Source organism: Aphelocoma coerulescens, chromosome 3 (assembly GCF_041296385.1).
Source record: "Aphelocoma coerulescens isolate FSJ_1873_10779 chromosome 3, UR_Acoe_1.0, whole genome shotgun sequence".
Classification (NCBI taxonomy): Eukaryota; Metazoa; Chordata; class Aves; order Passeriformes; family Corvidae; genus Aphelocoma; species Aphelocoma coerulescens.
The window spans coordinates 56,967,338-57,092,467 of record NC_091016.1 but is presented as its reverse complement, the minus strand read 5'-3'; the positions used below and the strand labels follow the sequence as shown (position 1 = coordinate 57,092,467).

At 39.9% G+C, this 125,130-nt stretch overlaps 1 protein-coding gene and 1 long non-coding RNA gene across 5 annotated transcripts; both read left to right on the top strand.

Annotated features, from left to right (window-relative positions):
* Positions 1-21,014: 21,014 nt before the first annotated feature.
* LOC138107243 (uncharacterized) lies at positions 21,015-56,668 on the top strand. 2 transcript variants are annotated; one of them, XR_011149345.1, is made up of 4 exons: positions 21,015-21,289; positions 50,659-50,731; positions 50,879-51,067; positions 56,484-56,668. It is a non-coding gene; the product is annotated as an uncharacterized lncRNA (long non-coding RNA). The 2 variants fall into 2 exon arrangements; XR_011149344.1 differs by lacking the exon at positions 56,484-56,668 and having other exon boundaries at positions 50,879-51,420.
* A 3,162-nt stretch (positions 56,669-59,830) lies between these two features.
* On the top strand, positions 59,831-121,355 carry TAB2 (TGF-beta activated kinase 1 (MAP3K7) binding protein 2). Of its 3 annotated transcripts, none has more exons than XM_069010402.1 (7): positions 59,831-60,083; positions 101,296-101,485; positions 106,742-108,254; positions 114,927-115,087; positions 115,731-115,824; positions 117,137-117,217; positions 119,396-121,355. In XM_069010402.1, the coding sequence occupies exons 2-7, from the start codon at positions 101,384-101,386 to the stop codon at positions 119,539-119,541; spliced, it is 2,097 nt and encodes a 698-aa protein (XP_068866503.1). In that variant the 5' UTR covers positions 59,831-60,083; positions 101,296-101,383; the 3' UTR covers positions 119,542-121,355. The 3 variants fall into 3 exon arrangements, with proteins under 3 accessions (XP_068866503.1, XP_068866502.1, XP_068866504.1); XM_069010401.1 differs by lacking the exon at positions 59,831-60,083 and adding an exon at positions 104,610-104,897 and having other exon boundaries at positions 101,400-101,485; XM_069010403.1 differs by lacking the exons at positions 59,831-60,083; positions 114,927-115,087; positions 115,731-115,824 and adding an exon at positions 104,610-104,897 and having other exon boundaries at positions 101,400-101,485.
* Positions 121,356-125,130: the final 3,775 nt, after the last annotated feature.

Below are 125,130 nucleotides of genomic sequence, written 5' to 3'. Positions count from 1 at the left end.
CTGATTTAAGCTTTCTTCTAGCAAGCTACCAATATCAGCTTTGTTTAAAGTATTTCTTCACCTCTCTATCTCAACCTTGTGCCCTCTGCTTCTCAACAAAAAGTACTAAAGCCAAGGGAGGCGCTGGGCTGATTCACTTTTGTCAGAGGAAGGGTTTTTCCTCCTGCTGCTGCGGTCCCTTGTTCCCATACCTCGTGGGTCTCTGCATTTCCATTGCAGAGCCTGTGCTCCGCAAAAATGCACCGCAAGCTTTCAAAGAATGCATCTGTTTATATTACCTCCCCTGGCCCAACATCCTGTTTTTGGAAAAATAGCTTTTATAATGAGAAGCAGGGGAAACTGAACAAATGATTCTTTAAGCAAGAGGTGAAGGTCTTCCTTTCCCCCAGAGCTTTTGGGGTGGACTCTATTTTTTCCCCGGAATTCCTGCCTTGGAGGAAAGAGCCGATGTCCCCAGCCGTGCTCTCCGGGCAGAGACGCGGTGCCCGCTGCCCACTGAGGCACAGCCGGCGGGGCGAAGCTGCCGGGGGGGCGATGCCGGCTCCCAGCGGGCTTGGCCCGTGCCCGGAGCCGGAGCCGGAGCCGGGCGGGCACTAGAGGGAGCCGCGGCCGCGGCCATCCCCGCCCGGCCCCGGCACGGGCAGGTGGAGCAGCGCCGGGAGCGCTCCCGCTCCGAAACAGCGCCCGGGGCTCGCTGTCGGCGCTGGCTCCGCGGCTGCGCCCCGGGGACACCTGCGGGGCAGCGCGGGAAGCGGCCGGGTGCCAGAGGAAGGGAATTGCCCCAGAGGGCCGCGACGGAGCCGGGCAGCCGAACGAGAGGTTCTGGCTGGCAGCGAGCGCTCAGGCACCGAGGAGTGCAAGAGATTACAGGCGGGAGGTGGTGTGATATGTGGCGGGATATTAGAAGATGAAAACCAGGGAGTGGCCGCGTCTCGAGATCTGGGCAAAGGCCAGGTACGCTGGAGGAGAGAGGAAGAGGGAGGAAGCGCATTGCTGAGTACTGAAATGATAATACACAGCTTGCTTTCAAAAGCTAACCAAAGAAACTGAGGCTGTGAAAGGTTATTTTCAAGCTGGGGCTGTAACAACCTTTGATGAACAAACATCAAACCTGCAAAACCATATTCCCATTGACTTTTGGCAGTGGGAAGAAAAAAATAAACTTCGACACAGATGGTACCTTTCTTCTGGTGACATCAAAGCCCAAAAAAAGATTAATAGCCCAAACCTTATCGCTCTCTAGAGAGATCATTCACTATCATAATCCCAGCTTTGCTGGGCACATTTAGAAGCACATGACATACCTAGTCTTCACCTCAGGAGTGGGAACCTGGATCTCTTCCTTCACTTGAGACAGGAGCCTTCTCCCAAATTTTCCCCCTTTCCCATTACCTCTCCTCCAGCAGCACCTCAAGGGGTATGTGCAGTTTTCATTAGGTGAACTCGCCTGTTCACTATTTTCGTCCAGACAGAACATGGATTCTGGGACATGGGCATAGAGAGAGATTAGGTGGTTTAAATCTTATGCCTCGGGCCCCTCTCCAAGGAAAAGCTGTTGCTAACTTACAGCTGTCTCGTGCTCTCTGTGGAATGAGAGGGAAGTCCATTCAGTCCAGTGAAAATAAACCCACCATCATAGCTGGCATTCTCGTTGGTAGTCTCAGTGCAGAGGCCAAGGATTTGAGGGTTGTGACACATGAGGCAGCTCACTCCTAAAGAGCTTGATCTGGGCTGAAACGTGTCATCAGAAAAGTATGAGGAGCCTTGTGCTCCCGCTGTCAATACAGTACTTGCCCTCTTCACACGGACCGGCTTTCCTTTTCTGTCCTGCCAGTCTGGCACACAGCATGGGTACCCTTTACTGTACATTCACTTTAAAGGAGAAGGACACACAATTTCCTCTCTCTAGGCTCCAGGACTCAACCATCAATCCTGTAGCTTCTATTTTGCCTTCACCATTTGTCCTCCTCTCCTCCTGAATAAAAGGTGGTGTCCTATCTTCCTGCTGCCTGGCAGACACCCCATCATCTCCTCTGCCTGCTAATCCTCCTCTCTTGTTCCCCAGCTCCTCCTGGGCATGAGGCTGAGTGCCCAGGTGGTACCAGGGTACAGTGGCACATGGCTGGGCAGGCTGTCAAGTGGATGAGCAGTTGTTAGGAGCAGTTCCAGAAGCATGGCAGCAGGTACAGTGTAGCTGTGTACATGCTCTGCCATTGTCACCCTTTCCCTCCAGGTGAGGATCAGGATCAGTCAAGGGCTGTGCAAGAGGCTACCATGGGCAAGAAGTGCTAACTGTAATAAGTCTATTTATCATATGATATGAGAAAGCTGAAGCTTTCATCATAGAGACCTGGAGGTTTTCTCTTTGCTGCTTTATCAGCAGGTCTGAGAGTTTATACAGGCTTCTCATAAGGATTGAAATCTCTGTTGAAGTGGGTTTCATAATCTTCCTGACTTAGTTCATTTAATATGCTAAACATAAATATAGCATGCAGCATCCAGGCCAGAACAGCTCTGTGAGGCAAGAAGGTGCAGCAAGTGAGAAGGACAGATGCAGTGAAGGGATACAGTACCAGTAGAAACTGAAATGCAAAGCCATGTAGAAGAGTTGTCATCCATCAAAACTGATTTGTCACCTTACCTTGCCACTGTAATGGTTTCACGTTTCACAAACTCTGTCCTCATGGAGCCTAATCCAATGGCCACTACCCCTGTGGATCAAATTAAGGAGGTCAATCACCCTGGAGATGACCTGTGGACTTTTCAAGTAAAAGACCAATTTTTAAAAAATCAGTTAAAAAACAATATTCAGTATTAAATCGCCAAGCTTTCCCAGGCAATTTTGGATGACTTGGTTTGGTCTCCTCCCCCTGCATTCACTGCCATAGGTCTTTTCTTGGTACAGCTTCCACATACCACGAGCCCTCCTCAGAGCTGACTGTGCTATGTTCTCATTTTCCAAATAAAAAAACCAAAAAAACCTGGAAAAATGTAAGCAAGGGGTGCTCCAGTGAGGCCATGTGGACAGATCTGCAGCCTCTACAGCGCCCAGCTCCTGCACACCTTCCTCTGAAGGCTGTGAAAAGGGTTTTAAATTATATGGTGCCTAAAGATGGGGAAGTCTGCAGCTGGTTTTAGTTCTGGGGCGAGAAAGTTGAAAGAATAAAAGAATTAGAGGCAGTTCTTTCACGTAGGTGATTAGTGCAAAGGAATGTCAGATTCGGCGAAGAAAGTTTCCTTATCGGGATGCAGATTTATTAAATGCTTTCCAGACTTGCATTGCTTCATTCAAGTTTAACAGAGCAGTAATACTTAATATGCCCTTTAGCAATTTAATACTCTCTTGTACAAATCATTGGAAAATTTAAAATAGAAAAATATGTCCAGGCTTAACTGTAAGAAGAAGGGGAACTCTGTACAAAAACAGAGGAGAAGGAATGCCTGGGTAAAGCTGAATATTACTGAATATCTTACCACATGTATTATTCTGCTGAGTTATTAGTATGTGCTCTCAGCTGCAGGCTAAAGGAGGAACTTGCTGTAATAACTTACAGAACAATTTTCAGCATCAGGGCTCCAGGCTGGCATCATATCATGCCCAGAAATTACTCCTTGGGAAACACGTTTTGCACCATTTTTTTTGCCTTTGGGGAGCACAAATGTGGGCTTCTTCTATTAGGAAATGAAAATCAGTTGTTGGTGCTGCTTATAACAGACAGGAAATACTGCTGTCAGACATCACACAGTTGCTTTCACAATAGAGTGGGATGTAAACATTCACTTGGTACATCACTGAGACATTAAAGGCAGTCTTTGTTGGAGACAGAGAGAGGACAAGACCATAAAATGCCTCACTGCTGCATAGTTATGTGTGAACATAAACACATCCATATAAACATGTAGTTTGTCTGCATAAGTACTTTTGGTCTAATATCCTGTGTAAGAAAGTTACTTCAAGGCTCCATGTGCCCAAGGTGAACAGGGATCTGTCCCAGTTTGGACAAGAGGATGTTACTTAATATTGGCTATGCATGTGGGAAAGAAGGGAAGGGCTTTATTTTGTGATAGTCGATTAGACTGCTTGGCTTTTGTGTTTGTTTTGAAGAAGCAAAGGCTCCTAAAGCAGCCTTCCCAATTAATTGCAATACACAAGCATACTCCTGAGTCTCTAACTGCCCTGCAGAGGGTTGGACAGAAGATGCAATGGTGCCTATTGCATCCTACAAGGAGATGTTCCCAGGACGGAATCAGAGTGCAGGAGAGAGAAAAATTACATACGTCACAAGAACATCCATCTTGACCTAGGAGAGCAACTGATACAACTCCAGCTACTGGCCACTTCTAGTGGCACTGAGTCACTCTGTCAGTCTGTGTGTTGCTGCTGACCCAGACTGACTGCCAGTAGCCAGCATGAGTCAATATACACAGAGATCACAGGGCCTTGCAGAGGCTGGGAAGAGCCATCACTCCCAGGGGACAAACCTACTCAGATCATAAAGGGCAGTGGTATTAAAGATCACCAAAACTAATGATTTGAGTTAAGCAGCAGCTGGGACCAGAATCTCCTGTCTCCTGCCCTAGTCACACACTTCCAGGCCCTGAGCCATTTTTAACAATTACTGTTGCTTTCTGCTGGCAAGCTCAGAGTAACTCTTTCCATACTATTTAAGGGCTGCAGGACTGGAAGTGACCTCCTGATTCACTGATCCCAGTCCCTTCTAATTGGAGGCAGCCACATCATATGAGACTAGTCAGAAATGTCTCAAAGAGAGCAGGGTGGTCACTGCGGTGGTGGGATGTGTGGTGATTTCATCCTTCCAAATTCCAGAGGCAACACCCAAGCTGTGGCACTGATTGTCTCTTGCTCGGACATTTTGGCAAATACAATTGCCTGATAACAAAAAGAGCTTGTGCTGAAAGGTGTTTTGTTTTGCATGTAGTTTTCCTGACATGACAATGGAAATGCTGTAGTGAAGTGGATCTGGGTGGAGCAGCCACTCCTCTCACCCACCATGCAGCAAAGGCACTGAGTGCTCCAAGCAGCTTGCCAGCATCTGAGACCTTGGAGAGTCCTATTGAAGCAGAGGCTAAGACAATACAGTGATTTTACCAGAAGGATCTGGTGTGGGGCCTACACTAATTTGTATTAGTGGAGGAATGTGTTAGCAATGTCTGTCTTTGAAAGGCACATATTTCATGGCTTCTGGAATAAACAGAACAGAGGAAGAGGGCTTTGGTTCTCCTTTTCCATTAGCCTCTATGTCCAACTTCTCTATGTTGGAGCCTATCTCCAGGCCTGCAGGGATGACGAAGGGAGGACCTGGGCAGCTGGTTGTTCTGTCTCTGCAGGGTGCAGGTCTTAAAGGGATTTTTTTTTTCTTTTTGGTCATCTAATCCATTTGGTGGAAGAGGTGCCCCATGGGATCAGCTCTCCTGTTTGCTGAGGGGCACGCCCTGCAGTGCCCTTCTACTGCTGCCTTCTTCTACCAGTCCTTTGGAGGCCATGAGCTAAGGAGCAGCGTGGAAGTAGCACTGTATGCCTGAGATGGAGATAGGGGACCACAGAAAAGAGAGAGTCAAGGAGGATTGTTGGGATTTTGAAAGTGGGATAGAGAAACAGCTGTCACAAGAGGTATAGGGCTGTCACAACAGCCTCTCTACAGACCTTAGAGGGAGCTGAGGACCTGGGTCACCTGGAGGCTGCTTAAAAAGTGATCTTGGACATGGGCAATGTAAGACAGAGTTTGAATGTGGGCTGGAAGCACAGGGGGAAAAGGAATGGAAAGAACTACGGAAAGAAGGGCACAGATGCATGCAGCAGCTAGAAAGCCAGAGCTATCAGCAAGTGTTGGATTCACCTGGGCAGGGCAAGGCCCAACAGCATCTTCCACCATGGCACAGCAGAAACAAGCAGCAAGAATTCAGGACTTCAGGCCTCCTACAGAAACAACCGTTTTGTGCCGTATCCAAAATAGCTGCCTAAGTGCAATGACAAACAGATAGGAGTTAAAGGACAAAGGCTCCCTAAATATCACATAGCATTTTAACTTGCTCCAAAATACAGGCTTTCATGTCACCACTGAACTGTGACAAGCTACCAACAAAACCTACTTTGGAGAAGCTGGCATAGTTTCTGTAGTTGATATCCAGCAGCTACAAAGTGAGGGTAACAAGCAAAAGAGGTTCTGTTGTCAGGACCAGGAAAGGGGAATCACACAGCTCAGTTGCACTGAGGCAGATGATCTGAATAGCTATGGAGGTTTTTTTAAGTCTCATCTTCAGCAAAAACCTTACAGAAGAACATGTTAAAACTGCTTTATCAGGAAGGACGCAAAGTACTTGCTTGCATTGCATGGATCTCATTCATGTAGCATTACTAAGATGCTAATATCACTGTAGCTCAAGAACAGGTTGTTTCACTTACATTTAATTTAAATTAAATGTAAAGCAAGACTTTTGTGAGTCTTGCTGTTTAGGTTACTATAAATTAGTGTAAGCTAGGAGTCGAGATTTGGAATTTGGTTTGGGAAAAAGAAGTAATGTTGACCCTTGCAGGAAAACAGTGCTGTCCTTCCCCTAATGGCTCAGGGGGTCAGTCATTCACAGCAGGTGGGATGTAATTGATCAGGATAGAGAAATTCAGCACATTCCCAAGCAGGTAGAGCTGTCATTCACTGTGAGGAGCTGCAGTGGTCAGAGGCTTGGCTGTCCTTCATGCATTGGAGTGTGCCCATGGGCAGCAAGGGCGTTGAGAACTTCCCTCTCTCTTCATAAGATGCTGGCATCCACCTGGATGTTAAGGTCAGAGAGAACCTTTCAAAGAAAAGTTCATCCCTTTCTGCTGGAGATTTATCAGGTTATTTCTGCATGTGGCTGAGTGAAATTTCTTGGCAAAGGTTAGCTTTTAGGAAGGTTATTGTAGAATAGAGATTGTGGTATATAAGCATTGTGTAAAGAGATGTTAAAAAGAGACATAAATAGAATGACAGGTGTTGGTAGCATCAGTCAATTGCATGCGGTTTTTCCATGAAGTCCTTTCCTTATGAAAATTACTTCTAGGAAAATATGATGGCTTCTGCACCCAGTCTGGAAACATGGAGCTCACTGAGCAGGACCTGAGGAAGGGATCTCCTCAGCTGAAAACCATGCAGCAGGCTGGCAGCTCCCATTGTGCCTTCAGCCCACTGCTATCCCTGGTGTAGGAGCAGTAGTGGAGCAGCCTTGTCTCTCACCTGAGCACATCTCCAGTTGCAGCTTCTTTCACAGGGTGTTTCCAGAAGCAGAAGGGTAAAATTCTGGCCTCACTGAAGCGATCCCATAAACCTCCCTTCAGAAAAGGCTGTTTCCTGCCTTATTAGATAGAAGACACAAAGTCCTTCCTTGCACCAAGCCGCACACTCCAGGTTATCCAAGAGCCAGAATGTCAGCTCCTCCTGATCTTCCTTATCTTGCCATGTTTTCTTCCAAAAGACATCCAAAACAATTTGATGTGTGCCCAGCTGGGGTATTGGTGCCTGCCAGTGGAGCTTTTATCTATGCCTGGGAAACTCTGGTCAGATGGTGGCACTTCACCAGACTGTGGAAAGCCCCTCCAAGATAAAGGTGGATTAAGGGAGTCCAGTCTCCAGGATGGTGGAGAGAGAAGACCTTGCAAATACTCTTCACAGCTGTGGGGAAAATATTGAGCCTATACCTCCAACAAAGTACAGCAGTCCAGACAGATCTTCACTGCCACAATGGATCTATTACAGCTGTAAAAAAAGGAAAAGGTTTCCATGTTCAAATCAGAGACTTACTGAGCCTGCCCCCCCTGAGAACACTGTCAGAGATATCAGAAGGTGACCATGGACTGACTGCCCATTTCCTGATGAATAATTTCATTTATCACAGTATTTAAATGTGAGATCTTGAGATAATAACTCAAGGATTGCTCAAGAGGACAGGATACAACCTCTCTGAAAAGCCTCTTTCTGCTCTTTGGCTGGTAAGACAGCTTATAAACATCTTCTGGAATGGAGCTCTGGTGCACATTGCCAAAATTCAATTTGTGCATTTGTTCTTCTGAGGCAAGGATGTTGAGTGATGAAAACCAAATTGCCACTGTCAGCTGGGTAAAACCATTTAATAATCTTCAGCCTGGAATAAAGTTCTCATACCTGCATTCCTCCTAGGTACATTTCATTTAGGCATTCCAAACATCCACTGAGTGAATACTGGGGGGTTCAGAGGTCAGCAGTGGTTAAAACAGAAGTGCTCAGAGGCTAGTTTGCAGAACAAGCTGCTTGACTGGAGAAAATGAGGTATAAACCAGCACCTTTTCCTGGGGCATGAAAGAGTGAGGATAACTCAAAATGGTTTGCTTTCTGTTAAAACACAGGCAGTTCTGTTAGGGGTTTCAGCAGACAAAGCTCAGCAGTGTGCCCTGAGCTCCCAAGCACAGAACATCTACAATTTACAGTAGCATAGACTAGATCTTCATCTACTGATTGTACTGTGCACCTCACAGTGGAAGCAGTGGTACCACTATACAACAGAGAAATAAATACCCAATGACAGGGTTACTGATCTTGAACAGTAGGTTAGCCACAATTAAGACTTTCAGGGAGATTTTTTCTGAGCCTAAGAATAATGAAAGGGTTCTTCTTCAATTTAGTGTTTTGCATGAAAACTAATCCTGTTTTATTAGCAGTGTTTGGATGCATGCATACACATCTGCATGCGTGAACGTGTCCAGTGAACATAAAGGCTTGACCTGGACAGTCCATATTTTGCAGTTGTTTTGGGTTAGACTGCATATCCTGTTCAGATATGAGATGCTGCACCTATGGCTTTGTCTCTGGAATCACGAAAACTTTCCCTTCAGGTGCTGCATGGCAGTGTTTCTCTGTGATAGTTCAGCCAAAAGTTCCAGCTCACCCTGACAAGTCATCAGTGGCTGCGAATGCCAAGGAGATGAAGGCTCTATTGGCATCTGCTTCCACTGATCTACACTGTTGGTTTTTGCTGATATGGACCAGACCTTGTCCCTCAGAGTAGAGTCAGCCCTGTGCTTTCTTGTGCTAAAATAGTGAGAAAGAGGATATCCTCAACAGACAGACTAAGGGGAATCAACACAGGCCAGGTAGATCAGTGGGTCCTTCCACAGGAAGGAGGCTTTTCTATGGGTCCTCCTCAAAAACCACAGGAAAGATGTAGCAGCTGGATGAAATGGGTATCTTGGTCAGAGAATCAATGACAACCTTTAGCCTATGAGTTTGACAACCCAAGCTGATGTGAGGTACTATGGAAGGCATTCATCAGCTTTAACGAGTTCAGAGTTAGCAGGCTGAAACCCTGTATGTCCATCTGTGTATTTCCACTCCAGGTTCCCTTGCAGAGCACAGCAGCAAGGGAAGGGCCATGCTACTGATCAAAGGAGCAACAGAGCATTTGACCTGTGATACAGAGATGCTGGTTCCTGGAAGCTCTCTCTCTCTGCTCTGTAAATTAGTTTTGAACCCACAAAATGTTTGGTAAGTGACCCAGAAGTGGCATGGAAAGTTGAAACATTCAAAAGCAGAAGAAAATTACAGAGTAAGTACCTCTCCCTGCAAAGCTTGCCTGGCTTTTATCCTTACCCAGTCAGTGCTAGAGCTACTCTGAGTGTCCTCTTCTTTGAAGTGATTAAACCCTGACCATACTCTTGGGAGAAGAAGGTGATTCAAACCATAAATAAAAATGTAAGTCTAAAGGTCAGGAAAGCCAATGTGATATTTCAGCTCCCAGTTCATACTGGGTTCTACAGTCAGTTGGACTCTGTGGCCAGTACATATTTATAAAAATCTATCTCAGTAAGTCCATCTAACTCCTTTCTCACTTGCCAGTGTACAACACTAGAAGATAACCCCAGTGTTGGTGCTGTGTTTTGCATCACACACAGAGAAATGCACACTTGAGTGAGTCAGATCAGTCTTTATATCCCTATTTTGTAGCTGGGCTTCAGAGTCAAGGTAGAATGCCAGGCTCATACCCAAGATCCATGTGAAGCATTCCAGGTAAGTGTTAATGCTCCAACCCATGGCACAGCATTCTCCAATTTATCAGAGGTTACTGGAACCATTGCAGAAAGCATCAATGAGGTTATGATGGGCAAACATGCAATCACATAAAATATTTTTGTTTCTAATTCATGGTCAGCCCTGCAACGATCATGGGAAACAGGAGGGGACATGTGCTAATGCAGAAATTGAAGTACTTGAAATTTTGTGCTAAAGTAATCTTGTAGCTTTGTGGTTTATTTTAAGGAGTAGGCATTACACTCAATGAGTTGGGCACAAAGTATCTCTAGGTTGGAATCTGTCCCATAGGATTAGAGTCCTGGATTTGGAGCCAACCAGCCTGTTATTTGTGGAGGGTGAGGAGGTGAATGTGTCTGAACTGCCCACTCGATCTTGCCAATATTTCAGTGACCTTTCCCTAGATCTGGAGAGCTGGAGTCCAGTGGGAGCACCATCATCGCTTTAGAAATGAAAGAAGTGGAGGCAGCTTCTGATTTTGGCAGCATAAGCCTACCTGTTTCAGGGATGCGTCAGCCTCAGACTTCACATCGACTTCAACACTGAGCCTGGAATGTGGTTTTTCCCTTCTCAGTGAAAACAAGTTTGGGTTGTATCAATAAATACCTAAGGAGACACGTATGTATGTATGTCTTTAATTGCCAGAGAGCTGTGGCCTAGAATGCCAACGTGCCCAAGCACTTTGCTCCCTTAATCATTTAAAGTGCTGTGCATGCTGCTTGGATACCTCCTAACACTGTTTGCTAGATCAGATATCAAACAGGAATGTTAAACTTTGGAAGCGGGACAGTGGTATGCCTCCGTAATTGCCCTTCTCTATGAATAATGGAAGCCCGCTGGACAGGACAATGATTTATTAACGTTACCTCTCTTGCCTTCTTCCTTCTCCATGTGCCATCTCAAGCAATGCAGTCAGTAATTTCTTATTGCTGTATTTTTTTGTAGCATACTCATCCTAGAGGACCAACAAATTTGTGCCCCAACAAAACTTTTATTTTTATAGTTGATGCTGGCATCAAAAATATTTTTCCACCATTGTTGTGGGAACAGTTTCCTCATTCTCAGAGACACAATGGCTCGCATTGCTGCTCTGGCTCCTATTCCCTTTACTTCCATCAAAAACAAGAAACTGCTGGGAGTCAGAAGCAGTCCCAGGGCTGGGATCTGGCCTGTGAGCTCTTCACTGACATCTCAGACATACCAGTAAACCCTGGTGTGACAGAGCAGGGATTGGACTGGAGCCTTCCAAATGCTAACCAAATTGCAGGAGCTGCTACAACAGAAGGCTGCTTCCTCCCCCACAGACACCACTGCTTGCATTTCATTTCTAGATAACCTCGGAAATTCTCTGTATTTCCTCTGCTCATTTGGTTTATGTTTGCTGAGTTGTTAAAATAGTATCAGGAAGAAATCTTACTGTGCACAAGGGTTGAAAGCCAACTGCTAAATCCAGTGAAGCTTTTTCCCTCTATTTTTCCCAGGGACTCCATTTGCCTGCCAGCACCATGTTTAGCTCAGAAAGACCCAAGTAGCAGAGGAGACAGTCTGATACCAGCCCATGGTCTTATGCAGCTGATCTCTCTGCTGAGCAGATGGAGGTGTCTGTCCCTCTCAGCATGGATGTCTTACCCTTTTGTCACTCATGTTCCAGTGCCTGCACCTCCACTCCTCTGGAATGTGCAGCTCATGTGGCCTGCTCTGCCTGCCCAACCTACGCTGCTCCCACCACACGCCCCTGCCTGATGCTCCATACCAGCAGGCACTTGCTGTCGCCTCAAAGCTGTTATCTCAGAATCTGGGAATAACAATCCAGCAGGGCTTCTTGGACATGCCTTCAAGACTGAGTGAAAGATCAGCTTCTAAGAATCGTGAAAATTGCTGCTCTTTGGTAGAGGGCAAATTTAGCGCCTTCTGTGCTGCCAATGGGACTTAAAAGGCCTTATTCACCCAACTGCCACTCTTCTCAAGAGTGCCATAAAACTTCCTAGACAAGAATGGAAGCAACTGACGTTTGCCAAGTTTATGTGTAAATGATCGTTTTTCATAGCGAGCCAAATAAGCCACTGGAGCAAACTAGCCAAACAACATTTTCAGAAATCGCTGACTCCTGATGAAGCAGGTCAAATCTAACTATCTCCTTCTATTTGAAGTTATTGTGAAACACAAGAAAGCACTCAATTAACTCTTCTTTCACTCCGAACAAGATGTGAAAAAGATACAAAATACACAACCATATTCATTCTTACTCTTACTCTATGCCAGTTAAATGTTTTCTCTCCTTGGACATCATGAGTGCACTAATCTTGAAAAGAGATTTTTTGCGTTTTTTTCCATGTGATGACTGAGCTATGAGAAGGAAACTGTGTCAGAACCAGCCTCTATGGTGGATTGGTACATCTTTAGCAACTTACAGAAAATGTGATAGATATGCCCCAAACAGATCCTATGAAAATTGTTAGCAAGAGAAACTCAGTTCATGTTTTACAAAGCAGTGAGCCTTGCTTTGATCAAAATATACTCTTTTTACCCCTGCTTTGCTAATAAGTATTGTATCCTTAAAGGGCAGACAAACATCTTTCTTACTCCTTTACAGTGCAAGGTCTTTCTTTCCCTGTGGATGTGGATAGTAGCTTGCAGGTGGTTCCCATAGGAATGGCTGTGTTTGGCCCATGAGAGAGCACTGGTAGGCTCTTTGGGATTTAGCTACAGCACATAAGGGAGGAGGCTGATGTGGAGTCTGTGAGGCACATACAAGAAGCACAGTGTGGGTCCCATCCACATGCCTGGTGTGGGACTGTCTCTACAAGCACAGCTGGGACTCGACAGCTCACCCACACAAGGCGGAAGTAGACAAGTCGTGCTGCCTCCCTTTATAGGCAGCCCAGGTATATCCATATGTCCATCAGCAGGTTTCTTCTCTCCGTGCTTATCTTGGTCAGCAATTGTTTACATTCTTCTGAGGGACCAGCCAAATGAAAGCACCAAGCAAAGGTGTGCCTGTGTGCTTGCCCAGCTTTCTACCCCACTATTAAATGGGCCAAATTCTGTCCCTAATGCAGCATAGAGAAATCTTCTTACTGGGATCTTCTAGGGACCACCCTGTGCCTGGAATCTAGCTCAGAGAGCAGCTTCATGTGAAACAAAGAGAAAAAGTGGCTGTTCCCACATATGCGTTGCACTGGGATGCAATGAAGAGGTTTATGTTGAGAAAAGCTTAACAACACAGGTTAGAAACCTTCCTGGCACCAGCCTTTCTAGTGTCACTTATGCTTACTGTACCTTCCTAAATATTTTTCAAAAGCAGCCTGTGTTTATGCAACATGGCTCCCTTGTATCAGGAGGCCTGATCTCGATTGTTTTCGTGGAGCTAGGCATTCAGTCCAGTCACTTGTCCAGAACAACTCAGCAGAAAATACGGTATCATGTCAAGCAGTCATTTCCTGGCAATGTGGCATCTTCTTTGGCAAATGCTTCTTAAAACAAACTAAAATGGCACAATAGATAAATTTCTCAAGTCCAGGCTTGTTTTAGGCCATATCTGCCAGACAGCAAACACTGTTGGTCCCACAGTAAGTGACTTTCCCTTCCTTCCTTATTCCTGTGGCAAGGCCCTGCAGACACTGTGCATTCACGGATACAGCTCTGTGATTACTTTGGAAGTGCAAAATACTTGGCATAAGGGATTGTGACGGGGTTTCATTGGCTCTGACAAGTCTCCTCAGTACCTTCAATTTTGGCCACCCAAATCTTTGCTTCAAAATACCCCTCCATTTTTTCAGTAATAAAATAACCATCTCAGGTGGCACTGCCTGCTGTCACCTGCCCATCCTGCTGCCTTCAGGATTTAGAAAAGAGGGAGGGAGAAGAATGCAATCATATATCTGCAATTGGCAGTGGGATTCCTGGCTTTGATTCCTCCTCTGTGGAGTCCTGTCAACCAGACAGTTGTCCGGATGTGAGTGTTTGAGTGTTCTCTGGCCGTATCAGTGTGAATCATTAGTCAGCAGTTGTGTGGGATGCAGTCCTCTCCTTTGGAGATGACCTTGTGCTGGGATCTAAGGTTAATTGCTGTTTTGTTTTCTCCACAAGTTCTTTACTTTCAGCTGCCTTGTACCTGAATTATACCTTTTATCCTGTCTCCCTTCTCTTTCCTATCACCTACTCACTTCTGCTTCTTCTGGCTCCAGTTAAACCTGCATTGGACGGCTCAAGCTTATGCTTGTTACTGAGCTCTGGACTACTCAAGGGTTTTGCAAGAGCTCCACATGACATGTGCATGGCATTGGTGAATGAAGAGTTTTGTATTGGAACATAATTACTGAGGGGCCTGGCACAGAACAAGAAATACAAGTCCTTTTCTTAAACAAACATTTGCAGTTTGAGTTGGCAGAACACCTGGATACCAATTCTTTATGGGTTGGGATCCTGTAGGTTTATTTATCCAGTTATGTTCCTGTTTTTGAATTTAATGACTCCCTAACTATCATCACCATGGTAGAAAAAATATTGATATGCAGGGTACAGGAGACAATTATATGTTCAATTTCATCAGCAACTAAGGAAAGTATTTAGCCAGAGGCAGCACGGGACAGCTCTGTCTATTTACACAAAAATTTGGATGAACTACATTACATTTTCTATTTCTTCTGCTTTCCAGTATGGGGGCTTAAGGCTCAGACACAAGTAAACAGCAACAGATTTTTTTTAAGTACTCCCCATTCTGGTAAGAATAGTTTGTTACAGGAAACACAAAACCAAAACCCCTGCATTGTGCGGGGCAATCAGGGGAGTTATAATCAGAATACTATATCCCTCGTGATGTTTAATTGCAACAGTGTCAGAGAGTTGTACACTGAAGAAGATGCTTTCAACACTGGAAATAGTCTAAGCAATACTGCTTTGAGTTTTTAATAACATGGAGTGTGAAGTAAACAGGGCTTGGGGTAAACACAGGTAACAGATTAGGGTTGAGAAGAGTGCCTGGAAGGGAAATTCACTGTCTGTCTCTCAGTCAGTCTTACTCCATCTGTCTGCCTCTACCCCTCCTCCTCCCATTTTGCCCTTGTTTCCAGCAGAAGGCCGCAGATGGAAACTTTTGAAGGGCTGAGGAGGAGCAGGTATGATTAACTGCTTTATTTTTTAAAAAGTTATGAAGTGGTAAGATTTCCTTACAAGATAATCTTTGTCTGAAAAGAATTTCTAACAAAAGGGTATTGTGCCCCAAAGAGGTAAATCTTTTGGTTTCTTTATACTAGAGAAAGATAATTAGTCACTGAATGAAACTTGATAGTAGCCTGCCTGTAGCAGCATGATACTCAGTAGGAGTAAATGGAAGACACTGCTGATGAGTCGTAGGCATATTTTCATAAAAAAACATTTCCTGGAACTGAGAGGAATTGGGAGGAAAAAAATAGTCAGAAGACTAAATACGACTAACTTAAAGGCAAATGTATACATGTTCATTTAAAACTGAAGAGAGTAAGAAATCTTGAATTAAAAGAAAATAGACTAGCACCAAAAGCTGATCTACGGTGATCCACACAGTTGCAACACTCACATCTTGAATTAAAAGAAAATAAACCAGCACCAAAAGCTGATCTACGGTGATCCACACAGTTGCAACACTCACATCTTGAATTAAAAGAAAATAAACCAGCACCAAAAGCTGATCTACGGTGATCCACACAGTTGCAACACTCACTCTCATTTAGGTTTTCAAAATTTAGTGAAAAGCAGAGCACATCACAAAAGAGCCTGAATTTTTTACTGAAAAACACAGATTTTTTTTGAGCATGACCCAGATGCCAAAATTTCAGACTGTATGAATATTTTAATATCTCTCAGAAAATTTTCCCCAGTCATCAGGAGAAATACTCAAGGGAAATTAACTATGCATTGATAAGAGAAAGAGAAAGGTATTTGGAGGTTAGGTAACATGGAAGATGTAAAAAGCAGCTGAAGTCAGGTAAGAGTGGGGCAGCCATATTTGTGTCATAAGCAACAATGTGACTACTTTGCAAGGATGCAAGGCATACTAAAAGAAGCAAGTGGCCCTTTGATAGATTAAAATTATAAAATTATTAATTGTCATGTAGAAAAGATAGATTTTTTCTGTTCTTATCTGTATTTGGAAGCCAGAAAGCTAATGAGCATGAATGCCTTCTTTCCACTCATGAAGCAGGACTATATTAAAACACACTGACTCAGAATTAATTTTTTTGAAAAACAGCGGATCTAGAAAACTTGCAGTCAAGAGACCTACAGAGATGACGGAGCAGATCCTGGCCTAGAAATATTCATTTTTACTGAATCCTAAAACACAGAAGGACACTAGAACAATGCAGAGTGTTCAGCCAACATCACAGTAGGTCATCAGCATACTTTACAGCACTGAAGCTTGGTGTGCCTGAAAAGGGATCCTAGGCAGCAGAAAAATGAATTGTTAATGAAATTAAATGGGAACACAGTCTCTAGAAGTCTACACTGATTTACAAGATAGCATTCTTGCAAGAAACTAATGATACACGATGTCTGTGTGGTTTGTTCCAAAGGGATTAACATAGTGCTTGAAGCCCCTCCAGAGAGCTCGCTTGCTGGTTCCCTTCAGGCAGCCATCTGTATGCAGCAAGTTACTCAGTGCTGCTGAGGTATAACCAGACTGAACCAACAAGCAGTTAAGTTGTGGTTTGACTACAGCATCTTAATCATCAGCTGTAGGTCACAGGCAGGACCAAGGCAGAATTGATCTCCCAACGTTGGCAAGAAACTCTTCAGGTGAGAGGCACGTGACTGATCTCTGCTGTAAAAAGAGATAAAAACTTCACAAATGTCCTGATGATTTGACCTTTGAAACCAAGTCAGGTGATCATTATGACTTGAAGCATGTGAGCAGGAGACACCATCCAAGCACCTAGGGGAGGGGGACCTCATTAGTAAATGGAACCCAGGCCAGCTTCTGACAGCGACTGAAAAAATCACAGAAACAGAAGAGTTTGCTACCCCAATCCAGTTTGAGCAGGGATGTGCTTTTATCTCTGTGTACAGTATTAGAGATACTGTTTCAATGCCCACAGTTTTAGGAGGCTGTTGAAATATTGGCATGGGTGTGGAAAACAGCCAAAACATTGTGCAGGGCCTAGAGAAAAAGGCCATAGCAAAGACTTGGAGAACACAGTCTGTTGAGTTAATCAAGGCTTATAAAAAGTGAGAAATTATTTGATTACAGAGGATGTTTCCTGGCAGGAAATGTCATGGATGAAGGAGCTCTTAATCTAGCAGAGAAATGTGCAACAAATGCCAATAGCTGGAAATGGAAGCCTGGCACCTTCAAATGAGAAAATGATCAGAAATGTATAACAATGAGAGTAGGCATTAAAACAAATTGCCAAAGAAAGTGGTTGGTTCTTTATATCAAACTATCATCACATCAAATCTCCAGGCATTTCTAAATGATGAGTTTCTGTTAGACAAGTCATTTGGCTCCTTATGGGAAAGACAGTCCAAAACCTAATGGCCCATCCCAAGGACTGAAACTTAACTGGCTTCAGGAAATTCAGACCAGATGATTTACTGACTTCTCTAACCATCATTTTGTGTATCTAAGAGGCTGGTACAGGTTAGTTTAAGTTTTTCAATTCTTATCTACCAGCCTTATTTGTCATCTCTCTTGTAAACAAAGACTTCTTCCAGCTTTTGCCTGTCTGGACTCCACAGGTGGGCAAAGAACTGTCTCTGCATCTCTGGAGATGCAAAGGCAATCTCTCCTTGTGGCTGAGTACCCTGCAATATCCGGAGCTTTTCTTTTCCCAGACTTCTCCATTTGTCCTGGAAAAAGGGCAATTTCTCTCTATCCATCGTTCTCTTTCTCTCTTTCTCCATCTTAAGCCACAGTTGCCAAGTCTCCTGGAAAATATTTTCTAGCTTCTGGAACAGATTATTATCCCTGCTTGGTGCAGATCTTTCTCTGGGTGGTTTTCAGAGCCTCTTGGGGCCCACTACTTCCCATGGTCTGGCAAAATCCCTGACCACCACTTGGGACCTTGGTTTGTTTATTTTAACATTTGTAGTGAATAAAATGAAACTAATCAATGCCAACCATTGGTACAGAACAAAAAATTAATACAGACCAAACACATTTCTATCTGCTAAAGAAGGATGTAGAATAAAGGCCTCACCCAGTGTCAAATTAAATAAACTCCAGAGTTAAAAGTTTTGTCTTGCGACACATTCTACAACTGTTCAAACTCTGTGTCAAGAAGCAATAAATGCCAGAGCCAAGGGTTTGCAGGGGACAAGTCCTCCTGCCTGGTCCCGGAAGCTCAGGCCCAGAGACAGACACCAGGAGCATTCTGTTTCATTTCAACTACTGGAAAGACTGGACAGCCCCAGGACAGAGACTGGCGCCTGTTGGAGAGGATGGGTCAGATAAGGCACTCAGCTTCAGCAACGTCTTAAATAAGGACTGAGAGGAGCACTCACCTCTCACTGTGTGCCCTATCTTTCCAATACTTTGGTTTTGTACTGCTCTCCTGCTCTCTGCGGGAGATGGGCTCTGGGACTGACAGTCTATACTTCATCCTTTGCACTTCAGAGTCTTCCCAGTTTGGGGGATTTCTATGCTCTGTTAAAAAAACAGAAGACACAGGAATCAAGTGTCACTGAGGTATTTGAGGAAAGCTGTCTTATGCTTTGCCATGGCATGCATGCCCAGGCTGAAACTGGTGATCTGCCTCAACTCCCCTTCCTGGGTCTCTGGTGCTACTGCTCGCCCCAGTGGGGCTTCTGGGTTTGCAGCCCTTAGTTCCTTGGCTCAGGCAGTGCCAAAGCCATTGTTTTCTGTGCTGGAGCTATGTGGTTTCTGTGCTGGAATTATGAGTACACCATGAAAAAATATTAACATTTTTGTGTAGACTTATGCAACTTTTTCCATGAAGACCCTCAAAAATGGCAAAAGTCTTGTCTTGTCATTAACCGTCGGGAAGTGTATGGTACGTGTGTGTCTTCTTAAAGCAGCAAATGTTTGTCCAGAAAGAGCATGTTTGCAGACCAGAGATGTTCTGAAGGATGTCACTTATAAAACTCCCACCAAAAGACCTCTTTGAAGGCCTCACTAAGCAGACATTTATAAACCTGCTTTACAGGCAAATTTTGTTCTACAAACACACAAGAGCAGTAGCACTGCTCTTGAGCAGTCATGAAGCATGGCTGCAATGTCAATTAGATTGGGGCAAAGTCCCACCATGGTGCCACTTTTTACCAGGAGTGAGAACCTCTTCCATCCTGGAGCAAGAATGGTGGTCACCACCAGGGTCCCACTTGCTTTCCTAGTACCTCACCAAGGGCCCCAGAAATGCTTCCTGTGCTCTCCTACTAGGAAACACTATCGTACATGAGATCCCAAACACTTTATAAAGGGCCTTCAGCCTTAGCACGTGTATCAGCACTTTGTAAAACACATGGGGATGGAAACACACATGCCAAATTCTTTGAGCAGTGAGACTGATTAGTGACTCAAGGTTTGTCCTGAGGAAATGCTTGCTTTTATAAAATAGTGGGCTGCTGTCACTAGTGTTTGAGCAGCCTTCATTGCTCAGGGGCTCAGATGTACTCTGTGAAATCCAGACATACCACCACATGTTTTTGAGGTTGATGGGTGGACATATGCCCATTACAGAGCCCAGCTATACAGATGCTCAATGATTAAGCTGGACTCCTACACACTTGTAAGGTACACAAGGCTCATGGAGTGCCTGCCAAGTTCCTCAAGTAGTAATAGTTCATGACACTCTTGAGATATCTGCCAGATGCCGACACAGTGTTCTGAAGTTCCTATTTCAGGACATAATTTTAAAAATACTTCTAGCTCAGGATTTAGATGCCAAAAAGCATTTGTGTATGAATTGTAATGTAAACCATAAATCCAACAGGAAACATCAGAGCCTTCTCCTTTCGTAGATACCTTGTGACGAAGGAGTTCGGAAAATGTTCTTTTATTGGCAAGAAAACAAATACATTTTACTGTCCCATATGTGCAAAATGAAACAACCAATTAACATATATCTGGCAAAGAAAGAATATTTTTACCTTCCAGTATTGCCCACACATCCCAAATTTTATATTGATTGCAACATTTATGAGTATTGCACAGAGGGTGGATGGTGAGCACTCTGCTGAGCCCTGAGTTTGGCTGACAGGGAGACATGGCACTTTTAATAACAGAATAAGCAATTCAGCTCACCCTGAATTTTCTCACATTTCTGGAGCTCACACTGGGAAAGCAAAAGCTACGACTTAGTCACTTTCATATCATCAACTAGCTGGCATAATCACTCTCACAGTACAGATACAATTCTCATCCTTTCAGTAGACATCAAAATGAACTGCAGTAGAAAAGCAGTCCCAAGAAGAGACCCTTGTCTGCTTTGCCTCACATAGATCCAGGTTCAATAAACCATGGGTGCATGTGTGTGTTGTATGTGTGTTTTCAGCACATTGGGTCTTTGAAGTGGGCTTCTTGTTTTTTTTATTTTTTCTCAAGTAGGACTCAGATAGGTCTGAGGAAGTTCTTAAACCTAACGAGACACTAGCCCTGCTTTTCCCAGTATGTTTTCACAGGGGACATGCAAAGACAACAACAGCGTGAGCAGAAGAATGCAACTCCCACCCCTGCAGCAAGCCCTCCTCAATGCATGTTTTTGGCCTGGCCACACAAGCCTCTGGGCCAGAATAATGTATTTGTTGTTTGTGGGGTATTGTCACTGGCTATTTGTAATTCCTGAATAGATTCAAATGGCCTGTGCCACCATTTTGAGCCATGTCCCGTCTTCTTCATCAAGTTTGCATATGCTGGGCCCCTGAGTGCACTAATAAGCCTTGATCAACCTCAGCTGGAGCTTCCAGCCACACCCACACCCACGGGGGCAAGAAGCCCCATTTCAACTCAACCCAGGGCTATCAGGCTCTGGCTGAGTGGTAAGGGAGGTGTGCTAATCTCTTATCCATGTCTGTGGCTATGCCTTTTTCCACTATGGGCCTAATTGATCCAGACTTCAACCAGCAGACTGATACCCTGGCTTGGTCCAGCCTGGTTGTTGTGGACTTTTCTGGCCATCATTGGACCTTAATCTTAACCCTGACCTATGGATCAAATTTCCAGCATGACTTCAGCTCTGTTTCATCACCATGATACTGCCTCATGACCTGGGCTCTTGGCTGGTTCCAGCTATCGTCTCCAGGTTTGTCTTCCTTGCCTTGTTTGAGTGCTGTGGATGGGCCTTGTTTGGGGAGGCTTGGTCTTGCTAGCTCTGGGTTCCCACTGCCTCCTGGATCACCCTGCCTCAGGGAGCAATCAGCCTGTGTGGTGTCATGACCCCAGGACATACATTTAGGAGCATAAAAATGGTTGAGAAGGCCTGACTAAGAGTCCTTGTCACACAGTAGCTGGAAGGCCATGTGGATAGTTTGAGTTGGACAGTGAAGTGCGATGAGGTGGTGAACTGTACCTCAGGCCATTTGGAGTGGTTAAAAGTAGTGTCAAGGCCAAGCCCCTGTATTAGTGTAGTTATATATTTAGGTCTAGCTTTGAAATCAGTCCTGTTTCTAATACAGTGAAATCCCACGAATGAGTGACTGAATCCTTTTCGTGAGGTCCTAAGTTATCTCTGTGCATGTTAGTACACTCCACACTGAGCTGTAAGAGACATAAATTTGGAGCTCTGGTTTCCCACATAGCTGCAAGACTCCTATAGTCTTGACCAAAATGACGCTGTCTTCTTCTTGGCATCTGAAGACTTCCCCATAACAATATCTCCAGGCTCTTCCCATGTCCCCAGAATGATTCTTTCTCTGGTTCTCTTAAATCTCTGCTTCATCCTATGTCCTCAGCATCTTCCCTTACAGTAATAATTTCACTTTATCCTGCTCCTCAACTCAAATATTTCCTCATATTCTCACCATTTGCCACTTCTACCAGATAGGTGAGCAAGAGGCTGTGTGTGCATGGACAAGTCTAGAGCTGCATGCCCATCAAAGCCGCAGGGTAATGGCTGGCTTCTGCTTGCCTCTTCCTTGCTAAATGGAAGTGCACTGGTTTGGGGTGCCTTTCTTTCCCCCTGTCCTCTTCCCACATGGATTGCTGTGAAACTGGTTTTAAGAGGCCTCTGCTCTGTCAAACATGATTGAAATTGACCACCAGATTCAAGGGTACCTGGGGAGAGGCCTGACAGACAGATGGGCTTTGTGTAAGCCCTTGTTCCTCTGAACTCTTGAACTATTAAGTGAGATTCAAATGCTCAGGGAATGGAGTTATTGTACCTCCCTCATAGTTTAAATTCATCCAACAACTGCAATACTGTGTATTTAAAAATGTATTAAAACTTTCTACTTTCTGTTTTCAGAACTGCTGTGAAAGATCAGCACTTTACACTGGGTAATGATAAGAAAGAGCTTTTGAATGGCCATTATACTGCACAAGTGTGTTGGGAACTGCTTGTCTTTAACTTAGAACAGAGGGAATTTTTCAATTTGGGAAGATAGACTATTAAGTGTAGTTTGAATGTGCCTCTCTCTTTTCTCTTTTCACTGTTTTTGCACCAGCTTGAACATGTAGCCAGAGAGTTTTCTGAGACCTTTTTTAGCAATGAGAGTTTAATGTGCAGGCACCAATCTTAATATTATGGGAGTTTAGAGGCACTTGAATGTGGAATAAATTGGTTTTAAAAGCAATAGCAATTGCTCAAAGGATCATGTTACAATAATAGATTTGAAAGTTGTGAGTGATGCCGTGGATGAGAGATGTAGATGAAGCATTTTGTGGGCTGTGGGGAGCAAAACAGATCATGATTATTGTATTGACAGAGGTGGATTGTGGGGACAGCTGACACCTCTTTAAAGTCGGGGGTTTCGATCTGTCTGTGGTTACCATGGGATGTGGGAAGGCTGCAGGGGCACCACTCAGTCACACTGAGGGATGAGGGAAGGAGGAGAGCCTGTGTCTGTATAATCAGTAGAGCTCTGCACTGGCTAAACCAAATGCTGCTGTGTTAAATATAACAGTAAATTATGAAAGTCAATAAAAAAAAAAGAAGGGGAGCCCAAGTAAGAGGAACTTGAAAGAGATCTACATGACCCTGACAGAAGAAACCACGGCCCAGACCCCCAGAGCTGTTCAAATGAGAGTCAGGTGCCTCAATAACTTTTCAGATCTCAGCCACAGTGTGGAAAGAGAGAAAAGGAGCTGGCAGTCTACTAAGCTACTTCTTAACAGACTGCTTTTCTTCCACTTTGAGAGGAAGCATGAAAGGCTGAGCTGTCAATATTTTTCAGGATGCTGTTGGGAATTTCTCCTGCTTTTATTTCCTATTTCATAATGTTTGCATTTTGGTTTACATGTGGTATATACACTGGAAGTAACTTGAAATTCTAGATGGTTTTTTTGCCTGGCTGTCCAAATACAGCAATATCTTGTTGGGCACACTGAGGAAAAGGTTAGAAGTGTTTTGGCTGTAACTCCCTGCTCTGATCAAATCAAGACCTTGATTTCCTCAAACTCCTTGTTAGGACCACACCTTAGCATCAATGGTTTATGTCTCTAAAACTGAATAGTTATTATTAGCTGACACCAAAACATAGTCAATCAGATTCTGGTTTGGAGATGTTATGGATGGCATGTAAAATGAAGTACTGACAACTGACAAAATAGTACAGCAATGAAATTCTATTCATAAACTCACACTCACTAGTTTCCAAACTATTGTTAATGGCAATATCTATATGGATGTCAAGAAGGCAGGAGTGGGAAGGCAGGAAAACAAGAATCACTGAATTAAACTTGAATGTGCATACATATAGAAGCATATACCCATGTGTTTATTTTCACAAGTGAGATAATGCCGTATCTGTTCTAAGTGTAGTTTTTCTGCTGTTCCATCTGTACAAATGGCTCTAAAAGCAGTTCTGAAAAACTATAGGAGATGGAGGGAGGAGCAAGGGAGTATATGATCCAGGAGAAGTGAACAAATCTTGTGGACACATACTGTGTGGGCAGTTTGGGCTGGCTCACAGGAAGCACCAGATAAGTCTGTCCCACAGAGGATGCTACTTTGTGCTCTACCCTCTGGCTTTAATGTTTCACAAACATCCTGCTGGCCCTCAAATGGCTGTAAGGATGGCTGTGAAAGTGCAAGCCAAAGATAAGCAATACAAAGGTGTCCAGAGGCAGGTGGAGCAAGATCTTCAAAGATCTGAATTTTTGCCATTCATCTTAATGGCATGTCATTACTTAAATCATGAAGCAATAAACAGTTTAGTGTTGTTAACTATTTCATTGCAGGGTAAAACTTGCAAGGTAAAACTGGACTGACAAGTAATGGTAAGATAGATACTAGTCGCTCTCATTGGCATCGCATCATGGTAATGTTTTTATGTGATATTTGCATTATACAGGATTGCCTTGAAACAATTAAATAAGCTGATATTGTGGCTGTTCTACTGTTTACCTGGCAACCTGCCTTTACATTACAATTTGACATTACTGTGACCATGAGATGATAAAATTTAAGTCTATAAGGAAAGAAAGAATGGCAGGGTGATACTATTGGTCTTTAGGAGAGCAGATTTCATCTTCTTCAGGGAAGATGAAACAGCATAGGAGGCTGTTGTAGAGCACTGTGAAGGAGCTTCATGTTTGTTTGATCTTCAAGAATCTCTTTGGAGTAGGAATACTCAGAAATTCCTAGTCCTGGCAGGGGCCTGGCTTTGGAACAGGGCACTCCTAACTGAAATGACATGCATCCTTTGAGGTTTTCCAAACTTAAGTGGATGAAGCTTTAAGAAACCTTAAAAGTTACCCTGCTTTGTGCAGCAGAGGTGGGGTGGTCCAAAGGTCCCTTCCAACCTGAATTAGTTTTATATTTCTGTTGCACCTTAATGCAGATGTATTAAAAAGGCATATTCTTTTCAGTTAACAAATGGAAAACTCCTGGCCATTCTGTGAACTGGATATGCTGCTGCCAAGTAAAAATAAAAAAAAAGGCTCTGAAAGTCAAATATGATGGTGATGAGCCCAGTACAAATGAGTCCATGTTTACAAAATGAGGAATTGTGTAGTGTATCAGGCAACCAGGGTCATCATTTTGTCTTTCTGTGCAAAAATGGCATTGTAAGACCCAGACCCATTGTCTTTAACTGGCTGAATAAGCCATTTGATTCATCTGTTCATTCTTCCAATGACCTTTTCCCTATGCTTCTTATTCCAATTCCCTGCTGTAATACAAGATATAAACCTCATGTGATAGCAAAGATCAGTAAGAGTCATGCAAGTAAATGCAGACATAAAGGTTGATGTGGGCTTTGTACAGTATTGTATCTTGGTTATTCTGAAAGTTTTGAGACAGAATCTATGTCCTGTTTCTCCAGAGGAAGCAAGTGTCTCTTCCCCAAGAAAAAACACCACAGCTCTTTGAAGGTGAGACACAGATGCCTGTCACAAGTTGCAAGGTATTTTGACGAAGTGTGGCATTTAGAAATGCTTATTTCTTGTTACTTTCCACTGAAAATAGGTGTGTTCCTCACAACCTAAGGTGGCGTGATAGGACTCCAAGTTGACTAGAATGTTGAGGCAGATCTGGGTAAACCTTTTTCTTAAGTTGAGTGTTCTCAAAACTGTAAAAGAGCTTTAAAATACAAACTCGAGTTTTATTTTAACAGAAACTGGATCCCGTAGCTTGAAAAACAGATAAAACTTAGAGTGAGACAAAACAAATGAAAGCATTTGGAAACAAAATTCCTTCTTGCCCGCTATGTGTTGGCAGAAAAGGTCCTTTTTTCAGGCTTTCTCTCAGTTTAGCAGCTCAGGAACTTTCTGTATTGCAACAAAATCTCCTCTGAGAAGGTCTTTGAAACTATCACTTTGAAAATATCACTAAGCCCATCACTGAGGCTTGGTTGTGTATCTGCTTTTCTTAGCACTTTGCCAATCTCTGAATTCTCACACTCTCAGCATAGGCTCTTACACATTTTACTCAGTGATTAAGTATTTTAATTTGATTGCTTTTTAATTAGGTGCTTATATTATATGATATCTAAAAAACTGGGCTGAAGAATGAAAGATGCTGATAAGAGGGAGCTATCTGGCAGGGGGTGGAGGATATAAACCTTCATTGGAAGTTTATTTTAAGACCAGCTTGGCACTAAACATATGTGGTGAAAGAGCACCACGTAAAGAGAAGTCTCTGGCCGTGTTTTTAGGGTTAGTTTCCTTTTTGTTTTGTTTTTATTTAGCTTTAATGCTTAATATCTTAAAAGTTGCCCAGGGTATGACTGGAAGAACTGATCCATGGAGGAGATTGCTGTGGTCATCAGAGAAGGATAGAATAATTAAGCTCTTCAGAAAGGGTTGCTGGAGATGAGATAAAGAAGCATGAAGCACTGGCAGAAAGAGAAACTGAAATGGAGAGATGATTTTACCATGTGATATGGTGTTTTGTAGCAATTTTGTAAATACTGTAAGACATTTCAATCTTATATCATACACAGACTCCTAAAAAGGTAAATTGCATGTAGGAAATTAGCTGGTAAATATATGTTAACATAAGAAAGTAACTGTGTTCACAGGCACCTTTTTAGTGAAAAACTTCAAGAGACATACAGACTTTTAAATTCTTAGTTCATTTAGTTTAGTGCCGTGTAATGCCACTGGTTGTTGTAAGGCTGTTCTAGCCCCTAGTCTTGGCTTTTACCTATTTTTAGTCTGGAAAGTACTAAAGACTCTCTCAGTACCTATTTAAAGCAATGGGTCCAGATGAACAAGAGAGAGAAGTATTATACAAATGCCTTTCTTTTCCTTTTGGTTTTGTGTGCATAGAACATGATGCAGAGATTCTGACCATTCCACTCTGAGGCACAGACAGCTGTGCAAAGGGGAACCCAGCCCCATCCCTGGGTCTGCCAGCAATAACAGATCTGTGGCTGTGCAGCTCAGCAGAATAAATGGTGCCCCCCTAGTCGTTGTGGTGGCAAGACAGAGACCAGGTCAGGCCAAGGACATGGTGGGTTCCTGAGAGTTTATATGGGGGAGTGGAAGGCCTGGATGTGAGGGAAGAACAGAGTACCCAGCTGCAAGTCACAGTGGCAGGTTGGGAGTCTCAGAAAGGGCAGAGTCACACATGGCAAGTATTTGTGTGGGAAGTTTGGAGAGCTATTCCTTAATGAGTTTGCAGTGTGCCAGGCCTTAGATTGATGTGAGTCAACCATGTTTTTTGTAATATCTTCCTCTGCATTTATAATGACTATTCATGAGAGGATTACAGTGAGGTACCCTGAAACTAAAAGGCATGTTTAGGATCTAGTGGCCACAGGAATAAAAGTCACGAGCAAGTCTGAATAGCACAAGCAGGCTGCAGCCTCATTCATGTTTTCTGACCAGTGTCATGCTCCTACTCAGATTTATCCTAACTCGTAATGCAGCATCAACTTTAAAAGTTCAACTGCTGTTGCCAGTTTGTAAATGAAATACCTCTCATGGGTGTCAACTCTTCAGGATCACCTTGTTCTTACTGCTCAAGAAGTCAAGTAATGGGAGCAGGTGATCACATCAGCTGAGAAAGTAGACAAGCCAGTATCTTCTGCAGATCTAATGTTTTAAAATGTTCTAAACAAGCACATGCCTGCCTAGATTTATGCTGTAGGACAATATAATACACATCTGTGTAACTGCAGAATTACTGTCTGCTGAAATGAGACTCCTGTGAAGCTGAAGTTTCATGTCGCTCCAGATACCTCAGGTTCACCCTTGTCTCCAGAGAACATTTTGCAGTGCTTCATATTTAAAGCTATAGACATACACTCAGCAAAACAAGATCCCTTCCTCGGGGAGTGAGGGGAATGGGGGCATGGCAGTTAACTACCAGCCTAAAGAAAGAGGGAAATGAGTCACAGTAATTAAGTAGGTCACTTCCACTTTGTGTAACAGTGCTCTTCTGGTACTCAGGTTAATCTCTGAAATAAAGAACTGTCTGGGCTGAAGTTTTCATCTGAGCTTGCTGTTTCTGCCCCAGAAAAGTGGGGAAAGTAAAGAAAAATTCCCTGTATAAAAATTGGTGTTTTCAGCTGATGAATATATGATTGTGGATTCTAGTGAAACTTTTTAACTCCCACTAATTGAACATGTGGTTTAGTTTTGTTTCATGCATCTATGTAGCTTCTTTTAAAAAAAAACCACTAACCCTCTGTAGCAGCTGCATTGGCTTCTGCTAATATTTGCTTCCCTTACAGTAAAACCTAAGCAGTTCAGCAAAAGATATAAACCCTTTCTTTACTTTTATGTCAGATCATGTCTTTGAAATGGTGAGTTTCTGCTGGAAGACAGAACACAAGTTTATCCATGGTGAGTGGGATGTTGCAGTATTAGATCTTCTTTCAGGAAGCTTCTTTGACCCCAAATAGAGGGTCAAAACATTTTGGTCATCAAAGCTCTCAAACAAGGGTGTTTGAAGATTAACCTATAACAAGGTTTTTTTCCAATAAATTTCATGAAGAAGAGGGAAGGGTATCACTACTGTCATTGTTTTGTTGTGGCAGATAGACTGCTGGCCAGAGACATCGTCCTTGGTGAAAAACTGATAACAGTTCAGTTTTGGAAAGTGGGTGTTTCCTCTGCTTTTAGTCACCACATTAGGTTTTCATAAGGAAACAAACAAAAAAACCCCCAACCAAAAACCCACCATCATTTCTCATGTTCCTGTTGCCTTCCTGAGAGATCAGTGTCACAACAACTTACTGTGTGTGAAGCAAGCTGCTGCTTCATTTTTTTATCCTCCCCTTCTAGGAAACAGTTGCTTTAGGACTGATTCTAGTAACCTGATACAACTTGATGTATTTTTGCTGGAATATGGAGCCTACATAAATTGCACCATAAGCAAATTTCTTTATAATGGAAGGATCGGGAAGCTGCAGCTTGGCAGGCGATTTCATTGGTGTGGCTTTTTTAAGGTGGATTTTCCAGATGCTTTTTAACAGATGATATTGTAGACTTTTTCAAAGGGTATTAGGAATACGCAGTTGCCACTGTTTTTAGAGCGTTCTACCTGTGTCCACATTTGGAAAAGACTGACAGATACCACTGTACAATCTGGAAGGAAAATTGCTGCTCTTTGCACTTTCCAATGTGCCTAATTATTTATCAGTGTTGCATGAGCCTGCAGACTCTTGCTGAAATAGAATCCAATCTCTGCAGACTCAAATACAGATGAAAAGTTAGGTCTCCCCTCTCACAGAGATAAACTGACAAAAATCCACAAAGAGTAGCAAAAATGTACCACATTAATTAAACCACAACATCATTCCTTTCTGGCTGGGACACAGTAGCTGATATGGGGACTTATTTAGATAGAGGATGGGCAGATGTAAGTGACTCTGCAGCATGCTGTGATGCAGGCAGGGGCTCTTCCGGTGCTGGTCCTGAAAAGGAGCCACAACAGAACTTTAAGTAGGAAAATTTCTTCCCAGCTGAGGAAAAGCTCTTGTAGACTATGGATACAGTGAGATCAACCAAACCAGCTGGATCTGCTGCACGTAAGAGTGCATCTCAGGAGCCAGGGCTGATGAGAGCCTTCATGTCCTCCAACAGATGTCCTGAGACACTCAGCACCTCCTGCTCTGTGAGGGGCTGGCACTGTCTGAACACATTAACAGCAGCATGGCCTTTGCCTCAGACCTTTCCAGGGTGCCAATGCTTTTGCTGAGGTTTCCTGACAGCTCTGAGAAAAACAATTCCTCATAAGGCCAAGATTATTTCTGCTACCAGTAGGAGAGGCCATCCCTTTCTGCATTCAAAAAACAGAGTGGGAAACCCTGGCCAGTGACTTTGACATGGAAAGCACTTTCCAGAGAGTTTAAAACATGCATTGTTTGCCTGGCACAGGCTGAGACACTGGGGAATGCTCTGAACTATGAAGACCATGCAATCTCTGTCACCACATTACCCCAACTGGAGAGCTCTGTTACAACTCAATAAAGCTCCCAGACCATTCAGACTTGATTTTGTTGTCATTACGGTATTATCTGTCCCTGAGATATTGCAGAGTAGTGCACCTTCCACCAGCTCTTCCTCTCACTGCAGCACATGACTGCACATTGCACACGGCTGAGCTCTTTGTCAGGCTGTGCCACATGGGAATTTCTCCTGATAAGGTAAGCCTTTATGTTCTGCCCAGAACATGAAGAAACGGAGCCTGGCCCTTAAGAATGAAGGAAAGAAGGAGATTTGCACTTTGTTCCTTCCATTAGAAAGAATGCTGCCCAGTGATCAGATTGAAGTAAACACAAGATAGGGGGCTGGAATGCAACTCTTGCCTTATCAGCTCCTGGCCTCTGCCTCAGGAACCCTCTGTCATCTCATAACATTTATTACAGGCTTACCAAGTATCAGAAAGGGTTCTGGGTTTTGGGCTTCTGCTGCTAAATAACTTATGTGATGATGAATGAGTAATTTAAACTTACAGCACCTTGCTTCATTATCTCCAAAACTCTTAACAGGAATTTCACAGGGCTCCCTGGAAGCTCAGTGTTCTTAAATTTCTTTAAGAGTCTTTCCTGAAGTATTTTCTTGCTATATACAAATAGTGTAATAACCTTAACCTGAAATTATTATTCCAGAGCCAAGTGGTAAACATCAGCTCAAATTGACACTGTATGGGTTTGTCTGCCCCAGAATGGGGTGGCTGCATTGATGCTGGGCTGCTGCCTTTTGCCTTGGTTTCCTCTAGGACCCACGTAGCGTAATTGTGGCTGTGAAAACTAGCTTTTCTTTTAGGGTAACTTTTTGGGTTCAAAGTCTTTGAAATAAGCAGATCCCTTGTTAAATTACTCAACTTACTTTTAAAAGGTCTTTTAAAAATAGTTTCAGTGGCTCCTTTTTGAAGAAATGGTTACAAGAAACTAAGCCATGTATCTTCACATAATAATTATGAGAATTAGATCCTATTCCTTAGTCATATGCTTTAACTATTCAAAAATGAGGGTATAGCCTTACAAAAGTCCTTTTTAATATATGTTTAGAATGTGTGGCAACCTGGTTTCCCCAAGCAAAAGACCATTTCTGCTGCATTCGGACTGCTAAGGAGGAGCTGGTCTGTACTTACAGGAGGGATTTCCCTAAAACTCAGCACCTGGGGATCCCAGCCTTCAAGACACTGACACTTTGTCCTGTGGGTTACCCAGATGCCTCCAGCTTTGGGGGTTGCCCCAGCTCATCTCAGCTTGCAGGTATCTATAGCCACTATGTTGGGGATTAATTTTTTTTTAATATTTTATTTGTAATTTCATAATGTGTAACCAAGAGAAGGTGGGTTTTGAAATGATTTTTTCAGATAATCTTCATTTGTCTCCCAGATTCTTAAGTAGCGGCTGCTGCGATCATACTTTCATCACAGCTGCCTTGTCCTCTACAAGGACCAAAAACTAGATGTGAGCCAAGAGGTGCAGCTGAGGGGTGAAATATGTCATTTCACAGACATATGTGAAATGACACAGTCATTTCACAGCAGAAAATAGGTGCTACAAAGTGGTAGTAGGGAAGAAGCACAGCTTTTAAAGGGGCGTGTGGTGAAGGAGCCAGAGAAGTAACATACCTAGTGCAGAGATACAAATTTATGGCAGTAAAGGCCTTCAGCCACAGGGATTCCCAGAGATCCCTCACATATGAAGATCTGCTGTGTTTGTGCTCTAATAAAAGAAGATTAACTAGGAAGCAGTTTGATGAACTGAATTCTACTCTTAATTTTGGTTGGGGTTTTGGGTTTACTGACTTGGTCTATATCCTCACATTGCAAATGTACAATTCTTCACTTCTGTAACTTTTTCTTTGGTGTCCAGAGCTCATGGAAAACATGGAATATCTCTGACAATGTGTGCCTGGTAACAGAAAATTGGTTGTGTGGGATTTTTCTGGAGAAGCCCTTCCAAACAAGGCTCAGATATGAGATGAAGTAGTCACTTAAGGCTGCTTTGAGATAGATATGCTGATGACAGCCTGTGGGGAAAGCTTTCAAATGGGGTGAAGTCCATGCCCAATAGGCTAGTTCAACTGGTCAATTCCCACTGAATAAATTACCCCTGTTCTTCAGGGGAAAAGGCACCACTCTCACAGAGCAGAGCCTGGCTGATGGGTGGCCCTCACAGGGTTCTGCTGCAAGAAAAGCTGCAAACTGAGGCACTTTGCAAAATGGAGTGAAAAACCAGCAGCTCTTGTTTCAGTGTAGCCAAGCATTTATCATTTCCATTTCAAGACAGATGAACTTTTGACCAACCGATTTGGGCTCTATATACCCAGTGATAGCCAGAGTGTGAGTGCTTGACAGGTGCTATCTTTCCAGAGACTTTGCTTCAGGACAAGTGCAGTGAATTTTGGCATCTGAGAGGTTCATGACATTTTTTAAAGGCCATGAAACAGTTAAGTACATGTAGGTATTTGTATATATTTATATACATATAAGTACACATGCACACACATGTATTCAAAGAGGTTGCCAATTTTTAGCAGAAGCTGTGCAACTGGGTCTGTGGCAGTATATAAAATGATTAAGTTTTGAGGTTTCTTAATTTTTATTAAACTTTTTTAAAGGATCACCTTTAAAATCCCATTAAATGCTTGCATTTGCCTAAAATGGTTTGTTTCAGTAAATGAACAAACCTGTGAATCGACTAAGTTTCAATATGGTGGTGTAGGAGCATTTGTGTTTCTGTTTGCTGAGTTTTCACTCTGGGAAAAGCAAAAAGAAAAAAGAGGCATTTTCTGCTGGAAAAGATTCCTCATATACAATTTTTTTACTGAGTTTAATAAAAAGTCAAAGAAAAGAAAACATTCATGTCTCTTGACTCTTGCCAGCTCCTGCTGCTGCTATTTGTTTATAGTTTATTCCTTTATTTTTATTATTACTGACCATTTATTAGTACTGTAGTGGTGCCCAGATCTCCCCCACGCCGATCGTAAGGACAGGCTGCAGCACGATTTACAAACAGACAAGCTGATACCATTGCTTCCATCAGGAGTCCCAGCACACAGTCAGCTGACCTGGAGCCAGGAAGTGCAATGCAATAAAATCACATCCAGGCTTTGGGGTACGTTTATGAGCAAACACAACCAGGGAGGGTTTTGAAAAACTGCTGGCAAAGACTCAGGTCTGCATGCTGTGGGGATACCATTTTATCCCTTCTTCTTGGAGTAGAAAGGGGTATTTCTCAGACAAAATAAAGGCTTTTATTCATCCTGCAGAAGTGGCCAGTGACCAGATTCTGGAGAAGATGTGTTCTGTACCTTCGGACTGTGGGTTTGGGGAGCGTGAACAGTACCCCAACAGCCCAGCTGGGCATGAAATTTGGAGCCTGGCATCAGCAGGTGTGCTGAGTTTGATGGCCACCCCACAGTGTGTCACCCCCTCTGCAGGGACAGGAAGGACTTAGGCTGGAAGGGCAAGGTCCAGCCACTGTTCTGAGAGCCTGGGTACATTTCTGTCCTAGTGAGTGCTTTAGTAGGAGTCACCAACATGGGGCTTTAATAAGGGAAAGGGTTTGTGAAGGCAAGAACTTATGCAGATTTGAAGCTTAAACAAACAAAAAAGAAGTTAGATAACCAGTTATACCAGTGGATAAAGTTGGGGAGGACTTTGAGAAGAAGTGTGTGGTCTTGTACTATTTTGAGAGTGTGGAGGGATTGAGAGAGAGGTGATGAAATTTAATGGAAGGAGGGAAGGTATCAGGTCCACTGAGGCTGGGAAGAGATTTCCTTACCTACTCACTTCTTCTGTGTGAGACAGTCTAGTTACTTGGAGGGAAGATAATCTCAGATAGTACAGCAGAACTTATATCTGTGATTTTTTTAAATACACAGAGGTTGGGAAGGAAGGTTTTAAGAGGCTGCAGACACCCTCTATTAGAATACAGTAACTACAAACTTATGAAGTGGTTGAGTAGAAGGAATGCAGGTAGAAATGTCAGGACTGAATAACACAGGGGTCAATGGTTTTGCAGTAAAAGTGGCGCTGGGCAGGACTGTGAGGGCTCAGCTGGTAAAACAAGTGGGGAAAGCCAGAAGTAAGCCTGAAGAAGGAGGAAATGAAGGGGTAAAGAAACTAAGACTGCTGGGGCACTGGAGTGAGACATGAGTGTTGGGATGCAGCAGGAGGGTAGAGATCACAAAGCCCAGATGTCTCCTGATATAAATAAAAGTAATTCCCTGGAAGCTAATGGACTTGGTGTGATGCTCATTAGGTGAGGACAGAGAGGGGATGAAAGAATATGATGATGATGCAAAAAAGATCTCTGGAAAATAATTCGTCTCTAAACCTGCTGAATAATGTCTGGCTTGGACAGGGCTGTGCAGTCAGGGATACCAACAGCAGGAGAATAACTCCATGCCTGCCATGGTGGTGAAGCTGAAGGGAATGAAATGCATCATTAACTGTGGCTTTATGTCAACAATGGCATAACATGAATCCTGTAATGAGCTAAACTGATAACTGGTAAGACCAGTTTATGGTTTATTCAATGTAAATTAAGCAAACAATAAGTAAAATATAATCAGATATGTTATAAATGTTAATTAACAAATTGGAAACAGGGAGACAATCATTGGCAAACAGAATTATAAATGTTTAAATAATGAAGTAGCTGCAGAGTGAGCTGTAAACTAAGTCAGATGGACAGTCTCAGTGACAGAAAATATATATTTAACAGGTAATAAAATCAGCAAGTAAAACCGCATTCTGCAACAGGATTGGAGGGCAGTACAGGCACTAGGAGAGCAGTATTGCATTGCCTTATATCAGATGCTTTGTTTACAACAAAGCAATTGTTTCTGCTTCTTTATGAGAAAAACAAAAAATAGAACATCCATGTTCTTTCCATGAAAGAAACCACATCTGCAAAATTTGCCATGGCAAGTCTGAAAGGGCACGGAAAGTTATCATTCTTTTTGATTCAATAACCTGCCTTGAGAAGGCATTAAATACATTGTTTGCAACAACTATTAATACTATATTAAGGATGAAATCCAAGTAAGCTCAGCAACTTACTGCAAACAAGGGTAAATTGGCTTGTTAAACCTATAGCTTGTTTACAGTGGTTATATAGCAGCCTTGTAGCACAAAAAATGCAATTTGTTGGACTATATTTCTTTATGGTATGTTTCTTTTGGCTCTTGGGAATTGTCCTGTGACTCAAACCATGCCCAGTAAAGAAAAAGGTTCCACCTGAAGTATTGCTGTTGTCACATGGTATTTATGTTGCTGGTAAACAGGAAAATGTTTGCTCAGCATCTTCTTCTACGCCAATTGTAAAGCAATAAACAGTTTCTGAAACAGAACTAAGTGGCTGTATCCTGTATTTTAAGGCTAAAGTCTGAAAAATTATGTGTGAGATAGGGGTCTTTTTGCTCTTTTAATGTGTTTGCTCTCTTATCCCTTCCTGGAAGAGCCAAGCTTCTGTGTGGGAGCTGCAATGCTGAAGTCTGGAGCTTTGTTCATAGGACAGAGTTGTACTCTCTCACCATCCAACTAAGTCAGGTTTTTACCTGGCCACTGCAAATATATTATCTTGCTGCTGTCTCCTATATCCAAATATTTAATTCCTAGATTCTAAACTCAAGGAGCATCTGTCAGTGTCATCTTTAAAAAACCCATTGGGAAAGCAGAAAGAGTTCTCTTCCTTTCTTACAACATGTCAGATCTATTCTTCAGAATAAGATTTTTCTGTGTATAATTTGGTTAAAAATAAGAAAAACCCTGAAGACAGAATGAGTGAAGTTTCCTTGTTTGAAAAATACTTTTATATTCTGTATTTTGAAAGAGATTTTATAGCACCTTTTTTCTGTTTGATTGTTTTGTTAGTGGAAAGGAATTCAAAGGAATGACATTAAGCCTATGAACCAGTACCAGTAATCACATTAAACATGGGAGAATTGAACTAGCAATTTCCCCCAGCTGTAGGCAGTTTGTGAACTGCCATCTACCACAGAAAGTACTGTTGCTTGGTTTCCCTTCCCTTTGCCTTGGGATTTACTTTGCATTCAGTGGATTGTTTCAAATCCTTGCCTGCATTCAGTACAAAGGCTGCAGTCCAAGCGCAGCCGAGGGTTTCCTCCTTTGCAGTCACTGACCAGGGCCAGGCCTTTCAGTATTAAACATGCTTCAAGGGACAGGCACAAAGAAGTGATCAGCCTGCTCTATTGCTGAACTCAGAAAATAGGTCAGCTGTCCTTCAGCTGCCTTGAAAATATAAAAAGGGGGTGAGGAATAGACTTGTTTTTCTTTCTTTCCTATCAACATTGCTCCAAACCCAGAGTGGGGGAAAAATATCCATCTCCTACAAGCTGTACAAATACTGATGTTCAGATTATGGGTTGTTTAATCTTTCTTCTGCTGTGAGTTCTCCACTCCTTGGGCTGTTAAGGGATGTGATTGCTTGAGCAGTGCTGGGACAAACAGAAATGCTCTTGAAGCAGATCTCCTGCTAATCCCTCAGAGCACGATGGTGTCAGGCCACTGCAATGCTCTGCTTCTGCCACCTTTCTAAGCAAAATCACAACTCTGTAGAAAGACCTCCTTTAACTACCCTGACTTTAATTTCCTCACCAATCCTACAAATGGGGGGGGGGGGGGGGGGGGGGGGGGGGGGGGGGGCGTGTTACATTTCTTTTTCCCCCCCCCCCCTCTGTATAAAGAAAAACCTCTCTGTGAAAAAGAGGGCCTGTACTTGGCATGTAGCATAGTAACATGAGCATAATAAACAACAGTGGCTGTCCCCATAAATAATAAAAGGAATGTTTCTCCCCACATGGCAGCCTTTCAGAGGAGAAAAGGCAGGGAATAGGTAGCCCTCTTCTAATGCGCAACCTTGCAAACTCTAATCCCCACTTCTGCTGTTTTCTTTGGCAAGCCACCAGCTGGTGCAGAAGGAGGTACCTCTCTGCTCTGCGCTCCCTTCTAACTTTTATTCTCTTTCTTATCTGTTATGCCTTGTGCCTGCTGGAAACTCAGAGGCTCCTTAAAACGCAGCTGTATTTCTTCCCTCTGCCTGTGCGGTGTTTTACATTCTCCTGACTATGGAGATGCGCTCTGCTGGTGATGAACTTGGACTCATAATATCAGCAGAGAGGTGAAAATAGACCGTTCACAGCTTAACATCCTCCTGATTTACGTTCTTGCAGCAAAGGTGATGAGCTCGATACAAGCGAATAACTGTATCATTGGAAAATGTTTCTGATGTTGTTTCAGCTGCTTAAGTAAAAATGTTAAGCTTTCTCACCATTAGGGACGTGATTTAGTGGCATGTCAAGATTTCCCTTTTCTGGCCACTCAGTTCAAACTTTGAATATATTGTAGTTGGCTTCAGTTTTCAGAGCCATGTGTTAGCTACTGCAGTAGCTGAAAATGCATGCAAATTATGCCTTTATTCTGGCTGAGATTACAACATTAAAACAACAACAACAACAGAGAAAAGCCTGTGCAGAGAGTATCGTAAATAATTTAGCTTAAGTGAATGCTGAAATTAGTCAAGGCACCACATTGCTTGGCTCCAAGCAGTCTATTTACAGCCAGATATGTAGAGTACCCTCTGGCCAAAGCCTAGGCTTACAAAAATGGAAAGCAGGAAAAACAATATGATCTTCTTTTAAAGAAGCACGTTGGAATGATCCGTGGGGTTAAATATACCTAGACAGCGCTCTGTGCCATAGCTCCAGCAATCTTGGGAGAAAAACAAACTGTTTGTAGAGAGCCCTGAGCTGGGGAAGGAGATAATGCAATATGCTCGTGTATTATTGGCAAGTGCTCTGAATGGTACAGGCGAGCTAAGTGCATACAGTATTATCTTGCATAATTATTGGGTCACTGTACTGTAAACTAAGTGGCTTCTATACTTAGCTACACTACTGTGCTCACTGCCTGATTAAGGACTAGATCCAGCTCTCTCTCCCGCCCGGCTGTATTTACACTGAGCTCAAAGGATCGATTTGGGGGCTACTAATTCTTCTTGGGGTGGCCTTCATTTCTGAATAGCTGAGATGAACATGGCAAGATAGCAATGGGCATTTGTAGTCATGGTAGTAGGGATGCTCCCACTGCAGCCAGGCAGAGTAGAGCCTTTCCAGGGAGTCCAGGGCTTGAGGACACAGCGAGGCAGCAAGTGGACAAACCCAAGCAGATGACTTGGATCATTTAAGAGAGGCAACAAGAACTCATGTGAACGATGGACTAGCCTATTTCATAGCTAATGCTTTGTTTGCATGGGTCAGAAACCCCAGAAAATCTCATCTTGGGAAAAAGTATGTGTTTCCCACACATTCCTTTGAATGTGGTTATTGTGTAAGGTACCACTTGAGGAGAGACTTCTACCACCACGGTACAGCAGATTGGGGAGCAGGTTATCTGTATGCTAACAGGTTGAAAGACAACTCTGACAGGCAAAAGCTGCAGTCTGTGGAAGGGGAAAAGTGAGGGGTTTTTTTAAGGGCACTTTCAGAACCAGCCTCCTTAGCCCATTTACGAGTCCCAAAGTTCAGGTGAAATAGTAATGGAGAATGGGGGGAACCCCAAGATAAGCTATGGCTATCAGGCAACAAAGTGTGTGTGCATATATATTTATGTATCCTCAGAGAGCTTAGCAGGCTAGTTGAAGTGACAATGGACTGAGCTAAAGTCAAGAAGAGAGGCTGTGAAAGCAAGGGGTGAGAGAAGGAAAAGAAGCCAAGATTACAGACTGGGATGAGATGGAGACCAGGAACTGAGACAGAGAAATGGGAAGTAGAAAACACAGTGGGAAGAAATGAAGTTGAGAACAGAAGACAAATGGAGAGAGAATGGAAAATTAAAATAATATTTTTGTTGTTTAATGGAAGAATAGCAGCTTGAGCCTTGGGAAATACACAAGGTGAGAAAATAAATGAAACCTAAAACTAATGTAGAGAAAGTAGTGCGAGAAATCATTGAACAACACTAACATGGCAAAGGAGGTGAGAAATCTGTCCCAAGATACTAGTGGCAGTATGTACATTTACTGACAGGCAAGAAATGTGTTAGATCTCACATCCTTAAGATACATCCCCATCCCTTAACCAAGGATACCACTTCTTCTAAATGTCTGTGCTGCACTGTGATAGGTCCCTACCAGTCCTTATTCTGAAAATTCACAGTATAGGAGTGAATACAGAGATAATTAAAAGTTTAGGATTTATACATACCTGTATCATCTGATGTATTACTAATTCTTTTCAAGTCCCAGATTAACAGTGAATTTCTAGATCATAAGGCCAAGTAAAAAAGGTTTTTGGTAACTATGTCTTCTTTCATTTCTGGTTTCATGGGAAAGTGTAACAACAAACCCTAAACATTAAGGATTTCCTGTGCATACAGCCACTGTCTCCAAGGCTGTCACTGGGTGTATCATATTGTGTGACTGCTGCAATAGAGAATTTCCTCTGCCAGTCACACCTGCCCTATCAATGATGTCCACCATCCAAACAAGCAGACATGTGGACAGAATGGTCTCTTGGAGAAAGAGGAGATGGTGAATGTGCTTAGGTAATAGATAAAGGATCTTTGTCACATCCAGTGAATTCCCAGTGCCACTTTCACAGCAGGAAGAAAAGGCAAGAAGAGTCTGCTTTTTATCAATTCCACATGAAATCTTCAAATCTAGGTCAGATTCTTCTAACCACCTATGTTTTAAGCTCTACAAAAATATTTTTTCCAAAGATTGAATTCTATTTGTGAACCATATTTAAAAAAAAAAAGAAGCCAAGGTCTGACATAAAACCTTAGAAAAACTTCATTTAGACCTTCAGCCTTCATATAACGTCATTGAGAAGCAGTGGAAATAGAGGTTTAACCCATTCACCTCTCTTCCTGGCAAGCCGGAACAGGGCGCTGGGCATGTACATGAGGAAGTGGCTTTTGCTGCATGACAATGCATAGTGTGCTCCAGATCACCACTTCTCATTGGACTTGAACTGGCTGTGAACCTTGTGGATGGATATGGTACTGTGAAACACTGTTGTAATGATGCTTCTATTTCTCTCTTTTTTTAAGCTGAAAACTGCTGGTGTAGTCCTTAGGAGCCCAAAAGTATATCACTTTTATGGCACAAAGGTTCATCTTTCTACTACAGTGAACCAAGTCCACTTAGGCTAAGTGGCAGGTAGTTTTAATTCCTTGGATTTGTTTACCTGCTTCAGAGAAGGCAAGTTATGAAAAAGTGAGCTTGGTTTTTGAGACTGAGAGGCATGGCTTTGTAACACTGTAAGTGAAACATGATGTATGCTAACAAAAAGCATGTCCAAAGCAACTTTTTTGTTAGAACTGTTTGGTTTTTTCACTTTTAAAGAGATTAACTCTGCCTTACATGTTTAAGATTAGGGAAAAAAACCTTACCTTACTGCACAGGACTATTTGCCTAATTGCCTCATGTTTGCCTCAGGTGTAAAACCAGAGCAATGAACAAGATGCCACTAGGGCTAGGTACATTTATTAGAAACTTACTGCAAGTCAGAAAATCTCACAAGAAGATGAACTTGCTGTTTCCATGAGTAATCTTTCAATCTTTCCTTGTGGAGGGGTCAAGATGCACAGGAGCTCCTTGTGAATGTTAAGCTGAGGTTTAAACGAAGGTTTCAACAAGCAGAAGTTATTTTTGGAGCCTTTATATCTTCAGTAAGCTCATGCATGAAACAAGTTGCCATGACTCAATAATATTTTTTTTCTGAATCCTTGCAGGCCGTGTTTGGTTTGTTTTGTGGGAATTAAATTACACTTACGATTCAAACCTGCAGTGTGTGCATGCAAGGTAGAAGGCTGCTTGGAGGGAAAGTGTTATACACTCAGTAACCTTTTTGTATTTATTTGTTCAGCATGCTAGCTCTTGTGCTATTTGCTGGGAAGGAATGCCTACACAAAAAGCTACGAGGTGGCTCAAATAAAAAAGCCTAGAATGTTTTGAAAGCCTCCCCCTTGACTTTGGACTGAAGGGATCTGTAGAATTTTTGGCACGTTATAAATCTGTGTTTACTGAAAAGAGAAAAAAACCAACCCAGCAGCCCCACTCTGACTCTGGGTTTATGTCCATTGAAGTCTATGCCAGGCCCAGTTTATAGAATGTCAAGTGCTAATAATTCACAATAGATCCAAGAGAAAAGAAAACTTGAACTGCATTTTGGGTCAAAACATGTAGTTTTAAAGTCTAAAAATACTATGCAATTTGATCTTAATTAGAAGATCCAAGCTTACATCACATTGTTCCAACTCTTCTCCTAGGAACTTGAATGTAAACTTTGTGTTTAAATATAAACCCACCTCTGGGGTTGGCCTATTCTCTTTATTTATTTTATTTGCCAAGCTGCTGAAAAGGTCGCGTGCACAAAAAGAATGCCCTGCTCCTAATCTTTTTAAGCTATTGACAGGGTAGCTCATGCAAAGCACTTAGTTTCATTGTGCCTCTAGGAATGGAAAGCAAACTATTTTTCTTATTCCCCAGTCCTTTTCTTTCACATTGATATGTTTATGTTTTCTCTCTTAAATACTCATTCTGGCCCTTGGTTACAGACACACCATTCTGTATGGAACATAGATGTATGCTACAGTTTAGAAGTAACCTGGGCACAAAACTCTTCCTCTGACAAGATAAAATCTTTCCATGTGAAGTCCTTGCTAATATCAACAGAATAAGTTGGCTTTCATTACACACTACTTGTTTTAATCCTATCTACCTGTTGTTCATGTTCTTCCTGAGACCGGGGGCAGGAGAACTTTAGGAATAATGGATTGTGTGGTTACCTAAAGTATCACCAAACTTGTAATCTAAATTGGAGCCCTGATGATGAAATCTAGCACTCAGGCACATGACTTTGTGTCATTTTCTGCATGATGCCTTCTCATTTTTCCTGAACTTCTGTTTTCTAAATTTTCTGGGAAATTTTCACACCCCAGTCAAAGTCCCAAGGATAGGCTTAAAGCCACCTACAAGGTTTGTGCTTATTCTTTTGGTTATCCAATTAGCTGTGAATCAGAACTGAAGTATCCAGTTGCTCATTGGAAGAACTGAATTTAGGGTATCCACTGGGGACTGGACCCTTGCACTGTGGGTAAAATCCCTGCTGAGTGCACACCCCTATACGACCTGGGAGGCAGGAGAAGCCAGGGTCATGCTGCCACATTCTACCCCACCTCTCTTCTGCAGTTCCTAGACTGACTAAAAAATGTTGCTCCTTTGGTACAGTGCCACATACAAAAAGAAAAGTGCAAAACATTGCTGAAGTGGAATTTAATGAGCCATCCACAAAACACACCTGAGGAAGCCCGGGTGAAAAACCAGGGTTTTCTAGTTCTGCTGTCATCTGCTCAGGATGGCTGCCACTGGTGCAGTTGAGCTTCTCCACAGCTGCTTCCTCATAACCCCAACCTGAATTCCCCAGGTAGGTATCCCTGGTCATCTGAGAGGCTTGGTTTCACATGGATACACTGAATTCAGCACAGCAGTGCCAGATCCACTTTTTTCAAGGATCTTTTGGTCTGTGGATCTGCTGGTATGGATTTCCAGTGACCAACTTCTAGCAAGGTGAATGGAGCTCTTTGTCTCTCCATTTCTCTTTAGATACAAGTTGTTTTGGAGCAGATGGAGTTATCTACATGTAGCAAGGTGAGCTGTGTGGTATGTTTTGAGGAAACACCCAGAAAGCTGATTCTGCACACAGTAGCAGGAACAGGACATGCATTAAGGGAGGGGCGGGGGAGATTAGAGCATAGATCAAAGATTAAATAAAATAATGCAAGATTGAATAAGCATAACAGTAGTAAAAAAAATTGCCAGATTCAGAAGCTTGGAAGCCTCCCTGGTAACCAGGGCATTACAATTGCTTAAACAGAAAGCCTGTGAGCTGCTTTATTCTGCCCTAGTGGAATACACAGACTTATCTTGTACTTGCTGGCCTATTATACTTATTTTGTGTGGATCAGGCACAGAAAATGCTCAAATGCAGTGCAGGAATGAATCTTTAAAGCATGCTACAATGTTTTGTTTATTCCTCCACATTATCACTGCAAACTCGATCATCTTTCCTGGCATTTAGAGACTCCACAGTTGCTCTACTCTCAGCACTGCCTGATAACAGGAGATTTGTGAAGACACCTCTGTGCAAAAAAGGAGTGGACAGAAACAAACTTTTCACAGTGACGCAAAATTATATCAGTGGTAAGTCTAGGGAGAAACAGGTCTTAAAAGCTCCTGTTGCCTTTGGAACAAATTGGGAGGGGGAGGAAGCAGTGTTCATTTACATTGTAAAGTCTTAATTTTTAAACAGAGAGAAAGAGAGATGTGTTTAAGGAGGGAGAATCGTGTCTTTTTCATGGCGATACTTTTCTTTCTACCAGTAGTTCTAGAATTTCCATTAGAGAGAAAAACAAATAACAAGGCTGCCAACCACAGAGATGAAAGAAGAAGCCAATGGAGAGGAACAGATTTTTTCAAATAGTACAGTGATGACAAAATACCAAGGCTCATTAACAGCATTGTCAAAGCTTAAAATTATAGCTAATGATACAGTAGTGGCTCTCTGGTATTTTAAAACACCACAGCACATGGATTTCTCACTGCATTTGCATTTTCCTTCTTCTCTAGACAGCAACAAACTTAAACTGATTCTCCTGCTAAGTAAAACCAGCCAGTGTAAAATAATTATCATCTCAGACTATAGCATAAATTGGATCAGGTAATCCTCTGTACACTTTGTTATCAGCCTGCTGGGAGCAAATATAGCCCAGCAGTATCAAAAGTCATTAGTTCAAGTCAGGACTTGGGTGACTGAGCAGGTGGAAGTTTTACATGTCAGATGGAGGAAGCTTAATGCAATATTGAGTAGCAGTTACATAAAGTCTGCTAGGGTGATACTGCTCCTTTACAGACAGGCAAGCTGCAGAGGTTAGGGATTTTGAAGTGGTTAGAAAAGTCATGTAGTCCACAGCCATAAAGCTTCTCTTTAAGTTCTGTTGAATTTGTTTTATCAGCAAATTGTTGCTAATGAAGTAATTTGGTAAGTTTCTTTGCCTGCCTCTCTATCTGAAGGTAGGCTAATTTACACCACAATGGCAGGTTTCTCTCTTCCTCACCATCATTGGCACTGAACTGTGAATGGGATTGAGATTTACCATTCATTCAGGGTTTTGTTGTGAATCTCATCTTGGAACATCCACTTCTGTGCATCTGATCCATAAAGAGCTGGTACAGACAGCCAGTGCAATGTACTGCTCTCCCTCAGAGTGAAATGCACTACCAGCCTGGGGACTACACCTCAGACATCACCTCTGCCAAAACCTCTGACACTGGGCTCTAAACACAAGCTTTTTCTTTCTTCTTCCACTTTGGGTGCCAAGAAGAAGGGGGTTTTTTTGTTTGAACTATGCAGTAACTCAGGAACCGGGTGGGATGCAGGAGGCCCTACATTAGAATTTCCTGTGGTGGCATGGGTGATCAGAGCATGCATGTAGGAATGACTTGGACCCTCCCTGGCTGAGGAGACTCCACATCCTAGTCGATTCCTTCCTGGTGAGTGCTGTAGGCTACTACACAAAATGGAGCTGTGTCCGCTGGTTTAAATAAGGGCTGATAACCAACAATTTGAGGAGAGAGAGCGCATGGAAACAAGTAAAGAGAGTAAAAGTAGAGGTAAGAAATTGTATTGCCTCTAAGCTATTGAGAAATACATCATTTAAGGAGAAGGGCGTTCAACACTGAGAAATGAAAATGAGAACACCTAAGATAGCAGCAAAGTTGAAAGACCTGAATATGCTCATTTGAAGGGCGGGGCAGAGATAATAAATTAAAATAATCGCTATATTTGAAGAACTAGCATGTGAAATGGGATCCAAAAGTAAAGATTTTGAATAAGAGGCTCTGACTTGGTCAGATAGTAAGGAAAGGGCATAAATAGCAAACATGTGCCTATAATTAGGATGAAGCAAGACTACAATGTAAACAGTTGGATCCATTGATCATATCTCAACCCTCTGCAAGACTGGTAAATATTGAAGGAAATATAATCAAAGATATTGAGAAAAATTTCAAATAAGATCCAACATATACTTTAGGAATAGATTATATCATAGTGATGAGGTATATGTCTTTACCAGTGGTAAAGGTCTTGCTGATAAGGAAAGCATTAGAACCAACTGCTTTGGATGTTGAAAAACACATCAAGGAAAAGAAAAATTAATGTATTAAAGATGAAAATTAGTAGAAGAAAATGAAAGGTGTCTAATGGACTGGGTAAAGAAGAGGCAAAAAAAATTTAACCTAAAATCAAAGAGAGGTTAGGATTGCTATCTCCGTCTCTGGTGGACAGAAAGTTGACATTTAACATGAAAGTCAGTGCTGGCACAAGAGTGAAGTAGTACAAACTGCCCTAAATAAATATATTTAGAAAACGTCAGAAATTTTGAAACATCAGAGGAGAGGGGAACAGCTGCCTAGTCAGTATAATGGAAGTAGCATTTTAAGACAGAACTTTGCAAACAAATTGAAGTTTGATAAATTACAGACTACAAGGCTGACTCTGATAACAGGGACACAGTCTTGATGAACCAGGCGATCCTTTCCAATCCTTTTTTATAAACTGGAATACAGGAACTGGGATACTTGTCAACCAGTCTTCTGACTAATAATGCCTGAGATAATAATTTCTAATACCAACTAACATTAAAAAATTAATGTTATGAAAAATAACATTAAAAAATGAAGTGACTTGTTCCTTTATCACCTGTTACTCTGAAGGAAGATGTAGAGAAGAGAGGTATAACCTTTTGTGAGCCATAGAACTCTGTAAGAATGCAGATCTTTTTTCTGTTTACATTGGACAGCATTCTTTTGCATGTCTCTAACATGGTAGTGTTTTAAATAGATAAAGGAGTTGATCACAAAGATAAAAATAATGATAAACTAATAAAAACATTTGCATTTTAAATACACATTTTTATTGTATAACCAGAATTCCATGTAATAGAAATAGGCCTGGAGAGGGACTTAGAGAAGCATTTTAATCTATTCCCTGAGGGATGAACTATACCCTACAGCATTCCTGACACATGTTTGTACATTAAGCTCTTTGTAGATGTCTCCAAAGGTGGAACTGTGTGAACTACTCCAGCTATTGCAATGCTTTTGTTGCACTCACTGTCTAGAAAGGTTCACTTAAGTCAGTGCTGAGCAGGGCAAGATTACTTTCTGTATCTTGCTGACTTTACTCTTCTTTGTAAAGCCTAATATGACACTGCTTACTCTGAAGTTCTTCCTGTTTTAGAAAAGGATCATTTCATGAAGATGAGAACATGGACCAGCTAGGCACTTTTGAAACAAAGAACTGAAACAAACTAATGTGAGTGATCAGCAAGAACTGGCCCTCAGTAGAAATGTTTTAAATAAGCTGTTAATAAGAAAAAAAAAACCTCCACAAAATTAAAAGGCAGAGGTTTTGAGTTTTAAAGGGAAACATAGAAGCACAAATAACAAGGACAGTTGTTTGTTCATAAATTTCAATCTCAGATTGAAACTTAGTGGAAGAGTGGAACTTACTAGGGAGAATACCCTGGTAGAAATAAGCCAGTAAACATGAGTAGAATATTTAATTTCTTTTGTTTTCCACATATTGGAAACTAAAGGAATTCTAGTAATAGTTGTAATTTTTTCTAGTAGAAGGGAGAAATGTTACATTGAGAGTATCATGGAAGAGAAAAAAATGTTCATGCAATGGAACTGTTATGCATTTTGAAATAATGCAGTGTTGCATTTGACCTACTTCCCAGCTTTTGCTGTTGTTGAGACAAGGGGGGGTTCTGTTTTCAGGTTGTTTTGTGTTGTATGCATGCCAAAAGGCAATGGCTCCGTGCTCCCAGTGTGCTTCCATTCAGGACCAGGTTTTCTTCATGCATTCCAAGGAACCTGTTTTGCAGCAGGGGGAAGGACCCGGCCTTTGCCCAGGTTAATTCTGCTGCTGTTTGTGGTTTTGGAGAGGTTTTTCTACACATAGATTTGCTTGTAACAAATCAGGTTGTTGCTGTGCTGTCCTAGTGCTTGCCTTTTCATTCACCTAACTCACCTGAGTTAGGTGGATGGCACTTAATTTTCTTACCACAGGAATAAGTAAATACTTTAAAGGTAGACATCTTCCTACAGAACTAAAATGTTAGGAATTACAATCCTCAGTAAATGACTTTTATTAACAGTATTTCAGGCATTACACCTGACAGAAACCTGTTGCTTACTTCTTATTCTCTGTTTTTACCATAAAGATATGACAATGCCCCCTTTACCTTGCCAGGGCAGGAATATAAACAGTATTTGCTTTAGATCACACACAGGTAACTGCTGTGCATTATGCAGTGTGATTAAAAGACACATGGTACTGCTTTCAGTATCTGTTGATCACTCTTAAGTAGGGTATCTTTAAGGCACCTGTTGCCACCACAGTCCAGGTACCATGTGTTGAGTAGAGACAGGAAAGAACTCTGCTCATAAAATTATCTTCATTAATGAGGGCTCTATTTTGAGATGGGCTGTAGAGCCAGCTGTGGTTGTAGCTGTGCTTGATACTTCCTGCAGCTTTGTGTTCCTGCCTCAACTTCTGCATGGGTTATTATAAGGCAGATGGAAGAGTTCCTGCTTGCACAGGGTGGTCTGGCATAGCATTGCAGCCAGGATGATGCTGGCTGCAATTTTGCCCAATAATACCTGGAGTTATTATGCCATGAACACAAGACCTCACTACAATCTACACTAGTCAGCTCCACCAGGTCAAGGACCAAGAGCCTTCAGATTTACATTTGAAATGCTCTCTTACCTAGCACTAAACCAGGAATTAATGCTCACAGCTCTGCTGACTTTTGTGGAGTTTAAAAAGTTTATTATTTGTTTAAAAAACACAGTAATGAGGCTTCTTAATATACATAACTGGTTTCTTAAACAAGGTGGTGTTTGGTTTTTTTTTCAAACTACTGATATTTTCCTATAAGTACAAAGCTTAAAAGTTGTATGAACTTAATACTTAGCCAGGTAACCATATCAGAAGGTATCTCTGCCAGCTACATTACAGGGACACTGGAGCTCTGCTCAGCAAAATGTTTTAAGAGTACATTTGAACACAGTGATCTGCATATTTAAAGGAAGGGCACTGGATTATCTGAAGAAGACATAAACTGATATGGATACTGCAACTCTACTGTATTTCAATAGCTATTTTCAGCCTAATTTCAGTGCCTAGAAGTCATGCCACCACAATACTGCTAAAAGTACTTCCCAATGTAATACCCCAATTTTTTTCTTCAAAAGTTTTATAAAATTATTCCAGTTTCAAAATTGTCCACTTTTTACTGTTTCTCTAGGAATAATTACAAATCCATATGAATAAAAGGCACTGTTTCTCCCAAGATATCCATGAAAGTTCTTATTCTGAGAGAGACAACTACAATACAAAACACCTTACAGGAAACGTAGGTGTAGTATCTGCAAGCCAACTCCTTTATTGCAATGCATGGTATTTTAACACTGTACACTATTATTTTATTGCATCATTGAAGGTTGCATGTTCTTTCATTTCAGCAGAAAATTACACACTTTGCTACAATTTTTTCTCCTTCCTTTTACAATATTTCTGTTTGGTTCTGCTCTGAAATGATACCCAGTATTGTTTTTTCATGACTACATTGCTTCATGGTGACTACATATATATAATTTTCTTTTATAATTTGTCATGCCTCAAAGAAACAGAGAGCACTTGTAGTTAAATTGCCCAGTTACATGGCCATGTGTTCTGTGTAATTCTTTTTTTGAAGCTGCATTGTCTAAGCTGCAAACTACAAATTTACTTATGCTGCAGGTATGAGAAAGGCTGTAGATTAAATTAGATGAAATCACAACTCAAAATTAATGACTTACACATTCATAAACTAAAACCTGGATAAATTAATGTTTTATCACAGATGAACAACCAAAAAGAAACCAATTATTTAGGACATCTTGACTTAGATATTTTAATACTCAACTCTTGTGCAGCACATGTGTTACTTGTTCTTTATACATGAGTCTCAGCTGTGTTATCCTAACACTGTCGTTTAACAGTTTTCACACCTGTTTTTATTTTGCTGTGATCTTCCTTTGGGTTTTTTTTCAGGATTAGGATAATCATAATCAAAACAATAACTAAAACCTGCTTTCTTTTCTGAGTCCTTTCCTGTATTTTATTTTGGAGTTTCTTCTCTCCTATATAAGCTGACGCATAAAAGCTAGTTTAGATATTAAAGTACCGATTTGTAAAATCCCAAAGTTCCTATGAGTACTAATCATACTTGAAACACACTAATTACTTGAATATTTATTGCCTCAAAAATGCACAGGTTCTTTGGCATTTAATACATTCATTGCCTTTGTAGGCCTTACTTATTCAGAACGAAAATTTGTGCATAGCACTGTAGCGAGATTTCTGGATGGAAATACTACTCCTAAAAATTAAGATGAAACTTTCTAAATTAGAAACGAAGTCTGTTTATGCTTTTGGGCATCAAGTATTTATAAGCAAGCTGAAAAATCATGTATAAAAAAAGTTACTAACATTGGTTTAAACCTTCTCTTTTTTTTTTTTTTTCCTGAGGATGATGGTCTCGCTAAAATAAATATTTAGTGACAATTATTTTAATCAATAACAGTTCAATGCATGTACAAATTTCAGATTACTACTAGGTACTGGATTTTGGTAGTCAGGAAATTGAACCAGATGAGACCTCTATGCTTCATTGCACATTGTTCCATGAAGCTGCAATAATACATGTTTATTACATTTTATTACATTTTTAAACTAGTTTTCACTCACCAGTACTGGTAGAAGACTATTTCAGAACTTCATTTCTGTGATTAGAAACTTATTTTTGCTTTTACTGCAGAGCATTGCCTACTACTGGGACAGATTCTGACAAAGATTAACTGAAATGAGTAGGAGTTCTGCTTGGAGAAGGGCTGATGATTAAACTTTAAAATATGTCATGCATTAGGAAGCTCCCAAACTGAGATCTCAACTGGTGGGAGTTTTTATGGTTCCATTACTACAGCTCTTTTAAATACACAGGGCTGAGTTAACTGTTGGTGAACCTGAACTGTGATTCCGGCCATGCCATACCTTAGCCTGCTCCCCGGGGCTGGTTTCTCTTACAGGTCAGCACATCTTAGCTTGGCTGCTCAGCTTGACTTAGCACCAACATTGCTGCTGTTGCCAACAAATCAAACTTTCCTTTCTCCCACACTCTCAGTCAATGTGCAGGTGAGTGCTAAGGCTTCTTTGCAGTCCTGTCTCAACACAAAACCTGCACAATTCTAATTCAGGTCTCCTGTTCAACAGTAGCAGATGACAGCCATACAGTGGAACTGAGACGTGACTCATATGTGTCATTATTATCCACGATATTACGGATTGCACAGTGCTTATGTCCAGCTGAACAGGTGGCTCTGGGGTTTACTAGAAGTGTGCAATTTTAAAAACTATTAAAAACTTTAACCTGATTAATGGTATCTGTATACAACACTACAGAAATCAACACAGGACCTCAGAAGAGTTGGTGAAGAGGTGAATTTTGAAGAAAAGGCAACCTCTGACATAAGAGGTAGGAAGAAGGCTGGATTTTTTTTTTTTTTAATGGACAAAACATTCCTTTGGAACCATTTTTTCTTGCCATCTGTGGTCTCATAAGTTTCATGCAGTCAATACATTTACTGTTTAATGTTTGTTTGTTTGTTTGTTTATTCTGTAGGGCATTGGGACCATGACCAGGTCTTCACTAAGCAGTGGGCCATGCAAATAAGATATGAAAAGAGGATTGTGGATCCAGATCTGTGAAACCCCATCAAATCAGGAATTTATTAACAGTGGAGTAATGAAACCTGTTTTGCCTGTGTCTCAAGGCTGGTGTTTCCAATGGATTCCCTCATGTGTCAAAAGGGTGAGATTAGATCCATCTTCATTCTTCCCTTTTGTAAGGACACCACTGTCAGCCCAGACACTTATTTTCTGAAAAAATCCTGAACTAGAAATGTGTCTATCTGAAACTGTTCAATGGGCTCTGGGGCTGTAGCTGGGAATGCAGAATGAGCACAAACACTTGCAGGTTGTGCACTCAGCAACCTTGCACTTTTGGAAGACTGGCTATAAGGACAGAGCTACTAAAGATCAGTAAAAGACCTAATTTGAAAACAAATTATGATGTTTTCTGAATAAAGGTTTTTCCCTTTGAAAAGGCAGAAAATACAATGCACATTCATTGCCTGCTGATTCAGGTGTGAAGCAATGCTAAAGGAGTAGATTACACTTACTGTGGAAGTCTAACACATTTTCTGTGCAAGGATATTAGTGAGAGGGTTCCTGGTACAGTTCCACTGCTTCTGGGAACAGCATAAGTATTAATGCAGAGTCCTGCTGTGACCACTGGTGCTTCAAAATACAGAATCACAAAATCATAGAGTTGGGTCAGGTTGGAAGGGACCACAGGGGGTCATCTGGTCCAACCTCCCTGCTCAAGGAGGGTCATCCTAGAACACATGGCACAGGATTGTGTCCAGACACTTCTTGAATATCACCAGGAGGGAGACTTCACAACCTCTCTGGGTAACCTGTTCCAGTGCTCAGTCACCTGCACAGTAAAGAAGTTCATTATGTTCAGGTGGAACTTGCCATGCATCAATTTCTGCAAATAAAACTGGTGAAGGATCTGGAGCACAAGTCCTACGAGGAACAGCTGAGGGAGCAGGGGCTGTTTAGTCTGGAGAAATGGAGGTTTATCACACTTTATGACTACCTTAAATGAGGCTATAGACAGGGGGGTTGATTTCTTCTCCCAGGTAACAAGTGATAGGATAAGAGGAAATGGCCTCAAGTTGCACCAGTGGAGATTTAAATTGGATATTAGGAAAAATTTCTTTAGTGAAAGGGTCGTCAAGGATTGGAACAGGCCACCCAGGGAAGTGACAGAATTGTCTCTTGAAATTCAAAAAATATGTAGATCTGGTGCTTATGGACAAGGTTTAATGCTGGACTTGTGAGTGATAGTTAACAGTTGGACTCAATGATCCAAGAGGTCTTTTCCAACCTGTATGATTCTATGATCCTTGCTCTTAAGGATACACTGTCCTTGAGGTTGGAGGAAGTGGTGCTTGAATATTGACTAGCTGTCTTGGAACCATATTCCCTACAGGACCGGTTCCCATGGGATTCTTCCAAGAAGGCCACTGAAAGTTAGCTCTCCTGAAGTGCACAGTTCACTCTTACTTGCTGCCTTTCTTCCTCCATGCAACACACTCAATCTCATGGCCGCTGTAGCCAAGGCTGCCCCCAACCCTCACATCTGCAGCAAAGCCTTCCCTCTTTGTTAGTACGTGGTCGAACAGCTCACCATTACTTGTTTTTTCTTCCACCACCTGTGTCAGGAAGTTGTGGTCAACGCTTTCCAGAAACCTTCTGGACTGTTTGTGCTTTACCATATTGTTCCTCCTGCAGATGTCAAGGTGGTTGAAGTCCCCCACAAGAACCAATGCCTGTGACTTTGTGGCTGCTTCCAACTGCCTGTAAAAGGCCTCATCTACTTCCTCCCAATGATCAGATGGCCTGCAGCAAACACCCACACAGGGTCACCCTTACCAGTCTGCTCTTTAAACCCAACCCATAAACTCTTGACTTGCTCATCATCCACCCAAGACAGAGCTCAATTCAATCCAAGTGTTGCTTCATTGCATAGAGGGCAAGTCCAGCACTGCCCCTCCCTGGTCTGTGTTTCCTGAAGGGTGTGTGGCCCTTCACACAAGATAGAGCAGTTCTGAACGATGACAGATAGCCCTGTGCTTTAAATGCCATAGCTACACTAGAATTCATACTTTGCGCCACTGTTGTTAGCAACAGAAAGGTTTTGCTGGAAAAATTAAAATTAACATGGACACAGTCTGGTAGAATTGTATTCCTTTTGGTTTTGAGAATGATGTAAGTTCTCTCTAAAGGACAGACCTACAACATCAAATATTCAGAGAGATTCTTAGCATTAAAAATAAATACACATCAGTGCACAATGCATGCAAGAGAATTAGTTAGCTGACATTTATAGTGTATTTGCAATTATGTACACCTGAATGAGCAAATTCAGGTGCATGTGTGTAATGAAACTGTGCTTAAAAAGCTTGGCCTCCTGTCTGTCCTCTTCTCCAGGGAATGCAATGGTATATCTGGAACGGCGAGGCTGTTACTAAACAGTGGGAAAATTGCATTTGAAACTTGTGCTTGCAAAATGTGTTTTTCCTTGATGTGCAAATCAATTTGCTTTTGAGGATGCAAGGATGCAAAAAAAGTTTTTCTTCAAATGAAAATTTTTAAAAAAGTGCTTCTGTAGCAGACTAATTAGTTTGCTATTGAAAATGTTTTGTTTAACGCCTGATTTCTTTTCTAAATATATAAATACCAGCCAGTGTTTTAAAGCTTCTGTAACTGTGAATGGTTCTGCTGTCCCTCACTGCAAGCTACATTTTTATTACTTCTTCCCAAGAAATTTATTTTGCTGACATGGGCCCTAATCCAGTAAAGTGTTAAAACATATGCTTAATTTTAAGCGAGTTGAATAAAGCCAACAAAACTTTCCTATGCCTAAATCTAAGTACAAATTTGTGTTTGGCTTAGCTGGGGTTACAGTTTCTGGGCTGTGATCTAGAAGGCTGTGTGTATTTTGTAGAATGGATGCCCTCTTGAAAGAAGAACAGAGCTTTGTGGAGTTTTAAGGTATTTTGTTATGTATCAGATGATCTTGAGATGAAAAAAGTGCTAACAAGTGAACACTAAAATTTTTGGACGTGAATGCATTCCTTTAAATATGTATGTCATGCATCTCCTAACAAACTTACCACAATTTCCTCTTCTATCTCTGTGTGACATTGTCATAGCTGAAAACAGCTGCGGTGGTAGCTGATTGTTTTCACAAATGACCACCTTCTTTTCTGTATTGGTTTTCCTAGTTGTATTGAGAATTTTACCTTGGCAAAGAGATGACCTTTCTTACTGCTAGTGCACTGATGATTTGGAAGTTTAGTATTTCTTAATGTTTTGTCCTATGATACGGAAACATTTTTAACTGTGGGTACACACAAGTGATCTTTTCCCACAGAAAGGTGAAACCATGGGAAATTATGACAGACACATAGCTCAATCTGGAACTCGAAAGTCACACAAGTAGAACAGGAACTTGAGGATTCTGATGGACTAGCTAGAGGACAACTGGTTACATAGTGAAATGTATTCCTGCAATTTTCACTTCTGCTGGCAATCTCAGACAGTTCTAGGACATAATGGACCTGGAATCAGAGCTGCCTTCTCCTTACAAGGGCTTGCATGAGACCCAGAAGGAAACAAACTGGTACAGTGCATATATAAGCTCACATGACCGATTCTGTTTTGTTACAGCAGTGAGTTTTCCACTGAAAAGGGGGATCCAGTACCCCTCTTCTTCAAAATTGACTCTGATACCTATCAGCATTAGAAAGCCCTGAATAGCCTTTTTTTTCAATGTGGGATGGCTTAAGGGCTTTGTTGTTTCATTTGTACCATGCAAGCTGTCAAGTACTGCTGCTAAAGAGAAGAAAGAATGCAGAGAATTTGTACTAAGCTTTAATTTTCCTTAATAGCAGGCACAGGATTTGTTCAGAGAGTTTTATTATTGGGTGATAAGGTAATTACAGCAGTGGGGCAGAAGGCCAGAAGAAGACGGACAAATCTAATACCATGAAACATTTAGGTTTAGAGAGTACTTCAGGTTTTTTAAAATATACTAGCCGCCTACCAACAGCCTCCTGCACATTTAGGGAAATTTAAACACAATATAATTATTGCACCTTGCATGTTAACATATAATAAGATTAAGTATATTGCAGTTTGCACTCTCACTTCTCACATTTATAAAATGTGTAAAGGAAAGGGATGTGGCTGAAGTCACTGAGACAGAAGAGGTTAAAATCAGTAGCTAGGAAAAGAAAGAGCTGTAAGACATTCTGCAAGGGTTTTTACTATAAAAATATTCATGCCTGATTTGTATCTAGAACAGGGAAGTCATTTGTTTGGACTTCAAGGTAGGTTTCCTGTCTCAACTCAGCAAGTTATACCTGCCCAGAAACACTTAAACCCTTTCTTTGTCTCAGGTTTCAACACAGCATAAAGTTTAAGCAAGTGATTGAAAGGTATTCAAATAAAGATGGACTTTAGCAAGAGACTAAAGGTGTCTTGCTGATCAAGACCCTAGAGACATGCAGCAACTATATACCAGTATTATATAAATCTTAAGAAAAGTGGAAATAAATTTTTATCATTACTTTCTACTCCATTTCCCACAAAGCATAGGAAACAGTGGATTTGGAAAGAAACATAATCTGTGTTTCTCCTGAAGTATTTTGAAGCCTCAAATGGTCTTGGCTTTTTATATTTTATGTCACTGAATTATCATAAAATAGTTTAATAAAAAAGGTTTATGGGATCATTAAGTAATACTAAATTTATCTCCCTAGTAGATACTGACTCAATTGTATGTCATATGAACATATGAGCTTTTATTCACACACTTTTAATTCTCTTATTCAGAGCACTGAAAGATGTGCCAAGGATGCACTCTTCCCTACTTACTCATATGATTAATTTAATATGACCATCTTTCCCAGTTTTAAAACAATTTTTGAAAAAAACTTCAGAATTGCTTTGGGTAGACAAAGATATCTTCCTTCAAGTGTAAACATTCTCCTAAGATGCTCATGATCAATATAAACAAGTGTGGTTTTTTACTGCATTAAACAAAACAAACTTACCAAGTCTCAAAAGCATGCTATTTCTGTATGTCATTTTAATAAACAGATTACAATAATTCTCCACTGTAACACAGGTCCCTATGCTTTTACAATTGAAAAGCCTTGGTAGGCTGGCTGTCCTCAAAATCTCAATGGATTTTCCTTCAGCAAAGGCCTTATCCAAATCTTGTGAAGCTGCTAGAACTCATGAACCACTAAGGCACCTCTTAATCACATCCTTATCTCAAATGTCATGTTTGCGCTCTACTCCTAAATAGATGAGCTGTTAGGAAGTGAAAAAGCTGGTGCTATCTTTCAGAAAGGATGGCAGCAACCTGGAAAGGGAGGAGGGAGTCTCAACATTAATAGCAGGAGCTTTTTGTGTTCTGCAGATTGCAAAGAAAAACATCAGGGCACAACAGCTTTTCGTAACTGCACACAGCTGGTAACTTCCACATGGAATGGGAGAAGTACAGCGTGTGAAATTTCTTGTGAAATAAAGTGAATTTCTGTATTTCCTTGTCATGTCATTAATTTAAATTCTAATTGTTTTTGTAGGAGAAGCTGTGGTTGCAGCCTCAGACTAGGAGCTTGCAAGGACTGTCCTTGGCCACTGAATGCTACTTCTGTTTTTGTCACCTTCCCAATAGGACTGACAGACCTCCTATCTAGAAGAACAAAAAATAAATTGCCAGTTCAATGTTCAATGGAAAAGTGTCATTAAAGCTGCCAATGCTACCTTCTTCTGCTGTGGAAGATGACTTTTAAACTCAATTTCAGAAATAATTATGCCAGTTGTTGTGGATTTTAACTGGACTCATTCTCTTACTTTTTCTAAAGAGCGTTTTCAGGAAATTTCAGCATCAGAATTGTCAGTAGCAAGCTAATGAAATTGACTGTACTTTGTAGAAATAGCTTTTCTTACAATATGGTTAGAATAATTCCCCAATCCTATTTAAGAGTTCATTTTCTAGCAGGGAAAAATATAAACAGTCTGATGAAGGTTTAAAAAACATGAACTCATACTTTTTATGGCAAAAAGGTGGGTAATCTCTAAAATCTTCAGGGAAAGAACCAAGGCCTGTGCCTCATTGGTGACTGAGCTTTGATTTGCCCCACAGTAAGAGTTACACACAGAATTTACTGTTAGATAGATCTGCCTAGTTCTTGTTTCAGATATATAGGGAAACAGTTCATTTCTGAATCTCAGTACAAAAACCTAATTTCCTAAATAGCTGGTTTTTTGATTTTGCAAAGGTGTTAAAAACTGATTCAAAATTAGCTGCTATAGGAGGAGAGAAGAGCTACTTTAGCAACGGGCTGAGACATAGATGTGGTGTGGGGAGCCTGGAAAAGGGGGGAAGGGATGGTACAGCTCACTCACATGATCCCAGTGCTTAAGCATTGCAGTAAATTCTGCTGATAGCACACTGAGAGGTGGTCTCACTTTCCTGTGGTAAATCCCTGTTTTAGCAACTGTAGGCAAAAGGGTCAAATATTTAACTTGGTATTAGACTTAGCAAAATAAACTAAGTATTTGTGTAAGTATATCATCCTATCTGTCTGAAAGGTCAGGAATGGCTTAACAAAGTTTGAAACAGTTGTGCTGGAATTGCTGAAGAGCAGGGTGCTTGAGCAAGGACCAGGCAGACCACGAACTGCCTACAGCACAGGTCGTGAAAGAGAAAGGTTTGATTAATGTACCTGGACATTTAGAGTGAGGCAAACCCTGGTACAGCTGCGATCTGATGTTCCCACTGCATCTTCTTTCTAGATGCCCCATTACTTATTTTCGTAATGGACTGTCTCATAATAATTTCTGTCTCAGTTTGGGAAAATACTGTTTTGTTTACAATGAACAAACAAGTATCAGTGATTCTCAACCCTGTATAAGCTTGACACAAGAAAGGCTGAGTAAGAAGCTTTGGACACGTGTGTTTCATGATCCATGCTGCTGATGTACAAAAGAACTGCAGACTTCTCCGTTGCAGCTTATGAAAACAACTGATTCTTACTGGAATCTATATACATACACACCCCCCCCCCTACATTTACAGATTTTGTGAGGGAAAAAAAAATGTCTTCCTCTTCTCCTTTTTTCTATTTCCCCCTCTCCCCCACAGCATAACAACTCACTATTAGACTCCTTGGTGTAGTATTCTCTCTCTCCCTGCCTACTCCAAGCAGTCAGTCCTTGCAGTTGCTGCCCTTGGGATTCTGACAGCTTTAACTAAATGCGGTTGAGAGGGATTTTTTTCACTTGTTAATGATTTCATTCATAAAATGTATTTTCAATCATTGCTGCAAATATCCATTGTTTCAATGGCAAAGTTTACTTTATTTCTTGTAACAGAACATTTAGCCTAAATTGTCACAAGTAATTTAGTTCCTGCCTACAGGATACTAGATTTTTTTATTAGTTTATGTCATTTGCTGTTGCAATTGTTAATTGTCCAGTCTAACAGCTGAGGTCTTGCAGAGAAAGTGCAGCTCTCTCTTGTCACACCACTGAAATGGGTACCGCAAGGGACAGTTTTATGGTTTCAAATTATTATGGCCTGGCCATTTTGTAGTACCTTTCACACACTGGCGTGTGCTGGAAATTACTGGTGCCTCTGGGACTTAAGGTGGCGGAGAAAATCTTTCTCTCTATTGATTCCAGCACAGTCCCACTGTAGGGGGAAATGAAAGCTTCAGCACATCCCATTCCTTGCAATGGCCCATTCCAGGCCCATTCTAGGTTGTAGGGTTTCAGACAGTTTCCCTTTGCTACAGATGATAAACATTACTTTAAAATTATTTTTGTGTCTGACTGTATTTTTCAGAGTAAAATGACACAAGAATGGATGGATGGACTGTCCATTGTTAGAAAACATGGACAGCACCTGCTCACTGCAGGGAGAAAGGAAATTCAGGAAGAGCAAGAAGTAGACAGTATAAGGTATCACAACCCTGAAACCCATCTGATTTACTGGATGATTTTACAAAATCATGAGAAACTTGTCTTTTCATTTAAGACAAAACTTCCCAAATTACAGAAATACAAAGACCTGCTTGGATACCCCGCTAAAATTAAGGATGTCTGTCGTGGACTGGGCCAGGGACCCCTTCTGCAGGTGTTGGTGGAGCTGAGAGGGGAAGAGGGATTCACCAGCATACCGGGCTCCGCGCGCCTGGCGGCATTTTGGGGAGATAATTAGTTAGAGCTCTACCTCAGAGGGATGATGGAAATCACGTACTCTGTGTAAAGTGGAGAAAGGGCTGCTATTTCTGCTAGAAAGCATCTGGCAAATCCCTCGAAACAACTGTTTCGAATATAAACTGGGGGGGTGGGAGGGCTTCAATTAATAATCATTTTCTTAGGGTTTTTTTCCCCTTGCAGATGCTGCCCTTCCTTCCTCAGCCATTTCAGACCCTGCTCGCTTTCCAGGCGGGCAGCCCACCTACCCACCACCGCCGCTTCCCCCTCTCCCTCCTCCGGCGCCGGGCCCGGCGGAGCAGTGGCGGCAGCGCAGGAAGGGGCCGCTGTGCGTTCCCGCGCATCCCCGTGTCCCGCTGCCGTCCCGCCGGTGCTCCGGCAGCGCTGAGGCGGCGCCGCCGCCCCCACTCCCGCCCCGCCCCGCGGGCGGAGCCTGAGGAGGCCCCGCCCCCGCGCTGCCCCCGCCCCGGCGCCCATTGGCGCGCGGCGCATCCCCGTTAGCGCTCGCGGCGCGGTCTCGCGATGCTGGGGCGGCCGCCGCCATATTGTCGCTCTATTTTGATTCGGAGCGCAGCGAGCGCGGGGGGAGGGGGCCGGGAGCGGCGCGCGGCCCCAGCGGCGGCTCCGGCTGAGCGGGAGCGGCGCCGCCACAGCCACCGCACACACACCCTCACACACCCCCACCCCACCCCGCCCCACCCCGCCCGCCGCCGCGGCAGCACGGACCCCCCTGCTCTCCTTCCTCCTACTCCTCCTTCCTCCTCCTACTCCTCCTCCCCCCGCGGAGCGGAACGGCGGCGGCGGGAGGCTGCGGAGAGGGTCGGGTCGGCGGGGTCTCCCCTGCCGGGCGGAGGCGGCGGCGGCGCTGGTGGCGGTAGTGGCGGCGGCTGCTGCCGTGGTGGTGGGGGAGGCGGCGGCAGAGGAGGAGGCGGAGGAGGAGGAGGAGAAGCGGCAGCAGGGTAAGGCTGACCCCGCCGAGGCGGGCCTGGTGGCGGCTCCCCGGGCCGGTTTCCTGGTCCCATCCCCGGGGGGCTGCAGGGAGAGGCGTGGGGGGCCGGCAGGGGCGGGGGCCCGGGACTCCCGCGGCCGCTCTGCGCGCCCTGGACTGTGCCAGGGTGAGGAGGGCAGGGAAGGCCTGCGCGCGGGCGGGGAGGGAGCAGCCCCGGCACCCCGCTCGTGCCGGCGTGCCGGGGCGGGGTGGGAGAGCAGGGAAGGGAAGGGAAGCGACCGCGCAGCGGGGCGTTCAGCGAGAGATGGAAACTTCTTTTCCTTCGCGGGTCGCTGGAGCTTCCCGGCGCGGGGAGGGATCGGGGGGCTGCGGCTGCCCGGGGAGGGGCGAGAGCTGCCAGCGGGCTCGCCTGGCTGCGGGAGGGAGGGGGAGGAGAAAGAGGCTGGCCCGGCGCCTGGCAGGTGACAGGTGTGAGTGCGCTGGGCGAGACTCCGCCATTTGAGGATGAGTACGCGAGTGTCTGAGGTGTGAGTTTTGGTGCTCCGTGCCTTTGCGGGGGCTGGCTGGGCTCGATTCCATATATAGTATATTTAGGACGTTGGTTTCCATTATTCGAGTCAATTTAATTGTCAAGTAGAAATTCTTGAAATGGTTCTGATAAGAGGGGGTTTGCAGAGAGGAGATGCATACTGTTTCTCATTTTCTTCCCTTTTTCTGGTTTCTGAGAGACATGGGAACGCTGTGCAGAGGTGTGTAGTACTCTGTCTCATTCATTGGAAGGCTCGTATGAAAAGTCTGAATGCTCAGTCCTGTTAGATGTAGCAAGGCCTTCAGGGCAGGAGCCTGGTGTTCTTTGTGCTGTGCCTGGTGGCTCGGCAGCGCCTGGTTTGTTCCCAAGACGTGTGGGTGTTCCTGTATTAATGATAGTAAGCACCTACATAAAAAAGGAATTCCAAAGGGATGCATCTTGGCAAGGAGTGGGTTTCAGGTGTGGTTTTCTAGTCATCATAAGTTTGGGATGTCTGATACAGACTGAATAAAGCAGTTTCTGAAGTTCACCTGTAGAACACTCTAAGTGGTACTGCATATAAATTTCAATACTCTAACATATGCCTTCTAAACATCAGCATAGGTCAGAGTCTTTCTCTTAGACTATTCAGATTAGTTCGTGTCCTAATTTTACCCACCAAAATGGTACTGTTCATGCACTACTTTATAAGGAGGGCTAATGATACTGTAGCAATAGCATTATATTCACAACTGGCCACAATTTGCTGAAATCAGGAATAATTTTCAGCTTAGCTATTGATTTGCCAGATAACTAGACACTTGTGTTTCACACACATATTTCAATTATTTGTTCCTTACCTATAGTGTTGTAATGGGGTTTTGTCAAACCCCAGAATTCTAATACCTGCTTTTGGCAAGAGGGAAGTTCCACTGACACATTAGGAGAGACATGTCATCAGCTTCAGTGATTTCTGCTCTCTATTTTAAATGAAAATTTCAGTCATTTGTGGCTGTGATCCACATGTTAGACATGGGGATGCTTCTCTGTAGATAGTACCTTGGTTTGTGCTGCAGCAGAATGGACCCTGAGTTGAGTCTCAATTTCTTGTAAAAAACTCAGGAGACCTGGGTGGTTTTTCTCGTGTTGCTTCACAGGGGAGAGAGCCTGCAAAGGGGAAGAGGTAAGGAAGGTGGCTGGGGGAGTTACTCAGTCTGGGTCATCCCAATTTTGTGTTTAAGAGATGCTTGGTAAAGCATCATCATCCCTATCATTACATGTGGGGGCAGTGCCATCTTGCTATGCTGTGCTATGCTACCCTTGCTTATGCCAGCTTTTCAAGACTTTGAAATGCAAACCATTATCTTTCTCAAATCAGGGGAAGTCAAAGGGTTCTACTCTTTTCCTTTATATCTGCTGATAACGATAATAGAATTCTTGAAAATTGGGCACTCTTCCTGTGACAGTGTCCTGGTAGAAAGTTCTCTTTTCCAGCAGTGACAGAACAGAAGAAGATAGTAGTTTTCCTCACCATGACATTTTTCTGAAGGCCAAGGTCTTGTGTTGTTTTGTAATGATTTTTGGTGTAATAGGTAGTAACCAGTATGTTTTTTGAGCCTTGTAGAATTAAAACTGTCATCTTTTGAAGAAATTATTCTCAGCAAACTTTTTTTTTTTTTTTTTTTTTTTTTTTTTTTTTTTTTTGCTAGGCAGCTTAAAGAACTATTGGCAAACTATTTCTTTGTGAGAGTGTACTTTGAAACATAAGACTAAGTTACTGTTCATCCTGTTGCAAGTGCCGCCTCCTTATCATGATCTCCATGGCTGGAAACACTGGAAGAAATAGGTTGATCAAATGTGACCTCAAGTTTATGAAATGACTGTAAATTTAGGACTGCGGGATCAGGCTGATCTTTTCTGAACTGCTGCAAGTGGAATGCTGAACGATGTTGCTGTTGGTGCTTTTACAGAGAACAGAACAAAAATTCCAGTGATTTGGAACTGGATTTTTTTAAAGCTGTATTCAAAACTCAAATATTTAAATGTTTGAAATGGAAGTTAACTTTTTTACCACGAATATATACAGTGATTCAAGTTGGCTTTTTCTCACTTTAGTGGTGTAGTAGGTTATCTCAACTGGGCAATTGTGTGCTTTCTGTTTCAAGGAGGAGAAATGCTGCTGGATGCTCTAAGGTATCTTGAACCCTGCTTAGCAACCTGGTCTGATTTGGATTCCACATATTTAAATGCAACTGTGAAAGCAAGAAAGCTGTCAGATTTACAATTGGATAATATTTTTTTATAAACTCTTCAATGTCATCAGGGGTTTTTCAGTATAATAGTTGTTTCAGTTTCACCCTCTCTTGAGAATGCTTACCAAAAAATCACTGGCATAATATTGATGCTTTCCCTGACAGAAGTTTTTGTAGACTTTTATCCTAATTATAGTAAAATTAGGGATTTATTTTTATTGAACGGATCAGCAAGCTCAACTTTCAATCAAGAAATTACTGCAAATGCTATACAGATGTTTACTGAGTTTTCTGGTTTGTGTTACACTGCCTTTAGGTGGTGTTCCTTAATTGGTAGTAATTGGATTCTAGTGAAACCAAGTGAAATAGCTTGACATAAGTAAAGTCAAAAGTTCTGTGGGGTTTGTGTATAGTATCCCAATATTCTTGGAACATGATTGTTGCTGGATGAATGGCATCACTTGGGATGTTCTTGTTGCTGTAGGTGCAATTAAATAGTTAATGTTTTTAGAATGTATTAGATTTTTTCGTTGGTTGCAGGAAGTCAAGCATAATTTGGTAATGTGCTAAATAAATTGTAAGTTAATACCTAGTCAGAGAATTTTACCAGAAAAAGATTTTTTTTGTTTAAAATATGCATTATACTCTTAGAAAAATGCTATGTGGAATCAATTTTTGTAGCAATATTCAAAATATGTAGTTCCTTTCTGTTCTGAGCACAGATGAAGATCAGATTTCATTGTTTTTAATGATGAGTGTTTTAAAACTCATTCAGATCCTGGTTGTACTATGAACAATTTTTCCGTTATTTAAAAATCTGTGTTTCAGCAGGGATTTAAACCTCGTGCTCCCTTTAGTGTTTAGCAAAGCATTAACTTAGGAATACTCCATGGCAGAAGAAAACCTTAGGTTATATTTATGAGTTTTTAAAAAATAATCACCCAAGCAACCAGGACTGTGTACCTATTAGTCATGATATTGTTAGGTTTGCTAGAATTTACTAAAAATGGGACAAAGCCACTTTATATGCTCTCTACTTTGATGATTAACTTAAGGTAGATTAACACTTAAATGCAAAGTATCTTATGCTTGTTCCAAAATTAATCAGATCTGGTGCTGTGTGGTGCTGGCTGGTGGGTGTTCTGGGGCTGCCAATGGAGAGGGCAGAATTCCACCTGCTTTTACTCTCATTGAAAGCATGAATTCAAGTTACTTTTTTCTACAAAGCTCCCAGTTTTCACAAAATTTGTAGAATCCTTTTTATCTGTGAGATTTTATACATCCTTTAAAATGCACTTGAAATTGATCAGAGGGTGCAAATCCTTACTAAAAAAAAAAAAACCACATAAATGCCATTTCTTTAAGAAACCTTAGTTAACTGGACATGCTAGAAAATAAATTTTTGCAGTTCAGGAGTTCACAATCAGCTGTTCTTCTGTGGACAAGATGTTGAGATGCATCTATTCTTTGTGTTTTGGGATTTTTTTTAAGAAATAGTTGCTGGTTTTGTATATTTGTGTAGTGTATAAAGTGTCTTTAATTTGCTTTTCTAAAGTCACAAATCTTGAGCAATCATATTTCCTTTAATCTTGTATCTCAGTAAATTCTGAGCTCATCAAAATTTTGGCAAAGAAATTAGCCAAGGGGCAAGGTGTGAAAGATTTACATTATAATAATGTTGAACAAAAGTGAAACTTGTTAAAGTTGATGGCTTCATTAAGATCATCTCTTTAGGGGAAAGTTTTGCATGAACTTAGCAGTTACCTGTACTTAGCTGCCAGTTGTCTGTGGGGTAAGAACCGTGTATGATGTGCAGTACTCTTTTTTTCAGTCAGTAGTTAAAGGACATGAGAGGTTAAGTATATTGTGGCTAGTGCTTGAAGGAGAGTGGTAAGATAATAGGTATCTGGGATAGAGGTGGAATGTGATTAATTGGAACACCGGGGCATGGCTGAGACAGGAAAAAAAAATCTATGGAAAATGGGACTTTATTCTTTTTGCTATTTATGGATCAGTGCCCTAAACAAAAATCTCATTACAATAGGTTCTTAAGAAGATGAAGACTGAAAAAAAAAAGAGATGTTTGGTGATATTGTTGCTTCCACTCATTACAGAGCCTCTTGAGCTGTGCCTGCTCATGTGTGTGTGTGGGTCTGATTCAACAGGAGTGCCCAGACTGACACAGTGCATGAAGCAGCATGGGACAAGAACATGTATTAATAAGGGAGGAGTTACATAAGTGCATAAGACATATATATGTTTTTTTCAAAATACATTATCAAAAGCATTATTTTATCATTACATCATGTATAGCTACAGTTTCTTTAGATAATGTGACTTACATGTTGGTTGCATGCTGGTAGTATAACTCAGTCATCTCTCTGTGGGCTGTTGCATGCAGTGGTACATGTGATGTATTCCCAGGTCTAACTAATTTGTGAAGATGAGCCATGGTAGTATCAAATTGTTTTAGTAAGCCTGAAATTATTTGCTTTTTAATATAGATTTATTACAGACTGAAGATTTTATGGAATTTTTTGAGTCTTGAAATAAGTATTTGCCTGGTACGCCTCTATTTTGTCTGCGATGCTAGAAGAAATTGGTAAGAAATCACTGGCAGATGAGAAATACTCTTTAACAGCAACCTTTTTATTTGCTGCTGCGTGTCTTTATTGTTCAAGAATGTGCTTTGCTGTTATCAGGTGTTTTCATAAGTTAGTTGTACAAAGATCAAGCGTAAATATGTTTAGGGTATAACTCTTAGAGACTGTCAAAGCTAGGGTTTTAGAATGCATTTTTCAAAGGAAATCGCACTGTGTGTAAAATCTCTTGCTGATCCATCCATTTATCAATGTGTTCTCAGAATGTCTTTTTTAACAGGGTAAAGTAACTAAAAATATACAGTAAGTTTCAAAATTTAACTACCCCACAGACACTAGTTACTGATCGGATGCCTCAGAAGCTGTCACTGACACGTACATTCAGATAAATAATTTCTTTTCCTGAAGTTGCTGGGGTTTTGGAAGTTGATTTCTGTTTTGTACTGAAGGCTAGAAATGCAGAAAAGTCTTTCCATGTGTAAGTTGTAAGCCTGATTTCCCTAGGTAGAAAAAAATGAACTGTTTCACCTATGTGTAGGGAAAAAAGCACACAATTAAAAGAATATGTAAGTTGTACAGTGTGGTCTGTAATTGTAACTTTTGTCAATTCATGTTGTGTTTAAATTCTTAAGAACTGAAGTCTCCCCTTCCTGCATCCGTGCTGTGCTACAGATTTTTGCAGTACTCTCCTGTCTTTTTACAGCATTCATAGTTTTTTTTGTTTTTTCTGTTTATTTTTTCTTTACTCTTTGACAAATCTGTGCCATGCAGAATTTATCTCCTCCAACCACCTTTTTACTGACATCCTATCATATGTGTAGGTGAGCTAAAAAGAAGAAATATGTTCATTCATATCCTCTGCCTTTACCTTGCCTAGGCATGCTGATCTGTACTTTATAGCTGAAGCATTAGTGCCCTCTTGTTTACACTTTGTCATTCTTTTTTATTCTAATCGTTCTTGGATACCTTTCTTAAGAGATCCATTCAGCAGTTTGCATTTCATTCCCATTTTGTCTCTTCTTCAGAGTATCATTGCTAAGTTTGCCCCTGCTTCATTTAGGCTTTCCTGAGAGAGCGATAGGAAAAAAAAGGTCTTGAGTTCTGTACTTGGATTTCTTTCAGTTCATTCAAATGGTTCAAACTGCAACTTCCCATTTGTTGAACAAGCTTTTTTTTTTTTTTTTTTTTTAAAGGGAATCGTAGGTTATTTTTCTTAAAGAGCCTTCTTAAGTCTGACAGCCTTAAGCCTGGGAACAGACAATCTCCAGAGGCTCAGCAAAAGTGTGCTTAAAAAGGCATTTTAGGTTGAGAAGTGCAAAGCAGTAAAAATGTAGTGTCTTGCTCTCTTTTTATTTTAAGTACTGCCCTTGTCTTTGGTAAATGGGGATAAGATTATTTTGTATGCGTGTTACAAGCTGTGTATTTAAAACTGTCTTACTGGAGTAACTGCCAATACCAGATTATTATATTGTGTTGACTAGAGTTTAACCTGGATTAGACTCTTCCGTGCAAGGCAGTGTATAAATATTTATTAAATAAGTCTGTCCTAGAAGAGTTTGCAGTCCCATGAATAGTAAGTTTGTTTACCTAGGTACATGTATTGGATTAGACAAAGACATTTAGCAAAGCATTTTTGTTACCTTTCCTTTATTAGGTGTGTTAGTTCTCCAGTCATTTTTAAATTGTCCCTATTTTTAAAAACTAATTAAAACTGTCTTTGATAGCTGTAATTCATTTAGTGGTGTTAGACGTGACTTTTAATATTTGTGTGGAAAATTCATAGAAGAGTTATGAAATTACTTGAGCTAGACCCTCATTAGCTTGTGTTTATTGGTAGCTGTTGAGGGTAGAGGTCAATGTGTCAAAGCTGAGAGTTGAAGGTTATCACACTGGATCATATCTGTGACACACTTGGGACTTCACTCAGAATGAGAACTTCTTATTTCTTTGGAGCATGAGTTGAATACAAGGAAAATTTAACCATAAGCAGTGTCTTAATAAATGCAATTTGTTTTATTGTGTATCTGAGTTAAGACTTAGGATGAATGTATGTGTAAAAAAGGTTGCTAAAGGATTCATTTTTGTGCCTCTACAAAAAGCACATTTTGATCTTTCTTTTCCGTGCATAAAGGGCAACACTTTTTTTTGTTCCTCTTACCAAATATCTGGTGAAGGAGAGTAAAATAAATTGTAAGCAGCAGGTGAAAACTGTCATTTGGATTGTGGAAATTCCTGTTCTTTCCAGTCTCTTGTGTCTAGCAGGTGATGAGTTAAGCAGCAAGGTTCGGAGAAAATACCCATTATTTGCGTTTTTTTCCCCTGCATGGGGCTGAAAACCCCTGTGGTTTCCAGATCAAAAGGAAAATACAGTTTCTCCGAGTAGTGCTTTCATACATATACTGTGGAGGAAAAATACCAGTTTTACAATGTGGTATCTTCACTATTCTGATGATACTGATCTTGTCAAAGCTGGGAAAGGTACCAGCATGGCTACATCATTTTGGATGAATGAAAGAGTGTCATCCTTCCATAATGTGGCAGTCTGCATACAGAGCTTGCTAGTGTGGTGCAGTTACATGTGCAGAATGGTGTTATTTCTCTGCAAGAGCTGCAACCTTGAGTGAGTGGTTTTGGTTTATTGATACAAAAATATGCCTCTGCTGCCATGAAACGAATGCTTTCGCTATTTTATCCATATTTCTGTATAAATTAATTACTCTTGGAGTAATATAACAAAATGGCTTTGAGATAAGAGGTTTAGAGCAAAAAAATGGAAGAACACGAGTGTTTGTGAGCATCAGGGGCCACTGATATTTTGCTGTGACTGAACAGGGAAGATTACTTTCACTGACACAAGCAGCTGGTCCCTTGTTCTGGTCTCATCTGTCTGTGAGCCAGGGCAGTTTATGTATGAGTGGTTAGAAAATTAATCAGATTGCTATTTAAATTAGGTGATCTGGTGGTGTGAGACCAAGCCTGGGGTGCCGAGGAGCTGTTAGATCAGTTTGGTAGTCTCCTGTAACTTCACACTGAGGGGGTTGGTTTGTGCTACATCAGTGACAGGATTTGCCATCCTTTCCCCTGAGTTCACTGGTGTGGTTTTAGTATGAGCCCACAAATAGGTTTTTCTGCAAAACTGAGATATGGTAGAAAAACCAGAAGAATAGATATATAGAAGAAATCAGAGTAAATTAAGCTGATATTGTGGGTGATGAAAGTCCCTCATGAAACTGTAGACCTAAGAGTGGTCCTATGACAGAGAAGCAGGAAGACCAGTTCAGGGAATCATCCCTACGCACTGTGGCACTGCAGCTGTTCACAGAGTCACCAGCTGAAATACTGGAATGGTGTAAATTAAAAGCTAGCCTTTCAAAAAGTAGCACAGGAATTGGTTGAACTAACTTCACCACAGAACCGACGTGCGTGGATTCTGCCACAGTTAAAAGCTTCACTAGTGACCTGCCTGGATGAAAGGTGGTAACAGTAATTTTTCTCCTCTTATCTGGACATAATCAAGGTGTCTTAAATGCTTTCAGCAGCTGTATTTTAATTAGCTTTAAGTGATGGTGCCTGCAAGAATCCTAGCAGTCAATCCTTTGTCAATAAAACTGGCTAGTTTTTTCCAAGGTTTTCTGATCTTTAAATGCTGTAGTCCAGTTTTGCAGTGCAGTAGGAAATTCAGGTTCTATTCAAACTTGTCGAAGTGTGGCTAATAGATAAGTGCAATGAGTTAATGTAAACTATGGAAAGAGAGATTGAGAGAATTGTTTAGAAAAGGTGCAGCACTTGTTGACTCTTGAGGAAAAGTGTGGTTAAAATAGGATAGCAAAGCAGATGTTTTGTAAAGATGTTCATGTTTCACCTGTATGCTACAAGGAAGCATTTGTGGCCCAGAGTTGGAGCCTTTTGTAACCTGTAATGGTTATAAGAGAAAACTAGTGAATCTCTTAAATTATAATCTGCTATTCAAACATATCAATGAATATAAAGCTTCATTTAAAGATGAGTAAATAAAAACTAGTGTGTAGGTGTTCTCTTTCTTTCAGTTGCTGGTTTTGGATGGACTTCAGAACTCAACAGTAGTTGCTAATCTGGCCTGCATGTTCAGATTCTAGGCTGGCAGATACTAACAACTTTTTCAAGCTAAAGCTTAGGCTGTGATTTCTTTCTGGTTTTCTTGGTTGTGTTTGTTACATTGATTTTGTTTGATTTCTTACGGGTTTTGGTTGCCAGTAGCTCTGCTATGACAAGAGTGTATCTTAAAGTCAAAGTACCACCTAATGGTGTTGCCAGAGTTGATGGAGCTACAGGCTTCCTTCTTGTTGAAACTGGCCAAAAGAACAGGCCAAACTGAAGCTTATGTTTCTTCAGTGCAGAGCCAGGGGCAGCTCTCTGGAATGTTTTTTCCACTCCTCATCAATGAGTGGGGAAATTCTTGCCAACGCAAATGAGATTGAGACCTGTAACTTGCCTCGATGTAATACAGGTTATACTGAAAGAATACTTCAGCTAGAAAAATACTCAGTTATACTAGCATAGGATCTTGTTAGTTAAAAAAAAGTTGTCTTCATGTTTGAAGTTTTTAAGAGTCTGGGACAAAATAGTATTTCAACATTGTCTGTGTGACTCCAGGCTGCTGCCTGTTTGTGATAAGGGCAAGTCATCACCTTACACTGTCATATCAATGAATGCTGCAGAATGCCTACTCTATGCAGACTGTCAAAATTCACTGATTTCAAAAGCCCTTTCTCATTTTATGTTTTACTGTTGCTTGCTTCTCTGGCTGTTGCAGCTTTGTTTTCTGGTATATATGGATTGACTGGGATTTTAAATTGATTTAGGAGAAGCCTAGCAGTGCAGCTTTGTTTGCCTTGTGAACTTAAGAATTCGTTGTCATTCGTTTGTCATCCTTTCTAAATCTCTTGTGAGAATGAAACTATATGTAATTGGAAGGAATAGTACTTAATTTGCTGTTTATTTATGGAGGAAAATGGTGGTGATATCACAAAATTAAGGCATGAGGGGTTTTTTTTATATCTTGGTTCTTGCCAGTTCCTCTGAAAGTCCCCATCTGCATTTTTTAATTATGCCTGCCTATAACCGATGGCTTACTATTTTTGCAGGACAAGCATTAGAAAATTGGGATGAGTGAAAAATTGAATTCTCGTGAAATGCAGAACCAGATAATTACAAATCCTTTGCCTCTTTATCTGTGTGACACTGTTCACTTTATCTTTCCATAGCTGGTCTACTTCTATTAACAGGCCTCTTATCTTTGTTGCAAATGCAAGAAATGCATTAGTATATCAAAGCTGTGAAGAGCTATCTGGACTAGCAGAATTACCCCCATGGACTTGTTTAATATTTATTTTTATAAATATTTAATTTAATATTTAATTTAATGTTTAATTTAATTTTATAAATATTATCTCAGCTCTCTTTAGTTTCCTGAAAATACCCACTATCTGGCTGTATCTCTGGTGAGAAGATAAACACTGAGGTTTAACAGTTCTTCTTAGTTGTATGTAGCTTTTATATTTTCAATTATTTTTTTCTTAATAAAAGGCTACCAGCTGATACAATGTCCAGAAAATACCGCGGCAAGTCAAAATCTGAGTAGAAATGGTTTATTTCTGCACTTTTCTTCTGCTTCTCTGTTCACAGTTTACAGGAGAGGGCCTAGAATAGGGATCACAAAAGGACAAAAAGGACTGCAAGTCCTCTGGATTTTTTTTGGTGAATTTTAGTCTTTTATAAATCTTACTGCTATTGTGAGAGTGGAAGACCTTACAAGGCTAAAAGCTCTTTACTCACCTGGTGCCATGAGACATCTTTTCTATTTTTTCTCAACTTCACTCTGTTACTTTCCTTGTCCACCTTCTTCAGAGCAGGTTACTTACAATTTCTTCCTTTTGAGTAGCTAGTTGTCTTGTTAGTATGCATCTGGCATCAGGGTTCTTCTAAGGATTTTTAGGTTAAGGTAGGAAAAAAGTAGATGATAGGTTACTTTGTAAAAGGGCTAGTGGTCCTCTATTACAGGTTGTAACAGCAGGAAACAATAGGTACTGAGAAGCTGTGAACACTGGAGACATTTCAGCTCTTCCTGGATTTCCTCACCCCGTTCTTTTTTGATCTCCTTCTCCCAAATCCTGTGTGGAGTAAAATGCAGAAAAAGGGGTCAGTGGTATTAGTCCCTTACATAACATCAAATACAGTGATCACATCTTTCTTTCCTTAACAAAAGGATGGAGAACAACTAGCACTCTTATATTCCTTGGCAACAGTTCATAGTGAAACATGGGAAACTAGAAAAAAATAGCAAATTACAAAATTACGTATTATGAGTTCCTTGATGGTAAATCTGTATCTTATTGTAGAAGAAGGTAAGTCTGGGAAACTAACTGGGAGCTAGAGGAATAGCTGCTTAGACATCTGTCTGTTACTTTTCTCTCTCTTTGTGCACCAAATAGGGCCTTGGAAGAAAAGCCATAGGAAAACCAAGTTGTATGGGCACCACCATGAGTATTTCTATTTGACTTGTGCCTATCAGTGTCTTGTTACCTCATCTTGGTGTTGGTGGAGGGCTTTTCTCCAGGTTAATGGATGGATTTTTGTTTATTTTTGTCTACTGCTATGAATTTGGCAGAAAATAAGTGGAAACTTGAGGCGTCCTCCCAAATATTGCAGTTGTGCTCTTGGGTTTGTCCTTATATGTGTTGGTTTGGGAACTAATAGAGAAGAAAGAGAAAACAACAACTAGTTTTCCATGACTACACTTCACCCTTTCTTTCCCCTTTTTCCTGGCAGCTGTCAAAAGTCCTCCACCATTACCCCCGGGATTTCTGCCAGTGCAGTTTCACAGGTGAAGATAACTGCAGATACAAAGTAAAGCTCTGTTAGCCTAAAACTATGGCAGCCCAGCTGCAAGTCTCTTCCTAATATGGACACCCTTTGTATCCAAGGGCCTCAGTCACCCCTCTAGAGCAGTCGATTAACAGAAAAGGGGAGTTCTGTGGCCATTCTTTTGTTTATGGTACTGTGTTAAATAGCTAAAGGTGCTTTAACTCTTGGTGGGAGGTTCTCTCTTGGTGTTGTCCTACAAATCTTTCTGAAACTTCTCCACTGCCTCTCACTTCAGGTACCGCCTTTTGACACAGTTGTTTCCAGTTAGCTGCTACCAATTGAAGGAAGTGGTTTGCTGTTACTTACCCTTTTGCATTGCTTCTCTAGCACTCGTATGTTTCCTCCTTCCTCTTCTCCTATGGGCCTACATTGTTGCTTGTTTGTAACAGCTGCCAGAGGCAGCTTTGTGTGATTGGGCTAGGTTTTTAGATTTTTCAATGTTTATTCTACTGCTAAGGTAATGTAAAATCAGAAAAGTCTGTTTTAGTGTTGAGTACAACCTTGATTTTTCTCCCCTCTCCAAGATTGTCCTTAGGAAATGTGAAGGGTGTAGTCTGTAAATCAGTGTAAGTTGTCTCTACTTCTTTCCCTGTGTTCACCCTGGCATTCATCTGACTCAAAGCTAAACTAGCAGAAAATTACCACGACATTATTCCCTCTCCCGATTTTGCTCCATGAACTGGCTTGCTGCAGAATCAGATGAGTGCCAGAATTGGGCACTCACAGGAGGGGAGGGAGAGGGGTAATGCATGCCTGTGAACAGGAGGAATGACAGTGGCAGTATTGAGTTGTTTTGGAACAGCATTTTAAGGAGTGGCTGAAATACCCAGCCTTACTGTCATTAAAACACTGTGAGTAAATGATATATTGGTAAACAAGTCAAACCCTTGATTAAGATGAAAAAGGAATTTATTGTTTTGCCAGCCTGGCTTTCAGTACGTATTTACGCAAACACTGGATTTACCAGTGGCATCAATTAAGGAAATTGTTTGAGCTTTGTAAAGAGTGGAGGAATGGAAAAGAAAATACTGAGCCAGCCCAGAAGTAAAGGAAAGTATTCAATGAACCCAGAAGTAAAAGTGTGTGTAAGACACAATCCTCTGTGCTCTGTGACCAGGAGAGAATACTGTGAGGGTTGCTGGGAAATTAAATCAAATCTCAAAGTTCATGAAATAAACTGAGATGTTTCTCAGGGTGAGTCATGCAGCGTAAATGAGAAGGAAGTAGAAGTTGCCCTATAGTTACTTGGTTTGTGATTAGGGAACAGGAGGGAAGTTGGAGCTCGTGGTACTTGGGTGCTTAGTTATCTAACTAGATATTCCCTGGCCCAGCTGCTTCAGACCTTCCATTCTGCTTGCATCTGTTTGTGTGGGAAATAGGACTATGGGGCTTTCTAAGCAGTACCCAAGTGTTTGATAGTGGGTGCACATTTTACTATTTTGACTCTTGGTAGTGATAGGTGATATCATCATACTGTGAAAGGTGGAAGTGTTTTGAAAATGATCGGTGTACTTCCAAAGAGTGGGTGGATATTTTTCTTTGCTCATTAGCCTCTTTCCACGTACCCACCTCTATGGAATGGGAGTTAACAATAAGAGATTTCACCATTTTGGAGTGTGCAAGACAAGGTATTAGTGGTTATGCCAGAGAAGAGTGAAAGAGTTACATTTGATGCTGCCTTGAGGCTCATCCTACTGTCCCAGTTTCAAGTGTAATTGCAAAAACTTTGAAGCATGGCAAAATGAAATAAGAATGGTTTACTTTGGATTAGGAGCCTAGCAAAAAAATTCAAGGAATTTTCTTTAATAATTGTAGCCATTTTCTCAGGAAAATATGGGTAAAATGAAGTACAGCAATGTGCAGATGATCTGTTCTATTCTATCATCAAGCATAGCTTTTAATTGTATGTTTGGTTATTACTGTATCTTTGATCTTGCTGTTCTCAGAAGATGACCCCCATGAATAAACTCCTGGGTGGAAATGTCCCCAAATCCTTAATATAACCAAAGCTGTTTGCCTGTGTTAGAACAAATCTGCTTTATATTTCATTAAAGTAAGAGAGGCATATGACTGATTGCATTAGCCAATCATTTTCTACGTAATCAAAAATTTTACCTTAGCAAAAAAACTAATTTTCTTTGACTTCTGCCTTTCAGTTTGATAAAAAATTTAGATTGTGACACGTATAACAATTTTTTGTGGTTTACTTTAACTGATGTATGAAACATTTTAGTATACTGACTTTATTTTCTGGATTGAAGTGTAGTTATGAGCATTTTGAAATGGTTATTATCAGTAATGAAAAATTTTAATTGAAGCTGCTCTTGAGCAAAGGGAAATATGGTCTGTGTGAATGGTGTAAAGACAGATTGTTTTCTTTGAAAAGCTGGAGAACCTAATTTTCTGCCTGGATATTCTGAACAAACTGGTTTTCGATTAGGCTTAAATAATTCATTGGATATCTTTTATGGTTAGATTCACATCTCATGACAGTTCCAATTCAAAGTTCTTTCTTCACTTTTTAAATAAGTGAAAGGAATTGGTAGTTTCTTGACACCAGTATCTTAACTTTTTTTTTAAGAAGCCTGATTGGCACAGATGTTAATAAGGAAGAAGTTTTTTGATTTCTTTCCTTTTTCTTCAGCAGTTAGGGATAGTGATATTATAAGTACCTTTGCTCTGTTAAGGGACCATGTTTATAGCTTTCAGGTATTTGGTTTTTGCCTTTAATGTCACGCATAAAAACCAGGCATTCGCTTTTATTTGAGCAAACAGCAAGTGAGGAGCATGAGTCTGTGTGTACATTGGGGAGTGTTCTCTGATAATCTGTTCTGAAATTTTTACTCCTCTTTTCTTGGTTAGGATCATGTTTGTTTACTTTTTTTCTTGACAAAAATGGGACTTCGTTGTTGTTATTATCCCCTTCATGTTAAATGCATCGTACAGCTTCACGTAGGTAGCAGTTTTCTCTTGGCACCTCAGTCACGTCTTTCTTGGACCTAAAGAATGAAATTTAAGATGTTGGAAATGCTGGAATTAGAGGGGGAGAGCCTGAGCTTTGAGTCTTGTTATGCTGGTGTCGTATGTTTTGCAGTAGATAAAAGTTTTATCAGAGAAGCCAGTAAAACTTACCTCTCAAGAGCAGATGTAATTGCCAAGAACTGGATCAACAAGTCATTGTAGGCAGGCATATGGACTTTTAAATAGAGAATGTTGTAGTTTCATACAATCCTTAGTAGAGTTTGTATCAATGTAAGTTAAAGGAATACAACAGAGGGCAGTCAAAGGGAGGGACGGATGAGTCAATAATGCCTACTGGAAATGAAGATCTGCAGTTTAAACTGTGTGTCTGCTGTGTGAGATTTTTTTTCTCATTAGTGAGGTGTTTCTCAGGACCTTTCTCCTCCTTTCTTTATATACCTGAGTGTCCTACAAGGGAATCTGCACTGTGCTCTTTCTATACCTGTTTTTAACATTTTCTTCCAGCCTACAGTGCCAGACCTATTTCAGACTACATCTTTACCTGGTTTGGTCTTGCTGACTGTGGCAAGATTGCTCTTTAATGGATGAGAGATTAGACAAAAAGGGATGTAGGGTGATTAAAGTGTTGGTTTCTTAAATATTTTTTTGTTCACTGGTAGGATGTACATGAAGAGATGACAGGAATAAGTAGGAAAAGAAGCACTCTGCCAACTCCAGTGGTTCTGCAGTGAGCTGCCTAGTGCTGCCCAGTCCTGAAGATAGAATTTGAATATTCTTAAAACACAATCTTCTGTCCTTCAGGGCGGAAGAACACAGCTGACATAACTGCTGATTATTTTGAATGAAACAAAGTGTAAGAAAGGAAAAGAAATTGTACTGATAAGAATTCCTCTCTTTCTTCTTTCAGATTTTCTTCTGAAGTCTTTCAGAAAACCAGAGCCAATTTATAGATGGTCATCTGTATTGATGACTCTTTCTTACTTTTAAAACTGACATTCCAAACACTTCCAGTCAGCTTCATGCTGCTGATGACTACAATTAATGTAAAATGACATTTGTCATAAAGTTAAAAGCGTAAAACTACCTAGCTGAAAATTTGGTTGTTCTGAAGGGTTTTCACAATTGAGTGATGAAATACAGATCTATGCTAATGCATCGCCTTGGCACTCTGGTGCTAAGCTTGAAGCTGTTATCTTTATGAATTACCTGTACAGCTCAGTTACTTTGTTCATGCTTCCTGCCTTACTTCGCTTGCAACTTCAGAGGACTTAATTCAAATGTGGAGGAATTTAGTGGACAGATAAATTGGTTTTCTGTTCTTTTACCTGACTGATGGGCATTAGCACAGTTGCTAACAATGGAGTAGTTTGTTTCAACTCCTTGGAGATTCATTGGAAGTTTGAAATCAAATATATGTGATCTTTACTTCATTAATTCAGTACTTCAGACTATATTTTCATTGCAAAGTGATGCAAGACCAAGAATTCTAGAAAGTACCTAAAGTCAGCTAAGAGTTTTACTTTCAAAGGCCCCAGGTGTCTTTAAATGTGTGTGTGAAAGTGGTGGACTTTGAGAAACCAACTTTCATGGTTTCTGTAAGCAACATTGATATGGTTAGTTTTGTTGATGACAACAGTAGGTGGCGTTATTTATAACTAGCAACATGGTAGTTGGCTCTGAGAGTTCAGCAGTCATTCTGCTTGTTGTCACTGGAAGTAATACAGTACCAGTCTAAGAATTCCCTCCTGTTAACAAATGAAGTGTATCTTCCCTTACACGTGGGCTTGTATTGGCCCTTCTCAGGTCCCTCTTCTAACCAGCTCCATTTGCTATAGACAAACTCAGGCTGCCCCTTACCTGCCAGATAATCACTTTCTGATCACCTAGCAAATGGACTTCCCCTTTTCAAGTGTCCAGTGAGCAGAAGATCCAGAGAAGTTTTTGTGATGGAGAAAGGAGAGTAAAGCTCTTCCGGCAGGTGGCAGCAGCAACCTGTTGAGCCTGGCTGTGTGAGCTTGGCAGTGTGAGGGCATGGAAAAATGACTGGTATATGATAAACAGATGAAGAAACTTCACTGGTAGAAGGTAATGTGCTGGCTTTTAATAGATAATGTCCTGCTAAACCATTTTTCTCAGACATTTGCACAAAAACTTGCAGTCCAGGACACTGGCCAAAAGAGCTCTGGAGTGGTGTTTAGAAAGGAGCCCCTCTGAGTGACAGCAGGCTGCTATTGTTTGCTCAGCTACTCATTGTAGGATCTTCTGAGAAGGTAGATTAGTATAGGCCCATCTGTGTTACCGTAATGGTACAGTATGACTTATGTAAGAGGAGATGTGCATTTTTAAATGAAGCCGTTTACTTTTTGTGCGAGATAAACAGGTAGTACTTGTGTTGGGTGATGTATTTGGTCACATCAGAATTTATGGCTCTTTATCAGAGTAGTACAAGACTAGGTAAGGTAGAAAAAGTACCTTAATAAAGTATGTTTGTGGGCTCCCACAGGCTACAGTTTGACCATGATTTTATCAAAATTTATATGTAACAATAGTGCAGTGAAACCTGACCCCTGAAGAGGTGTGTTCAGACCAGATGCAAAGCCAGACTGCTGTCTCAGGATTTCAGTGTGGTGTTTCCTTCGTGATATGGGCTACTGTAGTTATACCACAGGATGATCAGTAGTTTGGGGTCATTTGGGCAAGGTCTGACAAATGCACTGCTTGTCATTCTTTTGTTTCTCTTAATTGCTGAAGAAGTGCATGCTTCTAGCTAGTTTTTATTTGAATCGATTTGGGTGCCACAACCTTAACACCTGGGAGGGAATAACCAGTAGAACAAGAGGCAAAGGGCAGAAAGTGATGCACAGGAAATTCCACCTGAACATAAGGAAGAACTTCACTGTGCAAGTGGCTGACACTGGAACAGATTGCCCAGAGAGGATGTCGAGTCTCCCTCCTGGTGATATTCAAGAACCATCTGGATGCAATCCTGTGCCATGTGATCTAGTATGGTCCTACCTGACCAGGGAGGTTGAACCAGATGACCCAATGTGGTCCCTCCCAGCCTGACTGATTCTGTGCTAAGTTGTGTTCAGGCAAGAGGGGAATTCTATCTTCTTAATTAAGCCTGTGTCAGTGTTTGACACTATATTCATTCCTGCTTGAGGTTTGGTTTTGTTGTTGTTTTTTTTTAAAGTAGTGCAGAGTCAGCAGGCTTTCATGTATTATTGTTACTGGTTTGCCATATTGTAGTATCTTTTGGGAGGTAAATAAAGAATCAAAATACTAAACAAGGTCTGTTCCTCATGACCCATCTCTAAGAATTACCCTCTGCCCAGCCATGACTGGAAAGAGTATGGTGTATACTTGGTGTTAAAAAATCTTCCAAATCAGTATTATGGGGCTCATTCTTCAATTACAGTATTTCTTATCAAAAATTCTGAGCTGTACTTTGAATTAAGTCTGATGATGAACATCTGAAGTTAACAGGTGAAGAAAGATACATTTATTTCTTTATTCTCAAAGTAAATAGTGTTAAAAGTGTCTCATGAATGCTTTGAAGCAAATTCATAGAAAGAAGCTACAAAAGTTGGACATAGCTGTTTGATGTATTTTCAGTTTAAATGTTTGGAATAGTACATTAAATTTATTGACTTTTCTGATATGTATTCAGAAAATTGCCTAAGAGTGATGTGTGTGTGAATCAGATATAAACTGAAATAATAGAATATTCCCAGCATTAGTAGTTTTTTCCTTTTAAGAAAAAGTAAAAGCATGCTTTCTTTCAATATTAACTGCAGTACTCTCACAAACTGTGCTCTAACCAGCAGGAAGTAGAAGGTTATGTGCCAGAGATGCTTCTTTTGAGTGTGATTGAGACACGTGTGCTCCCTGTATGTGTGTGTAGTATGGCTCCATGCCATTCTAACATGATATAAACCAGCGTCTGTCTGGAAGCTTTATCCATGTAGTCATAAACCTGAGTATTTGTATGCCAGTAGCTCGTCCCCAAGATAGAAAATGCTTATATCAATAGAGCACAGCCAACAAGGGTTCATCCCTTTTCATGGCCTTGTAGACATATTTTTGAATAAACTTGGAGTAAAGTAGATCACTAACAGAAAGAAAGTCTTGTCTTATTGCTGCTGAAGCTTCAAATCTTACTAAGAAGCTAGGGTGTAGCCCTTGCACAGATAGGATAGCCAGTATTATGAGATGAGTTGTATTGTTTTAGTCTTGTTACTTTATCAGAGCACAGAAAATTTGCTTCCATACAAAGGTGCTGTAAACAGTTGTTACCATCATAGTTAACAGTTTATTTTCCCCTCCTTTTTCATTGCCTAGGATTTGTTAAGAGGACAGATGCAGTTACATTTTGCCCCTTTGTCTGAAGGATAGAGATCCAGTGTCAAGTTTTGTGCTTGAAATAAACAGAGGATGTCTGTTTATTTCAAACACAAAAGTTTGTGAAAAGTGTGAAAGAAACAGTAAATTATAAGATAACTTCTGCCACAGACAGGAAATTATGGTGGTGAGGGAGTGGGGGGGAGGCAGTTTGAAACTTCTGTTTTAAATGAGTTTCTAAGAGAATTTCTTGTAGCCCTTACATAGAATTTCCTGAAAAGTGGGTGGAAACCTCAATTTTTTTTTTCTTTTTTTTAAACATGCTTGTGAGGTAGTAGTTAGTATTCCCTTTTATTCTGCAGTAGTTGGATAATGCACTTAATCAGGGAATGCCAAAACATTTAAGGACCAAGAGTGTAGTTTTGTGAGCATTTCTTTCCACATCAGCTCTGACATGGGCTGCCCTGACCTTAGCTTCTTATTCCTGCCTTGTCCCTCAGTTGTGCTGGTATAACTAGTTAATGTGCCAGGTGGCTTTACAGCAAAGTAGATTGTGGAATTTACCATCAGAAAAATATTATTTTTAACCTGGATCGATTCCCTGACCGGCCTCTCTGCTCAGCTGCACAAACAGTTGTGCCAGCACAGCTGAGGAATGAGGACTGCTTAAGCTGGTATTGCAGTGGAAAAAGTGTTGTGAAACTATAGCTTAATCTGTGTATTCTAGGTACAGTTGTACTATGCTGGCAAAATATTCCTCACATAGATACAGCTTTTATTAGCACAGTTTGATTGTGGAACGGAGAAAAGGATAATTGTGGATTTTGCTCTGATATATTTATATTGTCAAAATAGGTCTATAAAACCTGTCTTGACAGTTCTGTGTAAAATTTATTGTTCTTTACATAAACTGATTTGAACTGCTATGGATCATTAGAAAATTGAAGAACTGTAAAATCAAGACATCCTCTGTTTATTTATGCTGTCTACTTAGAATATATGTAATGCTGAGATAGTTGCTTCCATCTTCAACCACATCGGTGTTCCTGCAGTTCATTCAGCCTTTATTTTTGAAGGTGAAAGCAACGGAAAGTCTTGCAAGAAATGAAATTCACTGGTTTTTTAGTAGATACGATAAGAAACTAAAAGATCTGAAGAAGAGATTTAAGATTTCAGGAGATAATATGCAATTTCTTAAGAATTCCTTCTTTTGTAGCTATGGGTTTTTGCTGAATCTGTGTAGCTATGGGTCCCCTTGGGAAAGAAAGCATAAAAATGTTTTCATTCTTTGTCCTGAAACTTTAGCTCTCCTATTGCTTGTCAAATGTCCTGTACACAGACAATTAGATTCTTTAATTTCTTTTCTGATTGGATTTCTCTATCGTTTTAGATGTTGGCTTCAGTTCTCAGTCTCATGTTATTTATTGGGTGTGGGGAAAATCAAGTATTCTCCCTTACTCGGGCTAGTTAGTTAGAATTTTGTGATGCTTTGCTTTTAAATTTTGTAATTCTGCATATTGGTATGCATATTATACAGTGTTGAATAATTAAGAGCTGATATTACATTTCTTTTTATTCAGGTATCATTCTGCTAAGGTGGGCTTCCTTCAGTCATATGTGCCTAACAGTATATGTCTAGAATTTTTTTAAAAATGCTGCAGTATTTCATGGTTTTTGCTGTCTAAGTTGGTAAATATCTAAGCTCTTGTGTGGCTGTGAAACAGTTTCATTTATTTCATTTGGTAATGAGTCTTTGGAATGCCTTCTACCCAATTCAGTTTCCAAATATCCGTCTGGCATGGACTTAAATACATGCACAATGAGAAGTCTTAGGTTTTGAAACAAACTAGTATTCTAAATGTTCAGCTCTACTTATCATGTAATGTTAAAGTCGAACAATTACAAATCTGTTGAGAAATGTAAAGTAGTGTTACAGTAGAAATTCATGCTTTGTGTATTCCTTTAAGGGTTCACTATTCCTATGGCAACAACTGGAAAGAGCTTTTTCTAATTATGCAAAGTTTAAGGTTTCATTAAAATAGAGGGGGGGAAAAATCAGCTCCTAAACTTCTACATTTTGTGGCTTGGAAAGGAAGCACAAATCTGTTCTTTGTAGACAGTTTTTTTGCTGACTGTTTGTAGCTTTCCTATGCACTGAAGAGAAATTTTAATATAAGAGTAAGCTTACTGATCTGTGCAAGAGTGAAATTGTTACAGTCACTGATATTTGAGAAAATTCTGCAGTAGTTGGGAAGCTGTAAACTCATGCAGAATTTCCTCTGATGTTGGAAAAAGGAATATGGGCAATGCATTTCACTGTAATTAATAGTGGTTTCGTTTGCTGCATCTGTAAGAAATCTATTTCTAACGTCCGGTGGTGTTTGTAATGGAATTTTCTTTATAGAATTTTAAGTTATGGGAAGAGCTATCTTTTGTCTCTTATAAATCGAGATACAAGGAATACTTTTCTTAAAAGGCAAGTTACACATATTGCAGAGTTTAGGTAATTAATTGTTACATTAGCTTTTACTATGAAATGTTGTAGTGAGTAGAATGTGGTTTTATTCTACTATTACACATACTAATTTTACTATTAACCCATGCATAGAGGCATTTCATAATTCCTCATTCTAAATTCGTATAACTGAAATGGCAGTGTTCACAGTAGGTTTTATTGTTCTAGAATATGTTGCTATGATACGAAGCCTCTCAGGTTGGTGGTATTGGTGGCATTTAGGGTTTTTTTGACTGAGCCATCAATCCTGTTAGGACTCACTGCTGATAAAAAGGGATTGATTTTACTATAGCTGAAACAATGAAGGAAGTGAAAATATTTCAGAATATATTTTAACATCGTGAAGTTAAATGGCTCTAGATTTATTATTTATTATGACCAATGTTGCATTATGATAAATTCAGTGCATTCTTTGAAAGACTGAAGTCTTTGAAAGACTGAAATCAGTCATGCATTCTAAACATATCTTAACTCTCATTGATATAAAAGAGCACAGTATGGTCAAAATTCTTGCTGTGATGTCTCTGAAAATTTGTCTCAGTGTGATTTAGTTGGTTACTGTCACACCTAAATTGCTGTATCTGTTCTCTGTGCCTCCCAGTGAAATGGGTAAGATGTGTTGGTCAGTGTCATTAGAACTACTGCATAATAATAGCGCGGGAGAGGCCTCATCAGTGGTCCAATCACTGAGGGAACTGTTTTTTTAAGATGTGCATAAGAGTACCCTGACAGTGTCAAAATAAGGATGCAACATTTCCAGTGACAGATCACTGACTTTTTTTACAGCTTGAACATAGCTTTTAGGGTAAGGTAGGAGGACATTTAAGCTGTTGTTCTGAGGACTTCTTGTGTAATGACCAAAAGGGATTCTGTGTCAGTCTAGAGACTAATCAGAAGACACTCTGGAAGACCTGTAGGATAAGAGGAAGCCAGAGCATTTCAAATATTTTTAATCTTTTTTTATTTCCACATAAGGAATTATCTATACCACCTAATTTAAAATAACTAACCATTCATTTGCAACATGGTGGTAACTTCTATTTAATGGAAAGTATAGCAGTTTCCATTCTTTGTTGGAAAGAAGCAGCTTTTCAGGGCAGTGAGGGAAAACTGAAGTTTAGAAGTCTGTCTGAAAACATTTGGTTTTGGTTTGGATTTTTATTTTTTCCTTAGTTTCATAATGACTGGTGCCAGTAGCAACTTATAGTAGCCCTTTTTGATACCTATATGCTTTTCCGTTTGCAAGGCTTACTGTTCTCTTAGCCAATAGATGGCCATCCTGCATTTATCCACAAAGGCAGAGCAAGAGCTGCCAGCTGCAATGACATGGGAATGTATGGAGCTTGACAATTTTTTCTTAACTTCAATATATGATATTGAAAAAGCTTTTCCAATGTCTATGCTGCCATCAAAACTTTCCTGCTGTGCAAATAACGTTAACAGTGGCTTTGATTTTTGGCATTAAAAAGTGTAGCATTTTAAAATTTCAGTTTCAAGTATTTAAATGTGTTTTTTGTGATGTCTGGAGAGGACATGTGTCTGGGCTAGAAAGAAATGTCTTGTTCAAGTCGAACCAAATGCCACCGAGGTATGTAAGCATCTAGTTAGTGGATAGGGATCTAAAGGTCTGGAAAAAAGCATTGGGACTCAGAAGCTACTGATTAAGGATTTGCATAGAGCCCAACAGCAGCAGACAAATACTTGGTACAGAGGTTTGAATTGCACTGTGTCACAAATTGCGCTGAGGCCTATAATTTTTCCTGTTGCTCTTCCTCCTACCTTATTCAGACCCATAACTTTCATTTCTCTCTGTGTGTTTTTCCCTACTTCAGATTTTAAGTAGGCAGCTGTCAAGCCTGAATGGTTTTCTCTGGGTTCTGCAGAAGAGGGAGATGGGCGAGATGTGTGTATTACACATGTAAAAGTAGAGAAAGAGTAATTCTGTACCAGTTACTGTATTTGCTTAGATACCTAGCTTTACTTGATTTGTGATACAACTGCTGGTGCAAAAGCACTGTAAAAGCGTCAAGTTAATTAACCTTGTTTTTAGAAAAGCATCTTTCCAACAGCAGCTGTGAATGGGCTTGAAAGTACTTCTTAGTATGACAGCTTGTCAAAGAATAAGCAAAAGGGCTTTCCAGACTAAATGTAAGAAATAGCATAGGCAGCATATGGTAGGATGTGATTATTCCTTCTCTCTCCAGCACTTGTGAGGGTGCATCTGACAGCCTTGAGCCTGACACTGCAAGAAATGCTGACAAATGGGAGCAAGTTCAGCTGATGAAAATAAGATGGTTAGTGATAGAAGTGGAGAGGCTGAGGAACCTCAACATGTTTAATGTATGGAAGAGTGGTCTAAAGATGGACTAATGTACCGTTAGAATTTACAGGCAAGATGGGGCAGATGCTTTTCTCAGGTAGCAGACAAAATGACGAGAAGTAATAGATTGCAACATGGGAAATCCCAAGTGGATATAAAGAATAAGTTCCTCTTAGTGTGTGTGATTAATCAGTGTAGAAGATTTTCTGGAAACCTAGTGGAATCTCCATCCTTGGGGGTTTTCAGAATTTGGCTGCTCAAGGCCCTGTTTTAAACCTGAAGTTAGTTATGCTTTGAATAGTATTTGGAGGAGCTGTTGACCTCTGTGAGTACCTTCCAATCTAAATTTATTAGTAGTTCTATGAAGATAGAGTTGTTTTTTATTGCAGTGTATTCAAGAACTGTAGGCCCAAGTATAGAAACATTCTAGATCAATATTGTTTTGTCTGGGATGCTGTTGGAAGTGCTTTGAGACAGACCAGCCTTAGATTATATAGTTACAGCTTTTTTGAGGCTCCATGAATTGAGATTAGTGCTTCCTAAAGTATGCTTTTACATGTTTCTTAGAAATGCTTTTGATTTGTTTCTTTAGGCAGTCACTGCTCTTCTGCACCTATTCTAGCTGTAGAATTGGTTTAACATGTAGTCCCATAAGAGTATAAATAGGATTGGGATATAAAAATGATGTAGTCTTAGCACTGATCCAATGCTGGCTGCTGAAATAACAACACATGGCCTGTACTCCCTGCTCCAATTCAGCTTTTGGTCTAGCCATGCTTACAGGGTCTGTAATTCAGATTCTTAATTACAGTTTTTGGAAAGGAGGTGTAATTTATGTCAGCCTAGTTCACTGTTCCTTTCAGTTTAGCAGTAAAGTCTTTTATTTCAGAATAATGCATTTTCAGGCTCTTTGCATGGTAGGATCTTCCAGTCTGCTGGGTGTGATACAGCTGAATGTATCCAAGATGGTTTGAACTTACGCAGCAGCTCATCACTGCTGAAACATAAAGAGAAATCCAACAAAAAAAGAAAGGTATTATCTTCTAATAGGTTGATCTCTTGAATTTGGTGTGGAGAAGAGGTGGACAAATATCATGGCCAGAGCAAGAAAGAGGGCAGAATTGCAAGGTCTAAGTAGAGTGGAGAGGAAGGCAAGGTATGTTCACTTACTGAGGATTTTAGTCTGTTCAGCTTTCTGATATGGTTTCACCCTGTATCTATAAGCACTTCGTTAGTAAAGAAGCATGCAAGGCTGGCTATTACTGCCACAAAGTTAGCTTCATCTCATAGTTTTCTCATGGTGGAAGATTCATGTGATAATTTTATCCTCACAGTGAGTGAGAATAGTGATTGTGGACTTCTGATGGTCTTCAGTGAAGCTAATGAAGCCGGTTCTGTGCTTTCCTGGCTAAGGTGGCTTCTTCACCAGCCTTGTGCCACAGGAGGCAGCTGATAGATGTAATAATGTGAGTTCTGGAGCTTCTCTGTTGGCATCTGGAACTATGAGTGGCCTTTACCCTTGATTTGAAAAGGCTCATAGAGATTTCAGACATATATATTCAAAGGATTTTTTTCTCTACTTTTTTTCCAAAAGAAAGTAGGCCAGAGTATTCATTCTGGAATTACTCTGAACAGTTGAAAGTTAGAAAACTTTCAGTTGGCTGACTAGCCAGCTTTCATTTGTATTGGAGCCAGTAGATTTTTATTTAAATATTTAGAAGTATCATTTGCTTAGGGCACCCTAATGACGGGCCTTAAATATTTTGTTTTGGTAAAACTTTAACTGTTTTGCGTTAGTATTTATTTGTTATTTAATTAAGAAAGAACAAAGAAGATCAGTGAGATGAGTGTTACCTGTGGAGTCCTTAATCTGAATGAGCACAATTCTCTCTTTAGCAATTTTTTTTAAATTTTTTTTTCATGCATATAGGTTTTGCCATAAATTATGCTCTTAGTTTGGCGGTCTGATTTATAAGAAAGGACCTGCTTTTGAGAGATTATGAGTATCATTACCATCCTGGACCAGTTATTTAAGTTACTTGAATAGTTTTAGGTAATTTTAATTGATCTGAGTGTAATTTTTTTCTTTGAATATGAATATATAAAATAAGGAACTTTTTGTATATAAATAAGACTTGAGAGTGCTTTCTGAAAGGAGTATCTGGAAAGTAAAGGGAATACTTGGAGTTACTCTTCAACTTTTTGGATTTCTTGTAGCTTTTTTGTGACACATGCATTCACTGCTTTGTGAATACCAGAGAAAGTGTAATTCGATCATTGAGCCACGTTCAGTAAATACCAGTTCTGTGGGGACAGCCTGTTCTGTCCATGGGGGAAAAACTCCCTGCCAAGATCTAAAAGCTTTCTCTGTTATTTGGTTGTCTGTTATTTTGCGCTAGAGGACTGAAATACAGATGTGTGTTATTTGTGACACAACATCTGTATTTGTGTGAGTTGCTGTAGTGTTTGATTAATAAGGTTTCAGACTACACTTGATGAAATATGGCTAAGTAGTTGAAAACTTTTGATAGATGATTTCACAGAACTTTTCTAACATATGATCAGTGAAACGTTAAAATCTGATGTGATGCCCATAGCCTGCTCCTGCTTAGCCGCTGTTTGAATACTTTCTTAAGTCTGGTATACATGAAGTAGAGCTGTTTTTGTTCTGTTGTTTGATGCTTTCTTTAACAGTCCAAAGCTACTTCCAGTTTTTCTGTAAATAGTGTATTTTAACACAGGACTCCTAGGAGGAAGTTGTGTGGTGTCGTGGCTATACATGACAGCTAGGAAGAAGTAAACCAACTTGTTTCTTCCACTTCTAGTGCAGTGCACTCAGCTATGGGTTACTGATAATCCATCAAATGCTTTGTGCTATGGCTTTCATGGAAATGGGATCACAAATCCCACTGCCGAGCTTCCAGCTACACTTGTGTGTTGTGTCAAAGGTACATTTTGGTGTGCAGGTAACTGCACTTTACAGGAAAGAGCAGTGAAGACGGAAGGTGATGAAGTTGTTTTGCTCTTGAATCATACAGTTTGTAACTTGTAATCGCTTACAGACTTGCTCAAAATATTATTGCTCAAGCTATGCTTGGTATCTTTGCTTTTCTCTAAGTAGATAATCTCTCTAAAGCCAGTTTACTGCTCAGGAATTTTTCACTTTTCTTTTGAGTGATGTTTTGCATAAACCAGGCATTCTCAAAGTAGTCAGTGAATCACAGTGAAATGCTGTATGAATGTGGCTTCAGCAAGCTGAATGGAGTTATTTTGTGCACATTGTATACAAGTGCTGACAGTGCCCTTGCTATAAATTTTTGCAAAATGTTAATATTCTTCTTAAAGTGCCTGCTTAGCATATGGGGAATCAGAGATTCTGACCCTATGACCTGGAAAAATTCTTGTTGTTTCACAAGTTAGAATTGCTGCTATGTTTTAAAATGAGATCAGCAAAGAGGCTGCACTGATAAGAATGTTTCGAAGATGATACGGTTCAGAAATGCAGTGTTTTGCCTACTGCAATAAAAAAGAAAGATGATGAATGAGCTGGAGTATGATGAAAAGAGAGAAATTGTCTCTTTGGTTGCGTTCCAGTGTGTTAAATTCAGAGTGTGCAGCTCTCTTCCTGGCAGTACGGTGGAGTTCCTGCATGATGGTAGGCAGGACTTGAGTGATGTGTGCATGAAAGCACATCATATGCCTTAACTGTGATGTTACTAATATTTTTACTCTTAACTTCCCAGTGTTCTATGATTTTTTTTTTTCTGCAAAAGTAATGTTATTTTATGTGTATTTAAAGCCTTTACTGAGTTGTCACCATTAATATAGGCTGCTTTGTAGTAGATACATCAACTGTTGAACAGATACAAATGAAAAATAAGTAATGGAAAACAAGATACATTTAAAGAAAGTACTATTTCTAGAGTTTGGTTGTCATTATGTGACTGAACTGGCATTATGATTACATGTAATTCAGAGTATCACAACTATTAATTTGCCTTTGGTACAATCATGCTTTTTTGAGGCCTTTTATTCAGTTACTGTGTTGTTCCGGCTTTTCATTTGTAGAGTATGGTGAACAGTACATAACACGGCTACAAGGACAAAGACCCAATAGCAATATTCATAACAATGTTATTGTTCATAGTAGCCTTACTGTAGCAGGAAATGGGAATTTAAAATACTTTTTTTCTTTTTTATTGTTGTTATTGTAATTTACCTACTGTCAGAAGCTTCGTTTTAAAATTCTGTAATGAGAATTCCTCAAGCTAGAGGCCTCTCTTGCTGTGTGAAGTGTTACTGTATCTCGTTGTCTGAGTTAGAAACTTAGTAAAATATGTTTCCCTTCATGGCCGGAGGAGATTTCGGCAGTGTGCCACAGCAACTGCGTTCAAAAACACTATCAAGAGTGGTGCCCTTGCTGCAGTAGTAACAACCTTTAGAGCAATAGAATAAATGAAGGATGGAGAAATCTCTTGGCTGGTTGGCTCTGTTTTGAGAATTACAAAGAAAACAAGATTAATTTAAGTCTTTGTGCAGAAATGGTAGTTTCCTCCAAATCAGTTTTCCAGACCTTCATTCTTTTTCTCCAGCTTCTTATTATGGCAAGAGTTAGCCTTATATCCTTTATATTCCCTTAGATTCTTATAGTTAACCTTACACTTTCATCCTCAGTAGGAGGATGGACTGAGCTGTCAACCTTTAGACAAGTTCTGGCCACTCATATTGGTAAGTCGGTTGGGGCTATACTGACACCTTTTGAATTTGTTCCATCTGCTTGGCTAAACCACAATTAAGTTACCTACTTACCTGGTTTAATCACATGCAAGAGACATAAAGGGAACAGGGGAAAAAAAAAAAAGACCATACTTGCCAAATATAAATATCTTCCAAATAGGAACTGTGTATGTTTTGATTGAATTTCAAAGAACTGGAGAGAGTGTCAAAAGCGCAGCTAGACCTGAACTTGAAATGTGTGCTTTATTTCTTTTTATAGTCATACTAACATTTGAGAATCAGGTTTTCTTGGAAGTAGGACTTGCAGATCTTTGCTTCCTGTATCTTTGCTTTCTGACAGTGGATGCTGCTCTTGCTGGGCTGTGCTGTGCTGCAGTGACCAGGTTGTGCCAAAGTGAGTCACTGTAGACTGGGTTTGCACAACTAAGAATATAGAAATATAAGTTAAAAAGTAAAGAAAGGAGAATGATTCTGTGAAATCAGGGAAATACTTAGAAAAACTTCCTTCCAAAATCAGGAAATAATCAGGGAAATACTTAGAAAAACTTCCTTCCAAAATCAGGAAATAGCCTGTACATTATGTGTGCCTAAGAAAGAAAGAGAGATGCAAATGTCTTAGGATTTTTTCCCATAAATTAATATTTTCAGTCAAAGAAACAAGAAAAATTCATTGTAATTTTGAAATTATTTGGGACAAGCTTTTTTTGTTTCACAAAATCTCTTTTTTTAATACACTAAGTGTGTTATCACAATATTTTAGGCCAATATTGTATGTGAACCATTTCTTTCTCTAGGGAAAGATGTAATGCAAATACTAGAAAACAGGACACGCCATTTAATGTGAATAAGACAACAATTGGCATGCCTTGTTACTGCTGGGATTTCTATATGTTTTCTTAATGTAATTGTATGCATTTAACTTGCTATACAGCCTGACTTCAGCAACATCATGTAATTGCAGGGGAAAGAAAATTCTAAAGGCATTACTTAACTGCATCAAAATCCAGTTAATTATCCTTGGTTTGGACACCACTGATACAGAACGCATTAGGTCTGAAGGAGCTTGTAAGCATCAGGAAGACCTTTCAGAGTTTCAGGTTGCTCAAAGCTCCACCTAATCTGTTTACCACCAACGAGGGGCACTCACAACTTCTCTGGGCAACCTGTTCCAGTGTCTTACCATCCTTGTCACAAATAATTTCTTCCTTATATCCAATCTAAATATATGCTCTTCTAGTTTAAAATTATTACCTCATCTTCAGAAGTTTTTGTCTGTGGCTATGGGCAATTATTAAGATACTTTGATTCTGGAATGTTCTCCCTAAAACGCTGTCATGTCCCTTGATCTGATTAGCTTCATTTCTGGCTTACAGCTGTAGGCTAATGGGACTTCTCAGCATTTTTAGGGGTACTTGCTTTAGTATCGGTATGAAACACAGAAATAAGTCTTTCAAATACCAATCTAGCCATGAGCAAAACCACTGGAAGATTGGGTTACATAACGCAACTTCTGAGATTTGTAATGCTGTTGTTGGCTTCTGTATTGAACTGCTGAAGTTCAGCTATTTGCCTGGATACAGAGGCTTTCCAGAGCTTCCTGCTGTGAACTGAATAACCCAAAATACATATCAGAAATTGAGCTACCAGGCAAGCTGCTAAAACATGGCACAACAGGACTTGTCTTATTTATGTTCTCATACAAACTTGAATGAAATACAGTAATAGTGTCATTGGGAATATACTAAAAGGGCACAAAGTTCACTCTCAGACTTTCCACTGTTGTGGAAATGTGACAACAGGATAATTTTTCATTCAATAATTGTAGGTCACTATAAATGAGAACAAAATCACTATATATCATTCATGTAACTTAGTATTTCTTTAGCCTTTTGGATTCTTTCATCTTTGAATTGGCAATATAATAATGAAATTGAAGGGTTTTTTTTTTTTATGGATAAATCTTTGAGTTATTACAGTTTCAGACCAGTTGAGTTTGAAGTGCTTCTCTGATGCAGTCTTCTGAGTCACTGGGAAGGGTATAGTGTTAACAGCACTCTTACTTAGTTCTGAACTGAGGCAATGACACTTCTTGCTGTTCTCTTTAGAATGAAAGCTAAGTTTCAGTATCATAGTTTCAGTATGAAACCTACCAGTGGTTTTTTACTTAAGTATTTCAATGTGGATTTAAGTCTCTTTGTGCTTGGTTAAATGCAATTCCAGTTTGTTTCCATCTAAATTTCTTTCTCTAAGTCATATTCCTGTTTCCAAAAAAGAAATCATTAATGTATAATTTTGAATAGGGCTTTACATTGCATCCAGAGATATTCCTGGTCATGTGATCTTCTAAGAACAAAAAGCATCATGTCCTTCCTATGTGCCCGCTCCTATACGTTGATGTTCCATGATGGCTCTTGAGTAGTAATCATGCATCAGTCTCTTACCAAAAGGTTTAATATCTTGTGTATGTGCTATCTTGTTTTGGTTTTAAATTGGGAAATCACTATCAAAGACTACTGCTAAATATCTAGCTTGATGGAAGTTGTGATTCTTATTTCATCAGATGTCTGTTTCATTTATCTGAAGATTTTAAAATGAAATATGAGCTTAGCAAGTGTAAACTGAATCTTCCCTGGGTTCAGTGAAACTATCATGAGACTAATGATTCTAGAGTTCAGACTGACAGGTCTGAATCAGCCAGTCATGCTGGACTGTGGTTTTCAGCGGTGGAGCCAGAGGTCTGCAAGCTCTGCAGATCCAGGTCTATTTGGAATGTGGTTTCATACTATTGAAAAGGATGTTTGGAGCCAAGCGGTTTTGAGATGGGCTTCTGTGTACTTAGGCTGCAGTGTAGTCCCCTTTGGCCCAGTCAGCTATTGTAGAAGTTCCTGAAGCTCTTCAAAGAACTTGTCATTCACATAGATTTTATTGCTGCTGCTGGCAGTAGGTTACTGGCAAGTTCCCTGAACATCTACAGCTTTATGGGGGCAACTTGTTCAAAGAGGACTTTGATCTGATTTGGACTGGTCAGATATAAAACCTGAAACTTTGCAAACTATGCCGGAGCCAGGTCAGAGCCAGGTTTTAGAATTGTTCTGTATGTAGAGTAATGGTTGAAAGTCGTGAAAGCAGGGGGATAGCAATAAACAAAGTAACATTTTCAGGTGCTTGTTACCCTACTTGTTACTGTGGTCACCGCCAGCAGGTAGTCCAGGCTTTGTATCACAAACTTTGCACTTTTCTGACTCTGAGGTGTTCTGGACTTTGTTAGCTGTGGCTCTGATTCTTCTTTATGTTGCAGCTTTTACCAAGTCGTCTTCTACTCAATGAACTAGGATGTAGTAAAATATTGGAAAATGTTTAAAACTTTCTTAGCTAATGATGTTTAGATATGGAGAAGGAAAGGCATAGGTGGGAGAGAGAGGAATAGGTTATTAAAGTTCTAGTATGTTGTCTTGTAGTGTGTAATAAGCCTGGTGATGCTTACGGGTACTACATTCATAACTGACTGCAACTGAGAAGAGCAGTCTTGGGTTTGTTATGAGAAACTTTCGGTGCAATGTTCAGGAGTAGGCGGAAAAGCCGGAGGTACTGGGCATCATGAGAAAGATGCTGAGGACATGCGAAATGGTGTTGTTCGTCTGTAAAGCCCTGGTAAGCCCTACCCTTGAGCACTGAGGGCTACAGTCCCTGTATTTCAGGGAGCAAATGTTGGTGTTAGAGAAGGTAGTGAGAAGATTTTATTTTATTTGTAATCAAGGCAACAGCTCTTGCCTTTCAAGGAGGCCTTTAGGTGACAGACTTACCAGTTTGGAGAGGTGAAGATTGTACGAGGATTTATTAATGATGCTTGCAAATTCATGGAGGTGGTGAATGCAGAACTGTTATGAAATCCTGCAACTTGAAACTATGTAGCACTCAGCACCCGTTGGACAAGAAGTTTGAAAAAGTCTAAGGAAGATTTTTTGGTTGATTTTTAATTATTATTTCAACATGCACAGAGTAGTAAACTTCTGGAATTCTTTGCCACAGTGTATTGGAGGAGCAGATAATTTCAGTAGGTTAAGAAAATGAATTTGATTAATACGTCATCATCGAGTCTGTAAAGAGACTAGGTAGAGCACTGCTCTCGAATTTCCTCAATCACACAGTTGTACATACAGAGAGAATGAGAGGAGTGTGCTCAAAAAAGGCTTAGGCTTGCATGTTCTTCCTGAATATTGTTTTTTGTTGCCACTCTTGCAAACAACACTGAGCTAAAATGACCCTTTCTTTGACTCAGTAGGATATTTATGTTCTTACATTAGTGCACATTATGATTAGAGAATCTGTGAGAGATTATAGCATCTAGTTAGATTTAAACTGGTTGTTTAAAAGCATTGCTTCATTTTAGGAAGCCTTTGTATCTTTTTGTCAGTCATCAATCAGAAACAGATTTTAAAGGAGATACGGTCAAGTGAGTTGAAGAAAAGAGAATGTTTAATCACGTTTCTGTGTAGACTGTCATTGTTATAGTTTTTAGTTACTTTTTAAAGGTTTTTTTAATGAGGGCTGGTCATATAGGTGTGGTTTTCCTGCCTCCTTCTCTGATTGGCATTTTTACTGTCTCAAGTTTTTTTCTCCTCCTTCAACTCTTAGAACAGTTGCACGGGAAATAGTGCATATTCTTCAAAATAGCAACACCTGCTTTTGACTTGGGAACGCTCATACCGGATTATCTTTATGAAAGCTTTATGATACAGCCATAGGGGAAATTAAGTATGCAGAAGGAAAAAAAAATACTTGACAGCTTTCTCATATTGTTAGTCTGTGGAAGAAACCTGATACAATCATAGCTGGGGATGTGTAGATTAGTACTTGCTACTTGACCTTCCCTGTGAATTAATAATGGGGTTTTCATTCATTGGGAAGCTGACAAATGGAAGCAAACATGTAGATGCATAGAAAAAAAGGGAATCTACTTAAAGGTAGAGAGTTTTGATTACCTAGGTAAAATTGACATGAAGAATGTTAAGACTGGAATCTTAATACAGGCAGAGTATGTAGTTACTGTGGAGTTCATTAATATAATTAACAAAAATACTCTGACTGGATTATGTAATGCAATTTTAGCTTTTTGTATTTCATTTCCATATGACATCCTACAATTGCCATGAAATGGGCAAGACACATACAAAACATATGGTTGCTTCTAAGGAAGAAAATGCTTCATAAGATTTATAACATTCTTGGGATTTAAATGCTGAGTTTCATCAAGTACTGTATTTAAGATACACGTGGCATTCAGAAATCTTGATTTTTATCTTCACATGTATTTCCAGTGTAACTTAACAGGTAGAGCTTCTACTTTCAGATTAATCTGAATACCTAATAATTCATTGGCTATATTTGATAGCAATTAATTGCACTTTCACTGTATTTATTAGGGAATAAAAATGAAGAAAAATAGCATAGTTAGGATTTCCTCCTTCTGACATTTTCATGTCAAGTTGATGAGATTAATCTTGTTCAGGGGAGACTGGTATGTTCTCTTCTTCACTCAAAGGCCAAGTTGTAGAGCTTCAAGGGGTCTTGTGAGAGCTGTGTGGACAGGAGGGCACATGAGAAGTGTTGCTCTTAAACAGTTGGGTGTGCCTTGGAGTATAAGTGTAGGAAGAATTGAAAATGCCTTTTCAGGTGTCTTACAGGTGTTTTGCTTTCCACACCTTCAGTTCATCTCCAGTAAAAATGAATTAAAACCCTTTTTGCAAATTTCAAAGCTTTCAGATCCAGATTTCTGTTGTTAACATACTCTGCGAAGAATACAGGTCAAATCTCAAACTGCCAGCTCTTAACAGTAGCTTGAGGCTACCTCAGTAACTGTAGTGATAGATTTTTCTCTAATGAAACCATATTCCTGAGGAAATTTTTATAATGATCTGAGAAACCTCATTTTTAATGTGCTTATGTATGAGGTTTGCCAACATGTTGCTGAGCTGTGAAGAGGTCAGCTATGCTTTGGTAGAGTTCACAGAATGACCTGCAGTAAAGGAAGGTGGCTTTGTTTTTAATTAATTCTCTTAAGGGGAGGGGAAAAAAATCCAAACGAAACTTTGGTAAAATCCATTAATAGAATCCCTTAATGCATTACCATTACTGAACTAGCAAGAATCAGAAATTCACAGTCAAACAAAACAAAATCTTTTTTTATTTGCTCAACATGAAAAAAAGTACAACTGTAAATAATTAATTTCCCTTGAAAAAGAAATTGTATAGCTGCTCATAGTTTCCAAGGAAATACCTGACAGATTAAACCTCTTTAAATGTTTTATGTGTGCACACTTTTGCTGTGGGACCCATTATAGTACATTGTTATTCCGGCCAGGAGTTTAAAAGACATTATGAAATGTGTTAAATAAAAATTTATTTCTGGAAATTACTCTTTGTAATGAATTTGGAGGAAGAAAAAATACCAAGTTGTGCTTCAAGGTAGGAATTGCTTCCAGGTATGTTCACTTAAAATAAATTTGCCATAGGAACACATTTCTTTCTTTGAACTGTTCCAGAGGTTGCCATTTTCCTCTGACCTTGCTCATCATTAATTATTTGATAGAAGTCTTTTGGTTTGATCCAGTTCAGTAATGTGTTTGGGGAAAACTCTTACTGATGCTTATTTGCAATTCTGATTTTTTAAAGTTTTAAGGTCATGCAATGAAATCAGGTTTATATCCTTCATGTTCTTGTTTGGATTCAGAACAGTGCAGAGTAGAAATCTGGCAAACAGGTACTTGGAAGTATCACTGTGTAGTAGGCTGAGGATGAGTTGGGAAACAAACTGTGATGGGCTAAAAGTATTCATTTTTTACTTATTTAAGAGATGGATGGTAATGAGTGAATTATAACATCTGGTGTTGGTAATATTCTTTAAGTAGAGATAGTAGAGATATTGGTGAAGAACTGTTGAAATGGTTCAAATTAGCCCTGGAAAAACTGAGTAATGTATTAGAACAATTAAATTCTATTAGGAATATTTAATAAACCTGTTTCCATCATCCAGTTCTCACACTTTTTTTTTTTTTAATATGCATTTAAAGCATTAGTGATGTTAGTGTAAGCTTTTAGATTCTGTACTGTCACTTCTTAATCTCTTTTGCAGAAAGAATAAAGAATATGGCACTCTGGGGTAGAATGTTCTTGTTTCTACATTTTTTCCCTTACAAAATTACACTAAATTTTCATTTTAAGAAAACAAGTGCGTGTTCAGGCTCCCCGACATTTGACTCCATGTAGGCTTTCAGAAAAAGTCTATTAGGGCTAGATGGGGGAGAAGAGAATTTCATTGTTTCTTGCTGGTTAGTTTCTAAATGGTTTTGGTATTGCAGTTTCTCAGAGAACCATACAATTTTGGTTTTGTTATTCTTGGGTTTTTCTTTTTGCCTGCGAGTTGTCAGTTACATAGTTAAGTGTGCAGTCCTGCATGTAGCTGGAAACCAATCTCTTTAAGGAAAGTTGGTCTTACATGCAGTGGGATCTCTTTTATTTTTTTTTTTCCCCCTCCATTTGCTAGTCACACATACACTGAAAGTTTCTAGTCTCATGTTTAACAAGAATGTGCAGTTATAAGTGAGGAAGAAAAGGAAGAATAGGTGTGAAAATTGGCATATAAGAGGTTGGAGGGGTAGGTTGCAAGAGAACAAGATGGCTTTTTTTGTCTGATGTTCTTTTTTTCCTCAAACAATAGGGATACAAAAATATACTTCTAATTATAAGGAGACTGATAACACATAAATAAGTATAAACTGGCAATAAGCTTGCAATGCTAGTTACTGTCAGAGGAGTGGAGATCCTGCTTAGAAGTGGTCTTCTGTGGATAGAGATTCATATATTTATAATGTGATTGCCAGTCTTGTAGACTGGAGAGGAAATTATATTTTGTAAAGAAAGCTGAAAGAAATGCTGGCAATATTAATATCAGCTATACTTTGTCATTCAAGCAATTCAGTGTAAAGAAACCCTCAATGGAAAGTGACCTAAGGTTAGTCTTAAGTTGAATTATTGGAGTGAAACATCAGAATTGATGTCTGGCTGAGAGAAGGGCCCATAGAAGTTTCTTAATATTTGTTGGCTTGATGCCTGGATAGGTGTTTGGATAAGATAACAGGAAAAAACGTAGCTAAATATATGGGGGAAGGTAGAAGGTATTGCTCATGAAAGCATGGAGTGAGGAGGGGAGAAGATAATTTTACTTTTTGGAGTTACCAATGCGCAGATACATGTGAGTGTTGGGAAGCTACTTAGTCCTGATGAAGGAGCCTGAGATAAGTATAGAGGGGGTCAGGTAATCTCTTTTTTGGTTTTTTGTTGGGTTTTGGGTTTTTTTAGTCATCTTTCTAGTTGCTTGTCTGTTTCTGCTCTCTGTTTAGCAGCCTCTACCAGGTTTTTGTTGCAACTTGCTGCATCTGATTTCCTGTCATTACAGCAGTCTTTTTATAAGCAGTGTCTGTAATCTGCGCCATTAATGCTACAAGAAAGTGTTCTCTTGTTTCTGCATTCACTCTCTTAAAAATATTTACAGCCAAGTTTCTAAAATAAGCTTTTAGATAGATTACTTTTACAGCATTTTAGCCAGGTGAGTAAAACACAGATCAGATGTGATCAGATTAAAACCACGGAAAAGTGTGAGCAATTTACTTACTAGATGAGGCTGAAGTAACAAGGGAGATATAAAAGCTGTGTTGATTTGAATTTGGAGAAGGTGAAGGGCATGCTGGTTACTGTGGCAGTGTTCATATTTCCAAAAGCTGTTCTCTTGAACTCACAAAGACTGTTCCCAGAATGTTAACTGACCATTAATGGAACTTCAGTCATTATGAGTGCATCATATCTTGAACTGGAATTACTAAGTACAGCAGTTTTGTTAAAATCTGCACAATTACCTTTGGTATTTCTTGTGGCATGGACTGTACGTGAAGTTGCAGTAGGAAAAAATCAGTAAAGAACAAGAAGTGCAGATAACATTCTAGTCTATCAGCTTCTTTGTTTAGATTTTGTCAGGTGTAATTATTTCATTAAATCCCTTTTGACAGAATTTATTCTGAGAACACTTGCTTTATAAGTGTTTTGTGGAAGGTCAGTGTGATAATACGTTAAGGTTTGTATTGAAGAATTGTCTCTGATATGTTAAACATGTGTTCTGTCAGAAGAAAGGAGACTTGAAAAATCATGTATTTAGCTAGCACTGGTCCAGCACTATAACAGCCTAGTGTTTGGCATCTGAATCATATTTCACATTAAGTTGTCTTTGATTTTCATAAACAAGAGGGGCAGTTTATTTTGTGTCTCGTACTCATGGTTCTAAGTACTTTGGGAGATGACACATTGTTTACTTTGGTTTCAATAGTTTTCACAGAATAAAGCTTTAACAGGAGCTCCATCATGATACAATTTCCAGGCCTTTTAAGTTGTCTGAGGATCATGCCAATACTCTTTGAAAAAGAACACAGCTAATTAATTCTTCCGGTTACTTAATATTTCTGGCATAAATGAGCACTGGGATCTCTGTCTCTCTTCAACATTATAAAGTCACATTGAAGGGGTTTTTGTTTGGAATACATAGAAGCAGTATGTAAAATGATTAGTAAATGGACTTTACAAGAATAGCTTTATATTGCACTGTACTCCGGTATTTAGATGTTTTCCTTTGTAATTAAACTCTGATATTAATGATTTTAGGAACAGTTATTTTTCTGAGTCACCAGTGCTGAATTTTCCTTCTTCGAGTAATTAATTTCTTGAATAGATTTTTTGATTACTTCTGTAATGCTGTGTTGCCTTTATTTTTATGCCAGAAGCTCTGAATGAAGCCAAAATGTTGCTGGCAGCAGTTTCCTTTGCCTCCTGTTGGTACTCTTTTCTTCTACAGTCTACTTACTGGCAGTCTTAGCTATTCAGTCTTGCATTCATGCCTTTTACTTTCCACAGACTTGTATATGTAACTTTCTAACAATATTCTGACAATGTTTCGAACAATATTCTGGATGATCCTGAGTTCTGTGGCAGACAACAGTGTTGTGTGTCTGTTCCTTAGGTTTGTGTCTGTCAAAGTAACTTTCAGTTCCTTTAAGTTTGCCTCTGGAGATGGATACTGAGTCCTTTTTGTAGTTTCTTGCAACATCAAGAACTGGGAAAAAACCTTTTCATCTGTCTTTACTCTAGAGAGGCCTCAAAAAGCCTCATGACCTTTTCACTTCAGTCTTCCTTAAGGTTCATTTGAGTTTATTAATAATCTTTTGATATCTTTGTGCTCTTTAGTGGGTTTTTCTTCTTGAAGTGATGATTGGAATGAGACCTTCATATTCATATGATATATTTTTCATATGTTACAGTGTCAGTGAAGCCATATTTGTTATGTATTGTAATTGAAACTGAGGGAAAAAAACTTTTTTCTTTTTCTGTTGGAGTGTATTCCTCTGAATTAAAATAGTGGGGAGCAGAGTCTCTTTGGTTTACTTCCTCCCATACTACAGTAAATATCATATTTTGCCATGTTGACACATTTGATGCACATGTGCAAAAATTTTTTAGCTAATTTAGTGAAGTGATACTGCCTGCATGCATCTGCTTGGTGCTAAGCCACCAAAACTTAAAAGTACAGTAGAAAAAATAAAAATAAGCAATCTCCCAAGTTTTGCATGCTGCCAAATAATTGAACTCTGCAAGCATTGAATGATGACCGATAAGTCATTTTATGCCTCATGAAGATGCAGACAAGTTTTTCTGTAGCATTTCTTTGAATTTTAAGATAATTATTATAATACTTTACTGGTTTGGAATAATAAATGGAAATTGTGGTCATTGTATATTTTATCAAGACTTCAGACACTGAAAAATGAGTTAGAACACAAAATACTTTATTGAAATGCAGCATTGGGATGACAGTGTGGAACATTGGTTTTAAATACTGTTTTTTCAATTTATTCTCTGTGGTTTTTTTAAAAGACTGCATGCATTAATCTCTTTCCATGGAGTTTTTGCTGTAGCAGCTGTGAAGGTGATTTTTTTGCTGATATAATTGAAATAAAGAGTAAATACAAAATTTTAATACTGTACAGAGAACTTGAGATGGAGATCATAGAATTTACTCTTCTGAATATAATAGAGCATATTTCAAAAGGTTTTCTTTAATGTAGGTTAGAGAAATTGGAAAAAAAATTAAGCGGTCTTAGGAGGATTGAGAGGGAGTTCACTACGTAGCAGGAAGTTTTACGGACTGTTCAGTGGAAGAGGGGTGGAAAAATGGCATTTGATACTTAACTAGGGTAAACCAGTTTTCTTCTTGTTAATAGGATCCTCTGGTTTTGTGTACTTGCTGTGCTCTTGTCAGAGTTGAAGTTTAGTTAGGGAAAGTACTGCAGTACAGCTTTTGATAAACAGTGTAATTGTTCGTTGTTTAGTTTTTAACAGTGTTTTTTCTTATAATTGCTTTAAAGAAGGTGCAAGATCAGTAGTGTCTTGTCACTGCTTAGATTAGTCTAGCACTGTAAACCATTGAAGAAATAACATGGATGTACTTTTAGTGGGGCATGGACTGAGGAACTTTTTTAATTGCTCTGCTGCTGCCATGGAGAAAGTGGATAAAATTCTTGGAGATGCTTGAGTAAGATCTGTAAAGGTAAAAATGCAGGTACATTCAAAAGTGGAGTGAACACAATTTTCCAGTATTTGATGTGGGCTACTTTGTGTTCAGTTGTGCTTAAAATAGGTAAAAATGCTGTTCTTAAACCCATTAACTTTAATACTTGATTTATCAAGTCTTTTTTTATTCTTAGTATATTTTATAATATCAGTATAAAAACAGAAGGAAACTGATCCTGAGGTGTCTATAAATAGGCAATTTTCAAGGTTATGAGTGTGCGAAGGACAATTACTTAGCCAGAGATGTCACATGGGAATACATCAATGTAAAATAAAAACTTATATTGCGTAACTGAGACGGGATTTTGTGTGTGTTTTTCAGTTTTTTGTGGGGTGTTTTGTTACATCAGAAGTGCCTGCTTTTGGTGTCTCAAGGGTCTCCTTTCTCTTCCAGAAAATGCTGGGACAGAAGAGATGAGTACTCCCTTTACTAAGGCCTAAAACTGCCTGTTGAAAAACAATCCTGACCAGGCAATATACGAATGGCCCAAGGAAGCCAGCAAATTGATATTCAGGTTTTACATGACCTGCGACAGAAGTTTCCTGAGGTACCTGAAGGTGTTGTGTCCAGATGCATGTTACAGGTCAGTGTTCTGTTCATAGCTGCACAAGTAGGCAGCATTGCTTATTTTAAGCTTTCTGTATGGTCATCTCCTTTGAAAGCAGATGTTTTTCTTTCTGTTTTTCTCTATAAATGAGACAAATATATGCAGCCGATTCCTCTATATTGCACAGCAAGCAAAGAGTTACCCTGGCCTCTCTTCTTCCATGCCTGATCGGGGTGGTCCAGAGTAAATCAGCCTGTAAATCAATAATCAGTGTGTGCATGGGGACTACTGTCTCACCAATCAGTATGCTCATGCCTTTTGGCCATCTCAAGAGCCAAAACTAACTGTGGCAAAAGGAGGGATGCAAAGCCAACCCGAGTCCAGCAGGGACAATTTAAGGCAATGCTACAAAATGCGGCATTTTAAAATTTTCTTTTAATTCTTATTTGAGTGTTGGGGCATGTCCAGAAGCTACTTTGCTGCCTGGTCTCCATCAGACTTAAAGGTGGGCCCTTGCCTGCGTGCAGGTTGGCCCCGATGCTTTCCACTCCCAGCTCCCTTGGCCTGCAGAGCCAGCACTGGTGGCCTTAAGTACCTTCCACAGCCAGGAGCCCGGGAGTGTGATATGGGCACAGCCGGGTGCTCAGTCAGCCTCACTCAGGCACCACGAAGTGGTTGTAGCCTCACCTCTACCGTGTTAGACCTGAGTGGGTGTGAGGCACTGGTGTGCATCTGCCCAGGGCTTTGGCTGCCAGATGGCATCATTTTTCTGCTGTAGCTTTCGAGTCTGTGTAGTTAATGGATTTCTGTTGGGCTTGAAAGTAACAAAGCATTTTTGAGTAGTGCTGCAGTTAGTGCTAAAGCTATGGACTGCATATTCTCAACTTCTACATGCAGCTGTTTCTAATGCTGCCGCTATCAGAACACATACCATATTTTGTATCAACTTCTTGTTCTGTAACTTCATGTTAGCTATTTCAGCAGATAAATTAATGTCCCTTCAAAGCCCCATAGGGACTATGCCTAGAGTTATCAAATGCTGGTAGACTTATTTGACTATGTAGCTTAAACATGTTTGCTTTGCATTTTCCATCAATTCAAAGCATCCATACTGATTGGTTTTCTTTTTCATTCTAAGATACTCAACCTTTGATTACTCTGGTTAATAAGAGAATTATCCAAATACTCATTCTGATCATCAGTATACACTGATTGGAAAAATGATGGGTCACAGCTTCCCAGAAGCTAACTGTCTCTGGACTATGGCTAGGACATCTGTGGTTATGATTCAACATTCTTTATATCCTAATTGTTCGTCTTGCTATTTATATGTATTTTTATTTATGAAATACATATTTGTGTATACTTACATATGCATATGTACTCACACGCACATACATCCAAATAAAGTGTTTGTACTGTTGGGAAGAGTGTGACAATTTAACATTCACATTGTCAAGACTGTATCATGACTTTCCAGACTTTCTAGAGTAAGAAGTTGTGAGAAATGCATTTCATCAACAATTGGTTTTGATTTGCAAGAAGGCAAAATGTTGCTTACGGCTCATGAGGTTTCAAGCTTTCCCCAATCCCTTCTTTCTCACTATTTAGCTGAAAAGGAAATTGAACCAGAGTATAAATTGCCTGTATTTGTTCTCAGGATTGTACACTGCTATTTTTATTTTAGTGCTCTGTAGGACTTTATGCTACAAGTACAGTTTTGTTCTTCAAACATGAGAACTGCTTGTTGAGCGATGTCTGTGGACTTGATGGAGTGAACACATCAGTAATCATCTTTTGAATATTGTTCTTGATAAATTTAAAAGCTTGTCTTTAAGAGACTCAGCGGTCTTCGTAACATTGAATACAGTGGGGTTTTTTTTTAAAAAAAAGAGCCATATAACTGTGAAGAAAAGATACTGTGCATCCTATATTATGACAGATTATGGGGAAGGGTTTAGATTTTGAGGAAGTGTTTTAAGTCAGCTTTCATAAGCAAATCTTTCAAAAACAGTCTAGGGTAATTAATGTTCCATGTGTGCAGTACTGTTAAACTAATTTGTCACACTAGAAAGCTACCTTTTTTGTTAACTGAGAGCTAAGACTCACGAAGAAAATCCTGTCATGTTGGTGGTTCTTTGAAATTTCACGAGCTCTGGTTTCCCTGACTCAGCTTCTAGCTTTGCTACTCTCTTTGGCATGGGGTTTTGTTTGTTTGTGTTTTGGTTTGTTTGGGGGGTTTTGTTATTATAAAAGCCACCTAACATGACTTCTTTAAACCAACAAATTTTGTACGTGGACTGATGGGAAAGATTGAAATGCGGAATTTGGGAGTACTTGTGCACATGTTTGCAATACTGCTGGAACAGTGTCTGAATCCTGAGTTCTGCCACCTTGTAGCTGAGCATAGTGGAAGGAATTTCCAATAGAGGCATAAGTGTAGTTTAGGTCAAAGGCAAGTACTTGATGACATTTGGTATAAGAAATGCCTTACCCCCACAATACCTTGTATGCAGGCATCATATGTCAGGGTGAAGTTATTTTTAAACTAGGAATTATACTCCAGGTGAGAATCTGAAAGAATATAAGCAGTTATGCAGTTTATAGTAGTATTGATGAGGCTTTTATAACAAGGCAAGTTTCTTTGAATTGTGCAGAAGGAATGTATAGTCCTCCTCCATGAATTCTTTGTAGCCAAACACAGCTGTTTTTAAAGGAAGGTTTTATAGCATTATATACTTATAATGAAAAAATTAAGGCTAACGTGATTATGAAAATACCTTGGGGTAAATAGCCCACTGTTGAAATACCTAAACAATAAATTGCATGCTAAAAACAGAGGACCACCAAAGAGCTAATAGGAGGAAACTTAAACCTGCTTAATCTAGGGAGTAAAACGTTTTGGGCTGACAGCACTGAATATTCCTAAAAAGTTTTGTATCCCTCTGTTCTTCCCAACAAGCCTCCTGCATTCAGCTCTCCCATTCTCATCATTTAAAGGAGTCACTGCAGTGCCCACAGTCTGTGGACATTATTCCTTGTTGTTCTATTTTTTGTGTCCGGAGCATTCTATACCTGCTCCTCAAGTCTACGTCCTCTCCTTGCTTCCTCGTTTCCCTCCAACATTCTTATTCTTTCTTTTTTTTTCTTTCTCTTTCAGGGTGCCAACATTTTAAACTCAATTGGGACATGGGCAGAGATAAGATGAGGGGTATTTTTGCTGGAATATGCTCAATTCTGCCATCAACCGGTTCTCTGATCTGTAAAGAGCTAGAAGCGGTTGAAACTCTGCCTCTGCCAGCCAGAAGATGCCAGGGGTTCCATGTGCCCCCGTTTCCCCTTTGAGTTCTCCAATTTTCTCATTGACGTCACTGAAATTTTGGAATTGATTGGATGCAGCCTTAAAAAAGAAAAAAAAATTGTCCAAAGAAATGCATTCAACCTGAATGTAAGGGCCTGGCAAGCTTGGCCTGTTCCTTTTGGTTTGGTATTTTTGGCCTTTCTGTTAATAATTTTAATTCACTTAAGTTCATGCAGAATCTGCCTTTGAGGTCTTTCTAGCTTGTTTTTCTGTGGCATCCTATCTTTTTCCCTTTTCTGGCTCCCTTTTCTCCTTTGCAACAAATACCAGGCTATTGTTCTTATCTTCTCTTACCCACTGTTCTGTCCGTGTGTTTCCTTTCTTCACTACTAACTTCCTTTGATTACTTTGTCCTCTGGTGCTTATTCCAAACTAGAGCCAATATGCATATCATCAATTTGATCCGATTTCATATATCTGAATACTTTTTTGCAGCAATCCTTATATCGAGCTGGCTTGTTAGATAGCCTTTAGGGAATCCTATTATTTTAAAAGGTTTTGTGGCTGGGGTTTTTTGGGGATTTTTTTTTTTTGCTTTAATTTGGAAGAATTCAGAACTGCATCTGGTCTGTATGAACTGATAGTTACGGTTTTGTGGGTGAAGTTTAGCCTTGTCATCGCTCTCCCACTTCTGTTTTCTTTTCTCTTTATTGTTTTTGTAAATCTGTAAGGTAGAGACAATCTTGCTATATCTGCACAATGCTGTCACCTTCGTCATGGTTGAGGAATGAGAAATAATGTCTGCTAGTTTAACAAAAATGACATAATAGAAAGCATGTAGCATGGAGCAGTTTATCTGGTTGTGTTACTCTTTAACTAACTGATAATGTTGCTACTTGGCATATGCAGTTTTTTTCCTTGATCACTTGCATTTTTTTCGAGTAACTGTTTCTATGTGCTGGATGGATTTGTCACCTATTTAGTGTTAATAACATGGGCCTGAACAGGGGCTCTTCTGGCTGAAAGTATTAACCTTTATTTCTTGGGGGGCGGGAGGTTCTGTGTGAAAAGTGATACAGACAGAGCACAGTATGAAGAAATTATGTCACTGATGTACGTCCACTCTTTCTAAAAATCCTTCTGTAGGAAACTAAATTGGGAAGATCTGAGTACAGTATTAGTAAACGTGTAAAAAGATAAGAGAGATTAACTGTTTGCTTCTGAAATGTTCTTAAAGAATTAGCTAGGTTGTGGTTTCTATTCTAAGTCATCCTATTACAAGTTTTAAAAGGTACAAATATAAGTATTTAAAAGCTTTGCAAGCAGTGGTTTAAAATGAAAGTACAAATGTCCTCTGGGTTTTGGATCATCTTACAAAAGAGTAGAGTAGTCCTGCTGTATTTGTATAAACTGGATTTTTACATTTCTTCTGAAGTCATGTACAGTTCCTTGGGTCAGCGTGTTTCTTCTCTTTGTAAGATTCACTTTCCATTTTCAGCAGGAGGTAATGCATAACTGGTATTGAAGTTTTTGGGAAAACATTTAAAATAAACATGTTTTCCTCTTTTTAAGTTATTAACTAATACTGTGCAGATTCTGTGAATCTATTCCTGCTGTCATTTTCCTCCCTAAAGCCAGAGATTTGGTCTCTGCTGAAGATGGTTCTGAAACTGAGAAGGACTAGGGAAAGTATTCATCCAAGGGGTATCATACGGTATAAAGCTGGCTTGTCAAAGTCCGGGATCTCCCTGTCACTGCTTCAGAGACATTGCACACCTCCACTCTTGGTGCCACTGGCTGAGTCACTGTTCCCAGAACAGTGAGCTTCACATGCAAGCCCCTTGTGTGTGTAGAGCAGCTATGCTAGCCAGCCACCTAAAGCTTTCTGTCTAATGCTACATTGTTAATTTTCCAGTTATGATTGGACGTATGCATATGTAACTATGAGAATATTTTATCAGTAATGTCAAACTTTCATCTGTCTCTTTTAGAATAACAATAATTTGGATGCCTGCTGTGCAGTTCTCTCTCAGGAGAGCACAAAGTATCTCTACGGTGAAGGAGACCTAAGTTTTTCGGATGATTCTGGGATTCCTGGACTACGAAATCACATGACATCTCTGAATTTGGATTTGCAGTCACAGAACATCTATCACCATGGAAGAGAAGGAAGTAGAATGAATGGAAGTAGGACTCTAGCTCACAGTGTTAGTGATGGACACCTTCAAACCAGTCAGTCCAACAATGAACTGTTTCAGCAGGAACCACAGACAGCACCTGCGCAGGTTCCACAAGGATTTAATGTCTTTGGGATGTCTAATACAGTTAGTGCTTCTAATCCAGGGCAGCATCTTGGATTTCACCTAGGCAGCAAAGGAGTATCTAACTTATCTCAACAAACACCCAGATTCAACCCCATTATGGTAACTTTAGCCCCAAACATTCAGCCTGGTCGCAATACCCCAACGTCTTTGCACATACATGGTGTACCTCCTCCTGTACTTAACAGTCCCCAGGGAAATTCTATCTATATTAGGCCTTACATCACAGCTCCTAGTGGTACTGCTCGACAGACACAGCAGCAGCCAGGCTGGGCATCTCAGTTTAATCCCATGCACCCTCAGCAAGTCTACCAGCCTTCTCAGCCAAGTCCCTGGACTACTATTCCTACATCCAGTACTACGCCACATACCTCATCGCAACACTCAACACAGCCAAACCAGCAAGGCCACCAGACTTCTCATGTGTACATGCCTATCAGTTCTCCTACTACTCCACAAGCACCTATGATTCATTCATCTGGTAGCTCACAATCTTCTGCTCATAGCCAATACAACATTCAGAATATATCCACAGGACCTCGCAAAAATCAAATTGAAATCAAACTTGAACCGCCACAAAGAAACAGTTCTTCTAAGTTGCGTTCAACTGGCCCTCGCACCTCCACTGTTCCCTCTTCCCTCAACAGCCAGACATTAAGTAGAAGTCAGCCCACTGTTTACATATCGGCCAGTCCTCCAAATACTGATGAAGTGATCACACGTGGTCAGCCCAAGGTCTACATTTCAGCAAATGCCACAACAGGAGATGATCAGCTTGTGCGGAACCAGCCCACACTTTTCATATCGACAAATCCTGGAGTATCTACTACTGCTAGGAATATGTCTGGTCAAGTAAGCATGGGTCCTGCATTTATTCATCACCATCCACCCAAGAGTCGAGCAGTGGGCAACAGCACCACTGCAACCTCTCCTCGAGTGGTTGTTACGCAGCCTAACACAAAATATACTTTTAAAATTACAGTTTCTCCAAATAAGCCCCCTGCAGTTTCCCCAGGGGTAGTGTCCCCAACTTTTGAACCTACAAACCTTCTAAACCTTCCTGATCACTATGTTGAACCAGAGGGTATCCAGCATCTTACTGACCCTGTTTTAGCACATGTGGATAGGATCAGTGATGCACGGAAATTGAGTATGGGATCTGATGATGCTGCCTACACGCAAGGTAATGTTCTTAATATAAATTGTAGAGATTTTGACCAGGTTGTCAATTCAGTGTGTAGATTGCAGAACAGGAACCTTTGTGATGTTAATATAGTATCTTTAATTTTAGCATTTGTGAGTGTTTCCTAAATAAATAAAAGTGGTTTATAAGCAAATCATAGATTTCTTTTTATGGTAAAGACATGAAACTGAATACTTGGAAATAATTCTTCTGCTTGTCTTAAGTAGGTACATTATCTGTTTAATGGAGTCATACCATCTTCATTTTTATGTTGTTCTGAAAGAAACGTGTACGTTTGTTCGACTTGTCCGAGTGATTTAAAGCTACAATTCCACTGTCAGATTTCTGAATCAGTTGAGATACTGTTTGCATTGGATAATGTTCCCCTTTTATTTTTTTGCGAGTGTTATTTAGGAAGAAGGAAAAGCAGACTTCAAAAGCATTTAGTGGGATAAAGTGTTGGCCTCCATGTTTCCTACTCTGTGCCTGACAATAAAATGCTTAAAGTCTTGATACTTCTGTTACATTTTAAAATGTGAGAAGGAGCACCAAACCAAAGGAATGTGTTTTAAGGGTTCAGTGGTAATGGAAGAGTAAAATTTAGAATATGTGATACAGCAAGATAACCTGTTAATCTTTTTCCTTCTGTTTTCATGGGTGTGCATGCTTTTATGACCAGCTTGATGGTTTATTAACTCTGCTGTAAGCTTTTTATATAAAGATGTGGGATGAGTCTTAGGATATTTAAGCAGTATTCATGATAGGTTGTCAAAATAATTTGTCTTTGACCTCGCTGGTCCTCTCTGGACTTAGCAAACAATTCAGAACTAAAAAAACTGGCTTGTTCCATGACCACTGTAAACATTTTTCAGATGAATTTTGCCATTTTATTTTGTGTAAGTACGTACAGTGATCAAGACACAGAAAGCCAGGTCTGCATCTGGAGTACTATAGTAATGAAATAAATCAAAAAGCGATGCTAGCTTGTGCACTACTTCTGGATATAATCATCTTTGGTGAGGAATAGTCAATCCTAACTCAAAAATTTCTAAAGATTATGTGTCAAAACCAAAAAGCTAATCATCCTTACATTCTCTTATGTTCGGTGCATAAAGAACTTCAGAAAATTCATCTGTAGGTAAGCAAAACAAATTGCCCCCCCCCCCAGATCGTATTTCCTTTTCTTACTTTGGAGGAAGACTTAGCTGTCTGTTTTAGTCTTAGTCCTGGAAAACTTCATATACCCAGAAATTAAGCAATTGCAATCTTATACTTAGGCTCTAAACACTCTTCTAGATCATGAACTTGCTTCCCAAGCAAGCTGGGTACTTTTTAGGGGGTTGCAAAACTTCATTTTTGGTACTTTTTGGGGGGTTGTCCCTTTCTTCTGTTTTTGCTTTCTGAGGGCATCGACTTCTGCCAGGTCTGCCTCTTTATCTCTTGTACCCTTGGTAGTGATGGCCACTGTAACATCCTGCACAATCTCTAAAAGCTGCAGGTTATCAGCATTCTGCTTATCAAGATGGGTCAAGCTTGATACACAACCTAGAATTCCAGAAGCATTGACCTCCTACCTGCTATGGAGCCCAGCTCTTCCAGACACCAAGATGCAGCTTTTAGATGATGTGTAGATGTATGACGTGGGCTGGTACAAGGGACCTTAAGAAGACACCATCCTTCTGTGTCCTTCACTAGAAAGTTCACTTGTGCTGCTGAAGTTCCTTACATCTAGAGGTGTTTTGGGTTTCTGGCATGTGTGCTCCATTTCTGCTGCAATAAGTGCAGTATTTCTAACATTTTTGTTACCATTAATATTTGGAAAGTTGAGAAGTCTGTGATAGATTTACTTATATGGTATTGATGTCTGGAAATCCTAATTGTTGCTTTTAAACATGTTTCTTACATTTAGCAGTGGGGTTTTTTCCTCTTACATACAAAAAGGGATTTGAGTTACTTGATATCTTCTGTGTTCTAAACTGCTTATAATTTAACCAAACTGCCAGAAGCCTTCCATGCTAGGTGCTTGTTTCAGTTTAATTTTAGCCAGAGAAGATGAGTAGTTTCTCTGGCCATGACTGGAGAAAAATGCATTTTCATCAGCTTTTCCATTTCTGCCAGAATGCTCCTTATCTTGGCAGGGAGAACTGGTTTGGGGAAAAAGAAACCTGAGGTGGAAAGTGGAGTTGCTTTGATGTCAAAGGAAATTTCCTTTGCTCTTTTTATTTACTTTACATTTATATGCATGGTCCAACCCAGGAGAACAGAAGATGTGTTGGACCTCTCTCTAGGTGCTTGCCATCTAAGAAGCTTTACTTGATTATGGTGTGTGTAGGCACTCCTGTCTCCTTCCGTGATTATGTTTCTGGTTTGCCTCCCAAGAAAGTCACAGTGGGTAATAGAAGGCTGCCCCAGATCTGTCTTTTTTGCTGCCAAACCTGGAGGTTATATAATGTGTAAAAGAGTGCGTACTGCTCAGATAAAATCAGTGTCATTTCCCTGGAAGGCTTGGTTGTATCTCTGGCACTGACTCTGTGATCCTAAGAAACTCGCTGTCACCAGACTTTTCAAAACCGGTTGCTGAGGGATGTTTCTTGTTTTCTAGGACTCTAGTTTGAGATACTGAGGACTTGCTTGTGGAAGTGTTGAGTGCATGTGTCCCCTATTGAAGTCAGTAAGAATTCATAATGCTGTGAGAAGAGTAATACTAGGTGCATGCCCAGAAGGACAGCCAAAAGAGGATGCATTTTTATGCTCCTCTCTTCAGTATCAGTTCTGTCTGTGCACAGGAGTATTCCCATTACTTAGCAGAGATTACAATTCATAATTAGTTTTATTAATATGAAGTAGTTAAGTGAGATTTCAATATATAATATATATGTAATTTAGTTTAGTATAAAGTGTCTTACAGATAAAAAAGTGAAACCCTGTTAGAAACTGAAAATTCTGTACTCATACATTTTTGTGATGGACACTCTGTAAGCATGCAAGTCATGTGATGAGTAATGAGGCTGAACAGTTATTTAATAGTTGCTCATTCTGCATATAGCTTTCCATCTGTATAATGGGAAGGCATTCAATCAAGAAAATACATAATTGTGTAATAAAATCATTAGGTTGATGTTTTCTTACGAGGGAGCTTAAGTCCTTTGGTTAAGTATTACATGGCTTTGACTGTCTGACTTTTTCATAGTATTTTCTTTAACTTGAAAGAGGATGGTGTGCAAAGTTGAGTGAATCATTGGTACCAACTATAGTTATATATGTGGATGCATGTTTCCTTAGCAGTTCCTGCCACTGTGTTTTTAATGTAAATAAATTAATTGATAAACTAGATTAGTAAATTAACATTTTGCACAGCTCTTGATTTGGTTTCTTGGAGCTTTTTAAAACTTTGAAAAATAAATAAAGCTGCAGGAAACAAGTTTCCTTAATTCTTAGCCAGTCCTTGTAGATGTTTAAGAAAAAGGACTTGAATGAGATAAAGCTGTGGCCCATGCTCCAAGGGGCTCTGAGCCCATTGCATCATGTGGTTTAAGAAAAAAAAAAACACCTTCTATTTGGCTCTGTATATCAGGCCCCCCTCTTCAGTGAAGCTCTTTTTAAAAATTAAGTGAAGAAAGTATTGAAAAGAGAGAACAAAAAAATCAGTTTGAACTACTGAATTTGCATATCAAATGACTGAATTTTGTGCAGCTTCAAATAGAGGTTTTGAAAGCATGCATAAGCGTAAGTGTGTTTTGAGACTTCATGAACCTCCTGCCACAGAGTAATTGCATTGCCAGAAATCCCCTCCATATCTGGCAAACTAAGAAATTTAAGAAATAGTAGGTTTATAGAATAGAGTGAAATCTTTGTATTCCTAGATTAGAATTTATCTTAGAAACACTTAAAATAACAAAAGACACTCTAACTTTAAAATTCACATGCACAGAGTCTTTGAGAAAACAATTATGCATACATTTACAAACTTAAAGGTATGTTTAGTGCCTGACTGAGAAGGTCTCTGGGAGAGGAAGAGTGAACTTTTGTCCTCCAGACTTTCATGCTCTCTGTAATTACGATGATATATAGCATTTTTGTGAAAAATGTGCACTTTGAGTGTCAGAGGAAACAGTGGCATCTGCCAGAGCATTGAAGTGTACTGCACTCTGCTGAATGCAAACGTGCAGAAGTGTAAAAAGCTTAATGTGCCAAGTATCCTGTTTGTACTTAATTAAGAAATTCAACTGCAGTTTTTCTGAACGTTTTCAGTTGCTCTGAGCAACACTAGAGGGAGCTGAATACTTAAATTGCCTCATAAATACCGCACTGAAAGGCGGGGGGGGTTTTGTCTTTTCCCCCACCACTGTTTTCCTGCAGCTGCCAAATTGGTATTTAAGCAAAATTACCAAATTATATGTGAAAGTCTCCACTTAAACCAATCTCTTTCAAGTTCCTTATCAAAGTTACTTTTCATAATAGAAGAATAGTATATGATATCAAGTGATTCTTCTTTAATCATAGTGGTAATTTTTAATGTGTGTTTTTAAAACCTGTTGGGATTTGAAATTGTCAGATGGTAGTCACAAAGCTCATATGAGAATAAATTACATAGCTTTTCAGACATGACATGGAAATGAAAAGCATGTAGTAGTGCTGTGGGCATCTGTCAGTGCCTTCTCCTCCTTGTGCAGTTCCGTCATGACTGCTAAATTTCTAAGCCTCACAAGTGGGAGAACATCAAAATGAGAAATGGTGGGTTTTTCCTTTACAAGAGTAGCTTAAACAAAAAAGGAGGTGGGAGATGCACAGGCAAAGTCTTAGTCATAGTTGTACTCTTCAGGCCAAGCCATGCCGTGCAACCTGATATTCTGGTAACTGTGCTCTTCACCTACCACATCCAGCAGCACTGGCTACTCACCAGCAGCCTGCATCCACAGTTTAACAGGTCTGAAGAGTTCTGAGTCTGGTCAGTGGAGCATCATAGCTGTGGTGCCTCAGCAGTCTTACCAAGGTAATGAAAACAGAAGTGTCTAAAAGTAGAAATAGAATGTAGAAGGAGAAAGGGCTTGTACACTCCCTGCAGGAGTAGAGGCAAGGTAGTCTTTGATTTCCTTTCTTTAGAGTTGCAGCTACATTTGTTTGTAAAAGGCTTTTTGAGAGGAGAGACTGTCTATTGAGATTACTTACCTGATAATTCCAAGTCTTCAACAAAAATCCATCTTGAGATTTCAGTTATTATGGTTTTATATTACATATGAGCACAGCTGCAATTTTTCCTGTAGTGCAATTACTGTGACCCAAAATAAAGGTGTCTGTTTATGAAAACTTCTCTGATTTGTGCAAAACCTAGCAAAAGCCAGGTGTCATTTCAGTGTTTTGTGAACACATGTGACTCAAAAGCCTAGGCTCGATCTCAGTAAGGCCTTACAGTCTGTAACACTGTTCCAAAATAGTTTGACATGGTTCCTCCTTTGGAAGAACATCAGGAAGACAAAACATGATGTGTGAATGAATGAACAGGCAGGAGCTGGAACAGAAGACCGTTCTTGCCAAAGATGTGGAAAGTTGCATCTTTTGAATGTGCTATTTTTTTTCTCCTGCTACTAGTTTGGAAACCTAGGCAACCAGATTTGAGTGCTTCTAATTTTTTGATACCTGAAGAAATCGTGAGGATCTAAGCATCATGTTCCAGCTAGAGTTTGGCTTAAAGACTTTGTGAGGCAAATTCAGTCTTTTTAAAATACCTTGTTATTGCTACTTTTTTTTAATTTCCAGGGTGATATAAAAGTATTTATAGTCTGTGAAACTGATCACAGTTTATATGAGTTAGTAGTTTAATGGATGAATGAATGGCTGCACAGAAGTTAAAATGATTCTTTGGTTTCTTTAATGAATTACATTTTTATAGACGGTGATTATTACTTTGAGCAGTGAAATCTGCTTTTGTGATGATATTTGATAGTAAACGTGCCTTCAATGAAATAAACTCATTAGATTGCATGAATTTGTGTCATCTGCTACTTAGGTTCTTCATACCTTTAAAAAACTGGTTTAAATGCTAACTTCATTGTTTCTAAATGAGGTCTCCTTGTGCTTTTTGCTTTACAAATAGTAAGCAGTGTTAGAAATTAGAAGCTGAACTAATGGTTCTGCACCATAGTTTAGGGATAAGATGACATACCATCCAGCTTCTGATAAATATTACAGTTTGCTAGTGGTGTGCTTACTTCTGGTTTGGTTTCATTTGTTGGGTCCTACTATGATGAACACTGGGTCCAATCCTAATTGCAGTAAGCATATGTAGTGCTCCATATTGCAGTTGTCTGTCTGAAATCCTCTTCATGCTACCTGTTTAACAGTGGTTAGGCTGAATACGCAAAGAAATATTTGTTGCTGGCTTTGGGTAGTCAGTCTTGCAGGTTTTTACAGATTACAGTTAAATATTGCATGGCCATTTATTATGTTGTATGGCTTTCTCATATTTGCTTGTCTGTAGTTAGTTTGTGCTAATTTCAAAAACATAGCACTTTCTGTCTTATGGCAGAGGTTTTCTTGTGAGGAGAATGGAAAAGCAGTCTGTAATAGTGGTTTTGTCTGTTTTTTCCCAAAAGAATACTAACTTGTATCTTTATCTGGTGTTGCCATGTGGAGGATAATAAAGTAGATAAAATGGGACTTTATGTATTGCAGCTTTACTGGTACACCAGAAGGCCAGGATGGAGCGACTTCAACGAGAACTTGAGGTTCAAAAGAAAAAGTTGGATAAACTAAAATCAGAGGTCAATGAAATGGAGAATAATCTAACACGAAGGCGCCTGAAAAGATCGAATTCTGTTTCCCAAATTCCATCAGTAAGTTGAAATGTCTGTAGGGTATAAACCCAAACCACAAGTGTGGTCTGTCGCAATAAATTGAAAGAAGGGTTGTTCATATATTGACAATAGACTAGGGATGGGCAGTATAGTTAGATTTAAGCTGTAAACAGTATAGTTCAGAGTAGGGACTAAAAATGTGTTGTTTAACCACAACCTTGCAGTTCGCTAATTGCTTTATGAAGTATTGCTTTTAAAGACAGTCACAAAAGGTTTGACCTGGTAATCCTTTCTAGCATTTCAGACTACAACTTAGTACTCATACTGCTATCACACCAAGTACTTTTTGGTCTTTATGCATATACTGAGCTCAAATAAACTGATTAATGCACCAGTTTTCAGTGCTCTCTGATCATCCATTGATCTGCTGGACCAGACCATTGGCTGTGCCCTGTCTGCTGTTTGGAGTTGTTCAGTCAGCTCTGAACTCTGGTGAGAGAGAGCTATTCAGTGGGTCTGGAAGCTTTTTCTAAGATTATGCTTGGATTAAAAGAAAGGTGGTCATTAGGGAAGATTCTTTTATCATCATTTCTGAAAAAACTAAATGCTATCTACCTGTGTGTGAATGATAACTGTTATTAAACTGGGAAAATTAGTCTAACAGGCAGATTTATTTTTTCAGCTGGAAGAAATGCAACAGTTAAGAAGTTGTAACAGACAGCTGCAGATAGACATAGATTGCCTAACCAAAGAGATTGATCTTTTTCAAGCAAGAGGTACAGTATGTCTTAGTCCATCAGTATCTGTAAATGTTTATTTTTTTTCACTGTCCACATGTTTCAAAAAGGTCTGTGTCATAAATGATGACGTAAGTGATATACACACTATTTGCAAAATCTTCACATTAGTTTGAGTGAAACCAAGGAAGTAACTGTCTTTAAAGCCTGTTGTTTTTGTTGGCCATATGATTTTCCTAATCCCACAGTCATTCCTATTTCATACTTGGCTCAGAAGAGAGAAGTTTGTGATGCCATTTATTTATTAAGTGCTGGGGGGAGGGGGAGAGATCTCGTTATCTGAGTATCAAAGAGAGAACAAGTTTTTGAATGATACAACTATATATATATGTGTCCATCTCTCTCTTTTGTCTTCCACTTCTGTCTGTATTTAGCCTCTCAAGTTAGCAAATATAAAGTGCAGTTGTAACTTCCAGTGTACTCTCTGCTTTACTTGTCTGCAGGGACTCAGCCTTTGCTCATGGGGATGAAATTATGAGACAGCTGAGCCAGTTCAAGAGCTGCCAGTTCAAGAGCCGCCTCTCTTCCTGCTTCTCTCTCTTGCCACTTACTGAGCTCTGTCTCTCTGTTAGTTTTTTAGACCCTTTGCAGAGCCGATTCTGTTCACCAGCCAAGCTACAACTCTTGCATTGCTGGAAAAGCTTGCTACAGCTGATGTGAGGGAGAGGCACGGGAAGGGAGAACTGAGATAGTGAGAGGGAAGGAACTAATACTTCCCAATTTCAGCAGCAGGGAGCTGTTAGATCAGTTGGGACATGAGCCACAAAAGTTCTCCTTCAGACAATGTACCTGCAGTTCAGGAGAAGGTAGACAGCTGTGCTGAATGTAATGCTGCACTAAAAACCTGACCTTAGAGCGAATGGTGGGTGATGTTTTTTTGCTTGTTACAGTAAATTGCATTTAGAACTTCCTCTGAGTTTTAATTCTAAGCGTGTATAATAAACTGCATAGTAGGTAAGATATCTCTGAGTAAAGTTGCAATGTGGAAAAAGTCAACTAAGATTTACTTAAAAATTATCTTAAAGAGTGGCAGAAAGATAACTCTAAGGAGTTTGGTTTGCTAGATTTTGTCTCTGACTTATTTTATATTGCATATTTTGGGCAATAAGTTTCTTAAAGTGTATTGCTGACATCACTAATATCTCACTAGGGTCTGTATTGACACCTTGATATAAAAAGTGATAAGTGAATAATAGTATTGTTACAGAGTTATTGCCAGAAAAAACTGATATGCCTCCCTACTCAAGTTTGTTTTTTTAAACTGCTGCCCCTTTTTTTTTTTTATTTTTAGGACCACATTTTAATCCCAGCGCCATTCATAATTTTTACGATAATATTGGATTTCTTGGTCCCGTGCCACCAAAACCCAAAGGTATTGTATTGATAAAATTTGGATTTGATACAAATACCTGTTTTGTATCTAATACCAAGTTCTAATTTATGACTCTTGCTCAAGTGTTGAGTATGAAATAGATTACTTCAAAAGCATACAAACCTTGCATTTTATTTGTATTGGCAGTAAGTGTGCTTCTGTTTGCTCTTGTTTCCTCTCTATTCATACGTTAAGGAAAGAGAAGTATATTAAATGAGTTATGTTAAAGATGGATAATACATTGGAAGGTAGTTTATGTAATGGAAGCATCTGTCTTTTCTTTAGAAATGAGCATGAGGTATGTTGTTCAGGGATCAGTGAAACTCACTTAAATGAATTCACCATTATCCACAGTGAAAACAGTAGATTTACTTAAATGTAGTAACAACTCAGGTTGGTTACCCTGACTGGAATTCGTGGCTACTGTAGAATCTGTAATAACAAGTTACATTAAAGCCTCTTCTGACTATTGGTAAATATAGTTCTAGATAGTTGAAGAGGAATGTGATGCAGTCCAGTAGGGCAGTCAGTATTGCTGAATATTAGCCACTCTTAAACATTCTACTTGTCATTAGTTTCCATGTTACTTATTTTTATCCCTCTCAGGATGCCAAACAAAGCAGAACATTTACCTCTTGTGTTTTACATAAAGCAGAGAATGAAATTAACTTGTTTGGAGCAGCATCATACTATGACCTTAGGCAGACCACCACATGAAACAGATAATCCACTGATGTTTCTGTGCAGTCTTTCTGTCCAGGAAGTTCTCCACATAATACATATGTGCATGTGATTGGTCCTTGTAGTGTGCAGTAACTGTTGTTACAGAATCTCATCTTACAGATTGCTGACATTTCTGCATTGTAAGATGGTCTAGATAAATTGGACTTCTTGTCCTGCAGACTATTTGCAACACTTCCAAACCGATACTGTTCTTCATACTTTATAAAGCATTTTTTTATCCTTCGTTACCTCAGCTGGTAGTGAAAATACCAAGTAAACTTAAATCCATACACATTCCTATTAGACACATTTTACTACTAAACCGTGAAGAACTTACAAGTTCTGTCAACTTTGTAGTTCCTTTTACAGTAAATAAAAACTAACGCATCAAAGAAGAAAAGTTAATTTTTTGTGACTAATTGTTACAAAACATTTCTATTGGCTTATCTTCTAGGAACTCACAAATTTAAGTGTTTCATTCAATCTATCTTGAAAATGCAAAATTAACACTGACTGGTTTATAAAGCTCTAAAGTCCCTCTATCAATTACCTTTTTTTTCTTCTTTCTTTTAAAAAAAGTATCACTGCTGTATCTTAGTTCTTCATTAACTTGAATTTTCATTTCAAGCTTCAATTTAGCTATCATGTAAGCTTTTACTTAAACCACGATTACCGCTGTTCACAAAAGAACAAAAATAATTCTTGCAACTGTGATCAGTACCATTGTACTTCCTGAAGCTCTTGCTGTCATTTTGCAGCAATTGCCATTGACTAGTTGCTGATGAGATGTTCTCCCGATGAAATAATGACTAAAGGATTTTGCAGTTGCCTAAACTGGGAATCCTTGAGAAGTCGATCATGTCTCTTTTCATCCCTTTTCTCTCCTTCTTTTCTCTTTTAAAATAGTTGAAGGTTGTTGTCTAACACATGCAAAAAGACGTGTTTGTGTGGTAGGGAGGATTACTCTAGTGTTAAAGAGCCAGGCATTGGTTTTTCTTCAGTACATCTGCTGAGCTGGCTTGAGGAAGAACTGCTACCTTTGTTCTAGGATCAAAAAGTTAAACATGTCAAAGGGTTACAGAGCACTTAGTTCTTGTCAGAATGAATTTTAGACCACTCTGTAGACCTCAAACTTCTAAATCTTGTCTGTGTTTCCTGTGCTGATTAATTTGCAAATTTTGCCTCCTTTTTATGCAATAGCTTTGAACTGAGAGAAGAAAGCAGAGTTAAGCGATGGGAAACTTGCTTTTCATAGTTTTACCTTGAGCCTTTTGGCTGACTTACAATCAAGCTGTAGTCAAGGGGGCGGTAAAAAGCTGCTTCTGTCACTTGTAATAACCATGCTGTTCTCAGAAGAACAATATAGTTCTCAGTTTCAAAAAAAAAAAAATCTCAAAATTCTTTCCATGCTGTTTTCAGTTAGTAACTGCTTATCTTATCTCTTCCATGTCACAGATCAGAGATCCATTGTGAAAACACCAAAGACTGTTCCAGACACAGATGAAGATGAGGGAGCTCAGTGGAGTTGTACCGCCTGTACTTTTTTAAATCATCCGGCCTTAAATCGCTGTGAACAGTGTGAAATGCCCAGGCATTTCTGAGCCAACAGGCCCATTACCTTCCGTAAAACAATAGCAAACGTACAAGGAATTGTCGAGTCATTGGGGGGCAAAAAAAGCATTTATGCATAGGATTTTGTAAAATGGAAGGTGTGACGAGATGGTATTTTGCTAATGTTAAATGTCAGCCCACAGAGCAAGCAATACCTCAGAGTTGTGTCGCAGGCAGTTGACACTGATCGGCTGAAGGGCAATCTGCTGAGAGACTCGCCAGCTGCCTAAACCATGTACAGTATTACCAGTAACACACACCGTGTTCAGTGCCTGGGTGTTGCCCATCCTCTTCTCTGCCCCGATGTCACTACTGAATTTTGACAGGGGAAAGGAATAGAGTGCTAGTGTTTTTGTTTTCAGAGCTTTCAGTGAAACACTACATGCACAGAGGAGATCTTAAAAGGATCAAGGTTTAAATATTTAAACTGTTTGCTGCCACATAGTGCCTTTGATAAAGGGAAGAACTTCACAAATCAGTGGTACTCTTTGCCTTGTCTTCCCTGAAAACATCTCTGTGAAGCCAGAAATCAGTACAATCACATCTAAAGATGAAAAGGAAAAACTGCATGCGTTGTCTGTACAATACACACAGTGAAATACCCCAAAGCTTTTCCTACTGTACATAGCTCTAGAGCCTGCTTTAAGTGATTTCTTTTCTTCACCTTTATTATTTTCTTGTACTTCTGTATGTATAGTGTAATAGTCTTTTTGTTAACTTTCTTTTTTCCCTTTAAGTGATTAAGCACGATCATGTCCCTTTTTTTAAGCTTTTATCTGAGAGAAGCAATGCCTTAAAATAAGAGCATTAATAAGAAACTATGCACAAAATAGCTTTCCTCTGCTCGTTCTGTACATTGCTCTTGTAAATGCTGATGATCTGTGAAGACCTGCAGATGCAGCGTGGTAAAAGTGCAGGAAAAGTTGCAAGAGTTATGCATATAGTTCACTCTGTACACTGAGTTTTACGGTGGGTGACACAAAGGGAGCATTTTGTCTGGTGTGAGGAAACTTTATACTAGGAAACTTTCAACCCACCAACAGATCAGCATCCGAGTTAAGCTTGCTTCATCTGCTGGGTATCTTGCAGACTCCTGAAGAGAGATTCATTGGGGAAGTACATACAGTGCCAAAATCAACAGCAGCAGCATCATACAGCTTTGTTCAAGGACTTTAAATGCTTTCCTGTTTTGGCAGCCAGTTTCTAAACCTGACTTTGTGGTGAAGTCTCATATTTATAGAAAACAAGGATAGCAATATTTAGGACAACTGAAATAAAGGCTGGAAAAGAGAAATCAAACAGACTTGAACACTGAAGCAACCTCAAGCATCTCTTTTATTTTGATGATCTATTTTTTTAAGGAAAATACTCACATTATCGGGGATGTATGTAACCGAGATCAAGAAAATGGAATTCCAGTACAATATGCATGAAAGACGGCACACAAAGAATGATGTAGCAGCAGCACTTAGCGTGAGGCTGGAGGGAGTGCTAACAATGTAGCAAGAGACAAAGTAGACTGTCACCCACTGTAAACATCCGCCAGTGGACACTTTTATTAGGAGTTTTACAAGTGATCTATGTGAATGCACAGAGGCCTTTGTTTTGAAGGCTTTGCATTTTTTTTATGTGGGAAGAAAATGTCAATCCCAGGTAATTAGGCAGTAGACCCAAAGCACTTGCATTCAATGCATTTTGTTTATAAAATGAGGCCTTGTTTTTCAGCTTCATCTGCAGTTCTATGTGAAGATTGACAAATCAGTTTTTACCTGTTTATTAATAAAACCTAATTTGGATATCTTGAGTTGATGGTTTTGTGATTTAGCTGGGTAAACTGCCTTTGTAACAGATAAGTTATTTATAAAAATTAAAAAAAAATTATATTCTAATGTTTTCTTTCGTGATTTGTTTGCTTTTTCCATGCTGTGGAGCAACAGAATACTCAACAGAACAGTAAGCATTAACAGTATTAAAAGTAGGCTGATTTCTAATAACCAGAGTTTTTATTTAAGCCTTTGTTTTGTTGAACCTTGTCTCTCCTCCCATGCGTTACTCTGTTTAATTCCAATTCAGTGAGCATAAGGAATGTATTTCATAAAGTTGCACTGACAAGATTGTTTTCTGACCAAAAACCCACTCACTTATTCTTAAAGCAGTAAGCTAGACATGGGCCCTTTTTACTTCATGCTTCTGGGGTTTATGATTTTAAAACTATTTTTCTAAATCAAAATGGGCAACCATTCTGTGGTAACAGATGCCAAACTTGCATTGATATAAGCACAGTTTAAGGATGAATAGGGTTAAACTGTATCTTGGTGCTGTGGATATAAGTGCTGTGAGATGTGGAGTGTTCCTAGATGTGTTTCTCACATGGACCCTGTCTAAGCAGATACTTGTTATGTGGAGTTGGGCTTTCCTGAAACATGCTGATGCTGTGTAAAAGGCCTTCAGGAGACATCTATAAACAGATTTAGCATTAAAAAAGCCCTACAGATCCAGCAAAAGGAATGCAAATTATTCAACTAGAGTGCCTTAATCTGCAATATGAGAAATAGTGACTGGAGTGAGGAGGGCTGCTGTATTTATAAAGCAAACAATAAACTCCAGTCAGCTGAGGGGTGGAAAGAGTGTATGTGGAGAAATAGGTGAGATGGAATCCTACTCATTCTATGAAATGTGTAATTGATCTTCTCCCTGCATTTGAGTGTTTATTTTCTGAAGAGAAGAAAATACTTACATCCTTGCTCCAGCTAGCTGTGCAGAGCCATCTGCACACCATGAGCATGTATTGGACAGCCTTTGCAGTAGCTGATGCTGGAATAGTGGGATAAGAGAAATGATGTCTCCAGTGTCTTCCATAGATTTTTACCTTCCCTTTCAAGAGTTTTATGTTCTTTATGTGCCTCAGGTCACGTATGTCATCAGCCCCTCCTTCAAGGTGATGCCAATATAGTGCAATATCAATGTAGTATGTGTTTAAGGATTTAAGTTTGAAGGATAAACTAGAACTAGATTTCACTGCTGGTTTTTTTTCCTCATAGAACATAAAAAAAAGAAAATGTTTGAAGCAAGGTTAAACTTTGTATTGGAAACATCAGTAGTTTATCTTGGATGCTGATTTATTTTACTTTTCTACTGTCTTTTTCAGGGGTCTCTGTAACAGGAAAAAAAGTACTTACGGGCAGGAAGGGATTACCCTCCTTGGCTTTCAGAGACACTCATGTTTTTTTTTTGTGAATGCTTAAGATTATCACTTGGTCCAGTTTCAGAATTGGGATAACTTTAGAAATGTAGCAAGGAAACTGAGACAAAGCTGGTACTGGGCTGATGTGTGACATCAGCTCTGTGGAACTGACTTCAGTTCACCTTGCTGCTTTATGGATACATTAGAAAAACATTTGTCTTGTGCAGTCTCCAATCAATAGTTATTTTGCTGTCCAGGAGTGTGGTCAGGTGTGGCACCCGTGAAATTCAGATTAATTGTGAGATTCAGTATCTTCAGTCTCAAGCTAATGATAGACTGGCTTTAAAACTGCGGGGTTGGTATTTGTGCCTATATATTTGCTTTTATTTATGTGGATTTCATCAGCTTTTGTGATCTTGAAATGTCTACCTTCAGTGTATTTTGTAGTTGAGCAGGGGGAAAATTATCCTTATCAGTACTATATTTCTTCGGTCAAATTCCTCTAACTTGAATATACATTGCAGCCTGGACACAAATTAAAGGAAGACTTGATTAAAGATGTAGAAGAAATATTTTAAAAAAATAAAAAAGCCATCTATTGAAATCTACTGAGTATTCACTGTTTTCAATACTGCTTTGGTATTCTGAAATGGGAGTATTGCTACAAAGCAGTGGCAGAAACTTTTCAGTACAGTTAACAGAATATGCAGTGCAGCTTGTGAATGCACAGCAACTGTTACTAATGTTTAATTCTAACTTTAGCAAGAAAATGCTTTGATATTTTATTTATCTCATATTTGTTAAAAATGCCCTGATAAGTTGAACAGAAAATGCAAATTAACTTTAAACTTCTGATTACTTTCATTGGAACAGAGTGGAGTATTTACAGTACATTCCTTTTCCAAGCCTGACTGCTTGAATAGCTCTTTTATTGCTAATTTTGAGGAACAGTCTTTGATTTTATGTAGTCCAAAATGCCTTGTGAGGTTTATATTTTGTGTAAACTACTTTAAAATTACTGAGAGAGAACAAGAAGACTTAGTATGAAATGCTTGAGGGCTTCAGGCTCACAAGCTTAAATCCTATATGAACAATTGGGAGTGATGATGAACATTGAAAATTATGTGATCAGACTCAATTTTGATTTTTTGATATATTTCTTTGGTTTTTATTTGGTTTTTTTTCTATGAGCAGTTCTGTATGGATGGCATCTACAGTAGAACTTCTCAAACACCCACCTTCAGAGGCAGCACTGGGCAGAACTCTGTCAGAAATTCTTGCTTCAGTCAAGACTTCAGGCATGTCATTTCCCAGCAGTGCATATAACTATGCTTTCATCACAAATGCAAATGTTTTTAATATTTAACCAAAAGATGATCTTCAGTCAATGCAGTGCTGCTGCATGCATGAGATTAGCTGATTACTTTTCCCAGTGTTCCATTCTCTTCATTCATTTAATTTACAGATACCCATGTGTACTTAGAGAGGACTTTGAGCCAAAATGATTGATTATGTACATGGGTTCAAACTGCCTATTATTTGCAAGTTCATTTAAAATAATAAAACTCATTGTATTGCAAGTGAGTGCAGATTGCAAAGGCAAAAAGTAGCATCTCAATTCGGGTACTACTCAAGCAATTAGAAATCGCTGTATAAACCAGTTCTGCTTTTTAAGGGGGTGCATTGTGTTGCAGCTTTGAATTCTGTGACTGCTTTTTTCCACACCCTTTACAAGAGTGCGGTGCCTAAACAATTTTGGTGCAGCTGATGTGGTAACAAATGGAGATGCTGCATATTAAGCATTTTAATGTGCTTTTGTCTTAGTAGATTATCAACAGACCTTATGGGCCTGTGACTGATAAACTTTGCCTAAGTTCAGGTTCCTGTTGCAAGTGATTGAAGATCCAAGGCTGAGGAGTGCGGTGTTGGAGACATCAAGGAAGTGGACTAACGAATGCTCTGCCCTTTGTTCTCCATATACAGATGCAGGTGGTGTTGCTTTCCTTGCACCCTGATGTAACATGCAACTAAAATGTAGCAAAGAGAAGGCCTCAGAGCTGGACAGGTGTTGGAGTCAGGAACTTGGGAAATTACGTGAGAGCAATGCAGGTGTCACTGCTGTGCATCTGCTGACATGGCAGCCATGTCTCCATTGTGTGCTGCAGTCTTGCACTTGCCACATTTCATTATGTGCCAAGGAAAAGTTCACAAGGTTTTCCTGAGGAAAGGACAGGGAGAAGCAAGTCCCTGGAGTTCCTTATCTGGCTGGTACACAGCTGCTTACCCACAACAGAGAAGAGGTGCCTGCATGTGAAAGGGGTTGTACAGCCTCCATGGTTTTGGAGGTTGGACACTGATTCCTTAAAGAGACGCTTGGTACTCTCAGAACAGCAGC

Excerpts from the sequence above, each read along its gene's own strand:
- TAB2 (XM_069010401.1), top strand. The coding sequence starts at position 104,772 with ATGTGCCCCCGTTTCCCCTTTGAGTTCTCCAATTTTCTCATTGACGTC. Across the intron at positions 108,255-114,926 it reads TGATGCTGCCTACACGCAAG|CTTTACTGGTACACCAGAAG; the intron begins GTAATGTTCTTA and ends TATGTATTGCAG. Across the intron at positions 117,218-119,395 it reads CGTGCCACCAAAACCCAAAG|ATCAGAGATCCATTGTGAAA; the intron begins GTATTGTATTGA and ends TCCATGTCACAG.